This window comes from Bufo gargarizans, chromosome 1 (assembly GCF_014858855.1).
Source record: "Bufo gargarizans isolate SCDJY-AF-19 chromosome 1, ASM1485885v1, whole genome shotgun sequence".
Lineage (NCBI taxonomy): Eukaryota > Metazoa > Chordata > Amphibia > Anura > Bufonidae > Bufo > Bufo gargarizans.
Window position 1 is genome coordinate 516,138,460 of NC_058080.1, and position 144,179 is coordinate 516,282,638.

At 42.6% G+C, this 144,179-nt stretch overlaps 1 protein-coding gene across 2 annotated transcripts; it reads left to right on the forward strand.

Annotated features, from left to right (window-relative positions):
* The first annotated feature begins 28,752 nt into the window (after positions 1–28,752).
* Positions 28,753–108,303, forward strand: FAM222A (family with sequence similarity 222 member A). Of its 2 annotated transcripts, none has more exons than XM_044288732.1 (3): positions 28,753–29,672; positions 79,558–79,678; positions 104,836–108,303. In XM_044288732.1, the coding sequence occupies exons 2-3, from the start codon at positions 79,597–79,599 to the stop codon at positions 106,074–106,076; spliced, it is 1,323 nt and encodes a 440-aa protein (XP_044144667.1). In that variant the 5' UTR covers positions 28,753–29,672; positions 79,558–79,596; the 3' UTR covers positions 106,077–108,303. The 2 variants fall into 2 exon arrangements, with proteins under 2 accessions (XP_044144667.1, XP_044144674.1); XM_044288739.1 differs by lacking the exon at positions 28,753–29,672 and adding an exon at positions 55,583–55,695.
* Positions 108,304–144,179: the final 35,876 nt, after the last annotated feature.

A 144,179-nucleotide genomic window follows, 5' to 3' on the forward strand; every position in this document is an offset into this window, starting at 1 on the left:
GCCGGCCCCGAGGAGAGTGGGGATCCCTCGACGGTTTCCAGGTCAACGGGGGCTGCCTTGATTGTCAGTGGAATATTCTTTTCGCGGGCGAAGGTTAGGTCCATGAAGTTGCCTCCCGCCCCGGAGTCTAACATCGCTGAACAGGGGAGTTGTCGCCCCTCAATCTCGATGAGGATGGGGACGATGAAGTGGGATTCATGAGCCGCCGTGTTGTTATTTTCAGGGGCTGCTGGTGGGGTTGGAGTCTGTGGTTGCTCCTTTAGTTCCGTGACGGCAATAGTCTTTCGGATCTTATGAGGACATTTGATGGCAAAATGACCCGGCTCCCCACAGTAGAGGCAGAGGTTTTCGGCCAGCCGTCTCTCCTTCTCAGCTGTGGATAGAGACCTACGTAGAGCGTCGACCTGCATAGGTTCAGTTGCTGACCGGGGGTCGCGCTCGGCGGTGGAAGAGAAGGAATAAGTGGGCCTGTGGTCCAAGGACCAGAGTCTTTCTTTCTTCCTCTCGGAGAGTTTTTGATCTATCCGGATGCATAACTGAATGAAGTCATCCAGATCGTCCGGGGCCTCAACTCTGGCGAGTTCGTCCTTTATTAATTCGGACAGGCCTCGCCGGAATTGGCTCCTCTGTGCCGCTGGGTTCCAGGTGGTGTCCGTGACCCAACGGCGAAACTCGGCGGTGTATTCGGCGACGGAGCGTCTCCCTTGCCGCAGACTATGTAGTCGCGCCTCGGCTGTCGCACAGCGGTTGGGGTCGTCGAAGACTTGGCTCATTGCGGTGATGAAGTTGTTTAGGTTGTTCAGGAGCTGACTGTTAGTCTCCACGTATGGTGATGCCCATGCTAATGCTTCATCCGTCAAAAGATTGACCATGAATAGCACCTTCTTCTTCTCGGTGGTGAAGGGGGCCGGGTACATCTGAAAATAGATGCGGCATTGGTTTAGAAACCCCCGATACTGGCGTCTATCACCGCCGAATCTTGGTGGGAGTGGCATGCGGGTGTCTGCAGCCGTGCCGCGGACGTCCAGGAGTTGCCTCTGTAGTTCAATAATCTCGCTCTGTTGGCTTTGGACTACGACTTGGAGCTGGGCAAATTTCTCCTGATATGTAGTACCAAATTCTTGAAGTTCAGAGACCTGCTTACGCAGAGTGGTCAATGCGGACTCCATAGTGTTTGCTGATTATTCTGTAACAGTCCTACAGGCTCACCTGTGTCAGAGGACCGCTGGCTGGAGGTAGGAGTGGAGCCCAGTGGCAAGGACCGCAGGCAGGTAGTAAGCGTGGTCAGACAATCCGGATGGCAACGGTGGTAGCAGTTCAGTAGGTAGGGATAAGGCAGAAGAGTAGTCGGTAGGCAGGCGGTAGGTCAGGGCAGGCGGCAGTAAGCGTGGTCACACAATCCGGATGGCAACGGTGGTAGCAGTTCAGTAGGTAGGGATAAGGCAGAAGAGTAGTCGGTAGGCAATTCCTGGTCAGCAGTGGACTTCCAGCAGTAGCAAGAGCAACAGATGAGGAGAAGCTTGATCAAGGCTCAGGAGCTCAATAATCAGCAAGCTAGAGTTCAAGGGGCTGGACTTATATAGGGAAGTACCAGGTGTGGGGAATCAAGGGTGATGAGCAAGGCTTGGCAAGACTGAGGTTAACTAATAGGTTTCAGGGAGGAATGTCCAGAGAGGATGGTAGCCTAGTAAGCAGGGCTACTGCCTGGGATGTGGCTGGTCATGGGTTCGAATCCCGACAAAGACCCTGGAAGCGTTCAGCCAAAAGTGAAACCGGATCCATGCTTGAGACCGTTTTAGTGGCTTATAATGTCACGGACGGTGTACAGGAAACAAGACAAAGCAACATGCATATATGACTCACTGGATCCAAAGCTAAGGAACCATAAGGGAGACTCCTGCACAAGACCTGAGACTTTCCCTGGCTGCTCAGCCTATGCAACGATCCCAGAGGTGGATGGTTGCATATCCACGTACATCGACTATATAACCCCTGAACACCCTACAATAGTGAGGGGACACGACCACCGGCTCCCTACACCAGACACGGAGGGAGTCAGGGTCACCTGGGATCCAGCAAACAGAAAATAACAGATAAATGTTCAGCACTTAACTTTGTAGCAGGCTGGAAAACAAGATCAGCATGCACACACACTCCAGGAAGTAGTATACGCCGCCCAGTAATGCATTATGGGGTGGAATTTAAAGGGATGCAATCAGTCCAACCACATGACAGCTGAGAGAGGCTAACGAGATGAGGAACTGAACATCACAACAAAGAAACTCAAGGAGGAGGTTCTGAAAGGCTTCTGTCAGAGCTTCTCAGCTGTCTGGTTGTGACACTACCACAGCATCTTGCAGCGGCATGCTATTCCATCATTTATTTTACAACAGGACAATGACCCCAAACACACCTCCAGGCTGTGTAAGGGCTATTTGACCATGAAGGAGAGTGATGGGGTGCTGCGCCAGATGACCTGGCCTCCACAGTCACCGGACCTGAACCCAATCGAGATGGTTTGGGGTGAGCTGGACCGCAGAGTGAAGGCAAAAGGGCCAACAAGTGCTAAGCATCTCTGGGAACTCCTTCAAGACTGTTGAAAGACCATTTCAGGTGACTACCTCTTGAAGCTCATCAAGAGAATGCCAAGAGTGTGCAAAGCAGTAATTAAAGCAAAAAGGTGGCTTTTTTGAAGAACCTAGAATATGACATATTTTCAGTTGTTTCACACTTTTTTGTTATGTATATGATTCCACATGTGTTAATTCATAGTTTTGATGCCTTCAATGTGAATCTACAATTTTCATAGTCATGAAAATAAAGAAAACTCTTTGAATGAGAAGGTGTGTCCAAACTTTTGGTCTGTACTGTATATATTATTTTCATTTATGTAACGAAATGGCTATAATTTGTTCTATTTGAAGTCCTGTAACTCCCTAATATATATCCTTAAAATACCTTTATAAATAAAAAGTTTACATATATTGACCAGCTCACAGGCTATACAAAATTTTTTATTACATGCAATTACACAAGTATTCAGTAAATGTAGTATTCATAAAAATGTAGAATATGTTTTGCGACAACCTTTTCAAGAAACAGAACAGAATATTGGTTATTGGTATGGTTAGTAAGTATTTTTGAACCATATAAAGTGCTTCAACCAAGTAAAGGCTTCATTGTGACAAACAACAAACAAGTGGACATGTCTGAGCATAAGTAATGTTCGCAGGATTATTATACACAACCAACAATGTGCAAAACATAAAGTTGTAAAAGAAAACTATGCTAACACCTTTTATATACCAAAATCAGATTTTCTTTTTATCATTGAGAATCAGTATTCTGTTGGTCAATGAAAGAAAATCAGGACTAACTACCCTGTTACCAAAAAAATCAGTGTCAGTTTCAAAGCAACCACATATTCAGCCTTCATGGTGGCAAACAGTGTTCTAACAGCTATCTAGCCATAAGCACTCTTGTGCTGCTGTATGGTAGAGGAGGCATGGTGGCTAAGTAGTTAAATAGGTTGTGCAGTTGAAAGATATTGATGACCTAGGATAGGTCACCCATATTAGATCAGCGGGGGTCCAATTCTAGACACCCCCACCAATCAGCTGTTAGAAGAGATAACGGTGCTCGTACAAGCGCTGCTTCTACTTCAATATTACCTGTGTGCAGTTTCCTTTGCATTCACTAAGGCTCCTTTCACACTAGCGTTCGCTGGTCCGCTCGTGAGCTCCGTTTGAAGGAGCTCACGAGCGGACCCGAACGCAGCCGTCCAGCCCTGATGCAGTCTGAATGCATCAGTCTGGCGGCGTTCAGCCTCCGCTCCGCTCGCCTCCGCACGGACAGGCGGACAGCTGAACGCTGCTTGCAGCGTTCGGGTGTCCGCCTGGCCGTGCGGATCCGTGCGGATCCGTCCAGACTTACAATGTAAGTCAATGGGGACGGATCCGTTTGAAGATGTCACCCTGTGGCTCAATCTTCAGGCGGATCCGTCCCCCATTGACTTTACATTGAAAGTCTGGACGGATCCGTACGAGGCTATTTTCACACTTAGCTTTTATATGCTAAAATAATGCAGACGGATCCGTTCTGAACGGAGCCTCCGTCTGCATTATTATGAGCGGATCCGTTCAGAACGGATCCGCCCGAACGCTAGTGTGAAAGTAGCCTTAAAGGGGATGTGCAGTTGTAATTACTAGTGATGATCGAGCACCAAAGTATTTGAGTGCTCGGCCGAGCACCCAAGTATAATGGAAGTCAATAGGAGACAACCAGGCACCCCCTGCTCAGAAGAGAAGAGGGTGTCTGGTTCATAAAAAAAGGTTAGAAATTGATGGAAAACCTATCAAAATGGTTTGGAAAAAGCATTAAGAGGATAGCTGGATGCGTCTTAGACTCCTATTATGTATGACATACAATAGACAACCACACAAAGGCTATATGCCAAAAGCCAGGTATGTGCAAGCCATCAATCTATCCATGAGACAGATGACAGGCTTAGTCAGCATACCTTATAATGGCAGCCTTGTGCACTATGAGATATTCCAAACCAGCTCTCATCTGACTGAGAACCAGTAAACCTCAAAGTTATTTTGCATCTGTTGGATGGCACACCGAGATCAATATCATTAGGGCGACAAAATGTTTTCTGATTGTCCTAAGATAATATTCAATAACCTTTCTATACAGTTTTGTCATGTAAAACTCATTTGCATAAACATGGGCATATGGGAAAGACATGCAAGTCCTAAAATCATCTTTTTGGTGGAAGGTACAAATGGGTAACTGCATACTGAGTCCTTACATTTTAAAGGAGGGCAACATAGGGAACTCTGACAGTACCTTAACATACCCTAATAGGGCATATAAAAGGGTTGCCTAAAACAGAAAACTCCTATAGCATCTGTTTTATCTTTAGCTACTTAGACAAGGGCGATATTTGAAGTTCCCCTAGTACAGTATGTTTTATGTAATCTTTCCTTTGATTTCACATGCCGCTCATTCAAAATGTTTAATGGCCAACTTATTGATGTATGTTACAGAATAATAAAATTACGCGATTGTTTAAGAGCAGAGTTCTAAAGTTCGGTTACAATAGATCACTCAAACAATGGGACTCTGACCTCGCTCACAGGATTGTCTTCAAGTTATTACACATCAAAGCATTGAACACTGGGAATAATTTATAACAGTCAAATGGAGCACTTTGAAAATATTTCAACTGTTTGTTCGACCAATACTTTTGTTTCTGCTTACAATTACATCCACTGAGTCTTGCCTGGACTTTTTATAGGTGACATTATGTCATTCTCTTGTAGGCTCTCATCACAGTGGTGGCTTTATCTACCAAATACATAGGGGGTCATTTATTATTGTTTTACGCCACTTTTTGGCTTATTTGTGTCGCAGATTTTGTGGCAAAATTGATGACTTTTCCCCGCTCACGCCACTTTTTGGTGGAAAAAGGGGTCTTGGTGAGGGCGGGCCGGCCGGCTAATCTCATTCTTCATTTTCCATGCTAAAAAAATGGTCCTAAACGACGGCTTATAAAACTATGGCGTAGAGATTGGTCCTAAACTTTGCCAGCAAGGGAGCTAGTGTAGTTTAAACCATATTGCACTACCAAAGTTATGTAGAGGCCAACGTTAAATCGCCGGTCTTAATAAATGACCCCTATAGTCTCTAACATATATAATATTTGTTCTGAACTATATATTGTTCTTTTCTTACATGTAAATGCATTTTTAGAAAGGCATTGTCTTGGTTGTAGGGTAGGAATTTATACTCAAAATAATATGCGATTTGAGGGCAGATTTGGATAGAAAGAAATAGAAAAGAACTTAGAAAAATAATCTACCAAAGGGGTTGCCTCAAGAAGACAACCCCTTTCTTCTGCACTTTTATGGTACAGCCACAATGTCAGCTTTCTGCATGCAGTTTTAGAAGCCAAAACCAGGAGCGGTTCATAAAAAAGAGAAAAAGTATAAAAGACAGATATGACTTCTTCTGTTTTTTGAATTCACTCTTGGTGTTCTGTCTTCATACACGTTCACACAGTGTGCAGTCTGACATTCAGCATAAACCATTCCTGTCTTCCAAATAAGAGGACTGTTCTTTGTAGTCTAACTCTTTTATTGGTAAAACAGGATTGTTTGATTGGTAAAACTACAAGAATACAAATAACATGTATAAGTATTAAACATAGCATAGCATGTACTGTAACATTTTCATTAACACTGAAAGCACAAATTACACTGGCACCCCCATCAACCATCTGTATGAAGAGGCTACAACGCTCCAGTGAGCACTGTGACCTTTTCCTAGGCTAGTGACTTCACATTAATCGATCACATGACCTAGGTGCAGCTTGGTCCCATTCAAAAGAATGGGGCTTAGCTGAGAAGCCAAGCACAGCCGCTATCCAATGGACAACACTGTGCTTGGAAAGCTGCGACAAGGCGGCGATGTTCAGAGGAGCGCTGCAGTCTCCTCAAACAGCTGGTCGGTGCCAGGAGTCAGACCCCCCACCAATCACATACCATCCTGAGAATAGGTCATCAGTATAGAAAAAAATCCCCTTTAAGAGTTGAAGCAATCAAATATTATGTATTATTACTGTATACGGTGGACCACAAAAAAAAAAGCGTGTCTCCAATATATCCAAATCAAACTGCCTAATAGTAAATCTGTCTTAGGCGTTTGGTGCGCAGTGTCAGGAACACAAATAGCGAGCCCAATTTTATTCAAATCAACTGTGAATACCACAATTTACCTGGACATCTATGAACAGTTTTACAACCAACTAACAACTAACTAACACAATGGGGCAACAAGAAGTGCAATGACCAGTGTAGGGTGTAGGAGTCGGAAAAATAGTCCAGACGCAGAAAAATCTCTCTTTACTATACAGCACAATGGGAATTGTAGTACATCTAACTATAGCAAAACACAGTTCCAACTGTACAAAGTGCAATTCTCATCAAGATTGCGGTGTATGCATTTAGGCAAGGATAGGGGTTATGGTCCTCTTTTTACACTTTCTTGCAAAATTTTCTCTCAGCGGAATCTATAGCTGGCAACAGTACCTTGGCAGTAATGGCTGTAATGTCCATTGCAAGGTACAGGAATTTGATGGCACATCTGGCAAGAGTGTGTCCAGGTGTGAAAGGTGTCTTAACAGTGGCCCTCAGTGCAGCAAAGTCTGAATGGCTGTAGTCACAGGTTACCTTGCTGACTCCTATGCTTGGCCATGCAGATTCTAACTGTGGATCTGGCAGAGATCTGTTAGTTCCAGTAGGTTTCTTGGGCCTGAGAGGAGGGAGAATCAGGCACAAATTTCTTCCTCTCTGAACTCTCACTAATCACCCCCTAACTGAGCTGGGGACAGATCCTGGTTACACACCCAACCTCTTGCAAAGGGCTGAGCCAGGATTAGTAACCCTTGGCTGTGCTGTTCATACATGGCTATTGTGGGTCCAATACATTTAAAAACCATACATAAAATAACATTAGAATAAAGTAAAAACCATTTGCAGATACCAGCTTTTCTGGGGTACTGCAAGGACAAAGTGCTATCCCATTATCTGTAGTCTGTGCGTTATTATATTCAAAATGGCCGCTGTCATGTTGAACCCTGTTTGTGATATCATTACAATCCTGGCAGATGACTCATTTACTTGTGGCATCATAAAGGGGGCCATGGCTCATTTACATATGATGTCATAATGGGCGGTGAGTTTATACTGAGATGACGTACAGACCCCCCAGCCTCAGTCTCCATGGCTGGCTCTCACCATTAAGGGCCTCTGACGAGCAGCACAGGACGCTTTTCTCCTCATGTGTTCTGGAATAGTTTTTGCTGATCTTTATTTTCTTTCTTTTCTATTCACTGTGAGAGCTGTGTGTGACCCTCTGTGGCCCTGAAAAATCTGCCTGAGGTCTGACACTCAACCTCCTTCAATTAAAAAATCCCAGGAGAAAGTGAAGGTGAAGGTGCCTCCATCTTCTTTAAAGGGCCAGAGCCACAGAAATCCAATACCATTTTATAATAAATAATGTTTTTTTTTGTGTGTTTCTTTCAAAATAAGATTTTTTATTTTTTTTTCTTAAATATTAAATTGTGCCATTTCTCCTGTGCCCCTGCTATCTATAGGTATCCTACTGGTGTATTGAATGGGTACAGGGCTGAACCCTTAAAGGAATGGTAACCAATGAACTCCAAAGAGGAAATTTATCAAAGGGATATTCCTATCTGGGAATATCTGACATACCGCTAGAATATGTCATAAATGTCATATATGTGGGTACCACCTTTGGGACAGGACCTGAATTGAATGCAGAGAACCCTGCACAAGCACAGTGTCCTCTCCATTCACTGGTATGAGACTTCCAAAAATTGGCAAGCAGGTGCGCTGTGTATCTTATCCCATCATGTGTGATACTGTCTGCTAAGATTCTGTATCTAATCCTATCATATGTGATACTGTCTGCTAAGATTCTGTACCTAATCCTATCATATGTGATACTGTCTGCTGAACTGTGTATCTAATCTTCTCCCAGAGTGTACTTATTAGTAATGGTGCCCCCAGTATTTATAATGCTCCCTGTAGTGCCCCCAATATTTATAATGCCCCATACTTTAATGACAGCAATGAAATGCAGTGGAAAGTTTTTTGGGGGATTAAGTTAATTTTCATGGCAAAGAAGGACTATGCAATTCATCTGATCACTCTTCATTACATTCTGGAGTATATGCAAATTGCTATTATAAAAACTTAAGCAGCAACTTTTCCAATTTCCAATATTTATGTAATTCTCAAAACTTTTGGCCACGACTGTAGTCAGACACCTGTCGGTCTAGGCGTTCCCTGAGACTGGATCCGGAAGGCTGCTGTCGATGGGTTGGCTGCAACAATGATCTCATATCCGAAGTGACCAACACATCTTCAAGCCACCCTCTTCTTGCATGCGCTGTAGGATTGGTACCCACAACTGTTTCTCTGTGGGTGGAAATTCCTCTGCTAGCACCCGCAACAGCAGAATACAGCATCTCTCAAAGCAAGACCTGGAAATTAATTCTGCATTCTGACAGACCTCTGTGATGCTGGTAACATGTCCGCCATTTTGTGTTTGTACCGGGGGTCTAAGTACGTTGCCACCCAGTACTGGTTCTTGCCCTTTATGCTTTTTATACGGGGGCCCCTCTTCAAACACTGGAGCATAAAGGCCCCCATTTGCACTAAGTTGGAGAATGTTGTCCTCGGTCTCCTCCCCCAGCCACAGACAACACCAGGGATCCCAAAAAAGTTTAAAGCCTCCTCTTCAGACTCCTGCTGACTTGTCTCAGATGGAAGAGCCCCCCCCCTGGGAATTCATTTAGCATTGTGACTTCCTCATCTTCCTGCTCCTTGGCGGCTTGATCAATGACACGACGCAATGCACACTCCAGAAAGAAGGCGTAAGGTACGATGTCACTGATGGTACCCTGGCTGGACTGACCAGTTCGTGATCTCATCAAATGGCCACAGAAGTTTGCATGCGTCACGCATGAGCAGCCACTGGTGCGGTGAAAAAAAAAACAAGCTCCCCAGAACCTGTCCTGCCGCAGAATTCGTACAGGTAGTCATTAACGGCACGCGTCTGCTGGAGCAGCCTATCAAGCATATACAAGGTGGAGTTCCAGCGCATAAGGCAGTCACAAATCAGATGTCTGATGGGCAAGTGGTGTCGCAGCTGAACGTCAGCCATGAGAGCTATGGCCGTGTAAGATCTTCTAAAATGGCCTGCTGCAAGACGTCCTGGACACCGGGGGTATTTGGCAACGAATCACTGCACGACTGATTTCAGGATGTGTGCCATGCACGGCAGGTGTGTCATTTTGCCCTGTTTCAGCGCGCTCAGCAGGTTGGCACCGTTGTCACACACACCTTTACCAACTGTCAAATTGAGCTGGGTTAGCCGCGGATCAGCCTGTGACCGCAGAGCTGAAAGGAATGCAGGACCGGTGTGGCTCCTGGCTTCCAGGCACAACAGCCGCAGCACAGCATGGCCACATCTCACTTGGCACGTTGAATAGGTTCTGGAGAGTTTGGGGGGGTGAAGCGGAAAAGGCGGTAGCAGTGGAAAAGGAGGAGTCAGCCGATGAGGAAACAGAGGATGGAGGGAGGAGAAGGAGAAGAGGCACGACGTGGAGAGCCAGCAATGTGGCTTTGTGGGTTCTGACGGTGTTGCTCCCACTGGGCTCGGTGATAGGAGGCCAGGTGCCTTCTTAAGGCAGTTGTCCCTAGGTGAGTGTTGGGCTTAGCTCATAGAATGTGTCGGCAGATAAGAACCATTTGGCCCATCTAGTCTGCCCAACATACTAAATACTATGGATAGCCCCTGGCCCTATCTTATATGAAGGATAGCCTTATGCCTATCCCATGCATGTTTAAACTCCTCCACCGTATTTGCAGCTACCACTTCTGCAGGAAGGCCATTCCATGCATCCACTAATCTCAGTAATGTAATACTTCCTGATACTACTTTTAAACCTTTGCCCCTCTAATTTAAAACTATGTCCTCTTGTAGCAGTTTTTCTTCTTTTAAATATTCTCTCCTCTTTTACCTTGTTGATTCCCTTTATGCATTTAATAGTTTCTATCATATCCCCCCTGTCTCGTCTTTCTTCTTCCAAGCTATACATGTTAAGGTCCTTTAATCTTTCCTGGTACGTTTTATCCTGCAATCCATGTACCAGTCTGGTAGCTCTTCTCTGAACTCTCTCCAAAGTATCAATATCCTTCTGGAGATATGGTCTCCAGTACTGCACACAATGCTCCAAATGAGGCCTCACTAGTGCTCTGTAGAGCGGCATGAGCACCTCCCTCTTTCTACTGGTAATGCCTCTCCCTATACACCCAAGCATTCTGCTAGCATTTCCTGCTGCTCTATGACATTGTCTGCCTACCTTTAAGTTGCTCGTTCATCTTGTCATACTATCGCTGGAGGCGGGCTACTTTTATGTGGGCCACCCGGTATTATGTTTTCATAGAACGCTATACAAGTGTATGTGGCTTTACTGTACCTCCATATACCTACAAGTTCACATGGATGCATGGAGAGATTTATTTCTGTTGGATTTCATACTGATTAGATAGAAAGCAGTTATGGCATAGCTCTGTGTGCACAAAGGTGTCCTTTTCTAGAAGTACTGCATCTATTGGAGAATATGTTCATATGTGGTTTACAGTGGAGCTTGTATGGCAGCACCGAGTCTGATGGACGCCATCGTTATGTAGTAGAAATAACAGGGCCTTAGGGACATTTGGGTATTCTGAAGTGACTTACAAAATCTATATCAGCATACATTAATGTTAGTCAAATATTGAATCAGCCAATACATCGTTATTTCATATTATTACTGTATCTGTATTGTCATTTGTCATGTGCCTCTTTATCATATCAAAAGACAATCCAGCTGTGCGGGGGTTAACCCTCTGCTTCTGAAAAGGATTTCAAATGTGTTGTCTCTTTATTGTGAATTGGTGATAAATTCCTGGCTTTACTTTTACAACAGGAAACCTGGTAATTTTGTTTTATTGCTGTTTGGCTGCTAATAGCAATTGCTTCCCCTGCAGGAAAAAAGAAGAATAGATAGGATGGAAGCATATTTCAAAGGAGGAGAAGTGCTAGACCAAGAGGTCATCCACGGAATCGGAGGGGTGGGAGGCTCAGGGGAAATCTCAGAAAGAACTACTGTACCAAAAGATTAGTAGATTAATTACAAAGCTTTCCAGCATAGCCAAAGAAAGGAACACAATGCACAAACTGTAAAGTGTGAGCTACAAAGTTCCTGCTGCCCGCAACACACAACAGAGAGCTCTGTTCCAATGATCTTCTAAAGAGCAATGAAAAATGCCTATAAAGACCGTTTGAAAGTATTGGGTGGTACCTGATACAAAGGTTCAGATCGCAGGGTAGATGTACTAGGAGCTATTTTATACTCTTTGTAAACCAGTCTCCCAAGTGCCAGCTATTTCACATAAGACCAGGCTAAGACAGTGCCTAAACGTGAGATCCAGATAGCTATCAGATGTATTTTCTGGCCTTAACTTGATGTATGTATGATGTATTATATCATTATGTATGATGTATTATCTGTCCTTGTGATTTCTAATTGATGATTACTATACAGTACTATATTATTGAGCTTTTCGTTTCCTTCAGGAGACCCCTGTTGATCCCTTATTATTGGGGGCACCACGTCCGGAAAACTAGTTTCAGGGTGCACCAGGGTGAGGTTCCTGGATGGGGTTGCTCTTGTCAGGGCAGTTAGGCTAGTTTCACACTAGTGCTTTTAGATCCAGCAGGCTGTCCCGGTATGGGAACAGACTGCCAGATCTCCCTGCATTCCGGCATTGCCGGAAGCTATAGCATTTCCATCCGACCCCTTTAACTATAATGGGGACCGTTAGAGAGCCGTTCGCAAGCCAGCAAATATGCAGAGAATATGCCTGACTAAAACCCCTGTGTAGGTATCAGGTAGCGTTCGGCAGTGCCAGTTCCAGACATCTTCCTCCTGGAACAATCTGCCGGAGATCTCTAACGCTAGTGTGAAGCTGTTATTTTTAGCGCAATAAGAATACGACCACACAGCAGGGTTGTGAGCCAATCGGGGCATGGCCCTGCCGCAGTCACATACTGAGCGGCCGATTAGGTATTGAATTGAGTATTGAAGGTGCTGCGTGGCCATTGACAAAGCAGACCAGCTATACAGTGCAGTCTTCATTAGTTAAATAAGAGGCAGCTGTGGCCTAATTGGCTGCACAGTACTCAACCGCAACCCGAATGGCTCACAACTGTGCCGTGTAGTTGTACCCTTAGGGCCCGTTCACATGACGCTTTTGCCGCATGGTACACATATATCAGCTGGAGGGGAACTACTAGTTACAGCTCCACTGGACCAAACACTACCGCTCTAGTAAATTTTAACCATGCCTATAAAACACCGAATACACGTACTGTTATGCAGTGCATGTTATCGTAGGGCGCCGGCGACCCGGATGGGAAGGAGGACAAATCCGACGCCCTGCGATAACGTGCGCTGCGTCCTCGTCTCCAAGGCAACAAGGGGCGGAGAGGACCCGGCCGTGCACGCCACCATAGCGTGGTCGGCATCCTCTGCTCCAGTAAGTTAGACGAAAAAGTCTGAGCGCCGAACTTGACACTCGGCGCTCAGCAGTGTGCAGGGGGATGATTTATGTGACCCTGGCCACGTCACATGACTCCTTCGCTCCCCTATTTAACAGGCAGCCTGCTGGCCACAGGTTGCCTGTGATTAAGGTCCTATACCTTGTGTTTATTCGGTTTGCATTTGGACTTTGTATTTGAGCTTCGGCTCGTTACTTGACTTCGTCTCTTGCTTGCTCCTTTTGTTTGACTTGCTTCTCCCTGTACTGACATTCTGTTTGCTCATTGACTTTGCTTCTCCCTTGTACCGCCTTGACCCCTTGGTTTTGACCTTGCTATTCGACCTCTCTCTGTTTGTTTGTGCCGCAGCACTTACGCAGGTTAGGGATCGCCGCCCAGTTGCGCTCCGTTGCCTAGGACGGGTAAGTGCAAGTAAGCAGGGACAGAGGAGTGGGTGGGGTCAGTTTGCACCTTCCCCATCCCCTTCTCGTGACACGTACACAGCATGAAAGGAGCCTATAGGCATATGGCTACTCTGTGGAGCACTGAATAATGTGGCCTATTGGAAGTAAGTAAAATACAAAGTAAATAAAATGCAAGATTATCCGCACTCAGGCTGTGGAATTTATTTTAATCAAATTTTATTTTAATACACTTTGTCCATCTGTCACCAAGCTTTCTTATTCCCTCACTAAAAATCAATACCATATTTATATAATTTTTTTTTGTGTTTTACTGACAGAGCAATTTTCTGTTTTTGTGTTTTTGTTTTTACTCCCTGCCTTCTTGGAGCCATAACTTTTTTAATTTACTGGTCACATAGCCGTATTGGGACTTGCTTTTTGGGGGACAAGTTGTACTTTCCAATGACACCATTTTATATTGCATAGGATGTAGTGAGAAGTTGGCACTGGCACACATTATTACTACTAGGGCACTGGGGGGCATTACAATTGATGGGACTTTGGGGAGCACTATTACTGTAGGGGGCACCCTGGCACAGTATCAGCTTAACATAATTTATTTTGGGGGACATTATGTTTACACTATTAGTGTCAGGGACACTATTTACTGGGCGCAGTTATTTTTTTGGGCACTGTGTGCCAATAATTATTGAAGGGGGACCATTTCTGCAGTAACAGTTGGGGGTGGTAGGACCATTTCTGCAGTAAGAGATGGGGAAGGTGGGCAGGATGATGGAAACGTAGGAAACAAAGGTGTCTGTCAAACTCTGCGGAGACAAGAGATGGCTGAAAGAAATCATCATGGCAATCTGGTCCGAATGGAGAAGATGAAGAAAGAGAATATAATATCTACATGAGAGGAGACGTCACTGGATATAAGAGTTATGTAGCGCTGTATTATCCTGTATGTTTTATAGAACTGTATGTAATGTTTTCCAAGTATGTCTTTAACAGTAGGGCTGGAGGGAAGGGGTTAGGTTGAGAATTTGGCAAGGAGTGGGTGCCGTTTCAATTTTTGCCTCAGGCAGCAGAAAGGCTAGGTTTTTGGGGGTATCCAAGGTGAACTCCTGCACCAGGGCTCATGAGTGTTATGGGGCACTGTGGATGGCACATTGTGGCACTGTGGATGGCACATTGTGGCACTGTGGATGGCACATGGGGCACTGGATGGCACATGGGCACACTGGATGGCAGATAGGGCACACTGAATGGCACATGGGGCACTGTGGATGACACATCAGGGCACTGTGGATGACACATCAGGGCACTGTGAATGGCACATGGTGGAAACCTGGATGTCACTGGGGGCACTGTGATTGGCACATGGGGGCACTGGATGTCACTGGGGGCACCGTGGATAGCACTGTTATGGAGGCACTGTGGATAGCAATGTTAGGGGGGCACTCTAGAACTGGTGTAGGAAGGAGGGGTTTGGGTTCCTGGAGAACTGGGCCGATTTTTCTATCGGCTACAGGCTCTATCGTAGGGACGGGCTGCACCTCAATGGGGAAGGGGCAGCCGTGCTGGGGAGAAAGATGGCTAGAAGGTTGGAGGAGTGTTTAAACTAGGGACTGGGGGGGAGGGTAATTACGTTATAGGACGGGAAGATAGAGCAGATAGAGACCGGGGGCAAGGTAATGGGACTGGGGGAGGAATGGAAGGAGGGACTAGAACAGTTCAGAAGGAAAGATGTAGGGTAAAAAATATACATAAACCTCTCAAATGTATGTATACTAATGCCAGAAGCCTGACTAATAAAACTGGTGAACTGGAATTAGTGATGTGTGAGGAGAACTATGACATAGTGGGAATAACTGAGACATGGCTGGATGATAGCTATGACTGGGCGGTTAATGTACAAGGTTACAGTCTGTTTAGAAAGGATCGTCAAAACCGGAGAGGGAGGGGTCTGCCTTTATGTAAAGTCCGGTCTAAAGCCCACACTCCGCGAAGATATAAGTGAAGGACATGAACATGTGGAGTCACTGTGGGTAGAGATACATGGAGCTAAAAACAACAATAAATTACTAATAGGAGTTTACTATAAACCACCTAATATACCAGAGTCCACAGAAAATCTACTACTAAACGAGATAGACGAGGCGGCAAATCATAATGAGGTGGTTATTATGGGGGACTTCAACTACCCAGATATAGACTGGGAAACTGAAACTTGTATATCTCATAAAGGAAACAGGTTCTTGGCAATAACCAAAGACAATTACCTCTCCCAACTGGTTCAGGACCCGACTAGAGGGACGGCCATACTGGACTTAGTATTAACCAATAGGCCGGACAGAACAACAGACGTGCAGGTTGGGGGACACCTGGGAAATAGTGACCACAAAATAATTACCTTCCAATTATCATTCAAAAGAGCGTTTCTACAGGGAGGAACAAAAATACCAAACTTCAAAAAAGCTAAATGTAGCCAACTAAGAGAGGCCATAGGCCAAACTAACTGGGGCAAAGTCCTCAAAAATAAAAATACAGCCACAAAATGGGATATCTTTAAAAACATCCTAAAATCTCATTGTGAGAGGTACATACCGTATGGTAATAAAAGGTTAAGGAACAAAAAGAAACCAATGTGGATAAATAGAACTGTAACGAAAGGAATAAATGACAAAAAGAAAGCATATCATTCACTGAAACAGGAGGGGAGCACGGAAGCACTGAAAAACTATAAGGAAAAAAATAGAACATGTAAAAAACAAATAAAAGCGGGCAAACTAGAGACCGAGAGATTAATTGCCAAAGAGAGTAAAACTAACCCTAAAATGTTCTTCAATTATATAAATGTTAAAAAGTATAAATCTTAGGCTACTTTCACACTAGCGTTCGGGCGGATCCGTTCTGAACGGATCCGCTCATAATAATGCAGACGGAGGCTCCGTTCAGAACGGATCCGTCTGCATTATATTAGCAAAAAAAAGCTAAGTGTGAAAATAGCCTGGGACGGATCCGTCCAGACTTTCAATGTAAAGTCAATGGGGGACGGATCCGCTTGAAGATTGAGCCACATTGTGGCATCTTCAAACGGATCCGTCCCCATTGACTTACATTGAAAGTCTGGACGGATCCGCACGGATCCGCACGCCTCCGAACGGCCAGGCGGACACCCGAACGCTGCAAGCAGCGTTCAGCTGTCCGCCTGTCCGTGCGGAGGCGAGCGGAGCGGAGGCTGAACGCCGCCAGACTGATGCAGTCTGAGCGGATCCGCCTCCATTCAGACTGCATCAGGGCTGGACGGCTGCGTTCGGGTCCGCTCGTGAGCTCCTTCAAACGGAGCTCACGAACGGAAACCCAAACGCTAGTGTGAAAGTAGCCTGAAGGTGTCGGCCCTTTAAAGAGTAATGAGGGGGGAGTCGCAGAGAGCGATGAGGAGAAAGCAAAGCTGTTAAATATTTTTTTCTCCAATGTATTCACTGAGGAAAATAAACTGTAATGCAGAATGCAAAAATAAATTCCCCATTAAAAGTGTCCTGTCTGACCCAGGAAGAAGTACATCAGCGACTTAAAAAGATTAAAATAGACAAATCGCCAGGACCGGATGACATACACCCCCGTATCCTAAAGGAATTAAGTAATGTCATAGCCAGACCCTTATTTCTGATATTTGCAGACTCTATACTGACAGGGAATGTCCCACAGGATTGGCGCATGGCATATGTGGTGCCAATATTCAAAAAGGGGCCAAAAACAGAGCCTGGAAACTATAGGCCGGTAAGTTTAACATCTGTTGTGGGTAAACTGTTTGAAGGTTTTCTGAGAGATGCTATATTAGAGCATCTCAACAGAAATAAGCAAATAACGCCATATCAGCATGGCTTCGTGAGGGATCGGTCATGTCAGACTAATTTAATCAGTTTCTATGAGGAGGTAAGTTCTAGACTTGACAGCGGCGAATCAATGGATGTCGTGTATCTGGACTTCTCCAAAGCATTTGACACTGTACCACATAAAAGGTTAGTATATAAAATGAGAATGCTCGGACTGGGAGAAAACGTCTGTATGTGGGTAAGTAACTGGCTCAGTGATAGAAAACAGAGGGTGGTTATTAACGGTACACACTCAGATTGGGTCACTGTCACTAGTGGGGTACCTCAGGGGTCAGTATTGGGCCCTATTCTCTTCAATATATTTATTAATGATCTTGTAGAAGGCTTGCATAGTAAAGTATCAATTTTCGCAGATGACACTAAACTGTGTAAAGTAATTTACACTGATGAGGACAGTATACTACTACAGAGGGATCTGGATAGACTGGAGGCTTGGGCAGATAAGTGGCAGATGAGGTTTAACACTGATAAATGTAAAGTTATGCACATGGGAAGGAAAAATGCAAGTCAACCGTACATACTAAATGGTAAAACACTCAGTAACACTGACATGGAAAAGGATCTAGGAATTTTAATAAACAGCAAACTAAGCTGCAAAACCCAGTGTCAGGCAGCTGCTGCCAAGGCCAACAAGATAATGGGTTGCATCAGAAGGGGCATAGATTCCCGTGACAAGAACATAGTCCTACCACTTTACAAATCGCTAGTCAGACCACACATGGAGTACTGTGTACAGTTCTGGGCTCCTGTAAACAAGGCAGACATAGCAGAGCTGGAGAAGGTCCAGAGGAGGGCAACTAAAGTAATAACTGGAATGGGGCAACTACAGTACCCTGAAAGATTATCAAAATTAGGGTTATTCACTTTAGAAAAAAGACGACTGAGGGGAGATCTAATTAATATGTATAAATATATCAGGGGTCAGTACAGAGATCTATCCCATCAGCTATTTATCCCCAGGACTGTGACTGTGACGAGGGGACATCCTCTGCGTCTGGAGGAAAGAAGGTTTGTACACAAACATAGAAGAGGATTCTTTACGGTAAGAGCAGTGAGACTATGAAACTCTCTGCCTGAGGAGGTGGTGATGGTGAGTACAATAAAGGAATTCAAGAGGGGCCTGGATGTATTTCTGGAGCTTAATAATATTACAGGCTATAGCTACTAGAGAGGGGTCTTCCTCTGGATCAACTTGCGGGATAACAGGCCAAACTGGATGGACAAATGTCTTTTTTCGGCCTTATGTACTATGTTACTATGTTACTCTAGATGTGACTGTTAAGGGGAACTTTGGAGGTCAATCTTATGGGGGCGCTGTGGATGTCACTGTTATGTGGGTACTGTGGATGTCACTGGTATGGTAGCACTGTGGATGTCACTGTTATGGGAATGCTGTGGATGTCGCTGTTATGGGGGCACTGTGAATATCACTGTTATCGGGCACTCCAGATGTCACTGTTATGGGGCACTGTGGATGTTATTGTAATGGAGGGCTGTGGATGTCACTGTTATGGGAGCGCTGTGTATGTTATTGTTATGGGGCACTGTAGATGTCACTGTTATGGAAGCACCGTGAATATCACTGTTATGGGGGAACTCTAGATGTCACTGTTATGGGGCACCTTGGATGTCACTGTAATGGTGGGCTGTGGATGACACTGTTATGGGGCACTGTGGATGTCACTGTTATGGAGCACTCTAGATGTCACTGTTATGGGGCACTGTGGATGTCACATGTATTCAACAAAACAAGAAGGGGAGAAAGTAAACAGATCTGCCAGGATAGTCTAATGCCCAGACAGGTGGAAAGAAAACACAGACATGAAAAACAGGTATTGGGGGCATATTTATTGATGGTGAGGGGTGTTAGGAGCACATAAAAAGAATTTTGATTTTGGGACCTGACAACCTCTTTAATCTGCCCAAGTAAAAAACCACTGACCTGGTGAAAGATACCACTTCCGGCAAAACCTGAACCCAATGAAGACCTCGGATGCCTCTCCAGTAAACTTCGGCCATATGAATACCTAGGTCCAAGCCACAAGGGCGGACTGATGCTCGATGTTCAGCCCAGAATATATATGAATGCCCCAGAAGGTAGATCTGTGGACTAGTTGCACATGAAAAATAATCATGAAACATAGCAAAACCTAGGAAGGAAGTGTGGACGAATAAAAGAATGAGAACAGTCTGACTTCCAGCGACCCAAATGCTTGACAGCATCATTACCTAAGCCTCAACCATTTGCCACAGTTGATGCTCCAATCTGAAAGGAATGAGTAATGAAGTCCGAAGGATCCAAACCAAGTTCCTTTAAACAGGCCTTGAAAACCGAATGAAACAGGTAAAGTGTGAGTGGAAAAGTAGAGGCATGAATCAAAAATTGAATACCGCCAATACGAACCCGTGTATAAGCACTAACATCTTTTACAGGGCAGTAATCAGTACCCAAAGAGCCAATGGACAACCAAACACCCGACCAAATTGATCAGTATAAGGCTACTTTCACACTTGCGCTTGATCGGATCCGTTCTGAACGGATCCGATCATATTAATGCAGACGGAGGCTCCGTTCAGTACGGATCCGTCTGCATTAATAACTTAGAAAAAATTCTAAGTGTGAAAGCAGCCTGAGCGGATCCGTTCAGACTTTCAATGTAAAGTCAATGGGGGACGGATCCGCTTGAAGATTGAGCCACAGGGTGACATCTTCAAGCGGATCCGTTCCCATTGACTTACATTGTAAGTCTGAACGGATCCGCTCGCCTCCGCACGGCCAGGCGGACAGCTGAACGCTGCAAGCAGCGTTCAGCTGTCCGCCTGTCCGTGCGGAGGCGAGCGGAGCGGAGGCTGAACGCCGCCAGACTGATGCAGTCTGAGCGGATCCGCTCCATTCAGACTGCATCAGGGCTGGACGGAGGCGTTTGGGTCCGCTCGTGAGCTCCTTCAAACGGAGCTCACGAACGGACCCATGAACGCTAGTGTGAAAGTAGCCTTAGATCGTTGAATGCGCACTCGGAGCATCAAACCTATGAGGGCAACATCTTGATGGATTAACCCCCTGGTTTGTGGCGGCTACCAGGAACTAATTTCCCAATTCGTAACACCCAAAAAAAATGCTAAAAAGAAAGCTGCCCTAAAAAACGTGTACTTCAAAACCATCACTACAAAGGCATTACAAGATAACAAAAATTCCAGCAAAAAAACGTAGAGAACCAGGGTGGCTCTGTTCAGTAGCCCTCATCTCTTTACGCCATCCCTTGGCAATCTGAAGAATTACTAAATATTTGGTGATATCCTGCAAACCAAAGAGCTTGAGCATAAAGGCTGCCCCAGATAATGACTTCTGCATCACGTTGGCGGAGACGCCGCGGAAATTCAAGGAAGCCAAAAATCCTAATGTAATATCCAGCAAACAACCCTCATCCAGCACAATGACACTGCTCGCACATACCAATCATTGAGATCAAGCAGCAGAATGCCAGCACCATGTAGCAGGAGAAACAGAATGCATGAGCAATTCTACAAGTTGTTCTCTACCAGTTTCCACAAGACATCGGGCAAATGGCTCCATTCACGTCTGCCCTCAGGTGTAATTCCCTGAAGAGCTGAAACTGGGAGAGGGCATCTGCAACTGTATTGAAAACAGCGGGAACATGCTTCGCTCTAAACCCTATATTCCACTGTAAGCAACGTAAAACTAAATGACGAAGTAAAGCTAGTACCGGTAGAGAAGAAGCAGATTTAAAATTAATAATATGAACTACAGATAAATTATCTAGGAAAGAGAGTATCCTCTTATTAGTCATTCTATGTCCCCACTATTCAACCGCAACAATAGAAAAAGTTCAAGCAATGTAAGGTTAATTATTATTTTATGCACTTATATAGCGCTGCTATATTCCGCAGCGCTTTACAGACATTAGCATCAAGCTGTTCCCAATGGGGCTCACAACCTAAGATCCCTATCAGGCTGTCTTTGGAGTGTGAGAGGAACCCCATACAAACACAGGGAGAACATAAAAACTCCAGGAAGATGTTCCCCTTGGTTGGATTTGAACCTAGGACCCCAGTGCTGCTTGGCACCAGTGCTAACCACGGAGTCACCATGCTGCCCATACCAAACAAAGCTAGCTCACTCCAATAGAAGGGCCAAACACTATGGCATCAGCTAGGCTTTAAGAATGGCCCCAAAGCCTACAGCCCTGGAAGAATCAGTAAAGAGGGAAAAATCAAAACCAGAACATTCCTGCTCCTGAAAGATGACACAACCATTAAAAAAGTGTAAGAAGGCCTGCCAAATTAACAAATCCCGCTGCATGGATGCAGCAATCCAAATGAAATGATGAGGACATGACACGCCAACCGTTGCCAAAGATAGGCATCGGGAAAACACTCTGCCTATGGGGATGACTTTACAAGCAAAGACAAGCAAGCCTAGCAGGACCAGCATCTGATGTAAAGTAACTTCCTTATGTGGTGCCTTCTATCAGACGAACGGTGCCGGTAAACAGAACCACCTAGAGAAGAAAACTCAGAAGAGGAAGCAGTAGGGCGGGATGTGTGTCTATATAGATGTGTATATTTGTATGTACATCTGGTGATGTATGTATATATAGCTGTGTATATTTGTATGTACATCTGGTGACGTGTGTCTATATAGCTGTGTATATTTGTATCTACATCTGGTGATGTGTGTATGTCTAAATATTTATATGTATATCTGGTGATGTGTGTATATAGATGTGTATATATTTGTATGTGCATCTGGTGATGTGTGTCTATAAAGCTGTGTATATTTGTATGTACATCTGGTGATGTATGTCTATACAGCTGTGTATATTTGTATGTATATCTGGTAATGCATATCTATATAGATGTGTATATATTTGTATGTTGTAGGAAGGTACAAGGAATCATGGTGGATGATAGGTACGTGTCACCGAGGTTCCAAATTAGATGCGTATCCCATGCCCCGGGTGGATGAGCTCATCAAGAGGTTAGGACAAACCCAGCATTTTTCTGTTTTGAACCTCACGAAGGGGTACAGGCAGGTGCCCGTAACAGAGGCTTTAAAAGAGAAAACTGCCTTCACCACACCTGAGGGGCTGTATGAGTACAAGGTGCTATCCTTTGGTCTGCATGATGCCCCCGACACTTTTTAACGGCTTATGGACATTGTGTTGCGTCCACATCGTCGGTACGCTTCTGCTTACCTGAACGATATTGTCATCCACAGTATCGACTGGGAAAGTTGCCTACCCAAAGTACAGGCTGTAGTGGACTAGCTTCGGAAGGCGGGACTAACCGCTAACCCAAATAAATGTGTGATAGGGTAAGAGGAGACTAAGTACCTGGGGTATGTCATTGGGCACGGAGTCATCAAACCCTAAGTGAACAAAATAGAGGCGATAGGGAATTGGCCCCGACCTGTCACCACTAGGCAAGTAAAGTCACTCCTGGGAATGGTGGGCTATTATATGAGGTTTGTACCCCACTTTGCTACAGTAGCCGTTCCATTGACAGGGCTCTTGAAGGGACACAAGTCAGTGATGGTTCGCTGGGATAATCGGGCGGAAGAGGCTTTCTCCGCTTTGAAGTCGGCCCTGTGCGGGTCCCCGGTTTTGGTGACGCCCGACTTCAAAAGGGAGTTTATAGTAGAGACTGATGCCTCCGAAGTAGGCCTCATGCTGTACTGTCTCAGGAAATCAACGGGAGAAGCATCCAGTTGTCTTCCTCAGCCATAAGCTCACCCCTGCGGAGACCCGGTACAGTATAGTGGAGAGAGAGTTCCTGGCTATCAAGTGGGCACTAGAATCTCTCCGCTATTATTTGTTGGGGAGAACATTCCGCCTGGTGACTGACCACTCCCCTCTCAAGTGGATGAGCCAGTCCAAAGAGAGAAATGCCCGAGTCACCAGGTGGTTCCTGTCCTTACAAAACTTTAATTTCTCCGTAGAACACAGGGCAGGCCGGTTGCAGGGAATCACGGATGCCTGATTTGGATCTGATGAACCTCAGATTAAATGTGGTGATCTGCCATTGAGCCTAATTAATAGAATGCCTTCCCGCTGGCAGAACACACTGACACACACTGTTCAGTTGGAGCACTTCCAAGATTCTCTCCCTTTAATAGGGCGGGGTGATGCCTTATATAGGACACACAACATAGGTTTAGGGTCTATTCACACGTCCGTTTTTTCTTTCCTGATCTGTTCCATTTTTTGCTGAACAGATCTGGACCAGATCTGGACCCATTCATTTTCAATGGGTCCTGAAAAAAAACGGACAGCACAATGTCTGATTTTTTTTTCAGGACCCATTGAAAATGAATGGGTCCAGATCTGGTCCAGATCTGTTCAGCAAAAAACGGAACAGATCAGGAAAGAAAAAACGGACGTGTGAATAGACCCTAACATAGGCAATGTGCTACATTTGGCAGTTCATAATTGGCTGGTTCCATATAAGGTCGTCTTCTCCCAGGGTCCTTATCTCGTGTGCACAGGGTGGGTCCCAGATGGAGGACTCATCTTAGTTTCTGTAAGCTTCACTCGGGGGAGGAGAGGAAGAGCTGGCAATCATTTTTGAGTAAGGAATGTATAGGCAAGTGAAATGAGCATTTTATAATTCCCTCATGGTCCCTTACATGCCCTGTCTTGAGTATACTTTATGGCATGTGTTCACCACCTCAGGGTTGAACAAAGGGGAGAGATATGTAAGAAGGTACAAGGTGATAGGTACGTGTCACCGAGGTTCCTGGCCTCGGTGGAGTAAGAGATTGTTTTTATGTGTCAGCAGCAGTTGCTGTTTGACACCTTGGTACTTTGCATGGCTGTAATTGCTGACCTGGGATGGCTATTACTGGGAGTAGTCAAAGTGCTGGGTGGGTGACTACTCCCCACGTTCCAGGCAGTGTTTTGCCAGGCATAAAAAACAGCCAGCACTGCCAGGTGGGGAGGATTACCTCCGTCTAACAATGGAGCTCAGGAGGTCTGTGTGCTGGGATCTGAGGCCTGTGCAGGGCTGGAGAGCAGAGACCCGTGTGTCGGGGGAACAGGCTGCTTAAAGCCTGTGATTGAAATGTCTGAGACAGAACTGCCACCAAGGTGACTTTTGTTTCATTAACATGCCATTGGGTGTGAAGTAACACCAACACTGCAAAAGTGACATTTTGTTTTTGGCATCATGTGTGAATAAACACTGAAGTTTGAATTACGAACTTGTATTTTGCGTCTGTACTGCGCCCGCTTAGCCTAACTACCAGAGCAAATCCCCACAATGTACATCTGGTGATGTACTTCTATATAGCTGTGTATATTTGTATGTACATCTGGTGATATGTGTATATAGCTACAGTACAGACCAAAAGTTTGGACACACCTTCTCATTCAAAGAGTTTTCTTTATTTTCATGACTATGAAAATTGTAGATTCACACTGAAGGCATCAAAACTATGAATTAACACATGTGGAATTATATACATAACAAAAAAGTGTGAAACAACTGAAAATATGTCATATTCTAGGTTCTTCAAAGTAGCCACCTTTTGCTTTGATTACTGCTTTGCACACTCTTGGCATTCTCTTGATGAGCTTCAAGAGGTAGTCACCTGAAATGGTCTTCCAACAGTCTTGAAGGAGTTCCCAGAGATGCTTAGCACTTGTTGGCCCTTTTGCCTTCACTCTGCAGTCCAGCTCACCCCAAACCATCTCGATTGGGTTCAGGTCCGGTGACTGTAGAGGCCAGGTCATCTGGCGCAGCACCCCATCACCCTCCTTCATGGTCAAATAGCCCTTACACAGCCTGGAGGTGTGTTTGGGGTCATTGTCCTGTTGAAAAATAAATGATGGTCCAAATAAACGCAAACCGGATGGAATAGCATGCCGCTGCAAGATGCTGTGGTAGCCATGCTGGTTCAGTATGCCTTCAATTTTGAATAAATCCCCAACAGTGTCACCAGCATAGCACCCCCACACCATCACACCTCCTCCTCCATGCTTCACGGTGAGAACCAGGCATGTAGAGTCCATCCGTTCACCTTTTTTGCGTCGCACAAAGACACAGTGGTTGGAACCAAAGATCTCAAATTTGGACTCATCAGACCAAAGCACAGATTTCCACTGGTCTAATGTCCATTCCTTCTGTTCTTTAGCCCAAACAAGTCTCTTCTGCTTGTTGCCTGTCCTTAGCAGTGGTTTCCTAGCAGATATTCTTCCATGAAGGACTGATTCACACAGTCTCCTCTTAACAGTTGTTCTAGAGATGTGTCTCCTGCTAGAACTCTGTGTGGCATTGACCTGGTCTCTAATCTGAGTTGCTGTTAACCTGCGATTTCTGAGGCTGGTGACTCGGATGAACTTATCCTCCGCAGCAGAGGTGGCTCTTGGTCTTCCTTTGCTGGGGCGGTCCGCATGTGAGCCAGTTTCTTTGTAGCGCTTGATGGTTTTTGTGACTGCACTTGGGGACACTTTCAAAGTTTTCCCAATTTTTCGGACTGACTGACCTTCATTTCTTAAAGTAATGATGGCCACTCGTTTTTCTTTACTTAGCTGCTTTTTTCTTGCCATAATACAAATTCTAACAGTCTATTCAGTAGGACTATCAGCTGTGTATCCACCTGACTTCTCCACAACGCAACTGATGGTCCCAACCCCATTTATAAGGCAAGAAATCCCACTTATTAAACCTGACAGGGCACACCTGTGAAGTGAAAACCATTTCAGGTGACTACCTCTTGAAGCTCATCAAGAGAATGCCAAGAGTGTGCAAAGCAGTAATCAAAGCAAAAGGTGGCTACTTTGAAGAACCTAGAATATGACATATTTTCAGTTGTTTCACACTTTTTTGTTATGTATATAATTCCACGTGTGTTAATTCATAGTTTTGATGCCTTCAGTGTGAATCTACAATTTTCATAGTCATGAAAATAAAGAAAACTCTTTGAATGAGAAGGTGTGTCCAAACTTTTGGTCTGTACTGTATGTATATTTGTATGTACATCTGGTGATGTGTGTATATATAGCTGTGTATATTTATATGTACATCTGGTGATGTGTGTATGTCTATATAGCTGTGTATATTTGTATGTACATCTGGTGCTGTATGTATATATAGCTGTGTATATTTCTATGTACATCTGGTGATGTGTGTGTATATAGATGTGTATATTTGTATGTACATCTGGTGATGTGTGTCTATATAGCTGTGTATATTTGTATGTACATGTGGTGATGTGTGTATGTCTATATAGCTGTGTATATTTGTTTGTACATCTGGTGACGTATGTATATATAGCTGTGTATATTTGTATGTACATCTGGTGATGTATGTCTATATAGCTGTGTATATTTGTATGTACATCTGGTGATGTGTGTCTATATAGCTGTGTATATTTGTATGTACATCTGGTGACGTATGTCTATATAGCTGTGTATATTTGTATGTACATCTGGTGATGTGTGTGTGTATATAGCTGTGTATATTTGTATATACATCTGGTGATGTATGTCTATATAGCTGTGTATATGTGTATGTACATCTGGTGATGTGTGTCTATATAGCTGTGTATATTTGTATGTACATCTGGTGATGTGTGTCTATATAGCTGTGTATATTTGTATGTATATCTGGTGACGTATGTATATATAGCTGTGTATATTTGTATGTACATCTGGTGACGTATGTCTATATAGCTGTGTATATTTGTATGTACATCTGGTGATGTGTGTGTATATATAGCTGTGTATATTTGTATATACATCTGGTGATGTATGTCTATATAGCTGTGTATATGTGTATGTACATCTGGTGATGTGTGTCTATATAGCTGTGTATATTTGTATGTACATCTGGTGATGTGTGTCTATATAGCTGTGTATATTTGTATGTATATCTGGTGACGTATGTATATATAGCTGTGCATATTTGTATGTACATCTGGTGATGTGTCTATATAGCTGTGTATATTTGTATGTACATCTGGTGATGTGTGTCTATATAGCTGTGGATATTTGTATGTACATCTGGTGATGTGTGTCTATATAGCTGTGGATATTTGTATGTACATCTGGTGATGTGTGTCTATATAGCTGTGGATATTTGTATGTATATCTGGTGATGTGTGTATATAGATGTGTATATATTTGTATGTATATCTGGTGATGTGTGTCTATATAGCTGTGTATATTTGTATGTACATCTGGTGATGTGTGTATATAGATGTGTATATATTTGTATGTATATCTGGTGATGTGTGTCTATATAGCTGTGGATATTTGTATGTACATCTGGTGATGTGTGTCTATATAGCCGTGTATATTTGTATGTACATCTGGTGATGTGTGTCTATATAGCTGTGTATATTTGTATGTACATCTGGTGATGTGTGTCTATATAGCTGTGTATATTTGTATGTACATCTGGTAATGTATGTCTATATAGCTGTGTATATTTGTATGTACATCTGGTGATGTGTGTCTATATAGCTGTGGATATGTGTATGTATATCTGGTGATGTGTGTCTATATAGCTGTGTATATGTGTATGTACATCTGGTGATGTGTGTCTATATAGCTGTGTATATTTGTATGTACATCTGGTGATGTGTGTCTATATAGCTGTGTATATTTGTATGTACATCTGGTGATGTGTGTCTATATAGCTGTGTATATTTGTATGTACATCTGGTGATGTGTGTCTATATAGCTGTGTATATTTGTATGTACATCTGGTGATGTGTGTCTATATAGCTGTGTATATTTGTATGTACATCTGGTGATGTGTCTATATAGCTGTGGATATTTGTATGTACATCTGGTGATGTGTGTCTATATAGCTGTGTATATTTGTATGTACATCTGGTGATGTGTGTCTATATAGCTGTGTATATTTGTATGTACATCTGGTGATGTGTGTCTATATAGCTGTGTATATTTGTATGTACATCTGGTGATGTATGTCTATATAGCTGTGTATATTTGTATGTACATCTGGTGATGTGTGTCTATATAGCTGTGTATATATTTGTATGTACATCTGGTGATGTGTGTCTATATAGCTGTGGATACACTATGTACAGCAGCATCAAACAGAATGAGAGTTCCCAGTCCTGAAAAGCCTCAGACTTCCCCTCCCACCACGGGCACGCCCACTTCCTTTACTCACTGCCCATTGGCCATCCCTCTTGGATAGGCGTGCCGGGGGTGTGGCGACCAGAGCAGAGACAGAAGCGTAGTGCTGGTTCCCTGTCAGTTCCCGACGTGCAGAGCAGCAGAGAGGAGCCTGTGGCCGGGAGGCTGCTGCACGGCGCAGATTCACCCAGCTCATCCATCAATCTCTGCACGGTCGGTTCCGCTCCTCCGCTCCCCTGTATGTCCTCTCTGGACCTGGTGGGGCACCGGGAAGACAAGCCCTCTACAAGCCTGAATGTGTGCGCTGCAGCCAGACATCCGAGAGGGGGATCTAGCGCGCAGGAGAGGATTAGGTGGATGCTGCGTGTTCTGCTGCGGCGCTCGGTCACCGCACATTTTGCACTTCTCCCGGTAATATTTATTATCTGCAGCAGAAGGCATCAGTGGATCTCTGCTTGTCCTCAGACCCGGCTCGGTGTGGAGTTTACAGGGACGATGCTAACAAAGACATTTCCCCTTCTTGCCTGTTAATATTTAAATTCCTTTTTGGATTGTTTTTCTGATTTTCTGCTGTCATCCTGATATGAAAACGCTGCCCCCGAGGCTTGAAAAGAAATTGAATTCTCACTGCTAAGAAGGAAACAAAAAAAATAAATCAAGATTAATAAGACGGAGGCTTTCTCTAGATCCCTGCTCTGGCGAGATCTGGAGTGCCCTGAATCTTCTGTACAGATCGTCTGTCCTGGAACATACAAGATACTTATTATCCTAATGATTAGTATTCTTCCTATTATTTCTGGTTGATTTGACACTTGGATTAATGGTACCAACTTTAAGTCCAAGCACTACATGACACTTAAGACAATTGATTGTCCTTAAAGACACATTTTCATTTCAACTCTGATTCCCATCCCAAGGCTTTAGCCACTGGGTTTTGCCGGAAGATTAAAGGAATATTTCTGAAGACCTTATGGCTTGGATTGAGTTTTAGAGTCCTACAAAGACTTTCTTTTTCCAGGATCAAAGGCAGTAAAAAGGGGAAAAAAAGGAAATTTATGGTAAATATTTTCAGGTCTGAGCTTAAAATTGAACTATTTCAGATTTAAAGGGTATGATAGAGCAGATGGTGGATTTTCCTCCCAGCTATCTTCTTATGAATGCTGGTTTAAACTAGTTACTTTATCTTAATCGTTCCCCATCTGCGTATAATTAATGGAAACCTCTTTTTTCTTCCGAACTGTTTGAATGAACTGTCAGAGTATAGATTTGGTTTATTATATATACATGTATTGGGTGGGTGCTTTTTCATCATCGTGATTTAGGGTCTGGGAATGTTATAATACTGTGTTGGGTGAGGACCTGCTCATGGAGATAAGTAGGCTCCTGACAGGGTTATGCACTTTGTTCCAGCACTTCAGAGGCTGTATTTTCCACCAAAGCTGGCCATACACATTTCAGTAGAAGCTGCTTGATGGTAGAACAATCATCTGGTGGAGGATGGTTTTTCAGACACAGCCATACACAGTTTAGTCTATATTGAACTTTAGGGATGTTCAATTTGGCCATAATGGTTTGATGAAACTAGGTGATAGGAAATCTTTCTGGGACCATTCCTTCATAGAAAGATCTGTCCATGAGCAATTTAATTGTTAAGTTTCACCCAACAAGCAGTCGTTTTGGTTGGAATTGTTCATTTTGATCAACTTTAGACTAATGTATATGGCCATGTTAGAGATGGACATAAACATTAAGTAGAAGTTTGTTGATGGTTGAACAAACATCTGGTGAGCGTCCCTTTCACAGACACATTTTACTCCATATTGGCCGACAACTTTGTTCAAAGTGCCCATACACGGTCAATAAAACTGGACGATGGATGGTAACGTTCTTCAAAGAAAGATCTTTCATCCGCGAACTATCTTTCCTCTGACTATTGGACAAAAATATTAAACTCGACTGACTTTTAAGATGATAATGGTCTATCGTTTAAAATGATAGTTCTTAAATTTCACCCGGCGAATGTTTTGCTTGAAATTGTCTGTTTCGATCAACTTTAGTCTAATGTGTATGGCCACCTTAAGTATGTAGAAGTCAGCAGAAACATTAGCATTAGTATGTATAGGTAACGTGTACACAAAATACATATGCATAGACGTTCCTTTGTAAAGGAGCAACATCTTAGCTTCCTAGACTTGGCATGCCATATTTTAGGACTGAATAGATCTAAGGGGGTAGGTCATTAGGCCTTTGTCCCTTAAGATTTATTGCTGTAATCTTTGAGTTCTTATTCTATACAACAAAATGTAAATATTTGCAAGCAAAGGCGATGGTGCTGTATGTCACTGTGTGCTTGTCAGCCTCTCTGAAGTGGCTTGAAGGCATTTAATGTCCTCCTTCTGGAAAGTTGAGATGACTTTGTTTCCATCTCACAAGCTACAGACACAGTATCTTTTGTATTTGAGTAAGGCAGAATGTTGGAGAATTGATCCTGCATTGTCTTTTTTTTATATGGGTGGTTGAGTTGTTCTCGTGTGTGTGCTCTGGTGCAGCTATAAATATATGATCATACAAGGCGGATAAATATGATGGGATAAAAGCATTCAATTCATAAGTAAAAGGGATTAGCGAGCATTTGACTGCGCCATAAGGGTCAAGGACAGAATGGATGTCATTACAAATACTGGTTGAATGTATGACCCTTGTGCTGGTTTTATCACACAGTTGTATATAAAACAAACAGAATTTGTGTTGTGCTTTTGTTCCTTTAGTTGGTTTTGTGTTTCAGTGCTGATTCTAATCAATTGATGTCCTTACACTCTTTACTCTTAAAGGTGTATTACATGGGCAGATTTTCTCCCCGATCATCGCTAATGAGCGTTCGTAGTAAGCGGTCATCTTGCAGTGTAATTCCACCGCCGATTGCCTGATGAACAGACATCGGACGATCCAGATCTGTCAGCACGCTGAAAGATCAGAGTTTGTCGGCGGCAGATCGTCCTGTCTAATTACGATCTGCCACCGGCAAACCACAGTATATCATGGGGACGAGTAATGGCATAGCGATTGCTCCTCCCCTGCTGCGGAGGAGATCACTGCACATAATAGCAGAGGTCTCTTCCGCTAGCGAGTAGGCGATTGCCAGGAAGGAACGCTTCACTCCCAACAATTGTCTGCCTGAGGTGGGCATCTGTATACTTACTCCCTTTCATGCCATACTTGGGATCTTAATTTTTTTTTATTTTGCATTTGTGTATTAAATATAATATTAAATCAATAGTGTAAAAATATACTTTTTTTTTCTATACACAAATATATTTACCAAAATTACACTATATTTTTATTTACTTAGGAAAACTTTTTTTTTTTTTTTTTTTCTTTTCAATATTTCTTAAGCCTCTTCTTTTGTCTGGCAATTTGAAGACCTGTACTTTGACACTCAATTTCCAGTGTGGGTTGTGAACTAATGCAATTTATTAGCAATTATCACCTACAAATTGCATTTTAGGTCACCAGCCCCCCTCCATCTGTGCCCATGTTAGGTGTATCCGTAATACATAAGTGCTCGACCCGAGTGGACAACACTGGCTTTTCATTCTGCACTTTAAAATTCAGTTCTGAGACCTTAACATGTGCAGTGATTGGGTGGAGCGATGGACTTTTAATGCCCTTACCACCTGTTGAGAGTAGTACAAAGAATTGCAGTTTCCTGACATAAAGCTAAGTTATTTTATGGGTGAGGATATTCTTTTAAAATCTGTGAATCTGTAAAACAAATGGAATGGATATATTACTGTGGTGGCCTTGACCTTGGTCAGGACAGTCTCCAGGAATTCATTGCACATCAAAAGAAATGGGCAAATAAAGTGTAAGAAGATCTGTGTAAAGCTATGTGGCTATGCTCTTAAAATGCACATTTTGAATTGACTGTACATATATTCGCTCTAGGAGAGGACTTTTGATTGGTCGGACCATGGCTGCAATTTATATTTGTGCCCTGTTGTGATGTAGATAATGTATTTGGGCTGAGGTTTTATATGGCAGGGATTTTCTAGTTTGAATTTGCTCTAATTTATGAAGGTCTCTGTGATAAAACTAAAAGGAGTTTCTACGCTGTGGGAGTTATAGGGGCTACCTGAGAGGCCTCACGGAGATATTTACCAAGGATGACCTTTCATTCTCCAGTAGTGGCCAACGAAGGAGACATTAATGTGCTTGTTTTCCTTTGCAGGGAGAAGGTCAGTTTTGACTTCAAGTAATGCTTCAGGGCTTTATTTTTTATCCATTTGTTCATTTGCAGAAGGCTCCTTTAAGAGATGTAGGGTTTATTGGATGTATCTTGCCATATACCCAGAGCTAAATTCATTATCAGGATGTTTGCCTGAGCTCATGCATTTACATGCTAATATCTCCTGCTAGGGTGGAAACAAGAAATAACTATTTCAGGCCTAGCAAAATCAGATACTACTATTTCTTATAATAAGAATTCTTTTAAGTTTCTTCGGGTATGTAATAGTTCAAGTTGTATATTCTAGGGTGCCCTCTGCTTCAGTTCTGTATATCATAGGGTGCCTGGTGGTTCAATAGTGAGTATTCTAGGGTACCTTCTGCTTCATTGCTTTATATCTTATGGTATCTGGCAGTTCAGTGTTGTGTAATATAGGGTGGCCCACCATTCGGTAGCCCACCTCCAAGATCTCCAAATCAAACTGCCTAATAGTAAATCTGTCTTGGTTGTCCATAGCAACCAATCAGAGCTCAGCTTTCAGTTCCCACAAGGCTCTGAAAAAATTAAAGCTGAGCTCTGATTGGTTGTTATGGACAACTAAGAAAGATTTTACTATTGGGCAACTTGATTTGGAGATATTGGAGACGGGCAACTTTTTGGTGGGCCACCCTTACATTTAAGGATGCCTGATGGTTCAGCTCTTTATATCCTAGAGTGCCTGGTGGTTCAGTATTGTATATTCTAGGGTGCCTGGTAGTTCAGTGTTTTTGTTGCCTTTTATTAACTGTGGTTAGGTGCCCGCATCTGTATACAGTCGAATACTTCCTTCTACTAATGGATACCATGATGGGTTTAGTTTGTGTTTGTTTAGCTGGAGATTTAATGGGAACCGTCAGATTAGTAGGCATCTTGATGAGCAGGCCTGCAGATGGGTCATTCCTTCTTTTGTCTGTCCTTGTTTTGCTGCTGAAGGTAGACACAATAAAACTCTGTTCTGCCTTTCAACCTCCCAACAGATAACAAGGCAGAGAGGAAATGAAAGGGCTTAATGGCATATGGCCTAGTAACCATTTACAGACAAGTGGAGGCTGAAAACCCTGGGAGAGGGTATCTGAATTAACTCTTAGAAAAATAGATGATCTAAAGGTAAACAGCTATAGGGGATTTATATAATGTATATTGTATATCTGCAGGATACACCGCTTGACTAAATATTTAGACTGTGTATTATTAACTGTATGTGTATTTACTCAGCAGCATCTCCAAAGGAGGCATTACAGTCCTGAATAAACTAACATTGTAAGTTTAAATCATAGCATAGTGTTCCATTAGATCCATGCTATAATGCAGAGGAAACCCACACAAGTATAGGGAGAACGTATGTGTGCCATGCCGGTGTTGCCCAGTTTGAATTGGAACCTAACCTGGGTAGCATTTCCATGAAGCTTATATCTACTCCCTTGCTTGCTTTGGTTTTTATTCTGGTATTGCAGTGGCTCTGTTGGCATGTGGGAACTGCAGGTTTCTCCCAGGAGGCACATCTCTTCTACTGGGGTGACTCTTCTAAGCTGACATAGACTCAGGGAAACTTCAGGCAGGCTAGAATCCCTCCACTAGCCTCCTGGTAGCAACTAGAAGCCTGGACTATCTAGCTGCATGTCAGGAGGAGGCCCTCAGCATATCCTGGGCTGGTGCCTTCTCACTTCTGTCTCCACAGACTCCTGACTACAGACTAACTCCTCCCTGTCTGGGCCTGGACATTTATACTAGGGGCTCCCTATCTCCCTCTAGTGTCTAGGATGCTACACTAACACCCCAATAGGCCTGCTGTACATGTCTCAGGGGAACAATACATATCAAAACACATAGAAAATACATAGTTAAATATAATGCCACTTTCCCTTAGGAGTAGGAGTAACACGTGACCCAATTGACCCTTGTGTAGTGCCCACTCCTACCTAGTAGGACACTACATATGCCCCCGATACGCAAGAAATCTAACTTTATAATATGCTAATTAGCCTCTAGGAGCGGGGGGGGGGGGGGCGTTGTTCCTGCTCCTAGAGGCTCCATTCTCCCACCTTTGTCGCCTCCCTCCAAGTTCTGATTGACAGGGCCAGGCAGCGCTCACATCTGTCTGCCAGCCCTGTGCTCTGGTGAAATCTCGCACAGTTCAGCATTCAGCGCAGGCGCGGTGAGGGAAAGACGCTCGCAGACTGCCAGCTTCCTCACCATGCCTGTGCTGAATACTGAACGGTGCAAGATTTCAGCAGAGCACAGGGCTGGCAGACAGAAGCGAGCGCTGCCTGGCTTGGAGGGAGGCGACAAAGGTGCCCCCCCCCCTCCCCCCGCTCCTAGAGGCTAATTAGCAAAGTTATTTTTTTGGCGTATTGGGGGCATAGATAAAAGTAGGAATAGGCTAGTTAGGTTTAGCTGACATTAGCACATCGCTCATGTCAGCTAGCTTAATAGGGTTTAATCTGGTGACAGAATCCCTTTTTAAAGGCCTTGTTCAAGTAGAAAAAAACCCTGTACATATGGTAAAATAGTATAATATTCCTAGCCCTTTTCTCCACTGCTTCTTTCAGTGCTGAGCGTCTGTCCTCCCACTGCTTTTCCTGGCTGTAGCAGTGAGGTTCTGTGCACATAGGTCACCGCTAGAGCCAATCACTGGTCTCAGTAGTGACTTCCTGTGTACTGCTGAAGCCAGTGATTGGCTGCACAGTGACAATATGCATGGAAGATGCACGCACTGCTGCAGCCAGGAAGATGACATCAGCAGTGGAAGCATCTTAGCGCTAGAAGCGATGGGGAGAAAAGGGGTGAGTATTGCTCCTTTTGTTAGGTTGCCACATTTCAGGGGCTGTCTCAGTTTTTGTTTAACTGACAGACGCTTTAATGTGAGGATGTGTATGAGATGGCAAAATTAGGTGGAGGACAGGAACTTAAGTGGATATATAAATGATAGGCGACTAGATATATACAAATAGCACTTTTAGGCGTTGTTCCGATGTGCGGTTTTTATTTCCATTCTGCTTTGCTATTGGATCAGAACAACAAAAATGACAGAAGTGCCAGATCTGTTCACAGACATGAAGATACCTGCTGACTGATGCAGTCCCTCTGATTTTCATCACGGGGCTCGGCATTTTACCAGACAAAATGGCGCAGCCTCCGTGCTTACGGCCGTGTCTGTATTTTGGTCCATAGACAACAGATCCACAAAATATGGATACCTTCTGCATTCCGCAGTTTTCTCGCTCTCATTAATAGAAAAAACTATTCTGATCCGCAATGTCGACCAGATTAGGACATGTATGGAAAATACAGGTGTGTGTATGAGGCCTTACAGAGAAGAATCCAGGATTGGAAAAGCCCAGTGTATGGTCATGGTTTTAAATCCGTATCCTTTTTTTTTTTTTTTTTTTTTTTTTTTTTTTTTATAAAAATAAAATAAAATCCTGGTTTGGAATAGTTAAACAAAGGTCAACCAAGGTAAATCCTGGTTTGAAGCCTTCAGTGAAGTTTGTCTGCCAAGTGGGCCTAATTGTAATTTTCCATAGTATGGGGTTGTAATTACACAGCAATTATCTCTGTATATAATTTTATTTTCTGTTATAATGACAATCCACAGATACGGAGCTTTATAGAGATCCCTGAGCCACGGGGAAGCGGCCGTATAGGGAGTGACTTGTAGATCAGGGATAAAATAATCTAATATTTGCAGCTTAATTCTCTTGTTTTCATATTAACATGGTTGACCTCTAGATCATAAGTGTGATGATGTGGAAATGATTGCCACAGGCAGGTACGTTAGGTATTTCAGCTTGGATGACCTATTATACTGTTTAAATAGTGAAAACAATCGGGAGGTTTTTTAATTAATTTTTTTTTGTGAAGTGGAGACTATTGGGGGGGGTTTATAGAGGCCAAGATTTAGCCTATGCTTTCAGCAGCCCATGTGCCATAGTGTTAATTAATTAAAATTATCCCAGTCAAATAAATTTTGCAGATTAATGGCAAATTTGTAAAATATATAAACTGTTATTTTTCTGGTGCATTGTGTGGTGAGTAATCTCACGTCCTCGTCATAGATACATCACAGATAATGATTTACAGCTTCCAGCATCTATTCCTGCTTCTTAGGCTACTTTCACACCTAGGGGGCTAGGATATGCCCCCATTGCAGGGTGACAAGCCGAACTGGATGGACAAATGTCTTTTTTTCGGCCTTATGTACAATGTTGCTATGTTGTCTTATAGGTGCTGCTCCCACCACTGGGACCCGCACCTATATCAAGAACAGAGCCCCGCAAGTGAAGGAGGGCACACTGCGCATGCACAGCCGCCCTCCATTCATTTTCTATGGGGCTGGTGAAAATAACCAAGCGCTGGCTCGGCTATTTCCGTCTGCCCCATAGAAATGAATGGGAACAGGGGCCACGCATGCGTGGTACGCTTCCATTCACTTCTATGGGGAGCCAGCTTGGTAGTGGCCGGACCGGAGTCCTCCAGCCACCACCTTGCGGTGCTGCGTTCTTGATATGCCACCATTGTCCATGATGAGACAACCCCTTTAAAAATGTTTAACATAAAAACATAATTTAAACTGACAGGCTTCCTCTAGGAGCTGAATTATTTGTATGCAAGTTGTACTTTGAGATGCCTGTAACCGGTTTCTTTAATGGAGGAGAATGCAATAGGTATCATACATACTGATGGATCTTCTTATTGATTGGCTGAAGCAGTTACATGCCGTATCCCGGGACCTCACCGCCCAGTACCGGACCAGCAATATTGAGCACAGCAGTGGAAAAAAAGAGCGTGTATTACAGTTAGTTTATTTTAAGCTGTTGTATGACATTTTTTATTATCAGTCAGCCCTCTTAGTGATATCGAAATGAATGATTATTCGATTTATTGATTATCCTCGAATGATTAGCTGCCATCTTAATCCAGGTATAGGTGTCTCATTCACACCCTATGTAAGACCTTCAGGCCTCTCAATCTCTGGCAGCCAGTTTCTGTACTACAAGACTGGTTCTGCTGATGGCCTTTCCTAAGCTCATCCTCCAGCCGACCCCGCTTCTGTTATTCTTAAAACCTGAGATTTCAGTTCCAGAGTGAGTGGAGTGTTACCTCTGGTCCGGTGTGTAACCTGACAGCAGTGTCGGCCCTCTGTCTTCCGGATGCATAACTCCTTCATTCTGTCATCAGGTGCAAGCAACGGTAACGGGTGCTCTTTATGTACTGGAAATCCAGCAGCCACATACAAGACTAAATTTAACCCATTTGCTAAAAGCTAAGACGCCAGTACAGACTTGCTGTTTAGATTATCAATGTAATGGAGGGCAGTGACACTCAGATAAACGCTGGAGACTCTTATCAGTTGTTATATATATATATATATACACTCCTTGGAAGTGGTACGAGTGAGAGATGTTGCACTTTGCCTTCCTTATTTTGTGATATTTTATTTTAGATATTCTAAAGCATCAATGCGATTAGTAAAAGGAAGGTTATTATTTGTGGCATGTGGGTATATATTACTATAAAGCATTCATTTTGAGGTTGTTTTTCACACTTTTGGACTCCTGCACATAGACATGGAGCCTATATGGCAGTTTACAGGAGCCGGACTGTTCCCTAGTCTGGACACTGGAGCCATAGTCGACGTACATATCTATATGACTGTAGACCGGGAGTTGTTTCTGCAGTAAGTACCTGGATTTCTGCAAACCCCATTCCTATGAATGGGAACGTTACTGAAATGTCTGCAACAAATCTGCCACATGTGAATATAGCCTTAAAGAGGACCTGTCACCTCTCCTGACATGTTAGTTTTAGAAACTACATAAGTGTCATCCACAGATCCCCCATAACGGTGTCACCCACAGACCACCATTAGTTCAAAACCCACCAAAAGCACACCTTTTGGTTCAAAATAAAAAAAATTCTTATTTTCCTCCTCAAAAACCTAGGTGCGTCTTATGGGCAGGTGTGTCTTATAGTGCGAAAAATACGGTATTTGCATTCCCCATGTAATAACAATTCTGTTGCATCCATTCTTATGACTCCATAATGTGCCATTCCTTTATTATTCCTGCTAGAAGTTATGAATGAATTGCCAACAATTTTTAGTAAAGATCCAGATGGCTGTTATCAGTTGGGGGGTTGTCCCTGCACAGTCTGACACTGGCTGCATTGATTAGACAATGTCACACTGTTCAGGGACACACTCCCAACTGGTAACACCCATCTGGACCTTCATTGCAAAATTCTAGTAATTCATTCATAACTTCTAGCTGAAATAATAAATGGATGGTACAACATAGCGTTCTAAAAATAAATACTCCAGAATTTTTATTACATGCGGAAAGCAAGTACTGTATTTTTCACTTTATAAGACGCACTTTCCCCCCCAAAAAAGTGGGGGGGAAATGGCCGTGCATCTTATAAAGCGAATACTTCGCTGGCTGCTATGCTGCACAGCGCGGCCAGCGAAGTATCAGTGTGGAGGGAGGAGACGGGGACACTCATGGCGGGGCCCGGTGCAGTGACTCTACTCTAATACACCGGGCCCCACAACTGTTAAACATTTAATCTGATCTATATCATTGTATATGCTCTGTACGGTACTTACTCTAGTACCGTAGGTATAGCATTAAGACGGCGCAGACCGGCATCTCCTTCGGTCATGCGCCGCCTGCCCCAGCTCCCTCCTCATGCGCCGCCTTCCTGCCTATCTCACTTTATGAATGAACAGGCAGGTGGCGAATGACAGAGGGAGCTGGGGCAGGCGGCGCATGAGGAGGGAGCTGCGACAGGCGGCGCATGACCGAAGGAGATGCCGGTCTGCGCCGTCTTAATGCTATACCTACGGTACTAGAGTAAGTACCGTACAGAGCATATACAATGATATAGATCAGATTAAATGTTTAACAGTTGTGGGGCCCGGTGTATTAGAGTAGAGTCACTGCACCGGGCCCCGCCATGAGTGGCCCCGCCTCCTCCCTCCACACTGATGCATCTGTTGGGGGATCTGTAGATGACACTTATGGGGCTCTGTGGATGACACTTATAAGTGTCATCCACAGATCCCCCCCATAACAGTGCGTCATCCACAGATCCCCCATAACAGTGCGTCATCCACAGACCACCATTAGTTCAAAACCTACCAAAAGCACACCTTTTGGTTCAAAATATTTTTTTCTTATTTTCCTCCTCAAAAACCTAGGTGCGTCTTATCACCAGGTGCGTCTTTTAAAGCAAAAAATACGGTAGTTACTAAAATGGACATGTCAAAAGAAGTTACAGGTCCTTATTAAAGGTCTCCTTGGTGGTCCTTAAGGAAGCTGTTTTGACTTCTTCATCCTTAGTGGGCATTCTTCCCCAGTCAGCAGCTTTAGGGCTCTTTCACATGAGTGAGTTGTGCGTCCAGATGCGATGCCTGTTGTGAACACATTGCATCCGGACTGAATTTACTTTCAGGAAAAAAATCGCAGCATGTTCTATATTGTGCATTTTTCCCACAGCTCTGGCTCCATAGAAGTGAGTGTGAAAAACGGAAGGCATCCAGATGCAATGTGTTTGTCACTGATGGTTACTAGGAGATGTAGATTGTTATTCTTCAGTTTTTCTTCTTGCGCCTGATAAAACACATGCCACCCGGATGGAAAAAAACGCATGCCCACTGTACACAAGTTTTTCCCTGACACAATCCGTATCACTCGTGTAAAAGGGGCCTTAACAGGGGGTCATTTAATCACCACTCCAGAGCAGTGTGGACTTCTTAGGACCCATTTGATCTCAGTCTACTAGCTGAAAGGCAAAGTTTTTCTCATTACTTTGTCTGCCCTAGTTATGGACCACTTAACTATACATTATAATGGGTGTCTGATGGGCGCAAAAGGAGCCATTAGCTTCCTTATTTTACAACCCCTTGCAGGTGCCTAAATTTGAAGGACAGGCTACGTCTGACCAGTGACGTCCTTGGCTACATCTGGTCTTGCCATAAATTGGAATTTATAGGTAACCAACCCATTATGCATCCATTAGGCCTTGATGCAACTGAAATATATTGTTCTTGGACCAGACACTGGCAGTTTTGATTTCATGCTCTTTGGCATTTTAATTTTGACGGTTTACCAGCTAAAGCAATGTTTTCATTGGGATGAAGCTTGAAGTGATAGATTATCTTCCAAATCCGTTTTCTGCGAGGTCTCTGATCTAATGCTGTTTTCAGTGCCCTACCCTTTGATACATTTAACCTTTGGTAAACAGGGTAAAGATATTTCATTAAGGCAATGTGATTTCCCTGCCTTTGAAGTGGCCGGATTTCAGTTACTCACTAGCTACATGACCTTAAGGCAAATCTTTTAATCTCTCTGAACCTGGGTTAAAATAATTTGATTGTAAGCTCTTAGAAACAAAAAAAATAAAAATAAAGATTTACTTCAAATTATGTTGAAAATGTTAAAAGTTTCCAGAAAGTCTGTTAAAATTGATATTTAAATCTAAACATGTATTTCCCATCACTTATATAGTGATGAGATATTCTGTACCTCAACCGCAGACAATGGGGCCAATTGATCTGTATGTTTTTGGAGAGTGGGAAGAAAACCCACACGAACCCAAGGAGAACATACAAACTCCATGCAGATGTTGCCCTTGGTCATATTGAACCTAAAACTCCAGTGCTGGAAGGGAAGAGTGCTAACCATTGAGCCACCGTGCTGCATGTAGGAATTGTACAAAATATTTGACAACAGACATTTATGCTGACCCAAGCTTTCTTTATCTTTGTAGATGTCTATCCATATACTAGGTGAGACAATGGATCTTATATGGGGAGCAATTCTGATTTCAGAGATATTACATAAGGTCATTTCCCAGTATCCTTGCTATGCCCTGGTCCTTCCCCTTTGCATTGAGGGACTGAAGATAGGAAGGTGGCACCAACCGTAGGCTTTCTTATGTAGCTAAAGGAGTACCTTCAAGTTTTTCTTCTTTGGAACACAGAAGAAATAACTATTTTTATAGTGATATAAATCTGTAATCTGATCCATTACTTAAAGGGGTATTCCCATCAACAGTTTTTATACTTACCTGCAGCGAGCGCGACATTCACTTCCTGGATTCGGCTGGGCGGGCTCACTCAGCTTCATTGACGTCTTCTCCCAGCCGGGCTGCGCGCTGTCTTCAACACGCACGCTGCCGCGCATGCGCCATGGTGACTTATTCCTGGCCTGTATAGTACAGAGCCGGTGTGCGCGTTCGCGGCTCTGTACTATACTGGCCACGAGGAAGTCATAATGGCGCATGCACGGCGGCATGCGCGTTCAGGAAATTGCGCTGCCCGGCCGGGAGAAAATCTTCAGTCTTCTGCGCAAGCGCGGCCATGGGATTCGACAGGCAAGAGGTGGCCGTAACCAGTGGAGACGGTGGACAACAATCAGGTAAGAGGGGACTTATTTTCTCAAAAAGGGTGGGAATTGGGTAATAAAATGTATTTACAAAAATGATCACTGTCAAATCATTAACAGATTTAACAGTGATCATTGTGATGGGAATACCCCTTTAAAGCATACTCAAATCCACTATTGGCTCCCAGCAGACCCCCGTCACATGCTAATGTAGGGAGCGGTGCATGGCATAGGGATTCAAAGAGGGGGCAGTGAATGGCATAGGGGTTGAAAGAGGGGGCGGTGCATGGCATAGGGGTTGAAAGAGGGGGCGGTGCATGGCATAGGGGTTGAAAGAGGGGGCGGTGCATGGCATAGGGATTCAAAGAGGAGGCAGTGCATGGCATAGGGATTGAAAAAGGGGGCGGTGCATGGCATAGGGGTTGAAAGAGGGGCGGTGCATGGCATAGGGGTTGTTCAACCATTAAACAACTTGTGTCCAATGTGCATGGCCATCTTTAAATTAAAGAAAAAAATCATACACATAACACTCCATTACAAGGTTTTAACCTATCCTGACATGTCTGTTTTTATTAACTTGTTGCATTTCCTTGTAAAAATTTTGGAGCATCTGTTCTTATGTTTTGTCATTCCTTTATTATTCCTGCTAGAAGTGTATGAGTGAATAGAAGTTTGCAATGAAAGTCCAGATGGGTGTTACCAGTTGGAGGCGTGTCCCCGAATAGTTTGACACTCTCTGATCAGTGCTGCTGGTTTCAGACTGTGCAGGGACACACCCCAACTGGTAACCCCCATCTTGACCTTCATTGCAAATTGCTAACAATTCATTTGTACATTTCTAGCAGGAATAATAAAGGAATGCCGCAACATAGAGTTATAAGAATAGATGCTCCAGAATCATTATTAAGTTGGGAATGCAACTAAACTAAACCAGACTTGTCAGGAAACGTTATAGGTTCTATTTAAGATTTTGGTACTTTCCATATGTAAAATAGAAAAGTTTAAGCAAACAGTTTCTATCGCTGATGTCAATGTCTGTATTTGCACGTCCGATCAATGATCCATGATCTCTTGGATGTTTATGGCTGGGTGTAACCGAAAACGCTTTGTGGAGGTGTTTGAAGCCGCAAGGCTCTTTTGTTATTTCAGTCTGGATATCTTTGGTCTTAAGACATTTAGTTGTCTACTGTTCAAACGGAGCATTGTCACAAGATTCATCTCCTCAAAGAGAGCCAGTCACCAGGAACCTGCAGCGGAGGATCATAAAATAAGTATTGTTCTACTCTTGGCATTATGCCTGGTTTAGAAGGGTTGATCCTGCTGACAAATGCTCTATAAAAAAATAAAAAAAATAAAAAAAAACTGTTCCAAACTCATGACTCCACCAATGTGATTTTCAGGCATATTGTATATTGTTGATGTTTTAGAATTTTTTTTATTTTTGCATTTTTTTTTTCTGTACAAAGTTATAGGATTGCGGTCTTCTTTTGTTCCACTGGCAGATCTTATATCCACTCTATATAAGGTTTGGCCTATTGTATGTTTATTCTACCTTGGTGAGATAAAATGATTTATTTTTTTAGATTCTAGCTGGTAATAACAAGCCATGCGGGGTCACCCCCTGTGATGCTACTTGTACTACTACCGAAAAAAAAAATTCAAAATTGTCCAATTCTGAATATACACAGCCGATGATTGAGAGCACACGAATGCTTGTTCCCAATAATCTGCCTGTGTAAACGTGCCACAGAACGAGAGAAACGCGCGTTCATCGGGTGAAACTGACGTTTATGCGGACACCTAAATTTTTGTTTCTGGTGCCCAAAAACAATGCGACTGTAGGAGAACAAGTGACAGCAATAGCCATCGCTCCTCCTCATACTGTGGAGGTGATCGTTACATGCAAATGCAGAACTTCACCCCCACTGAAAGAGCAGGCAGTTGTCGGGAAGGAACGCTTTCTTCCTTACAGTCGTCTGCTCATCAGCGCAGTGTAAACGCGCCTTTAAAGTGTCCCTATTATTGCGATGTCATTTGTAATATAACCTTTTGACAAACAACTTCTAGCGAAATAATAAATCTGCCTCACTTTGTGCGAAGACTAATTTTCTTAAGATGGCGTTCTTAAATCCATTATTTCCTGTTAGTGCTTCACGCGGGGCCTTTTGTGAGAAGCCCGGTGTGTGTAATGTAAGAGATTCTCTGCATGGTGAACGGATCCTCGCCGCTCTAAAACATTCCCAGCAGGCTCTTGTCAGATACAGGTCATTAACTTTTTTTCATTGAGATTTTGTTTACACGGCTGCAATAAATAGTACGTGCATTGCTGCTCTCTAGAATTTCCCATGGATCACCCCTTTCTTAAGACAAGGCCTCAACATTTTCCCTGGAACAGAGAAAAGACTGTGTCCTTGTGGAGGGACACAAAGAGACACATTTAACCGTGAGGTGGTACGTGACAAAACCTGCAACGTTTTAAATTGTAAAGATGTCCTGTCTCCTCTCCTGACATATCTGTTTGAATAAAGGCCTGTATTCCACATACAATGACAATTCTCAAACATTTCTTCTTGCTATGTTGTGCCATTCTGCTATTATTCTTGCTAAAAGGTTATGAATAAAGGTCCAACTGGTTGTCACCCGGTGGTGGGGTGTCCATGCACAGTCTAAGGGCTCATTCACATGGCCGCGATTTGTGGTTCCCAATGCACGTGCACTATGGATTCAGCTGCCGCGACAGATCCAGACCCATTCAACATGAATGGGCCCGTGATCTGTCCGCACCACAAAAAAAATAGGACATGTTCTATTTTTTTTGCGGTGCGGAAGCACGGACAGAAACCCCATGGAAGCACTCCGTAGTGCTTCCCTGGGGTTTCGTGCCTCCGTTTTGCACTGATCTTCTGGATTGCAGACACATTCAAGTGAATGAGTCTGCATCCGTGATGTGGGGTGCACAAAATTGAGGAACGGATACGGACCCTTTCATACGGTTGTGTGAATGAGCCCTTCAGCTGGTCAGACATAGCCTTCCAATTATCATTCAAAAGAGTGTTTCTTCAGGGAGGAACAAAAATACCAAACTTCAAAAAAGCTAAATTTAGCCAACTAAGAGAGGCCATAGGCATAACTAACTGGGACATGCAGAATGTAAAAGTAAATTCCCCATTAAAAGTGCCCTGTCTTACCCAGGAAGAAGTACAACAGCGACTTAGATTAAAATAGACAAATCGCCAAGACCAGATGGCATACACCCCGTATCCAAAGAGAATTAAGTAATGTCATAGCCAGACCCTTATTTCTGATATTTGCGGACTCTATACTGACAGGGAGTGTTACACAGGACTGGCGCATAGCAAATGTGGTGCCAATATTCAAAAAGGGTCCAAAAACAGAGCCTGGAAACTATAGGCCGGTAAGTTTAACATCTGTTGTGGGTAAACTGTTTGAAGGTTTTCTGAGAGATGCTATCTTAGAGCATCTCAATGGAAATAAGCAAATAACGCCATATCAGCATGGCTTCATGAGGGATCGGTCATGCCAAACTAATTTAATTAGTTTCTATGAGGAGATAAGTTCTAGACTTGACAGCGGCGATGGATGTCGTATATCTGGACTTCTCCAAAGCATTTAACACTGTACCACATAAAAGGTTAGTATATAAAATGTGAATGCTTGGACTGGGAGAAAACGTCTGTAAGTGGGTAAGTAACTGGCTCAATGATAGAAAACAGAGGGTGGTTATTAGTGGTATACACTCAGATTGGGTAACTGTCACTAGTGGGGTACCTCAGGGGTCAGTATTGGGCCCTATTCTCTTCAATATATTTATTAATGATCTTTGTAGAAGGCTTGCATAGTAAAATATAAATTTTTGCAGATGACACTAAACTGTGTAAAGTAATTAACACTGTATACTACTACAGAGATTGGAGGCTTGGGCAGAGAAGTGGCAGATGAGGTTTAACACTGACAAATATAAGGTTTTTCACATGGGAAGGAATAATGCAAGTCACCTGTACATACTAAATGGTAAAACACTGGGTAACACTGACATGGAAAAGTACCTAGGAAATTTTGTGAACAGCAAACTAAGCTGTAAAAACATGTCAGGCAGCTGCTGCCAAGGCCAAAAGGATGATGGGTTGCATCAAAAGGGGCATAGATGCCCATCATGAGAACATAGTGCTACCACTTTACAAATCACTGGTCAGACCACACATGGAGTACTGTGTGCAGTTCTGGTCTCCTGTGAACAAGGCAGACATAGCAGAGCTCGAGAGGGTTCAGAGAAGGTTTTTTTTCAAATATCGCTCCTACGTCCCGCTGTGCCCCCCTGTAGTTTTCCCGCTCACCTTCTCCCTGGCTGTGACGCTCTCCGCTGTGATTAGATCACAGCACAGCCAGGGAGAAGGAGACGCCCATTGAGAAACCCTGGCGTCTCCTCCTCCCTGTTCCAATGCTCAGCACTAACCTACTGGGCGTGAAAAACTGCAGGGGGCACAGCGGGGCGTAGGAGCAATACTTAAAAAAAAACAGGCAGGGTCAGCCCTCCGCAAGTAAAGGTATTTATCTAAACTAAAAAAAAAAACACGATAGGTCCTATTTAACACATTCGATGTCTGCCAGTGATCTAGTGTGTATTGGAGCCTCCTGACTCCCTATAAGGGCTCATGCACACTATCGCGTGCCCCACGCATACGGGTCCGCAATACACGGGAACCGACCCTGTGCATTCCACATCACGGATCGCGGACCCATTCACTTGAAAGGGTCCGCAATCACTGAGATGCGGCACTCAAGCACAGATCGGAACCCCTCGGAAGCACTACGGAGTGCTTCCGTGGTGTTTCTGGCCGTGCCTCCGCAGCGCATGAGAGAACACGTGCATGCTCGCCTGAGTAGAAGTGTGTGAGGGGACTGAGGGTGATAGCTGTCAGCCAAAAAAGTGTTTGGTCGACTGCTAAATTATGTATATGGCTTCCTTTACATTCACAATGTTCAAAATATCCAATATCATTCATATTCATTGGGAATACGTTAGATTGAAGTAGTGTTCATGGGGTCAGGGATTCAGGGAGTCGGCCTCTCCCCAACCTAAAATGGCTATTAACAGGACAATAGATTACATTCACACTACATGGACCGTCTTTTGGTTTAACGATCATCTGAGACATTGGTGGCACATCTCCGACCTAACCCAAAGGGAAGGAGATCGCACAGCACATGCGCAGCATGATCTCCATTTACTTCAATGGGAGTTTCGTAAAAAAACTCAGAATTCCCATAGAAGTTAATGGAATGTGCTTGCGCGGTGCACCCTTGTTCACCTTAGAGACCCCATTCTAGAGATAGGTGCAGGTCCCATCTCTGCTGCTGGCACCCGATATTGTTAGCATATCCTAGCGATATGACCCTAATGTTTCAAATGGGGGGGGGTAATAAACGATTGATAGCATTCTCTGTATGTGGATAGCCCTCAGTCACTGATAACACCTCTCCGTGTAGTGGATGCTGTTCATGGGGCTGGTCTTAAGTTAGAAAAAGCAGAGATCTAAATTACAGGTTTTACTAAATCTTTTCCCATAAACTAAATGATCAATCTGCTCAGCTCCTCCTTCTCTATAACCTGCTGCCGGCATATCCCGGTGACAGGGCCTCTTTAAGCCACACATGTAGTCTGAGCTGTCATGGAAATTTGTCCTGCATACTGTACCAGACCTGCTGAGGAAAGCCGCAGGTGTCCTACCTTATTACTGTGACCTACTGCTTCCCTAAAAGGGGATTTACTAGGTGGCACAACTTGTGTATGGAGGCGTGCTTTCACCTTGGGGCATGTCCAGGCAAAAGTATAATGTAAACTTGAGAAAATTCATTTTTTTAGTAGCTCAGTCTCTGTGTATGTGGATAAACTGAAGTAATGAAAACAGCAGTGAATGCAGCAGACATATTGGGCCAGATTTTTCATCTCCCTTGCACCTGAAAATTGGTGTTAAAAATTCGCAGGTGCAAATAAATTTTTTTTTTTTACTGCAATTTTTTGAATTTATTGTCACATATATCAGTTTTACGCCTCCCTCTCCACCCTCCCTAAAAAAGGGTGTGAGAAAGGGGCATGGCCCAGCCGCTCCAACAAATGTATCTTTATTTACACCAATTTTCTGATGCAAATGAAGCCAAACATCTACGACCGCTCTGTTTAGGCTCATGGACTGCTGCAGGATGCACCTAATTTATAATGAGGATATCAAGACCAGCGCAGAAATCGCTCATCTTGATAAATCTCCCCCATTGCTCACTTCTTCATGTGAATATTTATTTAGTACATGCATGAAACTAAATACTAAAAGTATTTGTGACGCTGATATTAGGGCAGTTTTGCAGAAAATGCCATCTTGAGGCATTTCATAGGTCTGCCATCTTGCCTGTACAACCATTCTGGCCCATCATACATGTACAGGACTCCATATCCGATTGAAGGTGGCTGGTCAGATTTGATGATTAAAAAAAAAAGTGCAATATTATATGAATAGTTGCATAGGAAATGGCGCGTTTGCCTTCAGAAACCTCCATTTGGCATGATGGCCTTTGTCTTTGTTTCCTTGTAGGTTCTAACATGTCTGAATAAATTGAATGGAGCAGCTACATTTAAAACAGGGTGGTGTGAAGTACTTTGAGGAATCCTCAATTTCTGTTATTTTAGTGAAAGGTCAGCTTGAGCAAACTGCAGATTTAGTCTTCTGTGACTCCATTTTTCTTTTATATTAGAAGAACCGAAATATATGTTGCACATTCTCCATCCAGATGTGCGGTCAGAACATCTACCGTTTGTTAAAATTGAATAGCAAAATAACCGATTTTTAAAAAGCTCATCCACGTGCAGTGAAAAAATGCATTTGTAAATTGACCTGGGGTCCAGATTTTAATTCCTGAGCATGTCAAATTTTTTTAGGCAATCGGCCAATGTAGAGAATAAAATGTGCTGCAAATCTGTGAAAAAAAACCAGGACAGGATCTACTTATAAAGCATTACTGATGTGAACACGCCGGGGCTTTTGTGGCACAATCCACATCAATTTTATTTTTTCTGTCCCATTGAGTTACAATCCCATGTATCAGCTATTCATTTCTAACTTTTCCGTTTTTCTATTAATATTATGGCTGCCAAAACAAGCTGGCTCCCAGTATTCTGTCAGCCCCCGATATAAGCAGATTGCTGAGCTTTTTAAGGTTTCATATTAAATGGTCGTTTAATAAGCCCCTGATGGATATTAGGTTTTTGAGACAGACAATATGATGTGTGTAGGAACCATTGTCATGGAGCAAGTGGCTCAGCCATGTTTCATTTTTATGCCTGATCAATTTCTGATGGCGATTATGCAAAGCGGTGTCTTTCAAGAAAGAGAACCATCTCGCCAGCGCCACCTCTTGGTAGTGGCTACGTATGAGTCGAGATCTGACTTTCCAACAAGACTTGGGATTTGACAAGGGAATATGGCCAGGCCAAATATCCATCTGTAGACAGCTGTTTCAGGGTGCTTGCCCCTCGGAGAAGGATTCTGGCTGGTTGGGGGCGATGCCTTGGAAGCGGCTTAGTCCGGGTGCTGAATCTCTTTAAAGAGACCACTCCTGTATGGAGACTTAGGCTACGTGCTTATTGCCAGTGGTCGGTGGGAAATTAATATGAAAAGTGGTATCTCCCAAAAAGGAGAACCATTTCGCCAGCGCCACTGATTGAAAGTGGCTCCCTATGAGTCCAGATCCAAAATTGATGGCAATTACCTTATGTGTGTGAAATGTACGAATCTCTGTTATTATGGAATCTAGACACATGTATTGAGCTTCTCTATATGGCACTGTACTTTTCAGTAAATTATTGATATGTCATAGAGACATATCAAAAGTTTAGATCGGTCAGGGTCTGACCCCCACTGATCGCTAGAACGAGAGGAGATAAGAGCTCGCTAAGGGTACTTTCAAACTTGCGTTAAAGTTTTCCGTATTGAGTTCCGTCACAGGGGCTCGATACCGGAAAAAAAATGATCAGTTTTATCCCCATGCATTCTGAATGGAGAGCCTTCCGTTCAGGATGTCTTCAGTTCAGTCACTCTTACGGTATTTGGCCAGAGAAAAATACTGCAGCATGCTGCGGTATTTTCTCCATCCAAAATTCTGGAACACTTGTCAGAATGCCAGCATTATTTTCCATTGAAATGCATTAATGCCGGATCCAGCACCAAGTGTTCCAGCAAAACAGATCTGGTTTTCCGGTCTGCGCATGTGCAGACCTTTAAAAATGTAAAAAATTAACAAATACCGGATCCGTTTTTCCAGATGACACCAGAGAGACTGCTTCAATGCATTTGTTAGACAGTTCCTCATCCGTTTGCAAACAGATTTCCGGATCCGGCAGGCAGTTCTGGCGACGGAACTGCCTGCCGGATCTTCACAATGCGAGTGTGAAAGTACCCTTGGTGCGTTCTCTGTCCTTGCTGTAGGACAGGAAGCAAGATGGTCTCAATAGAAAGTCTATTGTCTCTAAGCGAGCGCTTCTCTTCCCTGATTCTAGAGATTGATGCGGGTCTCCGCGCTCAGACTCCCACTGATCTAAGTTTATTATATGTCCCCATGACACATCAAAAGGTTATAAAAAGTTCCATACAGCTTTAAGTTTGTCAATCTATGTACCCTCACTTCTGAAAACTTCCGCAACTGAATGGCAATACATTAAAATATTCCAATGTTTTTTCGCCCAAAAATCAGTATTTTTGGACAATGACTTCCTGTGTCAGTGGTAATTATTCTGTGCAGTACAGAGGACATGCCCATTAAATGATGCTGTTCTTCATGCAGAGATGGCGGAGAAGGGTCAGATGAAAAGGATACTTGTGGCTAGTATAGGTCTAGTGATATTATTTTTTTTTACTATTAACATAGCTCACTGAATGGAACGGAGCAATAAAGTTTTCAGCATAATATAAACCTATTCTGCTCTGATTTTGTGTTAAATTTTTAAAGGAATTTCTATGTAATATGTGGACTGGGACCAATATATTTCAGATTTGTAATTTTTTAAGCAATTTGTATTATCATCAAATTCATGTTGTTCCATCACTTGGTTAGGGCAGATTGTCTCGCGTTTGCTGAGTTGCATCTCTGGGATGCAAATCCATTTTGGCATGAAACAGGTTAAATGGAAGTCTCTTGTGTGCTATCTTGTAGATAAGCAGATGGCTCCTGTCTGCTGTCTCTGTATTAAAGCCAATCCATTGCATTGATTTACTTTCATTGCTTTGTGCAGACCGACATGTGGGTAGAGAGGCTACCATAGGAGAGGTGGACCTTACAGTTTTCTCCGAATGCTACTGGATGGCGGTGTAGCGCAGGAACTGCCAGACGCTGTGAAAAACGCTTGTTAACCCAAGATTCATTGATCGTTACAGCTTAGAAAGGAGTGGTCCATCAAAAAGATGCTTATTCTTGTTTAATAAAACCGCAGACCTCTGTGAAACATCTGAAGCGACGGATAAGACATGCAGTCTTTGCTAATGAATTTCAGAATATTCAATAAGGGAAGCTGTTTCATTAAATTAATAAGGGCAGCAGTGCATAGAAATTCAAGTTTTTTCCTCTAAGCTTGAGATTTTCTATATTTTCTGTCTTATATAATATTTGCATTTCGCAAATATTCCTAAAAAAATGTAATTTCCTCTTTATCCCTAGAGGGCAGTAACCAGAGCTTGCAGCCTGCTGCCAACCATCAAGAGTAACCACCTCACACAATGAAAGGTGGAATCTGATTTCCTGTTATGGATATCTGAGCCAGTTTTCCTTTCCACCAGTTTTGATAAATCTCCCCTTAAGCGTAGTCAAGATTAGGCACACCATCTGATTTCTGAATATTGCAGACTCTTGGAAGGACAAGTCCCTCTTTTTGACCCAAGTCCCTCTGTCCTTCTTTGCTCCTTTAATGTCCCTCTTTTTGATCAGAGGGATAGATTTCACAATATTGACCCAGAAAGTGTTTCTCTGGTTCCTCTCTGTATATTCAAGCCCATCTTCTATATTATTTCATCATTTGAGGCAATTGGGATTTTAGATATTTCTATATTAAGATTATTTTTGCAGTATTTGGTAAGAGAAAACGATTGAAGTGTATAGATATGCAGGAACAATTGAGCTTTCGCACAATGAACCATAAGTGCCCCTCTTTGACCGTCTAAAAAGTTGGGGGGAATGTATCATCCCCTCTGTGCCAGAAACTGTAATCAAAAAGTCATACATTGTGTTGTATACTGCTGTTGAGCACAATTTTGCAACTTTTTGGGTTTTTACGCACCGCCCACCACTTTTCAAAGTAACAAGTGGTGACGGACCATGGTAGGCGGCCCATCAGTTCTATTATAATCTACATCAGGAAACGTAGAATATGGTGGCGATGTACACATACACCAGCTCCCTTGCTGGTCTAGATCTCACAAATATTAAGAGCTGTGTGCCTCGTAATAATTGTGGCGCATCTAATGCAAGCAGGGGAAAGATTAAGAATGGCATCTTGATAAATGTCCGCTATTGCCTTTTAAAGGGTTGGTTATCCCTATCTCAGCCATCCCATACCCGTTGAGGTAGCTGGGTTTAAAGGGGTATTCCCATCTCGACATATGCCTGATAGGTGTGGGTCCCATCTCTGGTATCTGCTCCTATTTCAACAATGGGGCCCAAGCATGAACGGAGAGAATTGCTGGTCACTGGGTATGTTGGGTATCCTGATTTCAACTTTGAATGCACCCAACAATATTTTGATATGAAGATTCAATTTGATCCAAATAGTTTTGATACAATAGAGGAAGGCAGTATCTGCTCAGCCAACATGTTCTGTTGAGTCTGTGTCTATCTTAATTTACCAGTACTTAAAAATCCCCGCACCGGTAGGGTTCTTCTCTACACAATATTACGCTTTTCAACTTATCTGAATTTCACTGTATGAGAGTGCATGCCATACATGAATCCTGCCTCATCCATGCAGTCGTCTGGTCGAGACAAACACTACACCACTTGGATTTGAATTCTCCTGGGTCCCATATGCCTTGAGTAGTAACACTGTAATACAGGCACTTCTGCGTTTCTATTAAAATGTGTGGATTCCTGCCACAGTTGAACATACAGAAGAGTGTTAGTTAACTATTATTTTTAGCCCATACGATCCTTGGAGAAACATTCAAGATGAGATTACTAAAACTTGCGTACTTTTGACTAGATGATTTGCCATTGACTCATCTGATGTTCTACTATCAAATATGCTATTGAAATGTGTTACGGGTCAACAGCAATTTAAATGGTGTAAAACTATCTATTTTACTGAAGACATATAAACCCCCCCCCCCCCCCGCTACAATTTCTTGAGAGCCTGCACTGTCAGAATAAATAATCCAGCCTTCAGAAAGAGAAGTTTAATTCAGCTAATGTATCTGTATTGTTGTCAAGTATAAATATTCTAGAAAGGGTACGAACCACCGAGATGCGGGAATGTCGGGGAGGAAAATAGAATATGCAGACAATAAGAGACCTGAGATGGAGAAATGGAGGCAAGAGGAAAATGAAGAATGATACCAGGCAATGACAGGAGAATAATATGATAATTGAGTGGAGACAGTGCAGTAACCTTTTAGGGCCTGGTGAGTGAAATATATTGGACATAATGAATGAGTGGAGTCAGCGTGTTGCTCTGGACAGTCCGTAAAAATAGGTGACTTTTTTTCCTGTGTCCGTGAAAAAAAAATAGATGTCTTTTCATTTTTTTTCTTTTTGAGGCTGGTGGTACTTGACTAGATTATTTTGCTGGTAATTCTCATCATTTTACATCTGACAAGTGCTGGTAATGAGTTCTTATGAGTATATTGACCTCCAGTTTGTGTGGATAAAATGTTGGCTGTCTGTGATTTTGGGATAAGTTGTCCAGAAAAATTCTGGTTGGCAGCCCTGCTCTGCTACCATGCGTCAGGATTGTATAATCTACCACTATAAGCCGCTCCCAACTATTTGCTGAGCGTGGGCTATTATGTGTAAAGGAGTGAGCCTGTTGCGTTGAACATGGTGTCCGATCTATGGGCAGCATGTTATAGAGCAGGAGATGCTAAGCAGGTTCATAAATATATATATTTCAGTATAACTTTTATATATTTAAATTCTTGTTTTCAGTCTGAGCTTAGTAGTCGAGGGGGCGGCCCTACTTTACAGAAAAGGCTGTCAATCACTGAGTAGGATGGTATACTAGACTCCTAAGCCCGAGAGTTAAAATTTATACAAAATTTCCCATAAAACTGTATATCAATCTGCTCAGCTCCTCCTGCTCTATAAGATGTGGAGAACCGTTCAGACACTGTGTTCAGTATGACACATTCCCTTCTATCAAATAGTTGCATTCCACATAATATACTTTAATAATAATGATGTAGCATCTTTTCTTACAACTTTGTATTGTGTTATTCCTCTTGTATAACTACTAGAAATGTATTGATAACTTGACAGCTGGGTTAGGGGATGTCCCTACGCAGTCTGATACTGTCCATTCATTGCCACCACTGTCAGACTGTATAGGAACACAATGGAATGGCAACACAGAGTTGTCGGTTGATTCATACATTTTCAATACAACACTGAGTTCCAAAAAAATGCATGTCCCAGAATTGTAATTTCACGGGGAATAATAAAGCGTATATCATGGGGTACTACTTTTCCTTGTATAGAGTGCATAGTATGTGCAAGGAGTCTTATAGACCATTCAGTGCTCCTCTGGGAAAAAGGTATGCAAACTAGCACTTTCCATAACGCAAAAAAGCATAGCCCTGGTGCCACCTGTTGGAAGGTTACTATTTTATACGTCAGTTTTCGAGCTTTTAAACAGGCCTTGAAACATAACTTGGGATAATAGCCAGGACAGTACCTTATCTGCAGACAACTGTTTCGGGCTGATTGCTTCTCATCAGTGCAGAGCAGAGGAACTGACTTGGCTAAAACAGATATGTCATGACATGTCTTCTCTAATTGTGCCAAGCTGGTGTTCTTCCCTTACCATGCTTTCAGACCTCTCAAGGATAGGCAGTGATATCTTGATCTTTTCAGTTTTCTGCCTTTAGTCCAAGATTGGTGTTCCTTTCAGTACTGACCAATGTTGGTGATTTTTTTTTCTTCCTTTTTACTCTTTTTGCCTAGGTTTTGTAAAGTGTCTGTCATATAAATACAGTCCTGCTGGTACGAGTGCTGACCCTGTCATAAAATATCCAGATGTCTGTGCTGGATATGCAACCACTATACCACTGTGACGACGGCCGCCGTATCAAATAAGCAGTTGCGCATTTGGTACTATTGATCTCGATTGCCACGGAGAAGAGACGTTGTTCTGAATCAAGTATAATTCATATTTTATTAAAGGTCTGTGTATAAAAAGTAAAACAAAAAAATATATACTCTCTGTTCCCGTGCAGTAAATAAGTCAAGATGTCGAGTAATGCGCTGGGATCTGCCGAGATTTTACTGCGTGCCATGCACTTTGTTCACAGGTTTGACAGCAAGCTGTCTCTAGAAAAGAGAGAAATGTTGGCAGCTAGATCTTAAAATGCAATTGTATGTAGTGAACATGGAAGTGACAGATGACGTTTGTGATTTTAAATAAAAGCATTTAACAGGTTCGGTAAGGGGGAAATCTAGCCATGAAAGTTAGATGTGTTAATGTAGTCTCGCGTGTCATAAGAGCACCGGCGTAAATTGCTTTTAGATTAAACATTTAATTAATAATGAGGCCCCGCTAAGAGGCTTGTTCGTTTTTGTGCTTATAAATGGGCAGAGGAATGTAAAACGATGCATCGCCAAGTACACTTCAAACCTTGTGACAGAAAGTCATGCCGCACTTGTTTCTCCAGTCACCTATTTATTTTAAAGGGCTGGCCTAATGGTATCTAAATGTAGACGGGTACAACAAATGCTAAATCTCCTTTTTTATATGGCAGCTGGCATTCTGTCATTTACTGGGCTCAAATAAAAACGGTTCTCACAATCGTGCAGATTTAGAGTCTGACCTCTGGTAGAGATTTCGCATATTGTGTCTGTCTAAGGGCACTTATTCGCATTTAATAGGTGTCAGCTGAACGATTGTTTGAGCTACGGCTATCTCTTGCGACTCCCTCACAGCACCCCCATATACGTTCGGCTTGGCCAAACCTGTATGTGTGTTCAATGAGGAGAGCTGTTGTCAGACCCTTCTGACTCCCATCTCCTGGGAGAACAAAAGGATCTGGCAAAAATATGAATTTTCTCCGATCCTGACAAATGCGGTCATGGGATAGTTGGGAGCCCCCCCCCACACATCAATATCAGATTGGTGGGGGTCTGACACCCTAGCCCAGTGATGGCTAACCTTGGCACTCCAGCTGTGGTAAAACTACAACTCCCAAGATGCCCCCCTTGCTTGGCTGCTCTCAAAACTCTGTAGAAATAAATGGAGCATGCTGGGAGTCATAGTTTCACCACAGCTGGAGTGCCAAGGTTAGCCATCACTGCCCTAGCCGATCAGCTGTATGAGGAGACGGCGCATGTGCCATCTCCCTTCTCTCTTCCTGCCCGCTGCTGCTGTCCCATAGACATACAGAGGAGATCAGGAAGGGAGGGTACAGGTGCACACTGCGCATGTCGTCTTCTCAAACAGCTGATCGACGGGGGTGCCAGGTGTTGGTCATCAATAGAAAAAGCCTGGACAACCTCTTTAACATGCCAAGTCTTGGCACTTTTGCTCATTTATGAAATCTTTATTCAAAGCAAAGTCAGCTATACCCTTACGTAATGCTTTAACATTTACAATTATTTATACTTAAAGGGAACCTGTCACCGGGATTTTGTGTATAGAGCTGAGGACATGGGCTGCTAGATCGCCGCTAGCACATCCACAATACCCAGTCCCCATAGCTCTGTGTGCTTTTATTGTGTAAAAAAAACTATGATTTGAAACATATGCAAATTAACCTGAGATGAGTCCTGTACGTGAGATGAGTCAGGGCAGGACTCATCTCAGGTTAATTTGCATATGTAACCAATCGTTGTTTTTACACAATAAAAGCACACAGAGCTATGGGGACTGGGTATTGCGGATGTGCTAGCAGCCATCTAGCAACCCATGTCCTCAGCTCTACACACAAAATCCTGGTGATAGGTTCCCTTTAGGTATAAATAATGGTAAATGTTAAAGCATTACGTAAGGGTATAGCTGACTTTGCTTTGAATAAAGATTTCATAAATGGGCAAAATTAGCATTTTTAAAAGCAACTAAGGGTACTTTCACACTAGCGTTTTAGTTTTCCGGTATTGAGATCTGTCATAGGGGCTCAATACTGGGAAAAAAAAACGCTTCAGTTTTGTCCCTATTTATTGTCAATGGGGACAAAACAGAACGGAATGCTCCAAAATGCATTCCGTTTCGTTTATTGAGTTTCCTTACCGGAGAGCAAACTGCAACATGTTGTAGTCTGCTTTCCGTCCTGGGATGCAGAGCAAGATGGATCTGGCATGAACCCCAATGCAAGTCAATGGGGACGGATCCGTTTTCTCTGCCACAATCTGCCACAAGAGAAAACTGATCCGTCCTCCATTGACTTTCAATGGAGTTCATGACGGATTTGTCTTGGGTATGTTAAAGATGATACAACCGGATCTGTTCATAACGGATGCAGGCGGTTGTATTATCAGTAACAGAAACGTTTTTCCGGAACCCTGCCGGATCCAGTACAAAAAAAGAGCTAGTGTGAAAGTAATATATACGTAAAAATAAAAATAATATATATAAATATTTGTTAAAACTATAATGAGCTAAATGCTTTGATGTGATGCACTCAACAAACACACTCGTGATTAGCTAAGAGGGGGTGACCATGGAGTCAATGAGGTAACACTACTAGCCTATTATCTGGGAGAAATGTGGCATTTTTTTTTATTTTTTTAATTTTTTCTTACACAGAATGTATTTAATTGCACTTACTGGGCATCGTACATATCCTTGTAATTATGAAATACTGCTAATTTCCTCAGAAACTGTCCCTTAGATCAGGAGAACTCTCACCAGCACTGAGGCACCTTACCAGGAATGGGTAGTTTTTACATGGGGTGTAAATATCTGGAAATATTAATTTATAGAGCGTAGTACCTGATATCATAATTGACGTTTACCTTGGAAATGTTATTAAAAATGATCTTATTACATAAACAGTTATCATGGCTTTAACTGGATTCAACATATTGCGAAAAAGCTATTGCTATGGAGACACAAACCGAATCGCCACAGGTCGAGGTCATCTATCTCTAAAGCAGTATGGCTGTCCTCGCTCTATTGCTATGTTATATTTAAGTCCCTAAACCAACTAGAACACACTGTTCAGGGGAATGTGTCTTCAGAAATGGCTTATTGTCTGAATTACATTATGTTTTAAACATATTTTTTTAAGACTATTGCTGATTTTCTTTATTTTCCTTGCCACTGTCTATAGCAAAAAAAAAAAAACATTTTGCAGTCTTGTAAGTTTCACACTGGTCACTCAGCCTTATAATAAGCTGACACTAACTGTTCTGCAGTCATCTCTTTATCATTACAGGCAGGACTACAATGACAGATAAAGTTTTCCGGTATTGAGTTCCGTCACAGGGGCTCAATACTGGAAAAAATGCTTCAGTTTTGTCCCAATGCATTCTGAATGGAAAGCAATCCATTCATGATGCATCCGGATTTCGTCTGTTAGGTCCCTTTTTAAAATTCCGTAACACTTGTCAGATTGCCAGATCCGGCATTAATTTCCTTTGAAATGTATTAATGCCGAGATCAGGTACCAAGTGTTCTGGAAAAACTGATCTAGTTACCCAGTCTGCGCATGCGCAGACCTTTAAATCTGTGACAAAAGATAAATACCAGATACGTTTTTCCGGATGACACCGGAGAGACTGATCCGCATCCGGAAACAAATTATATCAATTTGCATACGGATTTCCGGCTGTTTCCGGCAACGCTAATGTGAAAGTAGTCCAACACCTCTATATAGAGCACACAAAATCCACAATAGGTGATGGTGAGAGCTCCCTCTTCAGTGATCTCCACTTAGGTCACAGATCATGCCTACAACTCTGTCTCATAGAGGTCACTGAGTTTTCTCTCCAGGTTCCTATGGTCCACGTGGGTGCTGTAAAGCATATCTCGGAATGCTGTTAACAGCAGTTTAGGCAAAGTGACTACTTCGCTGTACAGAAAATAGAATAAATACCTCTACCACAGAAAATAAAAACAGATTAGAAAAAAAAGAATATTTACCAGTATCTGGTTGTGATTACTATAAAAATAAGGACGTGTATTAACTGCTTCACTGTCAAGCAGATTGCATGCTTCTAGGCAGAATATATTTATTACCTGTTTGCGCAGCAGCCAGTTTAGACTATGCCCACATTATTCTGTATTGTGTGTTTTTTTATCATTTTTTTGTTAATGAAACCGAACCAATGAAAAACCTGACCACTTAAAACGACATGAGAGTCAGTGGGATGACAGATTTAAAAAACCATGTGCAATGAGTGACATTAGTTTTCTTCCACCGCTCCATTGACTTCATTGTGACCTACAAGAAAATGTTTCATGCTGACAGATGCCTTTTAAGACACAAAAGTGCCAGACAAAATTCCATTGCGTTAAACGAAATCTTTCTTAAAAATGACTTTTTACTACATTTTCATGGCTGGCAAAATTATTTAAAAGGAGACCAGAAAATTATCTACATTCTATTTTCAAATACAAAAACCTAAACTATCCAATTTGTGTATTTTCTCAAATTCTTTGGTGGCCAGACTAGAAGACAAGGTCTTTTGTCGTGAAAATGTATTGCACACCGTTGTTGGCAGCAGACGTTTTAAACCTCCCCAATCTGTCCTTCCCACCTTGGCATGAAACCTTTTCCAGCCTCCGTGGACTGCTGAGACGTTATGATTATATTTCACATAAGTAAGTCTTATTGAATAAATAATACCCTTATGTATTTTTAATTGAGGCTGGGCAAGTAGATCGAGTCAATGGAATTAAAAGGTTATGCTGCAGCTTGAGGTGAACCACACACTTTGTTTAAGTGTAGGGCGATCTGATCTGTAACTTGTGGAAAAACATCCTCTATAGAGAAAGCTGTTGAGCAGATTTAGGCTTCATACTTCGTTTTTGTTAGTATCCCTGAACATAGCTGGAATTTATGGAAAAAAATGAAGTGAAATGTTCTCTTTTGAAGAACATTTCCCTGAAAATATGAGCAAATTTCTTAAAATATTAAGTCACTCTGTTAAATTTTGGTAGAAATGTGAGAGTCAAACAATACAACTACCCTCAAAGCTCCCACTGGAGATCTCATCCTGCCTCCCTTGGATGGTCTCTGTAAGGTACCGGTAAATCTTTCCATTTTAGGCTGAGTTCACATAACCGTTCAGCCTTTCCATTCTCCTGCTCTGTTATAGGAGCAGAAGAACGGTAAGGACGGATTCAGCAGATAACTGAGCTGAATGGAGTCTACGGACCCCATAGACTATAATTGGGGCCGTTAGGTTTCCGCTCAGAGCAAGATTTTTGACGCAGAGGCAAAGGTTGTTCATGCAGGCTTCCTCTGAACAGAAACCTAATGGATCCCATTATAGTCTATGGGGTTATAGTCTATGGGGTCTATGCGGGCTCAGTTATGTGCCGAATTCGTCTTTTCTGTTCTTCTGCTCCTATAGCGGAGCAGAAGAGTGGTAAGGCTGAATGCTGATGTAAACTCAGTAGTGATATCACCAACATCTATGTTGATGGTTGGTCATGATGGCAGACATGTTTTTCTGGACTCTAAAACATTGGTGATGGCCTCTTGCAAACATTGGTATCCAGGTTTCCTGGAAACAGATGGTGGTAGAATGTTTTTGCTCCTTAGACCACCTGCACATAGCGTAATGGATTTTCCTGAACAGATTTACTGATGGAAAATCCATTGCGTAATACAGAACAAACAAAGCAAATGAGATTTAAACATATCTCATCTACACACTGTAGAGATTTTTGAAAATTTTTAAGTTTCTCCAGTGGATTTTTACCACAGATTTCACACTTTTCAATGTTGAGGAATTAAATCTGCAGCAAAGTCCACATGTTATACAGTCACAGCAAGATCTGTCGCGGGATGTTTTGTGGAATAATCCACTGTGTGGCAGGTACCCTTAAAAGTTGTGGTTTCCTGAATACAGTCCCTTCCATATAACCTGTTAGGGCATATAAGGGTGGTAGAAGGGTGAAAGTTACCTGCTCAAGAGCCCCATCTGCTTGGAGAGCTGTTAACAGAGTAGGGAGAGATGTTTGGCCAGACGTGTCTTCCCCATCACCAGTTGTCCAATTGGGGCTATGTTAGAAATCTCTGCTCAGCGGGTAGCCAGGAACGCTAATGTAAAGGAGTTGCACCACTTAATTTGCCCTACAGCCCTTTTACTATATCACTCACATTAGTGGGGAAGATTCTTTAAAAATGACCTGTAACATCTCCTGACATGTCCGTTTTGGCAATGGTATCCACCTTGTAATAACAATCATGGAGCATCTATTCTTAGGACTCTGTGATGTTTCTTTCCTTTTATTATTCCCTCTAAAAGTTGTGAATGATTTGCTGTCAGTTTACAATGAAGGTCCAGATTGGTGTTACCAGTTGGGGGATCTCCATATCCTGTCTGATACTATCCAATCAGTGCTGCCCCCCCCCCCCCCCAACTGGTAATACCCATATGGACCTTCATTGCAAACTGGGAGAAATTAATTCATAACTTTAAACACTAATAATAAAGGAATGGCACAACATACATTCATATGAATAGTTGCTCCAGAATTGTTATTACAAGGAGGACATGTTAGGAGAGTTTACAGGCCCTCTTTAACAATTCATTTCTTGCCACAGAGGGCGAAAGTATTTTCATCAACTTTATTTGTATTATAGAAGGCCTTATTTATAAACTTAGATTTTTATAGGGGTTTGTTTCCCATGGATGATGTGGGGAAAAAAGGGTGTATACAGTCATTAAAGTTGTGTTCTCAGAACGATCACTGTTACGATCTACTAGCCGACATTCAAAGTCTTACCGCAACACACTTTTATGGCAATGGACTGTTAAAAAAAAAAGTCACATTCTGCCAACTTTATTTTACTTTTCTGTCAAACCATCTCAATGGTAAACCAACAGTCATATTTAGGACCTAGAAACCTTTTTTTTTTCAGCTAAAAAGTGAACATTCTAGGAAAACTCGGTCATTAACATACCAGATAAACAGAAGTATCGTAAAGAAACACTTGTTTTTTTGGTTTCATAAAACCCAGCCCTCTTCAAAGTGAATTTTTCATCAAAAATTAAAATGTAATATTTTATAAAGCACAGAACAGTTGAGAAAGAAATCTTTGGCACAGTTCTCGATGATTTTTTAAATTTATTTATTTTTTACAGACTCCATCATCTTAATTGGCTTTATTTGGAACATGTAGTCACTGTCACCATGTGTAGGGAATAAGTGACTTCCACAACATGACTTACAGCTTGGAAAGGCTAGCAGGCTGTGGCCAATTTTGTCCATTTAAAAACATTTTACATGAGTGAAGCATCGTGCAGGATGACTAATGGCAGACTTCAGCGTGTCAATCATGTAATCTATTGTGTCGGAATGTTTCAGCTATTTTTAAATTAAACTAGATGTGGATGGCCTGATCGGCCAATTACAGCTGGTCTTCAGCCACTCATTGCAAAAACTCATTGCATGTGTTGCTGGTGGAAACTTTTGTACAAGTGATCTGATGGTCAATTGATCGGTCACATTTTGGCAGATCATAATCTTAAGTGCAGGATCAGCTTAAATTTATGTGTACCATAATCCGGGTGGATAGAAGAGGAGGCAGTTCTATCAGACGAATAAAGTCAAGAGACTTTCTCCAGCTTTACTGTTCTATCAAATTTACGGTAGGCAAAATTTCCGTATGTTGATTTTGCCTATAATTCAACCCAAAATGATTGAATCATTACATTGGCTATAATGATGGTCCCCAACATCCAATTTTCTAAGTTTTTGAATGTTTTAAAATTTTAAACCAAGTCTGTTGGACCCAGAGGCGGATTGGCCATAGACCCTACAGGGAAATTTCCTGGTGGGCTGATGCCCAGGGGGCCGCCCGAGGTCTCCTCACTGCTTCCAGTTGGGTACATAGTGATCTGATGCTCTCGGCATTAATTAATGCTGGGAGCATCAGGTACTTATCCACCTGGCCAGCGATCGCAAGTGCCATTCCCAGAACGATGATACAGTTAGATACCGTGGTGAGGGCAGCAGTATTTTGTACAGCACTGTGGTATTTGGTTCTGTTGCGGCAGTATATTGTGCAGTGGTATTGGGTTCTGCTGGAGTGGTATTTTGTACTGCAGGCCCCGCTCACTTCTGTTGGCCCTACCTACTTGTGCTGCCCTGCCTTCTGTCAATTTGAGCCTGCCTACAAAATGGGGCCACTTTTAGGTTTTTTCCAGGGCCACTTTAAATTCCCAGTCTGCCCATTGTTGGACCTTTTGAAAAAAATTATACTCATCTACTCCCCACTGCTCCATGCTTTGTCTTAGGGTACATTCACACGTCCGCATCCATTCCGCAATTTTGCAGAACAGGTGCAGACCCATTCATTTATAATGGGTCTGGAATGTGCTATCCGCATTTCCGTTCCGCAAAAAAATTGTACATGTCCTTGCGGACAAGAAAATACATTTTCTATGAGAGTGCCGCGACGTGCGGTCCGCACATTGCTGGTGTCCATGTTTTACGGATCCGCAAAACACATACGGACGTGTGAATGGACCCTTACAATTCCCATCTGTAAACATCTGGATGGATGAGGTCACATGTCATTTCCTCAACTGGCACGTCACTGCTAGGTCACATGCTGCTTAAAGCCAGTCATTGGCCACAGAAGCCCACGTGATCCTCTCCTTCTTGATGTTTAGAAAAGGGGACCAGAAGACTGCTGAATGGAGCCAGAACAGAGTGGCCGGGGCAGGTGAGTATGTGTTTTTTTTTTTTTTCCCCCAATAGCTCCAAATTTTAAAAAGTGCAAAAACTTAGAAAGCCCCTTCAATGGAGCTTTATAAAATGTTTCCTGATCTAATCCCTGCTTTTACTATGTTACTAATAAAAAATAAAATAATAAAAGCTGATCACAAGGGATATCTCAGTTATGGCAAAAAGCAGAGATTTGCTAGGATGGGAACAATTGGCCTTGTTCATACTAGCATCTATGCCTGGGATTGCAGCTCATCTGATTTGACAAGCTGCTGTGTCCACGTCAACCATGAAGGGGACCTGGTGGTTGCATAGTGCTGATCGGCAGGGGTCTTCAAGGTTGGATTCCAACCGATCACACGTTGATGGCTATTGTTATGACCAATGACTAGCTCAGCTAAGCTACTCTGCTGTACTTATTTGAACTCACTTTGCCTGCTTAGCTTGTTGCCATAGAAAGTGATGACACAGAGACAAGCAACCTTTTCATGTATTTAATACAATGCTGCAGATTGATTGTTGTGAAATGATTATTTCTCATTTGTTTTCCATACATACAAGACTTTGCTGTGCCGATTGCTTACGTAGACACATTATGGTTACCCTAAAAAGATTGGCTTATAGTAGTTCAGTTATAGCAGGTGGACTATGAAAGGTTGTTCCAGTTGAACTCTCTCAGGATAACATTTCGCATCGGCTGATGGGACGTGAGATGTACAATGTCCCAGTACTTAGCCTTAAATTAGTCATCAGCAGTGGGATTAATTTGGGATCAGGATGGACCCATTTAGTACAATCTGCCACAGCTTTAAGGATAAACTCTGCATACAATTACAGTGGTTATTACTTCCACTGCCTTTGTGTGTTTGTGCACCTGTCGCAGGTGCATCAATTATTATTTTTTGGACCATTGGTACTGCACGTGATTGAATGAGCATTCTTGCAATTATTCAGGCTCATAGATTTTCATCCATGTTTACATTAGGCAATGTGATGCCGACAATGAAAGATTTTTTTTGCCGTTCCAGTGCATTTCCGGTACCCCTCTGGCCGCTACTTTCTGCTGCCGACATGCAGCAAATGCCCACTCGGCAAATCACTGGTTGAGGCAAGTCATCCATTGCCGCGACCAATAATTGACTAATCAGGCATTTACTGCCTGTTGAGAAGTTCCAAGAAGTAGAGGCCATTAGGGCACCAGAGAAGCATCTGAACGACCGTAGCTGGGGATAGACAAGTATGATATTTTTTTTTACACCACTTTTTTTTTTTTGCCCTGAGAACCCCTTTAACCGTATAGAGTTCAGGCTGAATGTGCGGAAAGCGATGAACTGTACAAATTTAAATTTGATTGAATAAGACTGTGGGATTGATTGGTCATTAATAGCTTATTGGTGAGGTACAGATTCCTGGCACCACTGCTGATCAGCTGTTTGAGGCATGCTGTGGGCTCTTAACAGCATACCAAGTACAGCACCATACAGGGTGTAGCAGCTTGGGATTGCAGCATGGGTCTGAGCTGCGCCTAGGCCATATGACCAATGAACATGATAACGCTGACCTAGGAAGAGGCGGTAGGGTTGCCACCTTTCCCAACAAAAAATACCGGGCAAGTTAAGCCACACCCAAAAAAGGTGTGGTTGTGGGGGCGTGGCTTAACACAGGGTGTGAAGTCACTGTCATACTGTGGCTCCCCAGGAATATTAAAGCCCCCATTCGCCCCCTCAGTAATAGTAATGCCCCCATTAGTGTGCCCCAGTAAGAGTAATGGCCCTACTAGTGTGCACCAGAATGAATATTGCCCCCTATTAGTGCCCCCCAGTAAGAATAATGCCCCCCGTAAGAGTAATGCCCCCATTAGTGCCACCCTATAAGAATGCCCCCATTAGTGACCCCCAGTTAGAGTAATGTGGCCCTCATCCCCCGGGAACCGTCACTCGGGGCCGGCACACTGACTGTAGAGTGTTGTTTGAGAGTCCGGCAGCTTTCCTGGGCCCGGTAACGGAGACCGGGGGAGAGGGTAGGTGTCGTGATAGGAAAGGAGCACAGCAGAAGAGCCGGGGATGGGAGGAGCGCAGGCCCGCGGCTCATCTTATTGTTATCCGGCCATATCTGGGAGTGAGAGCGGCTCAGTCCCTGCGAGGCCGCCATGCTGTGGGGCGAGGGTTTGCTGCTCTCCTTCAGAAGCATCTTCGTGCTCCTGCTCCTGACCACAGCAGCCCCAGGCTCTCCGGCTTCCAATCAATCCTGACCGGCGGTCTCGTCCTCTTCAGGTTTGAGCCGGTCCCGCAGTGCCAGCCGTTCACAGCTCGTCGCCACTCACTCACCGCCATCTGTCAGGACCGTGAGCAAGCAAGTCAGACAGTCTGCACTTCAGTTTGAAATTAATCCTGTGTCCGGGTCTGAGAAAGGCTTTTATACCCGGACACAGGATTACAAACCCGGACTGTCCGGGTCAATCCCGTACGGGTGGCAACTCTAAGAGGCGGTAGCACTCACCAGAGCACATTGGTCACGACCTCTTCCAATGCCGTATCGGTGGCAGTGCTTGGTGTCAAAACCTCACTGATCAGCTACTGATGAGGATAGGCCATCAATATCAAACTCCTGGAAAACCCCTTTAACTATAATCAACTGTCTTTAGCTAAAATTGTAAGGAAAGAAGGAGGTAACGCCAACATTTTATGACTATGTAACTTTAATAGTAGTGTTATCAGGGCGTAACATGGTTTTATTCACAGATCAGACTGTTCATGTCATTCAATAGGAAGTTTGCTGTATGCAGGGAAATATCTTCCCTCGGGTTTCAGAACCGCAAGTTCTATACATGCACTTATCATATGCCCTCACCACCCACATCAAATGAGAATTGAAGGCATATGATGCATTGCTTGCTCCTTTGACATGTTTTCCATATATGAGAAATGATATTGAAATGCAGTCATGTGTTCTTCATCGGTGGCCTGTGTGCTCTTGTTTGCCTCTGATCTTCTCTCCCTCCCCCCTGTGGCTCTTCCTCTCCATTCTTCCCGGTTCCTCCCCCACTCTGCCCCATCAACTGCAGATTTAGTTATGCATAGACAACTGTAGCAGAAAATCTAATTTGATGATTAGCAGAACTGCCAGGATCACTTCATGTCAAGAGATGCTATCTCTCTGCTTTCTCACTGATTAATCCCTCTCACAAAACAGCTGCAGTGAACTTGCCCCTAAGGGCTGATTGTAGCCATCAATGTATCTTCAGCATGTCCTGGCTATTGAGCGCTGCAAAGCAGGCAAAATGAAAGCATGTCCATTGTAACCTCTACTCTTTCGGGTAGTAATGTAGCCCCTGTTCATGAACTAATTCATGTTTCATGTGTTGAACTGACCTTCATTTCTCAAGCAATTTCTTCTAAGGCCGAGTTCACACTTCAGTTATTTGGTCAGTTATTTCCATCAGTTATTGTAAGCCAAAACCAGTAATGAAGCCTACTTAGAGGTAAGGTATAATGTAAAGATTTCCTCCTGTTCTGTGTCTTTGACCTGCACCTGGTTTTGGATCACAATAACTGATGGAAATAACTGAAGTGTTATCTCAGTCTATCCAACCAATATCTGTCCAATCGGACTAATAGTTGGTTAGTACAACAAAAGATCTGTTGGTGTAATACAGCCCTAAGCTGTAGAACCAAACCTTTATAACTAACAATAAAATATATTCCTAATAAAATGAACAATACATGACTTTAACAAGTGTTACCTTTCTAACTGACTGAATAATGAGGCCTGTCTTATACCTTGTATTCATCAAATGGCAGCCATATTGTTCCAACCTAAAAATATTCGAGCATGAGTGCCAGTTCCCAGGACCAGATAGGCCAAACATGGTTGTCAGACATTTTCAACTTGGAAGACACAATCAATAGGATTAGACGGGTAAAAAAGAACGTGTTATCTTTGTTTCACCCAAGAGATCCCTAAAGGTTATTCAGTGGGGGTTTTTACCAAAATATGGGCCAGATTTAAGGGGATTCTATTGAGTACATTGATATAACTACTAGTCACCAAATGTGCTCCAACTTTCTGCTATAGCCACAAATGAAACTTGGTCTCTGAACTATGGACTCTAAGCTCAGCATATGTGAAGGGGTCAGTGTCGTGCTTTCATTCATAACCTTAGGACACATGCATTGAGGGTCTGAGGGTATCTCGCATCCATAGACGAGCACATGTAAACAGAAAATGCCCCACTCTCACTGTAACCATAGTTCCAAGATTATTGTTGGGGAACCTTATTCCAGTTTTAAAAGGTTTAGCTGACCATAGACATCCAACAGCTGTTAACTACTAACAGCCTGGTTTCCCCATAAAAATCTTGTCTTTAGTCTTAGGCTACTTTCACTCTAGCGTTTTAGTTTTCCGGTATTGAGTCCCCTCATAGGGGCTCAATACTCGAAAAAAACGCTTCTGTTTTGTCCCCATTCATTGTCAATGGGGACAAAACTGAACAGAATGCTCCAAAATGCATTCCGTTCCATTTAGTTGCGTTCCCATACCGGAGAGCAAACCGCAACATGTTGTAGTTCGTTTTACGTCCTGGGATGCGGAGCAAGACATGACACCCGTCATGGCCCCCAATGCAAGTCAATGGGGACGGATCTGTTTTCTCTGCCACAATCTGCTACAATAGAAAACTGATCCGTCCCCCGTTGACTTTCAGTGAAGTTCATGACTGATACGTCTTGCAATGTTAAAGATAATACAACCAGATCTGTTCATAACGGACGCAGACTGTTGTATTATCAGTAACTGAAGCGTTTTTGCTGAACCCTGCCGGATCCAGCAGAAACGATAGTGTGAAAGTAGCCTTAGACAATGTGTGGTTTTTCGGTGGAGATAAGGAGCTGCCAGACATCTCTGCAACTATGTATCTCAAGAGAATGACTAGGATTGGTCTATGAGCAGTCCTTATAGTTACAAGACTGATGTCTGTGGGAGAATTTAATATTTATTGGAGCAAGTTGAGTGTTTTGTTGCTCCAATTATTTCTTGAGATCTCCTCTAAGTTCAGATTTTTCTTAAAAAGGACCACAAAATGCAATGCAATATGAAAACACCATATTATAGAGCAGGAGAAGCTGGGTAGTTTGATATACATATTTGTGGAAAGATTCATTAAAACCTGTAATTTATACATTTATACCTTTTGCTTTTTCCACCTCCTGTGAACAGCTATTGGTACAGGAGGAGGTGTTATCAGTGACTCACAGCACTGTGTGTATAAGTATGACTTATCAGCTGTCAGTCACTGATAACACCTCCTCCTGTACCAATAGCTGTTCATAGGAGGTGGAAAAAGCTATAAAGATATAAATGTATAAATTACAGGTTTTACTGAATCTTGTCCTAGAAAACTACATATCAATCTGCTCAGCTCCTCCCGCTCTATAACATGGTGCTTTCAGACTGCATTGAATTTTGTGGTGATTGGTCTTCTTTAAAGCCCCAGATCTCATCATAACAGATTTACTTTTATGATGCTACTAATTTATTTGTTTGATATATTTTATGAAACAATAGAGGTACAGCAAATCCTCCTTAATACGTTTCCCCTTGATAGTGATTCAGTATCGGTTGTGTTCCTTTTTTTAGTATTCTACCACTATATGCCGTAACCTCTCTTCTATTGGAGGTCAGATGTGGTCGTCAGTCATTAGTCCTGAGAACACTATAATTTGCTATTTCCGTCTGAGTGGCTACAGTCTTCTTGTGGATGGGGTAGTGGAAACAACAGAGTTAATGGCTATATATATGTTCATGCATGCTTGTTTGGAGGTAAGGAAGCAAATTCATTTACTACTGAACGGTGGAAGAGCAGTTGCCTGGAGGCAGGCTTGAATTGTTGGCAAATATGTTTTTATTTAGAAAAGGCTTATGGGAGAGATGCTGTGTGTTTCTGCATATGCTTTCTGTATATGTTTTGGGGGTGGGGGGGGGTCATTATTTTATAACACTGATTGGGGTGAATTCCATTGATTAATATGTGCTGTTTCCTTAGTGCGTTTTTACAGCAGATACCCATTATCTATGGTCATAGGAAAATAATAATGTATGTGTGTGTATATATATATATATATATTATACAGTATATGTCATTTTTTTTTTTTTTTTTTTACTAAATTAGGTTCCTATTTTGCTGCTGTGTTTCTATATCATCTATTATGTTCCGTACAGAATATGTTGAATGTTTCTGTCAAAATGTGGCAGAGCTGTAAATCATGCAGACACGAGTTTGCAAGCGCCTCTTTGTCATGCGTTCTTGATGGTAAATAGTGGTACCTTGTGACATAAGGAGCTATAAAAAATCAGTTTGGTACAGTTCCCAGGGCGGGGGTGGGGGTTGGGTGGAGTTGTCCTCATCTTGCTTGGTTTGATTATACACATGGCCAGAGGTTGTAAGTTTGCCTTGATGGCGACATACTTTCCTATAGTTTGCTAAGCAAGTGGCCCAATAGCTTGAGGACAAAGATGATACAACAGCAGTTGGAATATAAGGTATTGGCCTGGGGTGGATTTTATGAAAACTCCACTGCAGAGTTTTTTCACTAGTTATAATGACTAAATAGAGGGAGCCTAAACTGGATGGTTAAGGCTCAGGCAGATGCAATGTAGTGCTGCCATCATGCCAGACCAGAACGATCTCCAAATACAGAATTGCTCCGGCCTATCCAGTTGTTAAGTGTAGGATAGTAATGATATCACTGCATAGCACCTGCCTATGCTAAACCATTGGTCACAGGGAGCTGATGGCTCCCTGCTCTACCATTGTATTCAGCTGTATCCACTTTGCAGTAGGGGCCTCATGAAAACTCCAGCAATTAACCTTACAAGTAAAAAAACTCCCTTTGGCCCCCAGCTGTAAATACTAGCAGATCCAGTGGTTTACCGCTTGAGTGGCAACCAACGTTTTGGCCCATTTCTAAATAGTGTAGGTTCTAAGTGTAAGATCTGCCGAAACTTTTTCTGTGGGCCATGGATCGGATCCAGTGGGAGAATTCTTGCATGATCACTTCTTTGCTCACATAAAAAGTTAATTAAAAAAATGAATGAAAAGAAACAAATGAGCAGCGCTTTAAAAGCCGTACTGCGAGCTCCTCCATTTGCCTTTGAGAGAGAGCAGGAGGACAGATGGAATTTAGACAGGCGTTTAGAGTAATTACTCTGTAACGAGGATTTTGTTGTGAAATTAGTATCTTAAGGAGGTGGCGCAGATATCTTTCAAAGGATGAATACCTCATTAAGAATCTGAATAAAGGAAAAAAAAGGAAGTGACGGTTTACAATTGGAGCTCGGCAGACACCTGCCTGGTTTTAAATAACAGCTTTGTCCTTCGGCTTTTAAAACTTGTATCAGTTTTGCTGAACTGCTTTGTTTTAAGTGATACAAATCGCTTGTGTTTTGCATACCGCAGAAAGTCTGTAATTCTAAAAATGTATGTCACAGTAAAATGAATGCTTCTGCTTGCAAGCCTCCATTACCTAGATACAAGACACAATATTTCTTTTTGTTAGACCTTTTAAAAGTACTTTTGACTTGGAAACATATCATTTTGATGACGGGTAAAATGTTCCTGACCCATAGGTTGCCTTATCAGTAGCTGGCACACCACTGTCACAAGTATATTCTTTACAACCAAACCAAACAGTAAGGTTTTCTATTAATATTTCACCACTGCTATGTGTTATCTCATCGGAACAATTGCAGAGTTATCATTGATGTGATCCCTTCTAGAGTGGTTGATTTTAGTGTCATAGCATCATAAAGGTGGCCATACACATGAGGCAGAAGTAGAAAGTTGGTTGAAAACTTGAAAATAAACGATTGTCTGGTGAACAACTGTTACCGTAATACATCCATATTGGACGTTACAGTTAATCAAACTGGCCACACATGTTCCATGACACCAAGCCAAGGATAAACTTTTTTTTTTTTTTTTTTTGTGGAATGTTCTTCTACGTAATGATAGTTTGGGTAACCACAGGCTACATCCTAATCGGTCAAGTACTGGCAATGATAGGTCAAGTATATTTTAAACACAACAGACTTGGTGTGTGCCCATACACTTTTAATAGTTAATGGACAAATGCTTGTTTGGCCAACAATTCTCTCCTGATTCCCTCATACATGCTCATCTCATGCATGCATTTTCAGTGGGAAGAGAGGAGAAAAAGCAGACCACTCTGGTGACTGCTTATTTTCTGGGAGAACAAGAGGATCAGGCACTAAAATTTAGCATGTATGAGAAGCTCCTGACTTTCCCCCAGTGTCATGAAAGAGTCATGCGCTCCCTCATGTACACATTACTTTGTCAACTACCCCATTGACAAACGCCAGGTTTGGCCACCAGTACTCTAACATGTTTGAGGCCTTTATTTCTAGTCAGTGACTGTCCTCATTGGCTAAAACAATTGTTTGTTATATTTCACTCCACAAATGATACTTTTTAGAAGTTGTTGATTTTGATCAACATTAGACTAAAGTATGCGTGTGGCTACCTTAACGTTGTCCAGAATAGCTTAGCAAGTAGGTATTCCAACTGAGAAGCTGAAGGTTCTACACCCTAGCTGCCCATGCACTTTATATATCATCAAATGAATGATCTTATGGCCAATAGCTATGACTCTTGACTTTTACACACCATGGCCACATATCCATGGTTCAATCTTTCAGATACCTGAGTTTCCAAGCAGAAGATGAGAAAGGTGAGAGGAGTTGTCAGACTTTCCCATAAATGTTTGGTTGATAAATTGCATTTACATGCTTCTTCGTTGCGCCGGTGCGCCCCTAATTCTGTTTAGGAACCCTGTACTCTAATTAATAGCATCGGTACAGGGAGAAGAAGACATCAGCTTTTCTCAGTGGGTGTTTCTTCTCCCTGGCTTTGGCGCTGTCCAATCACAGCGGACCGCGTCACAGCCAGGGAAGGTGAGCTGTTTTTTCTCAATGGCTGTGACGTGGTCTACTGTGATTGGACAGCGCCACAGCCAGGGAGAAGAGACACCCACTGAGAAAAGCTGATGTCTTCCACTCCCTGTACCGATGCTATTAATTAGCGTACAGGGTGCCTAAACAGAACGAGGGGCGCAACGGAGAAGCATATCATGATAAAAAATTGCGATATGACATCTACTGAACATGGGCTACAGCATGAAGCATTGCTTTTATAAAGTAAAAACTGGTGAAAAGTCCTCTTTAGGCCTATTGCACACGACCGTATGGCTTTTTCAGTGTTTTGCGGTCCGTTTTTCATGGATCCGTTGTTCCGTTTTTTGTTTCCGTTGTGTTTCCGTTTCTGTTCCGTTTTTCCGTTCCGTTTTTCCGTATGGCATATACAGTATACAGTAATTACATAGATAAAATTGGGCTGGGCATAACATTTTCAATAGATGGTTCAGGAAAAAACGGAACGGAAACGGAAGACATACGGATGCATTTCCGTATGTGTTCCGTTTTTTTTGCGGATCCATTGACTTGAATGGAGCCACGGACTGTGATTTGCGGGCAATAATAGGACATGTTCTATGTTAAAACGGAACGGAAAAACGGAAATACGGAAACGGAATGCATACGGAGTACACGTTTTTTTTTCCCGTTTACTGGCCGTTTTTTGCGTTCCGTATACGGTCCGTATACGGAACCATTCATTTCAATGGTTCCGCAAAAAAAACGGAATGTACTCCGTATGCATTCCGTTTCCGTATTTCCGTTTTTCCGTTCCGTTTTAACATAGAACATGTCCTATTATTGCCCGCAAATCACAGTCCGTGGCTCCATTCAAGTCAATGGATCCGCAAAAAAAACGGAACACATACGGAAATGCATCCGTATGTCTTCCGTTTCCGTTCCGTTTTTTCCTGAACCATCTATTGAAAATGTTATGCCCAGCCCAATTTTATCTATGTAATTACTGTATACTGTATATGCCATACGGAAAAACGGAACGGAAAAACGGAACAGAAACGGAAACACAACGGAAACAAAAAACGGAACAACGGATCCATGAAAAACGGACCGCAAAACACTGAAAAAGCCATACGGTCGTGTGCAATAGGCCTTAAGATGTTAAAGCCAAGATACTGCAGTCATACAATGGGTCACAATTATTCATAATGTCGTAAGGACCAGTTGTGTTGGTACACGTCTGCTAAAGTTGACATACCTTGATAAGTCATAAAATGGGCACAAGCCCCGTATTAGGTGTCAGCTGTTGTAGATATGATACACTTTTTTAAAAAGTTTAAAGGGAACCTGTCACCGGGATTTTGGGTATAGAACTAAGGACATGGGTTGCTAGATGGCCGCTAGCACATCCGCAATACCCAGTCCCCATAGCTCTGTGTGCTTTCATTGTGTCAAAAAAACGATTTGATACATATGCAAATTAACATAAAAGAGTCATATCTTACTTGTGTGACCAGAGAAGAGTCATATTTTCAAGCTCTGGCTCATCTCAGGTTAATTTGCATATGTATCAAATCGGTTTTTATACACAATAAAAGCACACAGAGCTATGGGGACTGGATATTGTGGATGTGCTAGCGGCCATCTAGCAACCCATGTTCTCAGCTCTATACCCAAAATCCAGGTGACAGGTTCCCTTTAAGGACAGATTTAAGCGCTTTGTCAATTGATCTGAATGGACCGTTGCTTAGAATGTGTCCGTTTCATGACTGGAATCTGAGTGGTACAGAAGGTGGCAAAAGCCCTTTCAGTCTGGAACCTGAGACTTGTGATCTCTTCACACACATCTATGGCATATCAGCAGATGCTGTCATTTTAAATGTGTTACCCCTTTAACACAGAATGATTGTTTTGACAGATTTGACAAAGATTGGAAGCTGTAGATTGTTTTAATGAACTGAAATTGATCTAACATGCACTCCATAATAACTTCATTTACTTCCACTCAGTTGAACATTTGTAGTATTGTTTATGAGCTATTTGATGAACTTTTTGTATTCTTTCAGGTATTGTACAGATAGGTTTAGGTGTACACATCTGTTAAGTACATTCCAGTTCTCTACAGGCAGAACGGAGTGCATTTATTTAAAAAAAAATGTACCCGAATTTTGTGTCATTCAATTCGAGATAATCAAGGAGTGACAGGGAGAGAATGGAAGAGGGAGGGAGAAAGAGGGGAAAAAGACTTTTAAGGGCAATCACAGCCCTTTCTGAATAACTTTGAACCACATCAAATGAGACGGTCATTTGGCTGAATCGGACCTGAAGAAATTTCCTCATCTCTAGTTCCCCTATTCCCCATTTGCTTTGACAATGTGTACAGTCTTGCCAATAGAGCTTTGTTGAATCGAAGAGAGAGACCTAGTACCATAAACTATGTACACCAGTAAAAGGAAGAAACCAAAGATAAAGGACTTCTAGCCCAAAATGCCACAAATTTTGTATATTCAAGAACATATATAAATATTTCAGTACAGTTCTCTATTACCAGTGAGCATTGCTAGTTCTGGTATCATCTATAACCTAATCAGGAAGAATTCCAGCACTCCAACCACAAAAACATAAAATCCTACAGTATGTATATTGACTGTAGCATGGTATTTCCACTACTCATTACGGAGACCCATTACGATAGACCAAATATCCAGAAAATGGTTTCACAAATTGATCTTGAAGTTACTGGGCACGGCAGAGTTGCCTCTAGTTGCACAAGGCCTCTCCTAGTTTATTCGCTCAGTAACCTTTTCACAGGCGTGCACTTTACCATGCATTTGTTACAGATGCAAGAACGTCTCCCCCACTGATGCTTAGGAGTGTTTATCTACAATTACTCCAAGCTTCAGATGTTTACTTTAATAGCTTGGGGTCATCCCAGTGCTGACTGTCAGGGAATAGATGGAAACCTGATGAGGTTAGTTTCTTTTTGTGCCATTTTTTTCAGCATTTTTTTTGTGTGGTGTTTTTGCACCTGTATTTTTTTCAGCATTTTTTGCTTTAAACCGCCAGCTCCAGATGTTAGCTGTAGGTCTATGGGGAATATAAAACACAGGACACACAAGTGTTTTGGGTGTTTCTGGGATTTATGTTCATTAGTTGAAATTTTTTATCTTTCTGGCTACTTTTCAAAAAACATATGCTATGCAAACGTGAGTGTGTGTAATATAAATTAAGTTTTTTGGTTTTTATAATATGAGCATCCTGTATGTATAAAGTAAATGGCATGATAATAGATGAGGGGCAAAATCACCAGGTATTATAAGGAGTCATGCAGACTCTTGTTTTACTCCGAGCTATAGTACTTCACCCACAGAATTTTTTAGGGCCTTACTGTTCCTCTGTATGGCATCAACCATCTTTTCCGGAAAGGGTTGTCCAGTAGTTTAGTGATAAATCCTGTTAAACACCCCCTCGGCTGCGTTGTTGATGGTGGTCCTCATTGGTATTTGTTTCCTTTGCTTCAGCGATGATGTCCCATACATGCGAATGACCACTGTAGCCAGTCACTGGCCTCAGCCATCTCGTATTTTACATGCTGGCATCGCCACTGAGGCTAGTGATTGGCTGCATTGGTCACATGGATGTAGGTGATGACATTGCTGCAGCAAAGGGAATAATGACCAGCGAGGCCCACCAGAGCTTCAGCACTGGAATGTCAGGAGATTTTACAGGTAAGGCTACTTTCACACTAGCGTTCGATCTGATCCGTTCTGAACGGATCCGATCATAATAATGCAGACGGAGGCTCCGTTCAGAACGGATCCGTCTGCATTATTTTGGCATATAAAAGCTAAGTGTGAAAATAGCCTCGGACGGATCCGTCCAGACTTTCAATGTAAAGTCAATGGGGGACGGATCCGCTTGAAGATTGAGCCATATTGTGGCATCTTCAAACGGATCCGTCCCCATTGACTTACATTGTAAGTCTGGACGGATCCGCACGCCTCCGCACGGCCAGGCGGACACCCGAACGCTGCAAGCAGCGTTCAGCTGTCCGCCTGTCCGTGCGGAGGCGAGCGGAGCGGAGGCTGAATGCCGCCAGACTGATGCAGTCTGAGCGGATCCGCATCCATTCAGACTGCATCAGGGCTGGACGGAAGCGTTCGGGTCCGCTCGTGAGCCCCTTCAAACGGAGCTCACGAGCGGACAGCCGAACGCTAGTGTGAAAGTAGCCTCAATAATGTTTTAGTTTTTTTATCATATATCCTACTGTTAGCTGAATAAAAAAAAATATCCTGTACAGCACATTCAAAAATTCCTTAAAGGGTTTCTGTCACCTAAAAAATGGGTATTAAGCTGGCTGACATTAGCAATGGGCTAATGTCAGCTGAACATAACTATATTAGTGCCACCTCACTGCGTGCCACCGTTATTGAGAAAAAATAACTTTTATAATATGCAAATTAGACTCTAGGAGCAGGGGGGGCGTATCCCCTGCTCCTAGAGGCTCCATTCTCCCACCTCTGGCCACGCCCTGCTACACTAGATTGACAGGGGCATGCATCGTTGGTCTCCTACCTCCGGCACTGTCTGGAGTGTAAATCTCGCGCCGTTCAGTATTCGGTGCAGGCGCAGTGAGTGAAGGACGCTCGCCGGTTGCCAGCATCCTCAATGCGCCTGCGCCGAATTCTGAACGGCGCGAGATTTACCCTGCAGACTTAATCTTTAAGAATGGTGAAAATCTTTTTTTTATATAACCCCCTAAAAAGACAAGGGGGCACTGCCGCTGCCTGGTCCAGTCTCCAGAGTTCAGACTCCACAGGTGACAAGGCTTCTTCACTAGTGTTGATCGTGAATATCGGCACTTTGAGAACTCTCGAAGATGTAGAATATAGTGCTATATATTCGTAATCGCAAATATTCTAGATTATTTTTTTTTCATCAGTAACCTCTCTTCTTGCTTTTGGGCCAATGAGAAGGCTCCTGTCTAAACTGTTGTTAAAAACTGTCCCATGAATTTCAGTGGTCGTGTAAACGGCCAAAAATAGGTCACGTCCTACTTTTTGACGGCCACTATTAACTGGCTGTTAAAAAGGTCCACAGACTTCAATCAGCTTTAAAAATGGCTTTGTGATGACCGTTGCTTAAACATCTGTCAAACTTGTTTTTCACGTTTGTGTGCATGTAGCCTTTGAATTCTTAGAATTATTAAATAAAATTTATGTTTACGCTAAAATGGGTAGACTTCTGGCATCTCAAGCCTTTTCCCTTAAAGGGTTTATCTCATGATTAATGTAAAAAATGAAAATCCTTTCATATAGTACATGACAATCTTTTTCTGAAGAAAAAATAAAACCAGCCCTGTACCCCACATGGAACCAGAGATCTCCCCATTAATTGCTCCAGTTGCTCTGATTAGACTTATTTCAAGCTGGCAGCTCAGGGGGCGTGTCCTTCCTGCTGCAGCTCTCTTCCTGTAGCTGCCACAGTTTCTAACAGAAGATATGGCTGGTCACAGTTAAGGGATAAAACTGAGCATGTGCGTCCACTTCAGTGAGGTGGATAGAGAAATCTCGGAAAGAACAAACAGCAGGTGGCGCTAGACAGATATTTTTTTATTTTTATTGAATAACTTGGTGGTTATACAATTTTTTTTATTACATGCAATTACTAAAATATGTAGATTCAGGTGCTGGTTTGTAAATTGGTGAATATTTTTCACGGTACAACCTCTCTCATTCGTGGTCTTTTCCACAATTCTGTAAGTGAAATACATGACTCCCTAGAAAACAAAAAGCAAGAGCTTTTATATTTTCTTCTAATCCTATAAGAAGTTTTTTCCCTGTGTAAATATTTTAACCGCTTATTCTTAGAATATAGATGACTTTATTGCAGCCACATAATTGATGTGGCATGTAACAGAGGGCTTTTCACAGTCACTGATGTAGATGGCTGCAATCTCCCCTTGCTGTGAATAACATGCAGCAGACTTTTCCTGTCAACGGATCACATTGCTGCCGTCTAGTACTTCATATTGTGGGATTTCAATTTGCAGGTCTCATAATTGCCAGCAGCTCCTAATTTCCAGGGACGATCCTATGTTTTGATGATGGATGTTTCAATGCCTCTAATGCTCTAGTTCTTTTTATTTTCCTATTCTTTTACTGAAGAATGTAAAATGATTACAGTAATGTTATACCTAACCCGGTTGCAATGTATTAACTAACGTTATTAATGTCTTCCTGCAGTGTGACCATCTGCCTAGGTGACCATAAGCCCCTGTAACCATGTTGGCCTGCCTTCAAAGAACCCAGAATCCTCCAGTAAAGCACCTTGTATGTTCAAACAAGGGTCTGGAGCCTCGAAAGTGTAAGTAAAAAAATAAGATTGATATGTTCACTTTTGTATTTTATTTTTGCCTTTTTATATATCTTTTTTTGTAATATTACATTATGATGCGCTATAGACACTTATTTTTAACTGCTGCATAGGTTTATCATTTGAGTGGAATGAGCTAAAGGTGGAATTCTTTAAAGGGGTTTTCCGAGACTTTTATACTGATGACCTATCCTCCGATCGGTGGGGTTCTGACATTCCGCCAATCAGCTGTTTGGAAAGGCAGCAGTGCTCGCAATAGCGACACGGATGTCTCGCAGCTTTGCCAATTCCATGCAACATCACTTTCTTTGGTCACATGGCCTGAAGTGAAAGGGGCTGAGTTGCGATACCAAGCAAAGCTGCTATGCAGTGTACAGCGCTGTGGTTAGTGAACTGAGAGAAGGCGGCAGCGCTACCGTGAGCGCTTGTGCCTTTTCAAACAGCTGATCGGCAGGGGTCCCAGACGTAGAACCCCCACTTATCAAATACATCTGACCCATCCAAAGGATAGGTCATCAGTATAAAAGTCTTGTGAAATCCCTTTAACTAAATGTGTAATCTTTTTATGTTAACAATATTTTTAAAGAATTTTGGTGGTTATTTTTCATTTTCCATGTCCGTGTCTACACTACGATAATATAGTCTGTGCAGATCACTTTTCAGCAGTCCTCTCACTATCATTACAGGTGGGATTAGAATGACAGAGATCATCTAAATGTTCATAACACAATAGGTGATATCACAGCTTGTCTACTCGCTCAGGTCACAGATCATGCCTAAAAAAAACTCCCCCATAAAAGTCAGTGGGGTCCCCCACCTTTTCATTGTGTCTAAGGCCCATGGTGGCTGCTGTAAAGCATATCTCTAAATGCTGTTAACATCTCAGGCAAGATGGATGTCCCCATATATAGAATAGAAAACTACAATCTGAAAATAAAACAGATTACTAAAAAGGTTATGTGTTACTATCTGGTTTTAACTGGCAGAGAAAATATAGGTGACATATTTCCTTTAATGAATATTAAATACAGTAGACCCCTATCTACCCTGTTTGCACATGACTTGATGGATTTTGCAAAAAAAATACAATAAAAATTATAGATATAAGAAGTCCAGTCAGGATGGAGGGGAATCTCCTATATCTATTTACTGTATATAGTTATGTGTACAAGGAGGGAAGACCAGCTCCATTTTAACCTGCATTCAGTACATTTATGCTCCTTTTCCAGTCAGCACTGAAGAGGTTAAGCTGTCTAAATGCAGCACTGAGGCCCTCAGCTGAAACAGTCTTCCATATCCAGTGGCACCAGTGAGAGATATGACAGGGGCTGATAAGACCCTTTTCACTTATTTCAATAGGCCTCTATTTTAATACAGCGCCCTTTGTCTAAATTCTGGGTGATTTCACTCCTTATCCCTCTCTCTTTATTATGTGTGCCTTTTTAACTCCTACCCTGCCAAACAGGGCTTAGGACGTCAATACAGAGAGCCTCTAGTTAATGAATAATATATTGCTCCGCTCGCATTTCTGAGGTAAATCATTGTCCCGATTTAGGGACCAGTTCCTATGGTCTGAAAATAAGAGTTTGGGTCAAGCTGGGTTTATAATGCAGATTAACTCCCGACTAAAGAGGCTTGATTGTAATGTCTGTTCATCACGTGGCTGGGAATTACAGTCCATCTCTTAGCAGCCGGTGACAGGCTTCTACTAATGAAGGTTAAACTGTTTGAAATAAGTACCTATGATATTATTTAGCTTCCTGTAATCATAGCACATGTAACTTCACCATAAATCAGGCCAAGGAGAGAGAAATACATTAAATATTAAAGCGCCACAGTAATGGAGGCGAGTACAGTAATGGCTTTATTTTATGCAGCAAAGTGGTAAAGAAAGGAGATGTTAGGTCATCATGACTGGTTGAGTTAGGTATTAAAATATACCTCCGTTATGGAATAAAGACACTTTTTCCATGCTAGGCTTTGGTTTAAAGCAGGAGCGTGGAACCTTTTTGCTGCCGAGGACCATTTGGATATTTGTAACATCATTCGCGGGCCATACAAAATATATGGTCAAACATATATCGTAAGTGACTTCGGGTTAAGTTCGGCTACTTTCACACTAACGTTCGGGGCACTGCTTGTGAGTTCCGTTTGAAGGCTCTCACAAGCAGCCCCGAACGCATCCGTACGGCCCCAATGCATTCTGAGTGGATGCGGATCCGCTCAGAATGCATCAGTCTGGCACCGTCTGGACTCCGCTCCGCTCAGCAGGCGGACACCCGAACGCTGCTTGCAGCGTTCGGGTGTCCGCCTGGCCGTGCGGAGCCAAACGGATCCGTCCAGACTTACAGTGTAAGTCAATGGGGACGGATCCGTTTGAAGTTGACACAATATGGCTCAATTTCAAACGGATCCGTCCCCCATTGACTTTCAATGTAAAGTCTGGACGGATCCATCTGGCTAACTTTCACACTTAGAATTTTTTCTGAAATATAATGCAGACGGATCCGTTCTGAACGGATCCCATCGTCTGCATTATAGGAGCGGATCCGTCTGTGCAGACACCAGACGGATCCGCTCCGATCGCAAGTGTGAAAGTAGCCTTACAGAAATTGTGCTATATATCAAAAAAATCTAGAGCACTGTATTTTTGCAGCACAAAATGACGCCTGCACTATATATTACAAATAGTACAAGTGCCATTTCGACCACAAATAGCAGTCTAATTTTTAAGTTGAGAATGTTATATATTTAGTCTTTATTTGGCATTAATTGCAGCCAAGCTAAACCCGGGGGGTCCAGGGAGGGCTTTACCCAGCTTTCACTCTCCCTGCCACTGTCTCTTTCTCAGCCTCAGATCTGCCCCCCACCTCCATCAGCCTCCTATCAGACCCCCCAGCCTACATCAGCCTCAGATCAGACCCTCCCCAGCCTTACATCACACCCCCCAGCCTCACCTCAGATCACACACCCCTCAGACCTCCCAACCTCAGATCAGACCCTCCCTAGCCTCAGATCAGACCCCCCAGCCTCCGTTCAGACCCCAGCCTCAGATCAGACCCCCAATAGGCTCCCAGCCTCAGATCAGACCCCCAGTCTCAGATCAGCCCCCCCCCCCCAACATCAGATCAGACTCCCATAAGACCCTCCCACATTCCATTAGCATCAGATCAGTCCCAATCTGACCTCAGATCAGACATTTAAAATATATTTAAAAAATCAACTTACCTCTCCAGGCAGAGGGTGCAAGGCCCCCATTCTTGTGATTGATAGGATCCCAGCAGTAGGATCCCCGCCAATCTGATAGTTAACCCCTATCCTGTAGATAGAGGATAACCTTGACCAACCAGAGTACCCCTTTAAGCCGGTCATACACATTCAATAGCTGTCGGTCAACAGCTGTCTCCCCCGGCTCCTCCATACATGATCGCTTTGGCCATGGAAAGAGAGGAGAGCCGCTGACGCTGCTGACAGTTATCTTCTGGGAGAACAAAAGGACCAGGTTAAAAAAATTCAGTTCATCCACTCCGTCTTTGCCTGACATCATCAGGGGAGAATCGGGAACTCCCATTATTGATTAGTGTCGGCCAAACCTGCTGTTTATGGCGGCTTCAGCTCACAGTACACCAATTTGTATGGGGGCCTTTAGAGTTTACTCTTCAGGTTCTTCCACTGTGAAGGAGCTCAAGCTAAATGGCCCTTCACATGTTCCAGTGATCAGGGCAATTATTGGGAACAGGGGCAATTATCAGGAGTGCTTGTTTACAATATTTGCCCTGTGTATAGGGTAAAAGCATCTGGTATCGCGGTTGGCCCCATTCACTTCAGCGGGGCTTAGTGCGATACCAAGCACAGCTGCTATACAATGTACGGTGCTGTGCTTGGTGAGCACGGAGAAGGCCGCGGCACTCACAGGAGCGTTGGTGCCTTCTCAAAACAGCTGATCGGCGGCAGTCCCGGATGTTGGCCCCCCACCGATCAGATATTGATGACCTGTCCTGAAAAATAACAGAAAACCTCTTTAATGTGTATGGGGGGTCTTGTGGAGGGATCGCACTATTCAGAACCCCCCTCTATGAGCCAGGGCCACTAACAAACAGCAGCTCTGGATCTAGCATCAGGATGGCTAAATTTCCATAAAATAGTGCATTGCCTCGTGGCCCCTGGCACGTCCGATCTCATGTTACTTGGCAGACGCTAAATTAATCTTTTGTTTTTATTGTAATCTAAATCTCAAGCACTGATAAACCCGTTTTCATTCGGGAGCATGTGGTCAGGCAGGTTTAACCCTTCATCCACCACGCGAACTAACCACGGAGTGCAGAATAATAAACTACCTAGACGGCATATCTTCCCTGATTCACGCGGCTGAGTGCACGACGGGAGCTGTATTTAAATTATATATAAATCATCATCTGCAAATCCGTGCGGCCAAATTCATTCCTGCGTTGCTCTGTTCAGCGGAGAGGAGCGGCTTCCGTTTAATTAAATGTCACTTATGTACTGTAGGCCCTTCTGCCTCCACTGAGCTGGTTGGGCGACTATATATCGATGAATCAGAAAGACTCCGAAATCCAATATATCTTATAGATAGAAAATAGAATAGTTGCCATTGGAGAACATTCTGTATCCCATCATCGATTTTTCTCCGCTCCCACAAACTTGTCTCTTGCAATATAATGAGTTCTGAATATGTGCCTAATTTAGTGGCTCCGTTCCATGAATCGCATAGAAGCAAATCACAAGTTTTGGCAGAGGCTATAAAAATATGGTTTTGGTATGTATTACGGGGAGCAGCGTTCTGTGCGATTGCACAATGACAGGTAGAATCAGTATCAAATGCGAAAGGTGAAACAGTGTTTGTGAGACAAACAAGTTTTTATTTTTATTTTTTTCCCCGTTTAACCATTTCTTACCCGATCGCCGTCGCTGCAAAGTCAGCGTTACAGAACCGGAGAAAGGAGCAGCGCTTCTGTCAGACAGAGAAAAAGAATTCTCGCATTAAATGGATTGGAAGGGCCCTGCGGCTCGCCCGAGGCAGGTTTAAACCCCCCCTCTGTACTGTCATTTAAGAGACAGATCTGCAAATATTCTCTCTATTAATATTTCATTCGTCTCTTAAAGACACAAGCCTGTGTTAGGGAATGTAATTTAAAAAGAGGGTTTGGCGTTCATACCTTCAGTTTAACCGGTTCAGTCCCAGCAGGGAAGGTGGGGCACGTGAATTGATTAAAAAAATACATCTCGGAATTATTTTATTTTAATGGCATATGTTTGAATAACAGAATTTCTAGTAAAAAAAAACTAGATCTCGCAGCTGAAAAGCGAGGGCGGAGGATTTGGCACCCGTGTTGGGTGCACCTTTAAAAATGTATTTTTGTCCTGCAAAACATAAGGTCTCTAAAGGTCAAGGGTTGTCCCTGAAAAATAAACCAGTTGAAATGGCATAGACAAGGCTAAAAATTAACAGACTGGTAGAGGCTGCCAACATATTTAAAGGGCAATGCATGATGTGTCAGTCTGTTACTGCTAAAGTGCACTGGAATACAGTATAGTGTTCTCTGTTATCAGCTATTTCGGTCTGCTAAAATTGTCAGGATGATTGTAGTGTTCTTCATTAGGATGACTGATAGGTAGTCCATAAAAATGTCTGCCCGCTATCTCCTATATCTTTAGTTTTTATGACTTCCTGAACCATTACATATATTAGCTGCCTTACGTATATAGCGGTCTGTTCACATTACAGTTTTACTTTATGTACAGGAAAGAGTATATCCAAATGCCTTTTTTTAATTTATTTTCTATTTGCTTTATAGCAAAGGTAGTCTGGTATGCTTTCCTATACAGAGGGGTGCAGTAAAAAAAATGTTTCTCACAATGGGAGTCAATGGCTGATGTATTGCACCTGTCTAAACCAGTTTCACAGACTATAATATAAATTAGTTACAAATAATGCATCCTTTATGCGCGGTATATTAGACTCCATACGTTGGACGCAGTGGCTATAAATGGATACAGTGTCCCTGCGTAACTTGCGTACGTCCAAGAGCTTGTTTATGTAAGGGGTTAATAAAGCTTATAACCAGTCAGTTGAGCTGCTCGCTTAGGATTTGTGTTGGCCTCTAGGACTATAACACGATATGACAAGCTGTGCTGTTGCACCAGTCAGGGCTAATAACGTGTCTTGCCTCGTTTGTGCTGAGCAGACGTATGCAAAATGATGTGTACACAGTCTGCTGCCTGGACCAGCTTAAAGATGCAGATCCCAGGTCGGAAAGATTTCCTATGCAACGGCCGAAAATTTGCCTAAATGCTTAGATTACAGGTGTACAGGTATCTGTTTTATGTAATTCCTGGCATTTTTTTTATTTTATTAAACTATACTATATGTCATCCGAGATAAAAATGAATATATTCTGTTTGGTAACATCTTGTGTTCATATTTGCGTATTTTATTCAGACCAGAAATGAAAGGGGTTTGCCAATTGGTGTTTATAAAAGGGAACCTGCCACCATGAAAGTGCAATCTGCAGGCCGCATGTTATAGAGCAGGAGGAGCTGAGCAGATTGTATATAGGGAAATATTCAGTATAAAGCCTGTTTCACACTGGCGTTAATGGTTCTGGCAGGCTGTTCCGCAGTGGTTTTTGTCCAGCCGTGTCTCTGCATATTTGCCGTGCTGCGGCTGGATATATGGGGCCGGGGCGGACTTCCAGCAGCGCACCAGTGTAAAACAGGCATAAGGCCTCATGCACCCGAATGTATTTTTGTTCTGTGGAACTATTCATTTCAGTGGTGCGGCAAAAACATGCGGACAAATGTCCGCATCCGTATGTCCGTGCCATCATCCTGGTATAGAACACGTCCTATACTTGTCTGTTTCACAGATAATTTCTATTGAAGGGAAAAATAAAATGGTGGCATGCCCTTGGCCGATATCTGTGTTTTGCAGATCCGCAGTTTGCACACCACAAAATACATATGGTTGTGTGCATGAGGCCTAACTTGTATTTTATGCTTCTAAATTCCTGCTCTTTCTGGGCTTTGAAGACAAGCAGACGGTCCTATCAGTGACTGACCGCCTGCCCTCTATGACTGTGTATACAGAGATAGCTGTCAATCACTGATAGGACCGCCTCCTGGACTGAGCAGGAATTTAAAACATGTAGCAATTGACTCTTTTTTCCCATAAAACAACATATCAATCTGCTCAGCTCTTCCTGCTCTATAACGGCCTAGGCACCATGTTCAATGTGACAGGTTCCCTATCAGTGCTCATATTTCAAACCCAAGGGCAGATGTGTGGGTCTGTGGGGGCTTGGCTACCTGGACTAGGCATGCTTAAAAACTAATGCAGACAAAGTTCGCCATTTGATACTCTTAGGAACCGTTATGATGTCGTCTTATATTTTAAACCTATTCTTGGTTAAAGTAAGCTGAATCCGTTTGCTATTGGGCACGGTCTACCTGTGTTGGGCGACATACTGCTTTTCAGGCATAAAAACTGTTTTATCCTCTTTCCACACACTGTGACTTAGATATCTGTGGTTTCTATAACTCAGAATTGTTGGTCCGGAAGCTAGTTGGGGCTTGTGCTGGTTCTATTTTATTAGAGGGGTATATTTTCCAGGGAAATATTTTTTTTAATGGGGTGGAATGGGCTAAAAAAAGTCAATAGTCACCCTCCCCAGTCCCCTGCCGCTGCCATTTTGATGCTGCTCCAGTCCCTACTGTTCTCCACTTCCCGATCCCAGCTTGACACACAGGAAATGGTTTGAAATGCCAATCACTGTCCACAGTGGTGACCCAGGAGATGTTGAGGGTATCGATTATTCCTTTTTATTGTTAAACCCATTCTGACCCTGTTTTTTTTTTTTTTTTTTTTTTTTTAAGAAAACAACTTTAAATGAATCAAAATTTTTACAATTTAAGTGGCATTCTCATCATAGGTATATATAGGGCTTCCAAAGGATATGCCATAGATATCAGATAGGTGCAGGTCAGGGACGGATACACCCTGCACAGGGTTCCTGTTCAATAAACGTGTTTGGGTCCTTGTTTTCCAGTAGCTCATCATACACCTCCATATGCCTGTAACAATACACCAGTAAGGCCTTGTTCACATATCCGTTTGGAGATCCTGCAGTCTGTTCCAGCACAGAGCAGCCTGCCAGATCACACAGATCCGGTGTTGCCAGATCCTCTACTTCAGTGCAGTGCAGACTGCAGTGGGGTCTGGCGGTGATCCAGTCAATTTCCGACATAAGGCCCCTTTCACACGAGTGAGTTTTCCGCGCGGGTGCAATGCGTGACGTGAACACATTGCGCCCGCACTGAATCCGGACCCATTCATTTTAATGGGTCTGTGTACATGAGCGTTGTTTTTCGCGCATCAGTTCTGCGTTGTGTGAAAATCGCAGCATGTTCTATATTCTGCGTTTTTTACGCAGCCTTGGCCCCATAGAAGTGAATGGGGCTGCGTGAAAAACTAATTGCATCCGCAAGCAAGTGCAGGTGCGATGCGTTTTTCACTGATGGTTGCTAAGAGATTTTGTTTGTAAACCTTCAGTTTTTTATCACGCGCATGAAAAAGGCATCAAAACGCATTGGACCCGCGCAAAATAAAACTGAACAACTGAACGCAATCGCAGACAAAACTGACTGAACTTGCTTGCAAAATAGTGCGAGTTTCACTGACCTAATTCGTCACGCTTGTGTGAAAGGGGCCTAAGGCAACATTTTTTTAGTCTATCCGACAGCTGGCATTTGCACTGGATCAGGCTGCCGGATCTATGAAATGGAGATGTGAACGCAGCCTACCTGAGAGACATTAAATTCATCATGTCAATTCCAATCTAATAGACAGTAGTAAGCTTCTTTTCTGCCCCACATGTGGGTCCCATGAGTACTAGGTTACAATTTGGATCTGATATTTGAAATTAGGCCCCTTTTTTGGACCCCCCTAGCAGCAGTACCACCTGACTATAGGCTATACTGACATATTCTGCACAGTTTTTATGCCCAAGGCTCAGGATAAATTACAAAATGAGCACGATATTGCTTCAACACTTTTTGTCTTATGCAAAGTATTATTTTTAAGATAGTAGAAATATGAATGGAAGCGAATGAATCCGTAAAAACTCACCATACAGATAGATTTTCTATTGCAGAACCTTATATTTCAAATATAAGACATTGGAGTGAAAAAATGTAGATCAGTATTCCGGCATTCATTGATTCACTGATCTCTAATGGTTGGGAGCCCAGTCTCATTTCTGCATCGGCAATATAAAAGGGGATGTTAAAGTTTGATTGGTTTTATTCTACCATTATGTAGTCTTCAATGAGAAATTCGGCCCTCAGCCCTCACAGAGAGCCCTTGTCAGAAGCCATTATGCAGAGCAGAAGTTCTTGAATTTTGTGTGTGTGAATATTTGCTGCTCCCTTCACTGCTTTATTTAATTTCCAGTGTGATCTGTAATACGCAGGGTCACTGTGACTTTCATGTCCGCTACCTGATGTATTTGGTGAGCAGCCTTTATTCTCTCACTAACACAATATGGTTTTACTTCTGACTAACCTTTTCTAAGTTTTTTTTTTTTTTTAAACAAAAATTTATCATATAAAAATGTGGAAATTTATATGTAAAAGTTTCCAGAATGGGCTTGATGGAGCAGAACATTTCTTTGCACACCAGATGTCCTGTTCAGAAATGTATTTTTTCAAAGCAAACAGCAGGCGGCCATTCTTTAAGGTCCGGTGCTCAGCTGGTTAAGGAAGTTTGCCACTAAAGACACATATCTTCAATGAGGTCCATTGATATATGCACATTCTGGAGTTGGTTTACATTTTACTGAGATAGTTACTACCTAGAGGCAGGCTCGGACTGGCCCACAGGGGAAGAGGCGAATCCCTGGTGGGCCCTATTGCAAGAATGGGCTCTGTTTCCCACCCCTTACACAAAAGACATATGACACAACACACCAAATGCACTACATACAGACCATGTACATCATCTCAGCCAGCCTGTGTTCATAAACCAGCCAGTTTATTCTTATTCTTAACACATCGGGTAGCTGAGACGACTTCTAGGCACAGAGGCAGGTTAGTCACCCCCCCCCCCCCCCTGCTGTCAGATGCTTTATGACCATGTGTTCCTGCCTCAAATAACTAAGGGGGTCCTAATCCAAGGCAAGAGCCGATCAGCAGGATACAGACAGGGGCTCCAGGACAGAACAGTCTGAGGTACAGGCTAGATTTTGGGCTACTACTGAAAGAAAGTTTTTGGGAATTCGTGAACGGAGGTAACATACATAGTAACAGAGTACATAGTGCCGAAAAAAGACATTTGTACATCCAGTTCGGCCTGTCATCCTGCAAGGTGATCCAGAGGAAGGCAAAAAAAATAACTGAGGTAGAAGCCAATTTTCCCCACTTTAGGGGAATAAAAAATTCCTTCCCGACTCCAATCAGGCAATCAGAATAACTCCCTGGATCTACGACCCCTCTCTAGTAGCTATAGCCTGTAATATTATTACGCTCCAGAAATACATCCAGGCCCCTCTTGAATTCCTTTATTGTACTCACCATCACCACCTCCTCAGGCAGAGAGTTGCATAGTCTCACTGCTCTTACCGTAAAGAATCCTCTTCTATGTTTGTGTACAAACCTTCTTTCCTCCAGACGCAGAGGATGTCCCCTCGTCACAGTCACCGTACTGGCGATAAATAGATGATGGGATAGATCTCTGTACTGACCCCTGATATAATTATGCATAGTAATTAGATCTCCCCTCAGTTGTCTTTTTTCTAAAGTGAATAACCCTTTTGATAATATTTCAGGGTACTGTAGTTGCCCCATTCCAGTTATTACTTTAGTTGCCCTCCTCTCGACCCTCTCCAGCTCTGCTATGTCTGCCTTGTTTACAGGAGCCCAGAACTGTACACAGTACTCCATGTGTGGTCTGACTAGCGATTTGTAAAGTGGTAGGACTATGTTCTCATCACGGGCATCTATGCCCCTTTTGATGCAACCCATTATCTTATTGGCCTTGGCAGCAGCTGCCTGACACTGGTTTTTACAGCTCAGTTTGCTGTTTGCATGTAGGTCCTTTTCCATGTCAGTGTTACCCAGTGTTTTACCATTTAGTATGTGACTTGCATTATTCCTTCCCATGTGCATAACTTTACATTTGTCAGTGTTAAACCTCAGGTCAGGAAATATTTGCATGTTGCCATACAGTGGGCCCCCAGAATGAATTTTTCTAGTGGGCTCTGGACAGCCTAGTCAGACAAGGATATTGATGAGCTATCCTGAGAATAGGTCATGATTATTAGGAGCCTGCTTAAGCTTTATTTACATAAAACCACATTGGTATAGTACACTGCAAAGTTAATTCTTGCATATCCAGTTATGATCTACATTTTAAGTTATGACCATGCTAAAGACTTTTCTGCAGAGATGTGAACATGCCCTGCTTTTTCTGCAGGTGCAATCCCAAGTGCTGTGCATGTGGCCTATTAATGTTTTGGTAGGAGTCCAGGAGGGTGTATTTATTCCCTTTTAAGTATTTTTATCACACTACGAGGCTCAATTGAGATTTTTATTTAATTAAAATTTTGCAAATGTCACAAAGCTAATTAGTGTCACATTAATTGAGATTTGGGTATTCAGCCAAGGACAGCCATTACAAAATGAAGGACAATGCATAAACTGTGTGGTGAATTCACCAGAAAACTCTCGCTTGTTCTGCTTCTTTTGTTAATAATAGGGGAAAGAAATTGAGATTTTATTGGGGGAATTTATCAAGCCTGGCATGGCAGAATCTGGCTTCCGAAAGTTGCCAGCAGGAGCTTTTCAATTTTTTTCGAATACTTGTGCAACAATTTTGTGACTTTTTGAGCACTGCACCTTACAGACCACTTTTGTGACACATTTATGAAGTTGGACTTTTCAAAAAGTCACAACTCCACTCCAGGCATCCCCTAGGCATACTTTTACTGAAATAAGTTCAACCACGGTGCACTTGTGCCAAATTTATTATTACTGTGTACCATTTTAAAATAAAACACTTACCAGGGGGGCAAAAAACTGTGGCCAATATTAGGTAAGATTTTTATTTTTATTTTTTCCCAACAAATGCAGAATTGTCCTTCTTGTGTAATACTCCTGGAGAACCCCTTAAAAACAGCCTGTTTGTAATTCAATAAATGCTAATCACAGGCTGCCATACAGTACATCTCGCATTCTACCAAGGCACCCCATGCATGACACGGGTAAAGGGGGTATTCCAGTGTTAGGATGAGCAACATGAAAAAAGGCTGCGTGGTCATTACACACAGAGCAACAATGCAACCCTAAAGGTGTGGCCATGCGTATCTAGCAGGCAGTTGTGACAGAGGTTCAACGTATTTAGCATATCCAATAGGGCAGTGCACCACCAGACCCCCATTGACTATAATGGGATCTGGTGGGGATTCGTCCGCTTTGGTTTTCAGCTGGTTCCCGCCGGTCAATCGGCTCCTGCAGTGAACGGCAGTACTCGGCTAGGCCTCTACCGGAGCAGCCAGCTGGATGCCTTTAGGGCAGATGTGAAACTAGCCTTAGATGCTTTCACATTCAAGTTGAACTTGCATGGAATGGTAAAATAAAGGTCAGGTCAGAGAACACTATGACATCTTTGGATCTTGTTTGTTTGGCATTTTTTTATCCCCTATTTAGTTATTAATTTATTTAACTGGTTTGTGCAAGAGTAAGGATGCACACTGATTTTGGGGGTGACAAGTGTCGCACCCCAGTATCAGTGTAGCAAGGTAGCAATAGGAATAAATAGGTTGCAGCACAACCACCATGAGCAAATTACAAAAATTTCAACAGTACTGGATTTTTTTAGGATTCATATGTTGTGGTCACACTAAAGCCAAAATCTCAGTGTAACAGTAATTTTGGTGGCGTTCTTCAAGCTGTTGATGCACATTAGACTAAGGTTGATCAAAATGGACAATTTCAACCAACACGAGTGTCTGTTAAGTGAAATTTAACAAGTGATGGTCTTAACCAGCCAATTACAGACCATCATCATCATCTGAAAAGAAGTCAATGTTTGTAATGTTGATTCAATAGTTGGACTAAAGGGATTTTGTTCCCAGAAAGATCTTTTGTCCATCTCCTGGTTTTGTTCAACATATGGCCAGTTTGAACAACTGTAATAGCCAATATGGAGTAAAATGTGTATGGCCGTGTCTACAAAAGGAACGTTTACCAGATGATTGTTCAACTGATGTTTAACCATCAACTAACTTTTAATAAGTATGGTTATGTTTAGAGGGGTGTTCCCACTATAGACCATACCTACAGATTCCCAACCTATAGTCCTCTATAATACCTTCCAAAAGATGCACAACTGCATTAAAAATCTAGAAAACGTGTTATCCAACAATGAACCTTACACTTGTCTTATTAATGTATATTTATCATATATACTTTGCTAGTAATAGTTTGGCTATGACCTCTTGTGCCACTACTGCACAGTAATAAAGCTGGCCATTGTTGAGGATCACACTGTGAAGAGAGCAGGGGAGTAGAACAATGGGAAGGACCGCAAAGTAATAAAGCATGTAATGCCAAATGAATGCTCACCTGAAGGGGTTGTGCGGGAGACACAACACTCTGATAGGCCTTATTCTTTGATCACCGTGGGCTGCTGCACACACCGGTTTCAGGCACCAGAACTGGGCAGATCATAAGATAGGATATTGATTTGAACCTAGCACTGGGGAACCGAAACGCGTTGTTCATATTTCAGCAAATCTGCCTATAGCATCCCCTGCTACCGTTGTTTCAAGCATCCTCCTGCCACTGATGTGCAGCGGCGCTGGATATTTTAACCAGCCTTCCTAACTGCTAGGGTCCACATTAGGGAGGCTTTCTAAGTGCCGCAAGTGGTGCCTGAGCACCTGGCTGGGGAACTCTAGATTATAGCAATATGTATTCTTTATATCCTTTTACTAAATGAAACGTTGTCATTGTGTTCCAGAAATCTGATGCCGTAATGGGATCCTTTAAAATACATAGTTTTCCCCACATTAGTTAATAGATAAGTCTTACACTCATCTTTGTAAACTTGAACCAAATTGTGGAGAAGAAATAGTGTATATAGACATTGACAGACTGTACTGTGTCTGCCACATCTCATCGAAATGACTGCATTTTATTTTCCACACTGAAAGATCTTATTACAGTTTCCATCAGCATAAAATTTTACTCGAAAGGCCGTAGCTAAATGAGTTTAATATACTGGTTAATAGAGGTTCCTGTTTCAGACACCTGTAACTACCGTATAACATTGATTTAATGGAGTGTGCTGCGGCCCATCATGATGGTATTCTTTCTGTTCAATTAGCAACGCTTCTAGTGGATGATCAGTTCTAGCAGTTCTCTCTAAAGCGCAGTTATACTAGAGCTATATGTTAAGATTCCATCATTCATCTATGACTTTAAGTGTAGCATCACAAATTCTTCTCTTCCTCAACATTGTATAACTTGGATTGCCCCCCCCCCCCCCCGACTTTACACTGCCCTAAAGGCGCCGTTTACGTCAGTTGCAAGGTAAATCCTCTGAAATCCTGGTATTTGAATATACATCATCTTCGGTTAATATGCAAAAACAAGTAAATGTCGGTCACGCAACTGAAGGCAAATTTATTCTTTTGTAGTAAATGTGCATAAAGGAATAGTTCATTGCCTCGGTTTATAAGGGACATTTTAGTAGCCTATAATAGGAAATAGTTAAAGCCCAAAACATATCTGCTTCTCAATAAACTGGCCGAGCAGTCATAATGCATGTGTATGCTAGTGGGCCTCATATAGAAGCTATTCATGATTATGTAATAAGCAGTTCTTAAGACTAGATTTTTTTCATTTTAACATAATTACAAATTATTGCTGTATTAAGGAAATAAAATGTCACCTGTAATTTTTTGGGCAAGATAAAATCCGATTTGTGACACACATTATTTTTTTTTTATATTCTGTTTTTATTTTCTGATTGGAGATGTAGTATTCTACTGTATTTTCTATGTCTGAGCTGTTAAAAGCCTTTCGAGATAGGCTTTACAGCGAAGGCTACTTTCACACTCGCATTTGGTGCGGATCCGTTCAGATAATACAACCGCATGCATCCATTCAGAACGGATCCGTTTGTATTATCTTTAACATAGCCAAGATGGATCTGTCTTGAACACCATTGAAAGTCAATGGAGGACAGATCCGTTTTCTATTGTACCAGATTGTATCATAGAAAATGGATCCATCCCCATTGACTTACATTGTGTGCCAGGACGGACCTGTTTGGCTCAGTTTCATCAGACGGACACCATAACGCTGCAGGCAGCGTTTTGGTGTCCGCCTCCAGTTCGGAATGGTGACGGATCGGAGACAAACTGATGCATCTTGAGCGGATCCTTTTCCATTCAGAATGCATTAGGGCAAAACTGGACCTCTTGTGAGAGCCCTTAAAGGGTTTCTACCACTTCGGTGTCACATATTTAGCTGTCAGACACTAGCGATCCGCTAGTGTCTGCTCTGGCCAACCATCCTAATATAATAGCTTTTGGGGCGGTGGTTTGGCTAAAAATACTACTTTTATTAATATGCTAATGAGCCTCTAGGTGCTATGGGGGCGTCATTAGCACCTAGAGGCTCCGTCTACCTTCAGAAACTGCCGCCGCCCAGCGCGTCCCTCCAGCCCGCCCATCTCCTCCTGAATGCGATCCTCCTTGTGAGCGTATGTATTCTGCGCATGCGCAGTGAATGTCTGACCGCTTCCTTGCTCAGACATCTCCACTGCGCCTGCGCGATGACGCCATAGTGCTCCGAGGAACAGGCGCAGTGGAGATGTCTGAGCAGGGAAGCTGTCAGACATTTACTGCGCATGCGCCGAATACATACGCTCACAAGGAGGATCGCATTCAGGAGGAGATGGGCGGGCTGGAGGGACGCGCTGGGCGGCGGCAGTTTCTGAAGGTAGACGGAGCCTCTAGGTGCTAATGACGCCCCCATAGCACCTAGAGGCTCATTAGCATATTAATAAAAGTAGTTTTTTTAGCCAAACCACCGCCCCAAAAGCAATTATATTAGGATGGTTGGCCAGAGCAGACACTAGCGGATCGCTAGTGTCTGACAGCTAAATATGTGACACCTAAGTGGTAGAAACCCTTTAACGGATCTCACAAACTGAAAGCCAAAACGCCAGTGTGAAAGTAGCCTAAAAAAAAAAAACAGCCACCATGGGCCATAGACACAATGGACAGGATCTGACTTGATCTCTATAGGGGAGTTTTGTAGACATGCTCTGTGATCTGTGTAGAGGTCAGGAGGGAGTAGATAAGCTGTGACATCACCTATCATGAATAGTGTGTGTGTGTGTGTGTGTATATATCTATCTATATATATATGTAATATCTGTCATTCTAATCCTGCCTGTGATAATGAGATGAAGAAAAATGATCTGTACAGACCAAGACGTGGTGCCTGTGATTAGGTCATGTGGCCAGTGTGATTGCAAGATTTTAGAATTTTTTATTGACATTTTTTTAATGTAACATTGGCAAAAAGTCTCTAAAAATATTTTCAACATAACAAGTTGATTTACACAATAGCTAATTTTCTAAATACACCTTCCCTTTAAGGGATTATGAATGCTCATAACAGTCATGTGACTAGACCAGTGGCTACCAGCTTGTCATGTGACTAGACCAGTGGCTACCAGCTTGTCATGTGACTAGACCAGTGGCTGCCAGCTTGTCATGTGACTAGACCAGTGGCTGCCAGCTTGTCATGTGACTTGGGCAGTCGCTGCCAGCTAAAAAATGTCTCTCTGCTATGCTGATAATTTACCATGATGCTCTTATGAGTAAGGCCTCATGCACACGACAGTATTTTTTTGCAGTCCGCAAAAAGGGGTTCCGTTGTTCCACGATCCGTGTCCGTTTTTGCTTCCGTTTGTCTTCCTTTATTTTTGGAGGATCACCAGACATGAAGGAAAGTAAAAAAAATATCTAAGTCAAGTTTGCCATGCGGACGCGCGGACTCGGATGACAATCTTGTGTGCCTCCGTGTTTTTTCACAGACCCATTGACTTGAATGGGTCCGCGAACTGTTGTCCGTGAAAAAAATAGGACAGGTCATATTTTTTTCACGGACTGGAAACACGGATCACGGACACGGATGACAAACGGTGCATTAGCCGAGTTTTCCACGGACCCATTGAAAGTCAATGGGTCCGCAGAAAATCATAGAAAACGGAACAACCGACACGGGACACAACAACGGTCGTGTACATGAGGCCTAAATCTGTTGCTAATCCTAGTTTGAAATGGGAAAATACAGTTTATTCTTTGGATACACAAACTATTAACTTGTATAAATTTAGTAGACACAACATACTGTATGGTAAATGATTGCTTCTCAATGATCTAATTCTCTTTGATAAATAAAAGAAAAGTTTGCAGGTTTGTATTTTTAAAGGATAGACATTATGAAAGAAGTAGGAGGCAATTCTCTGTTAAAAATGAGGATGAAAAACATCCCAAAAATTCTTAAAACTTCTATGAATTTTGAGTTTAAAAAATATGTCCCTTTCAGTTAAAATACACATTACAGTTTACTGATAATCTGAAAAAGCAGAGCTGTCTATATCCCGTGAAGGGATCTGAGATCGTTGGGAAATATTAGATCTTTTGCTGTATCGGACAAAAAACTTGCTTTGTATTCCTAGCGTAGCAGCCTTCTGATGCAGGAAGAGATCCCGCTGCTTGCCCTGAACACGGAACAGCTGGATATCATCCACTTGGCACTTAACGTATGTGGCCGAATTGAACTCTAAATCTGGTTCTTGGGCCAAACAGCAGGATAATAATGAATATAACCAGTATACAAGGACGACTAAAGATGTAGCATGCGCTTTCATAGAAAGCTGCCAGTATATAGCCTCCCGCAGTGTGCGCTGGTCTTGTGACCGATGATATAAAGGCAAAACTTTACTTTATAGTACATACTGGAGCATTAATATGTATTTCAGCTTTTTTTTTTTAACAAGGTAGAAGTAATATATGAAACTACCATTGATTGTGGCTTACTATGTCACTGCACCCAGAAAGCTGACCGCTCTTAACCCCTTAGTAACCGCCCATACTTTTTCTTACTGAACTGCTGTTTTACCCTGGCACTGATTTTCTGTGTCAGGTGGGTTTGATGCTCAGCTGTTCATTGACAACTATAAGGGCCAGTTCACACGACTCATTTATAAAAAAAAAAAAAAAAAAAAAAAAACGCTTAAAAAAACGGCGCAGAATCCGCACTTTTTTTCGGCGCTAAAAAACATGTTTTTTTCCTGTGGTTTTATGCGTTTTTGATTCGTTTTTTAACATTTAATGTCCAACTTGCCCATTCCTTCTCCTCCGGCATCTGCCGATGGGATAGAGTCAGGTGGCCCACATACATATTGGGTGGCTGATCCTGCAAATCAATATATACATCTAATGTGAATGGCCTGCACTTATCATTCATTATTCATTCAACCAATGAAATATACTATTGTTCCTTTAGCCATCACATGATCCTCCAACACAAAAATCTAAGTATACGTTGCTAAAACTACTATGGTTCGTGGTAACCTCTTATACTAGGTACAGAAAATAATAAACAGAAACATTTTTACAAAGCCTTTCTCAATAAAACCAAGAACTGAAGGCCATAAAATCTGGATGTAACAGCTTTAGACAAACTAAGAGTTAATTTTGTTGATCATCTGTAAAATTGCATGTACAGGGCTTTTTTGGGTCTATTATATAAATGCTGATTTTCTTGCTCCATAAATAGCGTTTTTGTGTGTTTTGGAGGGGGTTAAACACCCATGAAATTAGTTCTATAATGTGTTTTACATTCAATTTATTTTGCCTGGGTTAAAATGAGGTTTGTGTTGTGTCGGACTGCGTTCCCTGGAAACCTCAAATCATCAGGCTGGTGTTAGTTTATTTAAATTTAGGTGCAATATGTGTAAACCGCTAGATTAAATTCAGTGTTTATATGTAGATTTAAATGGCCAGATAGAAAGAAAAATAAATATATATATATATATACGGTATATATTACTGCGTAATGGAAACGGGACGGAACCGTTTTGCAGCCCATAGACCTCTATTATGACGGAATGAATAACTGAATGCCTCTAAAGGCATTCTGTTATGAATTCCGTCATAGAATTCTGTTATGATCCGTGGTAACAGAATCCATAAAGCAAATCTGATTTTACCACCAAACGAAGTGTGAACGAATTTCAAAATATTAAATTCGCTCATCTCTACTTAGAATTTGTCTTTAAAGGGGTTAACCAGGGTTTTAATATTGATGGCCTACCCTTAGGATAGGTCATCAGTATTTGATTGGTAGGAGTCTGACATCTCTCCCCCTTTGCCAATTAGTTGTTTCGAGAGACTTCGGCACTCCGATGAGTGCTATGATCTCCTCACAGCTTACCAAGCATACCGCCATACAGTCTATAGTGGCTGTGCTTGGTATTGCAGCTCAGATCTGTTCACTTGAATAGGAAGGCGTGGGCTATGTGACATCACTGGCCAAGGAAGAGGTCACGGTCCTAAGGCAAGTGTCACAGCTTAGGGTAGATTCACATGACCATGCCATGTTTTGTGGTCCGCAAAACACGGAACGCAACTTTTGCGGAACGCACTGAGTTGGCGCTGTATAGAAAATGGCTATTCTTGTCTGCAATTGCGGACAAGAATAGGACATGCTCTCTTTTTTGCAGTGCCGCGGCATTGAACGGATGTGGACCCTTTCATATGGTTGTGTGAATGTAGCCTTATTCAAACAGCTGATAAATGCGGTGCTAGGAGTTCCCCCACCGATCCTATAGTGATGACCTATCCTGAGGATAAGCCATAATATCAAAATCCTAGACAAACACTTTAAATCAATTATTTTTTATTTATTTATTTTTTTGCACTGGAACTGTATGTCATGTGCACGCATTTGCATTCCATGATTGCCTGTAAGTATGAAGTGCAACTGCTCCATGGTCATTATTATCATCAGTCTCTTGTAGCTACCCATTAAGGTGGTGGTTTACCATGGATAGTGCATTCAGGGGTGCACACCAATAATATATGACCCCTTCGCAAGGACACTGTATGGGCCCCTTGTTTTCCATCTGCTAGCTTCATGGCGGTAAGAGGGTTGACCTCCTCATCTGTGGCTGTTCAGAAAATCCCTCACCCATTTCTCAGTGTTTGTGAGAAATGTATGCCTCTTTGTAACCTAACAGACGGTAGCAAGCACTATTATTTTTTTAGGATAGTATTGGCACTTCTTGCAGTGGCACAGCTTCCACGTATAGTATGTTATGCTTACTCTGTGTGCACTACCGGTCCCAGTGTCCGTGGATATCTCTCTTGTAATCCACAGTCCTTCCATTTGTTTGTCTGTTCCGTTTTTTTTTTTTTTTTTTGTGGACAATGTGCGGACCCATTCATTACAATGAAGTTACTTTGTGTGCATTCTGTTTCCATGTGTCGGCATGTCCGTTCCACACCAAAAAATAAAACATGTCCTATTATTGTCCACATAACGGACAAGGATAGGACTATTCTATTAAGGGCCAGCTGTTCTGTTTCGCAAAATATGGAATGCGGACAAGAATAGGACATGTTTTATTTTTGACCAGAGGGTTGGTGGCGCGCTCCGGAAATGCGAATGCGGACGCGTCCCCATAGAGAATGAATGGGTCCGCACAATTGCGGACGTGTGAATGGAGCCTAACTGCATTTGTCCTGTATGAATAGTGCGTGTTTTAATATAAATGTAAATGTTTTACACCGCTGAAGATAATGACGCTGTAGATAAAAATTTAACACTGAGCATCAATGATGTATGAAATGCATTGCCCAGTTATAAATTAAGAGAATATTAAAAGAATATGTAAATGACAGAATGTATTTTGGAGAATGGCTTTTTTAGATTAAATCAAAAAAAAAAATCTAGATCACTAACTGGAGCATAATAAATAACCAAGGGTTAAAATGAAAGATGTTATAGCATTTATATTTTAGGCGTCATTTTGCAAGTTAGCACATCAGAGAAATACCGTATGTCATCAGCGTGTATGCATTTTATTAAGGGCCCCCGCAAACTGGTGATTGACTTAAAACAAGAGAATACATCAGGGCTAATGACCCGTGATAAAATTGAATTCATAGTGCCAAATATGTTTGGCCACATTGAGCCAAACACTTTAAAATTCTAATTTGGTGCCTAATAATTCATGTAAATTCAAATCCACATAAAATTCATGAATAAAGAACCCATAAATGTCCAGTCTAATACGTTTAAATAATAAATGGCAATATTTTTAATCAGATATTTGTATTTGGTTTTATTTTCAGGACCCAAAGATGTGGCATGGCTCTGTGCACACTAACATTTATGTCCTGGAAATTTTTTACACTGATCTTTTACTGTCATATATTCCATGGATAACAATAGAGAGAAAGGGACGAGTGGCTTAATTTCAGCATCATACATTACACAAAGTGCAATGCTGTTCTGTGGGGATCTTTATCTTGGTCTGTCAAGAGAAATACCCCTTTTTAATGGAAGTGTCCCTTTAACAACTGATGGAAAACTCCTTTAACTTGCAAGACTTTTATACTGATGACCTGTCCTCAGGATAGGTCATTAGTATCTGATTAGTGGGAGTCAAACATCCAGGATCCCCTCCGATCAGCTGTTTGAGAAGGCAGCAGCACTTGCAGTAGAGCCGCTGCCTTCTCTCAGCTTCTCCTAGACCAGTGACGACACATTGATCGGTCATGTGGCCTAGGCGCAGCTCAGCCCCATAGAAGTCAAGGGGCTGAACGTATTATCAAGCTTGGCAGCTATACAACATACGGTGCTATGCTTGGTGAGCATAGGGAAGGCCCGCACAGGAGTGTCGGTGCCTTCTCAAACAGCTGATGGGCGGGGATCCCGTGTGTTGGACCCCCACTGATCAGATACTGATGACCTATCCTGTCATCAGTTGTAAAGAGTTGTAAAACCCTTTTAACTCAGAATCACCCAGGCATTTATTTTGGCCAAAGCCAGGAGTGGTTGAAAAAAGAAATAAATGGAAAAAAAAAAAAAGTGTTTTCATGTCCTTTTACTGACCCAAAAAAAAAAATCAAAATTAAGTACAAATAACAGCGTGGACACAACTGTACACAAACTTTTTTTTTTTCTTTTACTTTTACTGTTACATTGCAGAAACGAATCATACTGGGGTGTAGGTGAAACACAGAATACATATTCCCATATTCTCAAACTTGGCCTTGAAGAACTTTTTGAGCATCATAGTTTCTAAATATCTAACAAGTTGCTTGGAAAAATCACTCAGTAGCTTTATTCAGCACACCAAAACGGTCTGTGTATCTCAAAAGGATCATCAGATTGATGAAGATTGTTATTGCAGCATTTTATCCTCACTTGTATTATAAAGAAACAATAAGCACTCATCTCTGCATCGTAAGCGGAGCAGAAGACAAAAGAAGACTCCGTAAAACTGATGACAATACTGGCCAAGTGCTGCATTCATTTTTGGAAGTTTTGGTCGGGATCCATTCCATCCATTTGTTTTCATTATTACGGAAAGGCAATTTTTTTTCCTATCTTGTATCTATGCGTGAAATATGTACCAATTAGAAGCAAATCTGTTTGCAGTGTGTAATTTAATCTATGCTCTATACCAGAATAATTTAGAATGCGTAACACATTGCGCTAGCTGATCTAACGCATGTGCTTACATAGCACCATGATTAAGTATTGTGGTACAGAAATGATAAAAATAACAGCATTAACATCAAATTACTGAATACACTGAAATATGGGTATCATTTTTCCAAAATCTAGTAAGGGTAGAAAAAAATCATGTGCAGACCAAAAAATAAATTAAGATATTTTTTGTTATAAAACAGATTCTTATTGGTGTGTCTGTTTATTCTTAAGACATCTGATGTTAGATTCCAGAAATAAGTACATGCTTGCAAAGTATTGGGATTAAAGGCTATGGACACCTTTGTAAGAATATTTTTTTTCATTGCATTATACTAATTTTGGGCTAAAAATCTTAATTTTTCTATTTTAAGCCGTTCTCGCTCTATAGCCTTCACTTTCGCTGCACCATTTGTTTCTGCTGTACAGTGAATCCATCAGGGAGCTGCTCTGACTTCTTATAAACTGCTCATTAAGGGTCCATTCAGACGTCCGTTGAATGGATCAGGATCTGTTCTGCAGTTATGCGGAACGGGTGCGGACCCATTCATTTTCAACGGGGCCGGAAAAGATGCAGACAGCACACAGTGTGCTGTCCACATCCGCATTTCCGGTCCGCGGCCCTGAACTTCCGGTCCACGGCTACGGAAAAAAATAGAGCAGGTCCTATTCTTGTCCGCAGCTGCTGACAAGAATAGAGATGATCTATTAAGTGCCAGCGATGTGCGGAGTCAGTGTTTTGCCGTCCGCAATTTGCGGACGGCAAAACACTACAGATGTCTGAATGGACCCTAAAGCCGTATTCTTATCAGTTTGCTAAGAATCTAGCAATGAGTGGTTATGATGAGTTGAGTTCAGAGATAAGGGCTTCACATTCAGTTATCAGTGCTGCTTCCTGATCAATTTCAGTGTAGAACAGAAAGCAGTAGTCTACAGATACACTGAAAGTGAAAGCTGTACAACAAAATTGTTGAAAACTTTTATTAAAGGCCAATTAAAAATATTCTATCCCAAAATGATTAAAATGCAATGATAACAAAAAAGTCCATGAAAGAGTTCATAGTCTTTAAGGTACAGAGTTGCACAGAGTCTTTGCGGCTCTGTACTTCAGAGATGTATGTAGGCATTCCATGTGCCATTGTATAGTGACTTCATACTGCGTCATATTATAAAGATATTCATTGGATTTCTTAAGACGAGTACCTCGCCAATACAACTCTGCAAGACTTTTTTGTTGTTGGATTCATATAGAATCCTCTATGTAATTCTGATGCACACAGAAGTACGACATGGTCCATATACACTAAAGGGTGTTGTATTTTGGCTCCTTGCGACTCTGAACTTATACGGTGCTATAATAAAGTAGCCTCCATGTGGCCTTTGTATAACAGGCTGTGATTCTTTTAAAATTTATGATGGTGGGTAGCAAATTAAGATTAATAATCAAAACATTTGCCACTGTTAACCCTTCCAGTGTTGCAGCATCTTCTTACAGGCAGACTTAGAGGTTAAATTTTTAACTGCAGATTTTTTTCATTAATTATAGGGGATTTTTAACGACAGCGGTTCAGTCATTTTTGTCTCCCCAAGTACTTTGGGTGGAACCAAATGCCACAGTTCTAAGGCTCTTTTTGTCTGTTTTAACAGAAGAATAGAGACAAACGTGTTCTGAGCTGACAGCTCTTTCCTCCCCTGTCATTAAATTATTAACTGCCATCTCACAAAATATGGACTTTTTTTTAGTAATCAGAAATGCTCTCTTTTTGAAGACACAAGACATTAGACATAATTTACAGCTATAATCATTAACAATGCATTGTGGAACATTCTACATTTTGCATTTTTTGACGCTTTTCTTAAATAGTTGGAGAATCTTTAATCTGTTTGAATGATAGAAGTTTTCAGATGACTGAAATGAAGCCTTAAGGCATGGTTAATACATAATACAGCTCCTTTCAGCCTAATGTTTTCTATGTTTTGCCAGTCTGTCATTGCTCATTTACCTATTTCGGCTTGTTTTTTCTTGTTTTTTTTTTTCCCTTTCTCTGCTTTTCTCCATGGAACTACTAATACTAAATGTATGCATTAGTTGTCTGAAGGACTTTGACTTTCCTACATGTATCTAAGTCATAGTACTCTCAAGCATGCAGTTCTTCCATTCTTCACTACTTCTCATTTTTTCAGAGCTATAATAATCCCCTATGGTTAAGTGCTGTAGGAAAGCTTATTTGTATATTAAAAAGAAGATATTGTACTCTGAAGAACTCTGTTGTATTTCGTATCATACAGTATATTAAATACAATGACATTGTTCTCCTCTATTTCAGGTGAAACTGCTAATCCAGTACAGACCGCAAGATACCCAAGCCCTGCCGAACTAGATGCCTACGCACAAAAAGTAGCTAACAACCCACTGACTATCAAGATTTTTCCCACCAACATCAGGGTTCCCCAGCACAAGCACCTAAATAGGACTGTAAATGGCTATGACACTACAGGCCAACGTTATAGCCCTTACCCAATACACACAAGTGGCTACCAAGGTCTTCTTGCTATTGTGAAATCTTCTAGTAAGAGTGTAGTAAAGAATGTAGAGGGAAAACGGACTAAAATTTCTTCTGCACAGGTTGGTGTTGCTCCCTACCCCATGTCAAGCACTTTAACACAAGGCCAACCTTGCAATGGACAATTGAGTTATATTACAAATCAGAAACAGATGGATGCACCAGTGCCACCCAATGTGACAGTGGCAACTTCAGTCATTCCTTTAACAGGTAGAAATTTAGCACTCCAGCAGTCCAACCTACCCTCTATTCAAAGCATCATTTACCAGATCAACCAACAGTGCCAGGCTCAGGCTTCTTACCAAGCTTGTCAAGGGTTGGTAGTTACTAACTCCAGCCCAGCTAAGCAGGGAATGACCAGTGGTTTTACAGCTATGACCGGTGGCACTGTGGCTTATACAGGCACTGTCCTACAAGACTGTAGGTCTGGCACAGAGTTGGCACTGGGATCTGCTCCAGTAGTAGCCAAAGCTGGATCCTATCAGGATGGCATGGACTATCTTATTTGGCAACAAAAACAGCAGCAGCAACTCCGGATTTACAGCAGTGGCAGTGGAGGAGGAGGAGCAGTCAGCAAGTCACCTGAAGTCTGCCCAGGAGTGTCTCGCCCTTATACTCTTGCTAGTGCCGTTGAGAAAGTCAGCTCCTCCCCACTGAACTGTGTTGGCATGCATGGCAATTTCTCTGTTGGTCAATACTTTGCCCCTCCTTGGAACAGTATCTTGGTCACACCCAACAGTGACTGTTACAATCCACAGGAACTTGCCAACGGTCACAAGGATTTGGGGGTGCATCCATCAGATGGACTAACCAGCATCCCCAGCAAGACCCTTTGCAATACCTCTATTCTTAGCAGTAGCCTTCAGTCTTTGGAGTATCTCATCAATGACATTCACCCACCCTGTATTAAGGAGCAGATGCTTGGCAAAGGTTATGAAACAGTGTCTGTGCCAAGGCTTCTTGATCATCAGCATGCCCACATCCGCCTGCCCATTTACAGATAAAGTTTTATTCCTCTTTTCTATATAAAGGTGGCCAACACTGGTTCAATACACTAGATAATACTACTTAGCCATAAGGAGGCATGTTTTATCAGTGCAGAGGGCAGAGGCAAGGCTAGCCATCCCTCACTCCTTTGCAGTCAGAGTGCATAGTAATGAGAGTCCTGGCAGCAAAATGGTTTATAATTTTCTGCTCTGGGTTTGCTGCCTTTGCTCTGCACTTTATATTATATTGCAAGTAAATGGAAGAGAATGGCTCAGTCCAAAATGCAGGTTCTTTATTCCATGTCTTACACCGTAACAATGAAAGAGATATTAGCTATACCTGAATTGAATGCAACTCTAATTCTGCAGCTTATTTTATCGCTGATTTTATGTAATTTATTGGCATCTTGATTTTTTTTGTTTTAAAATCTTAAAAATATTCTGAATGCTTTATCGTGTCTCACCATTTTGGCAGAAAATGAAGGTTAAAGATCATCTGTCACCATTTACAGGGCCAGGCATCTTCAGTGCTCCTATGCCTGGTCCTGAAGTCTTGCTCTTGAGTATATTTAGTGCATGTGCAGTTCAGATCCGAATGAGATTAACTGCGCATGTGTCAATTGTACTTTGCCCTGCGCAATCTCAAGATTTCAGGGCCAGGCATCAGAGCAGTGAAGATACCTGGCCCTGCTACTCATTGGAGGAGATGGAGTGGCAATGGGAAAGGGAAGGCGATGAATTGGTGCTCCGAGAGGCTAGGCTAGCCCCTCTGTGCTCCAAGCATCTTAAAGGCAAAATAATAAAAGTGTGAATTTTTCTGCAAAGGGACATCTGCTTGCATCAAGAGAAGGGTCATTGAACCCTACCAAGCAATATGTCTAGTTTAATAGGGTTGATCATGGTGACAGATGATCTTGAACTATAGAATAGGTACTTTTATTATGTTATCTGGGATCATTGTGTCTTGGGTTCTTTCTGTAACCCCTCCACTGCCAACTATCCTGACTTCATTGTGACAAGGCCTCACTTTTTAAAAGGCAAGGTCTCCAGTCTAAACTCATTGGATGTACAGTACATCCATTATTCATCCTACATGTAACATCCATCATTTGTTAATTGGTCATTTTATTATCTTCATATATTTGGGAGACGCCAGGATGAATTTACTTGAAGATAATGAATGAGAGCCTTATAAAACAATACTAGTTCTGCTAGTAGAATGTAATGACCTTGTTTAAAATTTGTCTGGATCATATATAATTTTGTATGAGGAGTATATAACATGACACACTGTTATATAGAGAAAAACCATGGTTAGTTGATTGGTTTCTAGCAGAAAACTCATTAGGTAGATGACCAATAACTTAATCAAGTGCTATTTCACAGCATATAGAGTGAGCAGCACAATGGCTCTCCATGGAGATTCTGGGAAAAAATACCATAAAAAACAAGCTCACATGGAATACTCTAATTTCCACTTATTTAAAATACCTATAACAAACCAACCGCAATATCCAATATGCTAGTCACTACTCCGTGTATGAAGTAGATATTGATGACTTCTAGTTAGTTGAAGCTCTTGTTATAATACGTTTTCCAACACAATAAAAGAATGGATCAAGTTCACCACTCAGGCGACAGAAAGGGGTTCTTTGAGAGCTTCACTATGGCTCATGCAGGTGCAGAATGAGCAGATGTCTTACAACCATCTCCAGTTGGTAAGATGTAATTCTGGAGAAGTTGGGAGAAATGGCGGAAAATCGGCTAACCAATTAAGACGTTGGAGAGGAGGGATTGGGTTTCAACATACCCCAACCTTTTGTTCTCGGGTAGATAATCCACCTGCCAGAGGTGTCTGACAACAGCATTGTCCTTGCATGGGTGTGGTAGAATTGAGAGCGATAACTGTTGGCCAAATCAGTGTTCAGCCGACCGTTATCTCGTGTGCATAGAGATGTAAAGAGGAGCTGTCCCCTCGCTTGACATGTTTATTTTAGTAAGTACTTGCGTTTCCCTTGTAATAACCGTTCTGGTGCATTTATTCATATAACTTTAAACCTACAAGAAGTTTATGAATGAATTGCCAGCAGTTTGTAATAAAGGTCCATGTGGGTGTTAACAGTGGGAGCATGTCCCGGCACTAGGGTTGTTTCGATACCAAAATTTTGATTCGGTTTCGATACCATAAAAAAGTATTGCGATACTCGATACCATTCGATACACGCGAAAAAAATAAAACACCCAAATAGTTTATATTTTTTTCTGTTACAGCGTTCACCGCATAGGACATTTTTTTTATATCTTAATAGTGTGGACTTTTCGGATGTGGCGATATGTAATATGTTTATTTATTGTTTATATATTTTATATGTAAAATTGGGAAAGGGGGTGATTTATACTTAATATTTTGGTGATCTGTATTAAATGTTTACTTTAATTGGTGATGCGGTGCGCCCACCCCTCTCTCCTCATTGGTGGCGGCAGCAGCAGCACAGGGAGGAGGCAGAGACTGCTATCTTCTCCCATGTGCTGCTGAGGAGAACACTGAGCGCGCTGCTCCATGTTCTCTGATACTAGACTGTGCAAAAGCGAAGCCTAGTATAGAAAAAAGGCAAATCCGGTATCGAAGTAGATACCAGACAAAAGTATCGATTGGGTATCGAAAATTCGATACCCGAAACAACCCTACCCGGCACAGTTTGACACTATCCAGTTAGTAAGTTCAAATGTTTGTGTTAAACTCACCACATCTCCTGCTGTTAATTGAAAAAGTCTTCACAATTTCCAGGAGTCGAGAATGAACGCTGACTTTCTGTGCATTGGGGGTCATTTATGAAACTGGTAAAGTAGAACTGGCTTACTTGTCCATAGCAACCATTCCGATTCCACATTTCATTTTTCACAGCCTCTTTGGAAAATGAAAGGTGGAATCTGATTGGTTGCTATGGGCCACTTAAGCCAGTTCTACTATACACCAGTTTGATAAATCTCCCCCATTGACTTTATTTAATCCGTTAAAATCACAGATCAAAGTCCAGGGCATAGTTAAAAGTCTACCCACTTTGTGACATGAACTGGTCGTTGGATTGATATGCTTGTTTAATATATACTATATGGTATCTCAGGTGATTCAGTTTTGAAATAGCAAAGAACAGATTATGTCACAAAGTGGGACGGATTTGTGTTTTCATGTACGAATGCTCAATGTTCAGAAAACACGCTATCAGTAAGGACTTTTGTCTAAAACGCGTAGGAGTTTAACTGTGTCCTGGACTTTGGGATTTGAATGGATGAAATAAAGTTCATTTTTATTCAGTAGTGCAGAGGAAGCCTATCATACACTATCAGTTAGTGCTGCCAATGTCAGACTGTGCAGGCCACGCCACCCAACTGGCAAAGTAGTAGTTAGGGTAGGTGACAGGTCCTCCTTTTTAAGTTTCTGCAAGACACCTTTGACAGTAGTGTATCTCCCCTGAGAACAAAAAATTGGTCACGTTGAAATCCAACATGTCCAATTCCGAATTTCCATGACATCTGCCATTGAGGGAGGGTTGGAAGGCCCCATACATATTAAGACAGTCTGGTTGGGCCAGTTCACATGACCACAGGACAGGTATTGTTTGTAGTCTGTAACCATTGAAAAACATAGGTCTATATAGGAGCTGTAGACTCGTCATCATCCTCTGATTCTGGCAAAATTGGTACATTATTTATTTTATTTTTTCTCAAATGACCAGCTTTACAATTGAATCTTCCTTCTAATCATGCAAATTTACAATCCTAAGGCATTATAAAGCTTTGCTATAATACATTCCATCAACTTGATAGATAAGATCCTTACTGTCAAATCTATCTGAGTACCACAGTTACTCACAGATATGAATTTTCTCGGGATTAGGTGCAGATTAATAATCATGCATTTTGGGTCCATGCAGACATTTTCATAAATTAACCCTGTGACATTCATACAACCTGTCCTGGCATACTGATTCTCATCAACAGGAAAGCAGCCAGTTTCCTACTAAATCCATAGCGTTTAAAAAAGGAATTCTCTTTGTAGAAATTGCATTCAACGGAAGTATGCTTTTATACGATTTCTTAATGCAGTTCTTTCAGATCTGTTTTACTGAAGTGCGGTTTCAATACCTCCATTTCCAAGGGCATGGATTAAAGAACAAGGCGAGGCCAACTAACCCCAGGAGATCAGGAAGATAATGACCTAGTCCTAGTTTCAAATAGTTATCTTATTCCATTAAAGCAAAATCGGTAAAAATAGTCTTCAGTGGAAAAAAGTGTCTAGATCATTATCTTTCTGCAGACCTAATTGATTTTTTATTTTTTTTCCGAGTTCAGCTGCCTAACATACCGGCAATGCATTTCAGGTGTCTGTGGCAGTGAAAGGATTAATTTATTTGTACATTTTGTGACATTTTGCCATGTTTCCACTGGATCTATGATGCTTTTTGCCCAGTAAATTCAAACAACCGAAAATATGTGCAAAGAATGTGAATGAGGGTTAAAGCGTCATAGTTGCTGCTATTTTGGAAACAAATGAAAAAGTACATTTCTTCTTCTTTTTTTTCTTTTTTTTGCTCTAATAATAATAAAAAAAATATATGTATTATCCAATAAAAATCTATATAATCTTACAAATGTCACATTACTGATTAAAATAATAATAATTTTGTTTCTGTCACAGTTTTGGCAGATGGTGGGATCATTAAACAAAATTTGTTAATGTGAATTTCTTTTTTTTTTTTTTTCTTTTTTTTTTTGTAGTCCATTACTTGCACTAGCAAAAATGTAGAAGTGAACAGTAAATGCAGGAGGATATTTAAAAGACACACAAAATAATAATAAAAAAACTTAAAAACTTGAATATAAATTTTGTAGTGTGATAATATTGTATAATTTACTTGTTGGCTGCTATACAAAAATACTGAAAATATTTTCCATGCTTTCTGTGCTTGAAAGTAGACTTCATATTATTCATTTGTTTCTTTTCGCTATATATTTTTTTAACTTTAAGTTGTATGCTATTAAGAGATCAGGAAGTGTTGAATCGAGATGGTAGTGGTGCTTAGTATTTTTAGCTCTCAATTTGGATCTCTTTTGGAATTTAAGTAACATTTTTATACCCACCAGTTGCCAGTTTTCCATTGCATAGGCACAGTGCATATTTTAAAGATGGCAAATTTCATTCATGTTTGCATCCCACATCCTCTTCCAAGAGGGAAACAATTGTGAGTTGATTAAAGCAGCTCTGTATCTGAGTGCAGCATAAGATAGAGGGGGCTCTAAGAGCAACCTCCAGTCTGGTGAACCTACGTCAATGCATTACATGGATTGCTATTCATGTGGCTTTTCCCAGCGATGCCAGCTAATTGTCAGGGACAAGAGAGGCCAGATTCATGAGAATCAGCAGAGGATGTTTTTGGAAAGGTGTTGTGTTCATGATGGCTACCCCTATTTAAATGGAAGCTGGTTCTGCAGACCTGGATTCTCTAACCTACTGCTGCTTGGCTGTTATTGCCAAGGAAAGCCCGGTCAGGTCGGACATTTACCCTGCTGTAGCCGCTCCAGAAAAATGCAGCATTGCATGCCAGTCATTCAAATGAATAGCCGACCAAGTCATGCATGCAGCTCTTTGTTCTGACTTCCCTCTATATTTGTTAATATAATATATATCTGCGCTCAATGACCTCCCCCCCCCCCCCCCATTATATGCTGCCCTTGGATAGGGAGGCATCACAGATATGACAGAACTGACTTAAGCTGGAGGTGAACACACTATTGTAGCCTTTAGGAGAGCAGTGGACTTCTCTAGGAGAAGCTTAAAGGGAACCTGTCACCTCCAACAAACATCCCAAGCCGGCAGCAGTACCTGAGAGTAGCCAGCAGCATGTTTGTAACAATCATTTTCTTCCTGCAGGCAGATGAAGCAAAAGCTGTAAAAACGATCTTTAATCCCCTGCCGGTGCGCTTCTCTAGTCAGGCTTGAAGTCATGGAGGCAGCGGCCTCCTTGCTTCAAGTCACGGTAACCACGCCCCCTTCCCTGCCCCTTCGCTGTGATTGACAGTGCTTATGCACGACAGTTCGGGTGGCTTTGCGTGGTTAGGGGGTGTGGTTACCTTGACTTGAAGCAAGGAGGCCGCTGCCTCCGTGACTTCAAGCCTGACTAGAGAAGCGCACCGGCAGGGGATTAAAGATCGTTTTTACAGCTTTTGCTTCATCTGCCTGCAGGAAGAAAATGATTGTTACAAACATGCTGCTGGCTACTCTCAGGTACTGCTGTCGGCTTGGGATGTTTGTTGGAGGTGACAGGTTTCCTTTAAATGGAACCTGTCATCAACTTTATGCTGACTTCACTGAGAGCAGCATAAAATAGTGACAGAAATGCTGATTTCAGCGGTGTATCACTAATGAGCTAAAAGTAAGTGGTTGCCGAGAACCAGCGTCATAATCATTGCAGCCCAGGCCTTGACAAGAGTCAAATCTACTTGAGAAGAGTCATGGTTATTCATAATCCCCTGCTCTCTTACCCATCTTTCTAGGAGAGAACTGATTGGCACTTCTCTCCTAGAAAGAAAGGGGGGGGGGGGGGGAAACTAGGTGGAAGACTGTCAATCATCAGCAGGTGGGCAGGGAGAGCAGGAATTCATGAATAACCATGACTCTTCTCAGGTGGCCGTGACTCTTTTCCAGGCCCAGTCTGCAATCATTGTAATGTTGGTTCTCGGCATCCACTTACTTTTAACTTTTTAATGACAGACCGCTGAAATCAACTCTCCTGTCTCTACTTAGCCATTAGTATGGGCAGCATAGAGTTGATGACAGGTTCCCTTTAATGCAATGCAGTTTCTAGGCACATTGTTCAAAAGCCTTGTTCATCTTTGGATTTTGTATAATTAACTTTACAATAATATATATAATTTAATATTTATACATACATATATACAGCTTTTTAGCCAATAATCTCTTGGTACTAACATTCTTATTGCACCAACTTCACCCTCTTCACTCTCTGGGGAACTTAGTATAGATCAAAGCACCACATACTTTGTAGAAACACACTGCAGTTCACACACCATCTTAACAACTCTATCCACTATAAATATCTACTTTATACCTCAATGGGTCCATAAACAGATGAAATAGTCTTAACAATTGACAAAAGAAATCCAAATTCTTTCTTTTTTATTTTTCATTTTGTTAATATCAGCACCCCAAGACTGCTTCCAGTGCTGCTTCAGTATCATTGATTTAATCTCGAATGTAGTACCTATGAGGGCACAGTATGCCAATGTCTTCCGAAGGGCTCATGCACATGGGTTTCATGAAATACTGGACATGCGTTAACTAAAACACACACACAGTAAATTACATGAGTTCTAATATCTTTATGAACATGCTTTCATGTCTTATAAGCGTTTTAGTTTATGCTGTGCATTTCTTAACTGATATAACTGTTACAATGCCTCTTGGCCATCTTTTGAAGGCATTAACAACAGATGACTTTGACCCATCTGCAAAAGCCCTGAGAAGAACTTTATTTGCTGATTGGTTGTATATGTCAGATGGTATTGTGCAAATGTATCTGTTGTACAGAGACATTATATGGTGCCCATAGAGTACTGTGGGGCCCTACTTGTACCTCTGTATGCCTCCGATTACATATGGCGTATGGACAATGACTGTGTGCCCCCATACAGCCTCTGTGCATGCTATCAGCTGTATTGACTATTATGTAATTAAAACTAACAATATACTTTGTAGTAAGATTCATTTAATAAGGCATCAACTAATTCAAATTATTATATTCTGGATTATAAGTACCAGACAACATAGAAATTAAAGGGGTTGTTTAACATTATATCAGACCTCACAGAGTGGCCAATCTGCAGTGGTGATCATACTTACCTGGTCCACTTGGCTGGGTTCTGTATCTGTTGCTCCCTGGTGCACTGATATTAACATTCTGTTGACAGGAGGGGGGAGGGAGGCACATGACCACTGCAGCCAATTGCTGGCCACAGCAGTGTCTTGCTCTCCTTGAGTCACAACAAATGGTCACGTGTCCCCCTATCAACAGGATGTTGATATCAGCACACCAGGAGGAGGCGGCCATCAAGTGATAGAGACCGAACCCAGCAACAGGGACCAGGTAAGAATGATCACCGCTGTGAGGTATGATAACCCCTTTACGAATAAAAATGTGTTCAACCCAGAAATAAAATATATCTACCATAAAATAGGTCTTTGGCTGTCTCTATCTACACTTATGCTCCTGCACTGTTCCAGATTTAGGCATCATGCACATTGCTGTATTAGGCTGGGTTCACGTCTGCATTGTGAACTCCGGCACTCTGTTTCGGTCAGTATATCTGATATATATGCCGGCCTTCGGGAAGATAAAAAATACTACGCTACATATATGCCGGAAAGCGGCCAGATCTCCGCTGGATCCCATTATAGTGAATAGGGATCCAGGCAGTGCATGAGGGCATCTGGCTATGCCAGATACACTGAACTTTGGCAGTCTATTCCTCCGGTAGAGTTCAGTTGTGAACACGGCCAACTATGTTGCTTGGGTCTTAAATATCTTGTTAAAGCTTCATGCTGTCCCATCCTCACCCCTCCCCCCTGTGCATAGGATCTTGTGCCTTATTCATATGGACCCATGTGAAAAAAAAGTCATGCTCCACTGCATGTTGTATTGCACTTGTATTTTTTCCAAGCAGCATTGCTTCTAGGGGAGAATATGGTGCTGAAAGATACCCCATATGGTGGCACACATATTATGGACCCATAGGCATTCCATATCTGGGTATGGAGTATGTGCACAATGCTTGGCAGTAACTGGTAATTCTGTATCCTACATAAATGATAGGCTGGCCATGCCCATTAGATAGTTGTCAGGCGAACTGTTCAGCTAATGGCTGTCTCTCTCAATTTAACTCAGCCCACCATACAAGTGTCTTGAATGCTACAAGAGGAGAATGCAACTGCCGCATGACTCCAAAGGTCTAATATATATCTCCCTCGTAAATCTGCCATGCGGGGAGGGTAAGGAGCCCGCCATACCCTTTTATCAAATGTGTATTGTTAGCTTTCCTCTGTTCACATCTGCATTGTGGTTTCTTTTATAACGGAAACCACAATGCAGTGCCAGTTTGTGACATGACGGACACCATCAAAGCCCACAGTGTTCAGTGTTTGCCAGGCTGCGCCATGTTTCTATTAAATATCGTGGAATCCGCACCAGAGCCTCCAATACTGATGTGAATGCAGCCTAAACGATGCCAAATTAAAGGAATCTTACTTTGTAAATCAACTACATTTTACATGCTAATCTCATCTAGTATAAACCCTCCTCCTCCACTATTTATTGTAAATCATTTTCAACAGATTTCTTTTATTTAAAAAAATGAATAATTCTGACCATTACTTCATCTCATTTTATAGAAAAAACTCCTATTTATGAGCAATGAGTAATTTATATAGAAATATTATTAGGCCTTTTATTTATTGACCTTCCAGGCATTTCACAATGGAGAACTTCAAGTTTGGCAATACATAACCGCATTAGACGTGAATAGAACTATGTAAGTGAAAGGTTAGCTCTCTTCTATAACATGCCACTGTGAATCCAACAGTCTGCACTACAATTGTTTAAGAAATCAAAAGCTCAAAAATGGACATGTACCTTCTGATGTTGATTTCCCAGAGTAAAACTGAAATTTTCTTTGAACTGTGTGTCTCAAGTCTCTCATTGCAGATTTCTGTATTTATTGTATAGTTTATTAAAAGTGCAATTTATCTACTGAGATTATAAAAAATGTTTACTTTTTATTCATTTTACTCAAAGAGATCTGAAATGGCAAGCATGCTGACAAATTGTGTAAAATCCCTCTATGCTGACCTGAGCTAGTCATTCTGACAAATCACTGCTGGAACCAAAATGTGTATCGCTGTGTATTCAACGATACATAGGTGAGCTGTTTTTGGAAGATTATATATACACACAGAGGTAGCAAGCGGTAACTTGGCAACTTGCCAAAAACCATTAAAAGCGTCAAATTAACATTTGATACATCTCTGCTTACATGTACACGTGTGTGTGTGTGTGTATATGTGTGTATCTATATATATATATATATATATATATATATGCACATGTGGATGAAATTGTTGGTAGCCTTCCATTAAAGAAAAACCCACGATAGTCAATGAATAACTTGAAAAAGGACAAAAGTAATAATAAATACAAATTTAAAGTTTAAGGTCTAGAGAACTGTAGCCAACCTCTGTAGATGTGACCACAAGAGGAACATTTATGACAAATTGAAGAGATGGATAATGCGATTGCCAACCAAAGAGCCAAGAACAACTTCCAAAGAGATTAGAGGTGAACAACAAGGTCGAGGTACATCACGGTCAGTTCACACGATCCATCGCTGTCTTAGCCAAAGTGGACTTAATGGAAGACAACCGAGGAGGAAACCACTATTAAAATCATTAAAAAAATGAGACTGGAATTTGCCAAAATTTCATATTGACAAGCCACAAAGCTCTATGTTCACAGATGTGAAAATGAAGCATACAAAGAAAAGAACATTTGTACCTACTGTGAAACATGGAGGAGGCTCGGCTATGTTTTGGGACTGGTTCACTGCATCTGGCACAGGGTGTCTTGAATCTGGGCAGAGTACAGTGAAATCTCAGGACTATCAAGGCATTGTGAAGCAAAATGTGCTGCCCAGCGTCAGAAAGCTTGGTCTCGGTTGCAGCTCATGGATCCTCCAACAGGATAATGACACAGAATACCCAGCTAAACACATCCAAGAATTGCTAAGAGCAAAGCAGTGCACTATTGTAAAGTGGCCTTCTATGAGCCCTGATCTAAAACCTATTGGAAACACCTGAACCATGCAGTCTGGAGAAGGCACCCGTCAAACCTGAGACAGCTGGAGCAGTTTGCTCACAAGAAGTTGGCCAAAATATCTGTGGACAGGTGCAGAAGTCTCATTGAGAGTTACAGAAATCGCTTGATTGCAGTGATTGCCTCAAAAGGTTGTGGAAAAATATAAAGTTAGGGGTACCATCACTTTTATCCAGGCCAGTTTCATTAGTTTGTTTTAGAAACTATTCTGTTGAACCACAATTCAAAAGCAATGTCGGACTTTCAGTAAAAACTTTTATTTAATATTACTTTTGTCAATTTCAAGTTATTTCAGTGACCATTGTGGGTTTTTCTTTCTTTAACGGACGGGTACACATTTTTTTGTCTGTGTGTGTATACACTATATGGACAGACGGCTAAATAATTGAATTTAGGTGTTTAATTCAGTCCCATTCAAGCACCTAGCCATACAGTCTGCCTTTACAAATATTTGTGAAAGAATCGGTCACTGAATACCAGAGTGGTGCTGTAATGGTATGACACCATTGTAACAAGACAGTCTGTGAAATTAATTTTTCCTAGATCTTCCATGATGAACTGTGAGTGGCATTATTATAAAGTGGAAGCGTTTATGAACCACAGCAACTCGGCCATAAAGTGACAGCCCACATAAAATTACAGAATGGGGTCACTAAGTGCATAAAAGTCACCAACGTTCTACTGACTCCATAACTGCATTGTACCAAACCTCCTCTGGCATGAACATCAGCACAAAAACTGTACTCTGGGACCCTCATGGCATTGGCTTTCATGTCCTGCATCACATTGCCAATCATAAGATGGAGTGGTGTAAAGCACACCACCACTGATCTCTGGAGTAGTTGTAATGTGTTCTGTGGAGTTCTCTGTCTCACAGTCTGATGGACGAGTGTGAGTTTGGTGAATGCCAGGCCCTCTCATCCATCGTTATTGTCTGTTCTTTAGATGAATGGGCAAAGTTTCCCACAGACACACTCTAAAATCTTGTAGATAGTCTTCCCAGAAGGGTGGAAGCTGTTTGAGCTACAAATTGGGGGCAAACTAGTAATGCCTGTGGATTTAGAATGGGATGTCATAAAAGCTCCTGTAGGTGGAATGTGTAAGTGTTCTGGTTCTGACAAAGCTGCCAGTTTGATTTGATGTACTGCTCCAAATTAATTAATTAAGATACGTGCACGGAGAGATCAGACAGACAACTCACTACATGGAGTTAATCAGTATCTCTGGTTTATTTCTGAAAACAACATGGGTTTCATGAGAGGAGGGAGTGGGAGGGGGGTGAAAGATAAAGTATATATTTTCTATTGGCTATGAACTCTCTACTTTTCTGTAACCTTGACGGCCAGAGGAAATTCCTTCTCCCTCCCCCCTGGGTGAAACCGTTACTTCTTTCTTTGTAGCTGCTTGCTTGAGCTGAACAGAAACCACAAAGAAACACATGATAAAAACACAAAGTAAGATTCTAGTTTATAGGTGTTGGCTGAATGCCTGGCCACCATCTTAGCTCAACAAGCAAGTATCCATTTTGTATCAATAGTCCATAACAGTCCCCCCTTGGAGACTTGATTGTAGACTTTCCCTTCACCTAGCGAATCCCCTGGGCATACCATTCGTATCCTCTTCACCCGCAGTGGCGACAACCTACCCCTTATAGGTAGGCTCCCGGTTGCTCGGACTTGTGGTAATACCCTGGGATTCATCTCACCCTATCTCAGCCAGGCATCATTGTGAGGAGGGGGAGCTGTGTTGAACGATGTTTCCTTCTGTCCTTCCTCATCGTAGAGGAGCATAATAGGTCGTTCATCAGTTTTCTTCATTCTTTTTGAAAAGCGGGTCACACAAATAAGAACAAGCTTAATCACTACATATATCACCAATATTATTAGGGCTACCTGCAATATTACCTGGACAATTCCCATGAGCCAACCCCCAATACCTTTGAACCAGTTATTGGGGTTAAGGGAAGAGAAGGTATCAGACCACCATGTATCTTTATCAGCTTTATGTGCATCCAGCCATTTATCTCTTAAATCCGCCATTTTCTCTATACCCACCTTAACTTGCAAATTACCCTGCGGGTCTATGTAATGGCAACAAGAGGGTCCCACAACCTGGCACATACCTCCATCTTTAGCTGTAACATAGTCTAGAACTAATGTGTGTTGGTTGGTGACAATGATTAACTGGTTTTGCACAATGTTTGAGGTATTCATAAGTCTCATCTCTTCCCATATTTGGTCATCCAGGTCTGTTGCTACTACCAGATGATCCCACATCTGCGCTATCATGGGATATATGAAGATGGAACTAACAATTTTGTTGGTAATGCTCATCTCTACTACATGTGGCTTGCCATTTGGTCTGGGTATGTTATCTTTGGCCCTACGATACAAGGTGTGCTTAGGTACTGCATTTATGCCAATTTCAGAGTGTGGTACTATAAAGGTGGCAGGAGTAAGCCTGGCGATGGTGCACAGTCCTGTGACATTCTCGGATAACCATTTGTACACTTTGTGTCCACAAACTAAGTATATGTCGTCTGGAACTGCTACTGCTGTGCCATTGAATAATCGGGTAATTAGTTTGGCTAATTGTGTCCCTTTCGCCAACTCATATCCTTTTGACTGACTTTCGGTGTCGTTAGCTAATATACCTGTCAGGAGATCCTGTACAGTACGGTTGTTACAGGGCAGATCCTTTCCGTTCTCAGCATCTACACCAATACACTGCACGTGGCTGTCTGTTTTTGAATCATTGCAACCTGAGTGTATGTGTGGACTAAATGTCATACCTTTGGTTTGTACTTGGAGACAATAACAGTGTGTCCAGCTAGGAAAACATGTGACATTAGCCCAGTGTCCCTCTTGCCAAGGAGTAGAGCTATAATCTACCGAGGGGCCTGATCTGTTTATCATGAGCCATGGGGCATCTGCCCACCCTGCAACAGGTAAGGCTACTTCCCTGTCCTTGTTTGTACTGGATTTAACTTGGTGTATGCTAGTGAGAAATATGGTAGAATTAGACAGGTCAATCAGTTCAGAAAGTTCCAAGGGAATTGCAACATAAGGCATACTGGTTGAACTCACGGGACTGTGGGTACAGATCCAACAATCTGAGTGTCTCAACCCCTGGACTAGAATTTGATGGTGCCGTGTCAGTGAATTGTCCCATTCATCACCCAGTGGCGTGAACACTGCAGATATGCCCACTGTCAAAGTCATGATCAGTATGTGAATCCTCATGGCTTATTGTTCCAGGGTCGTCGGGACAGCCTTTACTCTTTTACAATGTGAGGTGTGGATCCAGGTAAGCCTCCATCGAGTTTCACAGAGGTCGGGGTAGTCAGCAACACCTGGTAAGGCCCCTTGTATCGTGGTTCGAGGGCGTTTCTGACGTGTTTCTTGACCACCACCCACTCTCCAGGTTTGAGAGTGTGTATTCCCTCTAGGGAGTCAGGATCTGGAATGGAAGAGAAAACTTGTGCACATATATTAGACAATTGTTTACTATGGGCAATCACATATTTAGCAACAGATTCATAATGCATTTGCAATTGCTGTGGGAAGTACTGTCCCATCCTAGGCCGTGTCCTAAACAAAATTTGGTGTGGAGGCCTAGGGGTGTGTCTAACTGAAAATAGTGCTATTGGCAGGCATTGTACCCAACTGAGCCCTGTCTCCCCAGTCATTTTCAGCATCTTGGACTTCAGTACCCCGTTCAGTCGTTTGACTTCGTCGCCGCTTTGGGGTCTGTAGGGTGTGTGATAGGCTAAGTGTGACCCTACCATCTTCCAGACTTCTTGGGTTACTCTAGCAGTGAATGCTGGGCCCTGATCACTCTCAATGACCTCAGGTACTCCGAACCTACAGACAAGCTCCTGCATCAGTTTTTTTGCAGTAGTGGTTGCTGTCTGGTTTCGGACGGGGTAGGCTTCTGGCCACCCAGAGAACAAGTCTATCACTACTAGCACATATTGAAACCCTTGGCACATTGGCATCTGGATGTGGTCAATTTGAATCCGTTGGAACGGGTACTGGGCTTTGGGGAGACATTTAGTTGGTGTAGGCTCAGGTCTTCCCGGGTTGCACTGCGCACAGATGAGGCAAGACTGAGTATGCCTCACCAGGACAGGGGTTATACCTGGGGCCATTGTCTATTAGTTCTTTCATGATGGTCTTAGATTGATGGGTGGGCCCATGAGCTATTGAAGCTATCAGAGGATAGAGAGCTTTGGGCAGAGATGCTCTCCTTCCTTGGGTCCACAGTCCAGATTCTTTCTCTTCTTGGGCTGACTCTTTTAGCCAATCCAATTTTTCTTGTGGCGTGTACCTGTTTCTGTATTTGTTTCAGGAGGTCCCATGTGATTTCTTCTTGTTCCAGGTCTTCCTGTGTTATAATCTGGTCTGACTGGACTCTTTCCTCTTTCACTGCTGCTTCCTTGGCTGCTTGGTCAGCTAGGGCGTTTCCTCTGGCTTCAGAGGTGTCAGCTCGAGTGTGCCTGTAGATCAATAAAATCTTCAGAATCTCCATTATACTCCCCCCTTGGAAGAGGAAGGAGTGCAGCAGGATGGAGGATGTGGCACCTCTGAATCGTGACATTATCTGGCAGAAGCAAACTACACTGAAGCCGGAGGTGGCGCTGTGCAGTGAGGTGTTTAGGTTGAGTCTGCTGGAGGATGGCAGAAATGTCATGGGGAGCCAGAATAGTGAGGGGATGACCCAGCACAACGTCAGATGTGACGTTTAGAAGAGAGCTGGCAGCATGGATAGCTCTGACACAGGAAGGGGCTTCTCTGGCTACTGGGTCCAGTCTCTTTGTATGGTAGGACTTTGGGGTCCTTCAGGGTCACAGTGACTGGTGGGACACTGAGGTATCCAATATCCTGGGGTCCTCTGGCCCAGAGAGTATTGGGGATGAGGTGCAAAATGGTTTGCAGCGAATCCCCTTGCTCATATAAATCAGTGCAGAATTTTATTGTCAGACATCCGGCAGCCGTGGGTGTCACATAATTTGAGTAAAAACCACAAAGACCAAGAAGCAAGACAGTTTCTTATCAGAAAGAGGAGCTTAAACTAACACAGCAGAAACCAACATTTCTGTGAAAAGAAAAAAAGGTGGGGGTCAACTGATCCCCCGCAGCTGTCCTGCAGTGTGGTGAAATGATCTGCTTGGAATGATCTGCAAATTTAGCTTTTGTCCATTTCTGTAGTTGTTCTATAAAGAATTCTCCAGACTCATGATCTTGGGGGTCAAAGTTAGCACCTTTAAGTTCAGGGATGTGGATTTGATCCATTATCAGTGAGGAGTATTCACCTGTCTTGTTTTCCACTATACTTTGCAGGTCCGACCATGTGCACCCATAGGTTTGATGCACTTGGGACAGCTTCCTGAAAAAGGGCATGGGATGGGTCTCAGGGTCAGGCAGTAAATTCACTATGGTGAATAACTGTTGTGGGGTGAAAGACACATATTTTGGTGGTCCCTGTGGCCGGTTAAGTGCTAGGGCTTCTTTCAGTGTCTCAAGGTTTCCCTGCTCAATTTTCTGTAAGTTCTTTTGTAACTCTGTAATCTGACCCTGCAGTATTTGATCTTGTGAACGTCGTGATGGGCGCACGGTCATGGGTACAGTCCACTGTGGTGCCAGGGGTAAAGTTGGCGGATCACCGTAGTCTGTCGGGGTACCCCGCGAAGGAGTTTGCATATTACCCGGTGCATTTTGTATGCCCATTGTGGATTCTGCAGCACCGTCTGCATCCCCCTGTTCTGCTTCATCAGGTTGCCCCCCTACCATTATAGGAGTAAGGGTGGCAGGTGAGTGGGGTAGCATGAATGTACCGTCCGGGTTTATCATCGGGTACAGCATAGAGATCACCGGGACACTAGGGGTGACATAGGAGTGACGGGGGGGGTCCGGACCGAATGATATTAAAGGTCCGTTCATGGGCGTTGCCTGGGGTCAAGATGGCGCTGTAGCTAACACGGGAAGTGATGGGACGTGCCGGGGAGTAGTTACCAAGGTGTGGTTTTGTGGGTGGGGAACCCCACAGGGAAGGCACGTATCACGGGAGCAGGGATTCTGTTGACCACATGTTTTGCAGGTCCACCCACCTGCTTTCTTCCCGGCGCCATTATAGGGTGGTGGCTAGTCATGTATCAATGCAACACCAGGCTTACAGAAATATCTGTCTTTTCTCATCAAAATTTAGTTCCCCCCCCCCCCGGTCTGTTCAAATTCTTTACTACAGTCCAACCACACACGGACCATGTCTGTCAATTAATCATCTTCTAACTTCCCTCTCTTCTCGTTTAACAACACTTGCCAGGTAGCACTACATAGGATGCCTCCTTTACAGACACCTTTAACTCTTCTCCAACTTACTTAATCCTTTTATGAGGATGCCTCCTTTACAGACACCTTTAACTCTTCTCCAACTTACTTAATCCTTTTATGAAACGTTTGCCTCTCCTGTCCGCCACGTACTGTTCAGGTGAACAGTAACCCTTCGGGACACTTTCCTCATTTCCCATTATCTCTCGTACCTACTGAAGCTGCCTAAAGACCTCTGCATAGAGTAATCACTGGACGTGAAGACCTTTGAGTTCCGGTCAGCACACTCTGGGCTACCGCGAACCGCTCTCCACCCATCTGTGATCGTCCCCTTTATGGAGATTTGAGTCAGACACCGGGCTGAACTCCGATACAGGAACACAGGAGAACTCCGTGTCTCAGTCAATGATACTTGTCAACAGGGTCTTCACAACTTATAGGCACAACACAGTACATCAAGACTTTAAGAAAACATATGGGGTTCTTACTTTCATGCCCTCGAGGACGTCCCAGACTGCTTCCGCACCCCTCCCTCAGACGAACACCAAGAGGCTACACCAGGGGACACTTTATAGGCAAGATGACTCAATTTTCCTACCTCATATCACGGGTTGCGATCCCGGTGTCCGTTAGTGCGCCTCTCCTCGTCTGGTCTCTGGGGGTACGGGAACAGAGGGTCCAATCCTCGAGCCCCACGATTGGGCGCCAAAATTGTTCTGGTTCTGACAAAGCTGCCAGTTTGATTTGATGTACTGCTCCAAATTAATTAATTAAGATACGTGCACGGAGAGATCAGACAGACAACTCACTACATGGAGTTAATCAGTATCTCTGGTTTATTTCTGAAAACAACATGGGTTTCATGAGAGGAGGGAGTGGGAGGGGGGTGAAAGATAAAGTATATATTTTCTATTGGCTATGAACTCTCTACTTTTCTGTAACCTTGACGGCCAGAGGAAATTCCTTCTCCCTCCCCCCTGGGTGAAACCGTTACTTCTTTCTTTGTAGCTGCTTGCTTGAGCTGAACAGAAACCACAAAGAAACACATGATAAAAACACAAAGTAAGATTCTAGTTTATAGGTGTTGGCTGAATGCCTGGCCACCATCTTAGCTCAACAAGCAAGTATCCATTTTGTATCAATAGTCCATAACATAAGTATCCTAATACTGTTGTCCATATGGTTTGTGTGTGTGTGTGTGTGTATGTGTATATGTATGTTCTGGCGCATGTATCTGCATAGATGCACCATAATGATTAAGAACCCTATCTTTCATACACTCAGTACCTTTTACCATTAAAATTACCACATAGACTATAGATACTTTTTGTCCAAGACCTGTTTTACCACTGCCTGTATTCCGGTCCAATTCACTATAATGGAGATTCGAATGAAACCCAGGCACTCTGACATATCATTGATAAATCCATTAGTGGTAACTTTTCACCTAAGCATATAAAAGTGACTTTAGGCAAAGAGGATTTTATTTAAAGGGGTTGTCCGGGATTGGGGACATTGCTCTAATAGTACAAGTGTGGCATACACATTACATACAAGCATGTTGTACCTTTTGGCACAGATTTCTGCAGCCCCGTTTTCGGGTCCCTTGCAGGCAAGCAAAGTTTCCTCTTCCGCTGCTCAGGGAGCCCAGTGACGTCACATTTTGTACTTTTTTGACGTCACATAAGTACTTTATGCAAAGTGGATGGAGGGTTGGTAACTAGGCTGGCCGACCGCACTAAGTCCCGCCCCTCCGGTCCGATTACTTCACTGGGCAAGGAGCTTTAGAATGAATGGAGGTGAATATTGATGAGAGGCGGAGTTACAGCGTCTGGCTGACATCCCGCTAAGCCCCGCCTCTCCAGTCCAGTGACATCACCAGGCAAACTGCTTTAGAATGAATGGAGGTTAATATTGATGAGGGGCAGAGTTACAGTGTCTGGCTGACATCCTGCTAAGCCCCGCCCCTCCAGTCCAGTGACATCACCGGGCAACGAGCTTTAGAATGAATGGGGGTGAATATTGATGAGGGGCAGAGTTACAGCGTCTGGCTGACATCCCGCTAAGCCCCGCCTCTCCAGTCCAGTGACATTACCAGGCAAGGAGCTTTAGAATGAATGGAGGTGAATATTGATGAGGGGGCGGAGTTACAGCGGAGCAGAGAGACAGCTGTAACCACCTGATGTCGCGCTGCCCTAGGACCCACAGTGCAGTGCAGCCGGAAGTTAGGGAAAGATAAACAGATATATAAACAATGAGTCGGGGACCGTTGGAGCCACATAGAAGTGGCGAAAATAGCTGAAAATATATGGAGGCACCTTTATTTAGATGTACATTGTGAGTAAACGTGTTTTTTTTTGTTTTTTGTTTTTTTTGGGTCTCGGACAGCCCCTTTAACTCAATTGGAAGGTTGGGTTCATTAAAGTTTTCTGGGGTTAAAGTCAAAATTTTTGGCAGAATCCCCAGTTTGCACAAAAACTTTGACGCCAAGGTTGCCACAATTTTTTTAATGAAAAGTGGGCAGGACAAAGAAAGGGCTTAAGTGGCCTGATAGGTGGAAGATTACATACTCCATTTTTCTGGAGCAATTTATAGCTGAATTGTATGCAGAGACCTGCCGACATATGCCAAAATGCACAAATACCAGTCTTGATAAATTCCTGAAGGATTTGGGCTGCTCTAACAGAAAAATGGAGCTCTAATTTTGATAAAGATACGTTGCGAATATTGAACCTATTTGGTAAAGTAAGCAAAAACCCAATGTATACATTAAAAGCATTTATATATTTTTTTAAAGTATACACTTTTGTATTCTGAGAAACAAGAGTAGGTCACACTTAGGGCTCATGCACACAAACGTTGTTTGGTTCCGCATCTGAGCCACATTTTTGCAACTTGGATGCGGACCCATTCACTTCAATGGGGCCGCAAAATACGGGGATAGCATTCCGTGTGTTGTCCGCATCCGATGCTCTGTTTCTTGGGGCCACAAAAAAAAAATATAGAGCATGTCCTATTTTTGTCCGTTTTGCGGACAAGAATAAGCATTTCTATTATGGGCCACCTATTCCGCAAACTGCAGAACGCACGCAGGCAGCATCAGGCGCGGTCGTGTGTATGAGCCCTTAGGCTGTGTTCACACGTGACTGATTAACTGCAGACTTTGTGCATCAGAAAATCTGCAGTGTTTGTACTTTAAATTTTTTTGCACCAAATGGTGGGTTTCTATTACTGATTTTGTTGCTGAAATGCAGAATAGATGCAGTGGAAAGGGTAAAATCTGCAATGAAATCTGCAGTAAAATTTGACATGCAGATTTAAAATCCACACCACAGGTCATTTTCTGCTACAGATTTTTTTCTGCCACATGTGACTGAGAATTGTACTGTACAATGCCGCAGAGCTGCCGCACAAAAATCTGCGACAGCAAATCCGCAGCTAAGGGCTTGTTCACATTACCGTTATGTATTCCGTTATGGCTGTCTATTATAACATGGTTATAACGGAAAACAACTAAATCCATAAGACGGAAATCAAAACGGAAACCTTTAGAGGCATTCCGTTTTGATCCGTCATGATAGAAGTATATGGGCAAGCATAGCGGATCCGTCTGGTTTCCGTTATGCTGGAAGGAAAACAATGTTCTGTCGACAGAACTTAGTTTTTTTTATTGACAGGACTTTGTTTTACCGTCCAGCATAACGGAAACCAGACGGATCAGCTATGCTTTCCCATATACTTCTATTATGACAGATCAAAACGGAATGCCTCTAAAGGCTTCCGTTTTGATTTACGTCTTATGGATTTCATTATTTTCTGTTATAACCATGTTATAGCGGAATACATAACGGTGTTGTGAACAAGCCCTAATCAGTCATTTCAGTTTAAAGAGTCTTCTATCAAACTTATGGTCCGTGGTAGCGGAATCCATAACGGAATTCTTAGATAACCCGAACCTTGTATGCCGAACTTGAAACCAGAAGTTCGCTCATCCCTACTCTGCATGTTACACACAGGCGTCTTCTGCTGACTGAAGACACTCTCATTAGCAACTCTGTTCTAACTTTGCTAAGAAGACTCTTTACACCCTGTTTTCTAGTAGAAAGAATTTTCCCTAATAAAGTACATTACAAAAATGTTTAAAATCCCTATCCGTACACTATATTAAAAATAAACCAAAAGAGACTTTAATGTCTTACTAGCAGTTTTTCCTCCCCTTTCTAAGCTTCCTTAATAACATTTTGCATATGTATTAACGATACTGAAATATTATCATGGATATAAGATAAAACTGCATATTAGATGGTGTCTGGTTCTCTTTAAATTAGCTGGTAATTGTAATCCAGAATCAATCTGCTTGTACCGTATGCACCAGTTAAGTCAAATATACAGAATAAAACCATGAAATACAATTAGATAACATTGTGTATCACAGTTTGTTGCTTTATTTACTGTCAGGTACTCGCTATCGGATACTATATAGCCATCTCTAAAATGTTCATAAAGATTTGTCACTGAAGCAAGACTTGTTCCTAGGATGTACGCTGTAAATGCATGAAACAACAGCATAAAATATGTAAGCACAACTAAATTATGAAGCGATTTGCGATGTTGTGTCTCGCGGGAATAGGATAAAATGAGACCATTCTTGTCTTCTTAGTTATGCAAAAATTAGAGATGTAGTTTTAAGAGGTAGCAGTCACATAGGGACTGTCGGATGGGGCCCAAAGTTGGCTCTGTCACATAAGACACTAGTCTTATAAAAAGTATTTATTAGATGGGGCCCTGTTACAAATGTTGCATTGGAACCGAGGAGCTTCAAGTTATACCTCTGGTTAAAATGTCCCAGAAATCATCTGTAGCTTATGCTGCTAGTTAATAATTATGATAGCAAATCCAACAAAGTCATATATCATTTACTGTAGAGTTTTGGAGAATGATAATTTGCTTGCACATATAGTTTTTTTTTACCTTGTGTTTATCAGGACATGACTGAATGTGATGCCTCAGTTAACTCAGAAACACTTATGGAAAGAGGAGATCTTTCTAGAGCTAAAAACCCGTAGCATAAAAAATAAAAATCCCCTGAATTGCTGACTGCACTATATCCTTGACAATATGGGTAATCCAGAGTAATACTGACCTGGCCTGCACTGGAACAGCACGCAGATTTCTGCCGTGAACAATAGAGAAGCCTGCATTAGTATAATTGTATTAAACTCCACACATACTCACTGCCTCTATCACTCTGGGGCTTGTCTATCTCAGCTGCCTTGAAGAGAGGAGCATATGGTCTGTCATTACCAGGGCCCGAGGCCTAGCAGAAAATAAAGAAAGCTTAACACTAAGGCAAACAGATGTATTTGAAGGTTCTCTGCTCATTAGAGGGAATGTTTTATCTTAGAAGGAATTTGTTTAGATTTGTTTTTATTCAGGCTTTTGAAAAGAAAGCATTTTGTTCCAGCTAATGAAGTCTGTAACCCATTCGACCACAGGCTGGTGAATTATATACTGAATATGCATCAACATAGAAGGCAGCACCGTATATATTATATGATGCTCTTCAGGGGATTTCTGTTGCCTAAGCAAAAGTCCCTGGTTGGGACACTCTCTAGCTGTGGCACTCTCCAACACAGAGGACCAGAGGATCCTCCAGAGGGCTAAAAGCTCTGAAACCATAACGGGTTCCTGATAAAACAGAGCCCCTAAGCAGGAGACAGTCTCATTTGACTTTGGAAGCCAATAACCAGACCAGATGAAATTGCATTGATAATCCTGCATGTGCAATGATAAAAATTACTTAAAAGAGAATGTGCATATGTCCTGTATACGCAGAATGTGGACAGTTAGATTAATTTCCTCTGGAGGGCCCAAGGAACTTCAGTCCAACAGATACTTTGCTTGGGGTGAATCAATACGTCATAGGGAGCTCCACCACTATGGACCTGATACAGTGGGTGGTAAGAAGTTAGAAGAATCCAGTGCTGCAGCAATCCATGAAAGTAGAGTTTTTCATGCATAGAATCTTGGGTGTATGGTGGGTGTAGGGGAGTGCGAGTGGTTTGCCTTATCTGCCAACACCTATGGGCAACTTTGTATGTTAAAGGGAATTAAGCGAAATATATTTAAGATTACTATATTGCACTTACTAATAAAGCCTTTGTTGATATCGTCTGCCATTTGCTTTATATCATAAGCCCTGCTCTGCACAGAGGTCTTGTCCATAAAATGGCTGCTGATGGAGGGTCATGTGATCAAACACATCACTCAGTCTCCTTCATTCAGACACACTGCACCTGCACTGCACTCCCAACAATGCAAGTGTAGATGGCAGGTGCCAGGGGGCTGGATCTCACAGGCTCGTCACTGGAAGGCAGCTCAGATGCCTCCGGAAGGCATCGCGCTGCCTTCCATGCCATCGGGTCCCCCCCACAGCCCCATGGGGACCCGATGGCACCACCGCCATTGCCGCCCGCACAATAAAAAGCCGCAAACCGCAGGTCCGAATTGACCTGCGGTTTGCAGCGATCGCCGACATGGCGGGGGGTCACGGGACCCCTCCGCGCATTTAGCCGAGGTGCCTGCTCAATGATTTGAGCAGGCACCGGCTTCAGATCCCTGCCCGCCGCGCGGTGGTGATCGGAAATACACAGGGGGTACAGGTACGCCCTGTGTCCTTAAAGGGGTTGTCCGGGATTAGGGACCATTGTTTAATAGCGTTGCACATACACACACTTGACATACACCCATGTCCTACCTTTTCAGCATGTTTCTAAGTACCCTTTTTACCAAAAACCTTTATGGCAGGAAGTAACTGATTTCTTTCAGTCAGTGACGTACCGGGTCCCTTGCAGAGGAGGAAAGTTTCCTCTTCCGCTGCTCAGGGAGCCCGGTGACGTCACTGACAGCCTAATTAATTATTCAAAAGTCTAGGAGGGGCAGTAACTCTCCTGGCCAAGATTGCGCTAAGCTCCGCCCCTCCAGTCCGGTGACGTCAAAGTGAAATAAAGTGCCTCCCCTAAAATGCTCCACTCCTTTCTGCCCCCATTGTCCCATATATAACAAATGCCCCCCCCCCCATGCGCCCGCTCCTTGTGGTGCAGAGATTAATGGCAGCGGCTCAGGAAAGGAGCCGCTGCCATCAGCAGAGAGCGTTAGCTGTAACTGTAACAGCTAACACTCTGTAACAGGTGCGCGGCATCCAGATCCATGTGGTTGAGAAGGAGGGAGCTCCCTCTCTCTACCATCGCGCCCCTGCTGCTGCGATTGCAGCGGCCGATCATTGCCATGGCAACCGGACGCCTAACAAAGGCGTCCTGGTTGCTATGGACCTAAGGCTAATCAGACCCTGATGTCTGATTAGCCTTAGTCAGGGCTCCAGATGGCGACCAAAATGCGCCACCAATGAAGAAAACTGACCTGTAATACAAATACAGGAGGCGGGTGCCAGAATCAAATAGCCGGCACCCGACCTCTGTGACAGGGAGCTGCGATCAGCTGCAGTTGAGTTAACCCTTCAGGTGCGGTACCTGAGGGGTTAACTGTCGCTGATCGCAGCTCCCTGTCACAGAGGTCGGGTGTCGGCTATTTGATTCTGGCACCCGCCTCCTGTATTTGTATAAGAAACAGTGTGCCCCCCCCCCCCAACACCCCAGTATAAGAAACATTGGTGGCACAGTCTGCCCCCCCCCCCAACACCCCAGTATAAGAAACATTGGTGGCACAGTGTGCCCCCCCAACACCCCAGTATAAGAAACATTGGTGGCACAGTGTGCCCCCCCCAACACCCCAGTATAAGAAACATTGGTGGCTCAGTGGGAAGTGCCAATGAGGGTTAAAAATAATTAACTCACCTCCTCCAGTTGATTGCGTAGCTGCCGGTCTCCTGTTCATTCTTCAGGACCTGTGGTGACGTCACTGAGCTCATCACATGGTCCATTACCATGGTGATGGATCATGTGATGCATCATGTGATGAGCACAGTGATGTCACCACAGGTCCTTTGCCAGGTCCCGAAGAAAGTACAGGAGACGATCTATTGGAGGAGGTGAGTTAATTTTTATTTTATTTTTTTAACCCTCATTGGCACTGCCCACTGTGCCACCAATGTTCATTATACTGAGGGGGGACGCACTGTGCCACCAATGTTCATTATACTGAGGGGGGACGCACTGCGCCACCAATGTTCATTATATTGAGGGGGGGGCTCACTGTGCCACCAATGTTCATTATATTGAGGGGGGCTCACTGTGCCACCAATGTTCATTATATTGAGGGGGGGGGCGCACTGCGCCACCAATGTTCATTATATTGAGGGGGGACGCACTGTGCCACCAATGTTCATTATATTGAGGGGGGCTCACTGCGCCACCAATGTTCATTATATTGAGGGGGGACGCACTGTGCCACCAATGTTCATTATATTGAGGGGGGCTCACTGTGCCACCAATGTTCATTATATTTAGGGGGGGCGCACTGCGCCACCAATGTTCATTATATTGAGGGGGGACGCACTGTGCCACCAATGTTCATTATATTGAGGGGGGGCTCACTGTGCCACCAATGTTCATTATATTGAGGGGGGAAGCACTGTGCCACCAATGTTCATTATATTGAGGGGGGACGCACTGCGCCACCAATGTTAATTATATTGAGGGGGGCGCACTGCGCCACCAATGTTTATTATATTGAGGGGGGGCGCACTGCGCCACCAATGCTTATTATATTGAGGGGGGGCGCACTGCGCCACCAATGTTTATTATATTGAGGAGGGGCGCACTGCGCCACCAATGCTTATTATATTGAGGGGGGCGCACTGCGCCACCAATGTTTATTATATTGAGGGGGGGCGCACTGCGCCACCAATGCTTATTATATTGAGGGGGGGCGCACTGCGCCACCAATGTTTATTATATTGAGGAGGGGCGCACTGCGCCACCAATGCTTATTATATTGAGGGGGGCTCACTGCGCCACCAATGTTTATTATATTGAGGGGGGGCGCACTGCGCCACCAATGCTTATTATATTGAGGGGGGGCGCACTGCGCCACCAATGTTTATTATATTGAGGGGGGGGTGCACTGCGCCACCAATGCTTATTATATTGAGGGGGGCGCACTGTGCCACCAATGTTTATTATATTGAGGGGGGGCGCACCCCTTTACAAAATTTGAATTAGAAATAAAATAAAAATTGTCTTTTATCCGTTCATTTATTACATAAAAAAAATTAAATGAATAAAAAAACCTACACATACGGTATTTGGTATTGCCTTGTCCGTAACAACCGGCTCCATAAATATATCACATTACACACCATGTCCGAAAAGCACCTTAAAAAAATATTATAAAAACTGTTTTAAAAAAAAGCCTTTTTTTTTTTACCTAACATCACATAAAGTGCAACAACAAGCGTTTAAAAAGGCGCATGTCCCCCAAAATAGTACTAATCAAACCGTCACCTCAACCCGCCAAAAATGAATCCCTAAGGCTACTTTCACACTAGCGTTCGGAGTGGGTCCGTCTGATGTTTCATCAGACGGATCCGCTCCTATAATGCAGACGTTTGCATCCGTTCTGAACGGATCCACTCATATTAATGCAGACAGTGGCTCCGTTCAGAACGGATCCGTCTGCATTATAACTTAGAAAAATTTCTAAGTGTGAAAGTAGCCTGAGCGGATCCGTTCAGACTTTACATTGAAAGTCAATGGGGGACGGATCCGCTTGAATATTGAGCCATATGGTGTCATCTTCAAGCGGATCCGTCCCCATTGACTTACATTGTAAGTCGGAACGGATCCACTCGCCTCCGCACGGCCAGGCGGACATCCGAACGCTGCTTGCGGTGTCCGCTCACTGAGCGGAGCGGAGGCTGAGCGCTGGCAGGCGGATGCATTCTCAGTGGATCCGCCTCCACTGAGAATGCATTAGGGCCAGACGGCTGCGTTCAGGGCCGCTTGTGAGCCCCTTCAAACGGAGCTCACGAGCGGACACCTGAACGCAGGTGTGAAAGGAGCCTAACTAAGACAATCAGTCAAAAAATAAAAAAAACGGTGGCTCTCAGACTATGGACACACTAAAACAATATTTTTTTGTTTCAAAGCTGCTATAATTGTGTAAAGCTCTCAGTCATGTTTAGGGATCTATATGTGAGCGTGGCCCTTATAGTGTGACGCTGTCAGCGATGTTTATGGATAGATGCGGGAGCGTGGCCCTTATAGTGTGACGCTGTCAGCGATGTTTATGGATAGATGCGGGAGCGTGGCCCTTATAGTGTGACGGTGTCAGCGATGTTTATGGATAGATGTGGGAGCGTGGCCCTTATAGTGTGACGCTGTCAGCGATGTTTATGGATAGATGCGGGAGCGTGGCCCTTATAGTGTGATGCTGTCAGCGATGTTTATGGATAGATGTGGGAGCGTGGCCCTTATAGTGTGACGCTGTCAGCGATGTTTATGGATAGATGTGTGAGCGTGGCCCTTATAGTGTGACGCTGTCAGCGATGTTTATGGATAGATGTGTGAGCGTGGCCCTTATAGTGTGACGCTGTCAGCGATGTTTATGGATAGATGCGGGAGCGTGGCCCTTATAGTGTGACGCTGTCAGCGATGTTTATGGATAGATGTGTGAGCGTGGCCCTTATAGTGTGACGCTGTCAGCGATGTTTATGGATAGATGTGTGAGCGTGGCCCTTATAGTGTGACGCTGTCAGCGATGTTTATGGATAGATGTGTGAGCGTGGCCCTTATAGTGTGACGCTGTCAGCGATGTTTATGGATAGATGTGGGAGCGTGGCCCTTATAGTGTGACGCTGTCAGCGATGTTTATGGATAGATGTGTGAGCGTGGCCCTTATAGTGTGACGCTGTCAGCGATGTTTATGGATAGATGTGTGAGCGTGGCCCTTATAGTGTGACGCTGTCAGCGATGTTTATGGATAGATGTGTGAGCGTGGCCCTTATAGTGTGACGCTGTCAGCGATGTTTATGGATAGATGTGGGAGCGTGGCCCTTATAGTGTGACGCTGTCAGCGATGTTTATGGATAGATGTGGGAGCGTGGCCCTTATAGTGTGATGCTGTCTGCTATCCCTAAGGTTGTAAACCATGAGTAACTAGCACAAGCATAAAAATGATCTACCATTGTGGAAAGATGGAGCTGCTCCCTGTGTGTTAGTTCACTGTCTGCAAACACTGAGCACATGAAGTGCAAGAGACAGAGCAAGGAGCAGTTTATGGGGGAGGAATATGAAAGAGGGGGGCGGATCTATGGAGGAGGCTGAATATGCATGAGGGGGGCGGGTGCAGGGAGGTGATCTTACACTGTAGAAACCAGGAGCTGCTGATCTGCACTGGGAGCCACAATGCACTGCAGCAGGAAGTGATGGCATACATAAACAGATATGTACACAGTCTGCTGGGGACTGTAGGAGCCATGCAGCAGTGCAAAAGCTACCTAAAAACATCTTAGGAAGATAGATTTGGCTACTAACAGTGAGTAAGCAGTTTAAAAAAAAAAAAATTTGATCCCGGACAACCCCTTTAAGTACCAGAACATAAGGGTGTACCTGTACGCCCTGTGTCCTGAAGAGGTTAACTTCATTTTTTTAATCCCTGTCGGCTAAAAAGTGGTGGGCGTGGCCTAGCGGGACCTAGAAGTTGATTTTAAACTTCATTTTTTAAATTCCTGTTGGCTAATGTGTGGGAGGGGCGTGGCCTAATCGGGGGTGTGGCTTAGATGACCTGGGGGCGGGGTTTTAAGGTAGTCTTTTGAGGGTGAACACATTGTGGCAGAGGGCGTGTCTAGGCTCCTTCTTATTGGCTCATTTGCATACCAGATAAATTGGATTTTCAGAGGATAAAAACATCTATTGCTGGAACAAAGGCCCATCTGGAAATAAGGTACTAAGTGCTATTAGGCCATGGCTTTACTTTAATAGCGTTTATCCTTGTGACAGATTTCCTTTACAGCTGACCTACAGCAGTGAAGATAAATGGCTGGGTCGTTATGGAAACCTGGAGTTTAACTGTATTTGGAGGCTGGAGGACCTGCGAGCTTCTATTGGATGATAAGGGTCATGTTACCAAGCTTCTATTGGCTAATGCATTTTTTGGGAATATCTCAGGAACGGTACGTCCTAGAGTGCTGAGACCTGTTCTAAAACCTTCCCGGACACCTGATGTACTTGTGTGCCAAATTTCGTGATTGTAAATGCGACGGTGCGGATTCCTTTAGCGGACATACACATACACTCAGCTTTATATATTAGATGAACAAAAGAATCATAAACTAAAACATATAATGGTACTCTAATTATTCCACAGCGTCTAATAAGCCAAAAATCAAATATAGACAGTTCCTACATTAATAAAAATGCATCAGTTCTTTCCTTAAATTCAGTCCTAAGGGGTGCCTCGTATTTAACCTGAAAATCAAATAGGCATCCCTCAAGAGGGGGGAAGTGTCACTTGCTCTATCACAAGTGCTCGCAATGATTTTACACCGCTGTCGTGTACCTGTATGAAGTGTCTAGCTGCATTTGAAATATTAGTAGAGGAAGGGTTTGTAATATAGTTCAAATACTCCAAAATCCTAGCCTTGAACTTCCTTGATGAACTACCAACATACATAAGATTGCAAGTACTACACTGGATGATATATATGATACCCGCAGTATTACAATTGATATATGATTTAATAGGAAAAAGAGTCGAGTGGTCCACACATTATGAAATGTTTTCGTACACTGTAGATAATTTAAGGTTTTGCATGGATGGCCTCCACATTTAGTGAAGCCTTTGTATTAAATCCATGTATCACCCGCACCTCTGTATTGTCGTGTGTAAAGTGAGGGAGAGAGAATATTATCTAAGGTGGCTGGTCTTCTGGATACTATTCTGCACCCATTTTTGAGTATATCATGTAAAGGATCATCTTCATACAACATAGGTAAATGTTTTCTAATTGTTTGTTGTACAAACCGGATTCCAAAAAAGTTGGGACACTATACAAATCGTGAATAAATACTGAATGCAATGATGTGGAGGTGCCAACTTCTAATATTTTATTCAGAATAGAACATAAATCACGGAACAAAAGTTTAAACTGAGAAAATTTACCATTTTAAGGGAAAAATATGTTGAATCAGAATTTCATGGTGTCAACAAATCCCCAAAAAGTTGGGACATGGCCATTTTCACCACTGTGTGGCATCTCCCCTTCTTCTTACAACACTCATCAGACGTCTGGGGACCGAGGAGACCTGTTTCTCAAGTTTAGAAATAGGAATGCTCTCCCATTCTTGTCTAATACAGGCCTCTAACTGTTCAATCATCTTGGGCCTTCTTTGTTGCACCTTCCTCTTTATGATGCGCCAAATGTTCTCTATAGGTAAAAGATCTGGACTGCAGACTGGCCATTTCAGTACGCGGATCCTTCTCCTACGCAGCCATGATGTTGTGATTGATGCAGAATGTGGTCTGGCATTATCTTGTTGAAAAATGCAGGGTCTTCCCTGAAAGAGATGACGTCTGGATGGGAGCATATGTTGTTCTAGAACCTGAATATATTTTTCTGCATTGATGGTGCCTTTCCAGACATGCACGCTGCCCATGCCACACGCACTCATGCAACCCCATACCATCAGAGATGCGGGCTTCTGAACTGAGCGTTGATAACAACTTGGGTTGTCCTTGTCCTCTTTGGTCCGGATGACATGGCGTCCCAGATTTCCAAAAAGAACTTAGAATCGTGACTCTTCTGACCACAGAACAGTCTTCCATTTTGCCACACTCCATTTTAAATGATCCCTGGCCCAGTGAAAACGCCTGAGCTTGTGGATCTTGCTTAGAAATGGCTTCTTCTTTGCACTGTAGAGTTTCAGCTGTCAACGGCGGATGGCGCGGTGGATTGTGTTCACTGACAATGGTTTCTGGAAGTATTCCTGAGCCCATTCTGTGATTTCCTTTACAGTAGCATTCCTGTTTGTGGTGCAGTATCGTTTAAGGGCCCGGAGATCACGGGCATCCAGTATGGTTTTACGGCCTTGACCCTTACGCACAGAGATTGTTCCAGATTCTCGGAATCTTCGGATGATGTTATGCACAGTTGATGATGATAGATGCAAAGTCTTTGCAATTTTTCGCGGGGTAACACCTTTCTGATATTGTTCCACTATCTTTCTGCGCAACATTGTGGGAATTGGTGATCCTCTACCCATCTTGGCTTCTGAGAGACACTGCCACTCTGAGAAGCTCTTCTTATACCCAATCATGTTGCCAATTGACCTAATTAGTGTTAATTGGTCTTCCAGCTCTTCGTTATGCTCAAATTTACTTTTTCTAGCCTTTTATTGCTACCTGTCCCAACTTTTTGGGGATTTGTTGACACCGTGAAAGTTTGAATCAACGTATTTTTCCTTCAAAATGATACATTTACTCGGATTAAACGTTTGATCTGTCATCTACGTTCTATTACAAATAAAATATTGACATTTGCCATCTCCACATCATTGCATTCAGTTTTTATTCACAATTTGTTTAGTGTCCCAACTTTTTTGGAATCCGGTTTGTATTAGGTTAAATTGCCAACTGTATGTCAAAACTAAAGTCGGCAGTTTAGAACCACCTGAATTAGTAGGCCTGAGGGCATGAGTGATGACATCATCGCACGCCTGCGCCGGGACGCAGGACAATTAATGATTGCACGCCTGCGGCCTGCCTCACCATCCCGGACACAGGTAAGTATTAAACTTTTTTTTTTTTTTTTTGGTGTGTGCCAACTTTGGGGGGCAGAGGAGGACATGGGGCAATGGGGGGCAAATCACTTTAGGGGGTCCAGTGTGGGGGCAGATTATTACATGGGGAAAATTACTTCATGGGGGCAGTGTAGGGGCAAATTATTTCATGTGAGGGCAGTGTGGGGGAAATTACCATATAGGGTAGTGTGGGGGAAATTACTATATGCGGGCAATGTGGGGGAAATTACTATATAGGGCAGTGTGGGGGAAATTACTATATAGGGCAGTGTGGGGGAAATTACTATATGAGGGCAGTGTGGGGGAAATTACTATATGAGGGCAGTGTGGGGGAAATTACTATATGAGGGCAGTGTGGGGGAAATTACTATATGAGGGCAGTGTGGGGGAAATTACTATATGAGGGCAGTGTGGGGGAAATTACTATATGGGGCAGTGTAGGGGAAATCACTATATGGGGGCGGTGTGGGGGAATTACTGTATGGGGGCAGTGTGGGGGCATTGCTAATAGGGGACATTATTTTTGGGGACACTATACAGGTATTATTATTACCTGGAGCAAAAAATTATTATTACTGGGGGCAATCTAGGGGACATTTTAACTGCTGTAGACACAATAGGGACCTTTGGGATAATTTATCAAACTGGCTTAGTAGCCCACAGCAACAGATTCCACCTTTCATTTTTTACAGCTCCTTTGGAAAATAAAAGGTGGAATCTGATTGGTTGCTATGGGCAACTGAGCCAGTTCTACTTTACACCAGTTTGATAAATGACCCCAATTATCATAAATCTAACGTGTCTGTGTAACAAACTCTGTAGAGACGATATGCGGCTGAAAATATTTGTCATGGCGTTCTGGGTCAAACGGAGGAGAAGAGGAAAGAGATGATCTACATGACAGGAGATGTCACTGGAAGTAAGAAGTATGTGGTGTTGTATTCTATTATATGTAGAGCTGGCTCACTACTGTGAGCTGCGCCTCATCTTCTCCTCCAAGTCTTTTTTATCATAATTATATGTATTTTTAATTTGGCAACTAAATTTTTTATTTGTCACCTGCAGTCTTATGTAACAGCCCAGATAACAGTGATAACTTTCTTTGTGCAGATAATGTATTAGATGTTCCATGCAGTCCTATGTAACACCACACATAACACAATAGTTCACTGTGTTATGTGGGGTGTTACATAGGACTGCAGATATGACATCTGTACTCAGAGAGTTATAAGATGATGGGGGTCAGACTCCTGGCACCTCCACCAATCAGCTGTTTGAGGAGACCGCGAGGTTCCAGTGAGCACTGCAACCTCTTTGCTCCTTACCAAGCACAGCGCTGTCCATTTTATAGCACTGTGCTTGGTATTGCAGCTCAGCCCCAATCACTCATATGGGACTGAGCTGCAGCTAGGCCATGTGAATGATGAATGTGATGTCATATGGCCTAGGAAGAGACTGTGGCCCTCACGAAGCACCGCAGCCTCTTCATATAGTAAAAAAAAAATCAACTAAAATGGAGGGAGGGGCCCGATTTGGGTAGACAGCCCCGGGCCTATCATACACTTAATCCGCCCCTGATGTAGACGAGCAATCGCCATCCCTCGTCCTCATACTGTGAAGGAGATCGCTGCATGTAAATGCACCGGTCACCTTCACTGAGTGACCAGCCGACTGTCGAGAAGGAATGATTCCTTCTCAACAATTGGCTCCATTGGCCTGTATAAACCTGCCTTTACTGTTTTGTTTTACTGTTTTGTGTATTGAGTACGGTATGTAGAACCATCTGCATTTTGTTGTCCATGTGTCCATAATCACATTTTGGAGAGATACGTTTTCCATTGGGTCCTAATAGTACTTAAAGGGGTTAGCCCACTAAAAGTATTACTATACAAAGAATAGGGCATTAAAATGAAGTATTATTGCAATATTTATGCAATCAAAAAACTATTTGTAAATGTTTTGTTATGCACATAAAAAAAATTCTCTGATTGCATCCCCTGCTGTTTATCCTTCTGCTCCACCTTCCCCTGCATTCAGTGGTGGACTAACATGCTCAGTAGCTTCCCTGCTCCCTCCTCCTCTCCTTAGCACTGATGTAGTGATTAGGGTTGAGCAAATCGAGCTTTGGGTCATAGATCCGAAGCCAATTCTTTCAAAACCTTCATAGTTACTGCTGTTTCTGTACAGAATTAAAATGTATTGGCTCCAGGGAGCCAAACTTTGTCTCTTCCGAAGTCACGCGAGACTTCAGTGAATTACTACTGTATTCATATCTGCATATTTAAAAACATTTTAAAATAGGAATCCGAAGTGGGCTTTGGTACCGAGGTACCAGACAGTACGAAAGCCCACTTCGGATTCCTATTTTAAAATGTTTTTAAATACGCAGATATGAATATAGTAGTAATTCACAGAACTCTTACATGACTTTGGGCGAGACGAAGTTTGGCACCAAGCAGCCAATACATTTTAACGTTGTATCTATGATCCGAAGTGGGCTTTGGTATCGAGGTACCAGCCAGTACGAAAGCCCACTTCGGATTCCTATGTTTTTAAAGATGCAGATATGAATATAGTAGGAATTCACAGAAATCTTACATAACTTCGAGCGAGATGAAGTTTGGCTCCAAGGAGCCAATACATTTTAACGTTGTATCTATGATCCGAAGCCCGATTCACTCAAGCCTAGTAGTCATCTTTTAGAAAAGCAGGTGAATTGTTCCCAGACACCTTCCATTCATTTTCCTACTTATAAATTCATAGAACTATTTCTCTCTCTCGACAGTGGAGAAGAAAATTATGGGGATTCATTACATTCCATATGTTTTTTGGGGCTATATGGGAAGAATTATTTTCTATGCAAGGGAGGATGGCGTTAACAAGAGCTAATTACTTCCTGGAAGATGCAGGTGCTTTATTCTCAAGCGAGCTACTGTCTACCTACCAAAAGGGAAGACAGTCCTCCAGATAAGCAGCATTTGTGGGATAACTCCTTTATAGGGAATCAAGACCTAAACTTTATATTATGTACATTTGCTGTGCAATGTTACAAACCATGTAGAGAAGCTGACTGTGATATGAAGTGTTCAGATCATGCAGAAAATGGCTTCCCCAATGACCACTACTTTTTCACACTTATCTCCAGTTCTGAGAATCCTGACAACATTTCCATTCACATGTTTGAACGAAACATTCAGGGTGTCTTGTAAACTGTTCTTTTATTAGCCTTGTACTTTAGTCTTTCTGCTCCTTTAATCTAAAGCATTAAGTGAAATACAATTTAGCACAATGATTTAACAGTGAGCTTTAATTATATGGTAGCAATTTATAATCACATGTTGTCAGCACTTGAATTAGTTGTTCATATAGCAAATAGACAAGTATTCGCTGTCAAATGTAGCTTCAGAGATACTTATTTCTTAATCAGACCGCAATAGAATACAGTGCACGTACTTCCAATTTCCCCATTTGATTTGTGTGATATTGTGATCATTTGAGATTTCATATATGCGGTACGGCTGCACTGGCTGCAGAGTTAAGGTGCCCATACACCTTTAACAGTTGTTGGCAAAACGCTGAAAACAACCTTGCATGCTCAGTGTGGCCATGTGTGTATGTGTTTCCAATGGGGAGAGAGGAGAAAGCTGCTGTGGCAACTTATCTCTCCAAAAAACGAAAGGATCAAGCATTGAAATTCAGTGTGCCTGATCCTTTACTGTTTACTCCATCAACATCAACTGTTGGGGTAGAGGTGGGAGCTTCCCATGAAAATAGAGCTGGTCCTGCTGAAAATTGCAGGTTTGTAACTTGCCTTGTGTTTGCCTTTAAGATGCGCCAATGTTCTCAAGAAGTTCAACTTTGCAACAATGACCACAGTTTATCAGAAATCTCCCATAACATTCTGGTTTTCTCCTTGATTAGCTAAAGTATTGTTCCTCACACAATCGCCAAGGAACCCCAGAAAGAAATATTTAATACTTAATATAACGTGGACCCTTTCTGGTGTTCTTGACATTATGACACAGCAAACCACCTGCAAATCCCCAACATGTAGATTTCTTTCTTATCTACTAACAAGTTTCTTTGGAAACTACATACCTGTGATGGTTCTTCTCTCCCATTAACATGGGAATGAAAATAACCTGTAACACATTCCCTCCTTCAGGGGTCCAAACCAGCTCCTTGGTCTCTCACAGTAATATGTAGAGTTTTGGCCGTCTTCTAGGACCAACAATAAGGTAAAAAAAGGATAAGCAGCACTACAAACATGGGAAAAAGAATACCGTTAGTAAGGGCGGTGGTGCTCGCAGATAGAGATCCCGGCTAAGGGTCCCATCATCAGCACTCCTCTATTGATGAAAAAATCAGGTATTTTATTAAACCAGCAGCATACCCTCAACAACGTTTCGACCACCTCTGGTCTTTATCAATGCAGTTCTTCACCTCCACTGAAGAGCAGGCAATTATCAAGAAGAAACACTTCCTTCCCGATAATTATTTGCCAAGTCAGGCCTTGTAAATCCATCATTAGTGGAAATTACTCAAGTTGAGCCACTTCCAGAAGGTGGTACTAGTGACAGTTCTCTTTTTCTCGGAAATACGTCTTTGCAAATTATCTTCCCATGGAGCATTGCCACTAAGTCTCCATACATAACTGGTCAGCTTAGGGGAGTCTTTACTGAAATGCAAAAGCCGTTACTCTTGTTACTATGGCAAATGCATATATTGTATGACTCTGTACTTTGATGTTTCCCAGAAAGCAGTTTTTGGCGCTGGTTTTTCTAGCATGTGTGCAGATAAGGCCGTTGTTGACTAGGACTTACTAGGACTTTGAAGGTTAGCTGTATAAAAATAAACATACTAGTGTAGATTAATACTTCAAACAGCTTTTTTTTTTGCATTGATTGGCAACCTTCAAAGGGTTAACCAGACTTTAACAAGGTCACTTGCAAATTACCCTTTGTTCTACATTTCACATCTTGTTACTGCTGTTTTGTTAAACTGGCGATTCAGTCTATTGAGAGCAAGAAAGGCTCAAGCAAACAGTTCCACTTTGCTGACGCTTGTGTTCATTTGAGGATAAAATTCAATCAGGAAGAGGTTTCTTTTCATCTCCTAAACATGTCTAGAACTTGCCATGATTTTAGGCCCATACTTCAGTTGTTTCATTCTTTACATCAAGCCAAAATGATTTGCTGTTTTACCACCATATACAATATTTAAAACGATAGAAAATGAATCTAGTCATTTTTCACTATTTAAAGGGGTTATCCAAAAGATAATCAGAAGTGGAGGACCCGCACACTTGCTCATACTAACTTGATCCCTGCCATTGGATTCAGTCCATGTGGCTCCCGCTCTGGTACTTCTACCCCCCTCTGTGTTGGCATCAACATCCATAGATGGGGGAACTTGTGACCACTGCAGCCAATCACAGACAACAGCAGTGACCTGCTCCCCTTGCATCAGATGGGAAGTCAGCGTATCTATACTTTCAAAGTGATATCACTATACCTGGCCATTATATGACTGGTATTTGTTTTGTTTTTCCTAAGTTTTCTCATCTGCTGGAACTATTTCTAAGTTTCTGTTATCCCTGGACACTAGCTGCTATGATGTCTCCTATGGATTGCACATAGAGACAGAAGATTCTGCTCCCTAACCCTCTCGCTAGAATTACTCGAAAGCATCATATATGACATTACAGATAAGTACTTGACAGTATTGAAGTGAATCAGTATTGAAGTGAATAAACCACTTGGGGTGATATATAGCGCTTACTATTACCTCCGGCGGTATTTGTGTGTCTCCCTGTTTCTCTCTCTCTTCATAGACTTCTAGGGGAAGATGTAAACTGATCCTTTAGTGAGCTGACAGCCCATCTTAGTATTTATTACAAGATGGAATTAGGAGAAAAGAGAATGTTATGTCTTGTGATCCGGTTCAGTTTCCCTCTGGTGTGAAGTAGAATATGCTGGAGGGAAACTGAAGCCAGAACTGATTCCATAGTTTTCAATGGGATTTTTCTCATACATCTGGCGCATCTTTTGTGATGCTGCATGCAGAACAGCGTTGGACAGGAAAAGGCTACGT

Coding starts and splice junctions, on each gene's coding strand:
- FAM222A (XM_044288732.1), top strand. CDS start 79,597: ATGTTGGCCTGCCTTCAAAGAACCCAGAATCCTCCAGTAAAGCACCTT. Junction 79,679..104,835: donor GGGTCTGGAGCCTCGAAAGT/GTAAGTAAAAAA, acceptor CCTCTATTTCAG/GTGAAACTGCTAATCCAGTA.